The sequence below is a fragment of the Besnoitia besnoiti genome, chromosome XI (genome assembly GCF_002563875.1).
Source record: "Besnoitia besnoiti strain Bb-Ger1 chromosome XI, whole genome shotgun sequence".
Lineage (NCBI taxonomy): Eukaryota > Apicomplexa > Conoidasida > Eucoccidiorida > Sarcocystidae > Besnoitia > Besnoitia besnoiti.
Window position 1 is genome coordinate 1,208,250 of NC_042366.1, and position 116,526 is coordinate 1,324,775.

Consider the following 116,526-nt stretch of genomic DNA (forward strand, 5'->3'; position numbering starts at 1 on the left):
TCTTCACAGTGTTGATTTTATGCTTTGTCCTTTTTCGTTTTGCGTCTCTCGTGGCGACGAATCGGAGCTCCGGAACCTTTGGGTCGCTTCGAGCAACGGGAAAAGTCACCGGAGAGACGCGAGGCGAGCGACACAACACCGGACGAAGACTGCGCACGCACACACGTCGCTTCGCGCGGCAGGTCGATTCGTTGCCAGCATGCCGACTTTTGGAACCTCACCGTGTCAGAGCCATACTGCACCGAATGATTCACCTCTCGAAAAAAGGCGTTTTTGAACTGTCTGACTCGTGTGTGCGCCTCTACTTGCTCCTTCTCGTAACGAGGCGCGTCACCTTACAGCCTGCCGCCGACCAGAATCGGTCGTTCCTGTTTGCCGCTGTCTCGCTTGTGTTCAAACTGACATTCCTGTCATAATGAGGTCTGCCGTCCTCGCTTGCCTGTCCCACCCCTGTCTCTTGTTTCTGATCTCCTCTGCTCTCCTCTGTTCGGTTACCCGAAGGACGGCAGACTTCCTCGAGAGCGTTTTCCCCGTCACCTTCGCCGCCGCCGTCACGCCGCCGTTTGCCTCGCCTCAGGCTTCGCTATGGGTACGCTCTTCATCCGTAGCTCGATATTTCGCGCGCCGTTACATGCACACGACTAGACTTCCAGCAAAGAACAGGAGGAAGCAATATTCACTGTGAGCCACGTGTCGGATACAGGGGAATGCATCCTTTTAGTCAGCTGAGAACCATACGACTTTGCTTTGAGAAACCCACCTCGAACAAATGTGTCGCGCGCGCACGCGCCGACGCCAAGGAAGGCAGACAGCGCCGGCTGAGCTCTACAGCACGAAAAAGCCTGACGCACGGAGCCAAGGCGTGTCACGCGACGTGCATCTGCTGACTCCCAGCGCCGTGAGGCGTCAAACAGGGTCAGCCTCCGGCCACGGGAACCGCGGAGGAGTCGTCTGACCCAGAGGGAAACCCGTCGTGTGGATCTCTTCCCCCGCGAATCCGAGGTGAAAGACTTCCTGCAAGCTACCTCTTTCGTTCCCAAGCGTCAGGCACCTCTCGGCGCTCGCGTCGGCGCCGGGCTTTTATGCCCTGTGCCCGCTCATGTCGTTGTCTAGGCGCGGCTCCTTTAGAAGGCGCTGATGCAGCCTGAGGATCTGCGATGGTTCCTGCCGCTACCCAAATCAGATTCGCAGGACAGCGTGGCGACGTATTCACTCCTGCCAGACCGTCGCGCGAGCGCGAGCCGGCGTCAAATATCGCAGGAAGGGCAGAGGAGAAGCGGCAAGCGATCACGGTCGCCTCTCTTCTGGCCTTAGTCTGCACTTTGCGGTCCTTTGCCGGTTCGGGTCTGCAGTGGTTTCGAGCCCGGAGATTTTGGTTGACTGTGTGGAGGCGTTCTCCTGACTTCGTGGCTGCTGCGCTGTCGGCGGGGGCTTTACGTCCCTCGCGGCCTCGCATTCCTCTTTGCTCAACGCGGGACACAGAAAAGCCCAGATATTTGTCCCCAGATGCCTGGAGCCATTTATCTGTTTCACCGCTGGAGTGCTCCGCGCCCCCTGCGCGCGAGCGCGGCCTAGATGAAGGGGCCTTGTAGACCGAGTGCCGAGAGCTCGCCGAAAAAGTTCCGCGCCTGATCTCTCGACCTCTCGCGCGGATTCGTAGAGCGTCGTGCCCAGTCTAGGCGTGCCTCGCCTGCGGAGGCAGGGGTAGAAATAAAATATGGCTCTCTGCGGACGTGCGCGGGGCGCCTGCGGGCGTGTGGCGTGCAAACACTCGGAGAGGGAAGCGCGGCCGAAGGAGGCGGCCTCGTCGTCAACGACCGCGTTCCGCATCGTCCGAGTGTCCAGTCTGCACCAAGCTAGACGCATGTGTGCTGCCTGGCTGTGCCATGAATACCGTTTTTGGGCGTGTTGGAAACTGTAGTCCCCAGCCGTCTATCCGCGCGCTCTGCGTTGCCCCGAAGGGGCTCGCCACGTCCCACGCGCCGTCTCCGTGGGGTCTGCAGGGGGCGTCGATGCCTGTTCAGCTGCCGGGGTCTCGCCTGTCGCTGCCGGCGCGCCTGCTTGGGCTTCGAGAGAGAGCCAAACGGCGTCTGCTTCAGCACCCGCGCCCACGTCGAGCGCGCTGCCTTCCTCTGTGTGCATCTTGCCCACGCAGGTCTCCGTCGGGCCGACTGCCGCCTCTGACAAGGCTTCTCGAGGGACGATGGGCTTGGAGGACCTCAGAGTTGGCGCGAATGTAGGCGACCTGACGCACGCCGAGCAGACGCTACTGTTCCCGCGTTCGCTCTCTCTCGCTTGCCTGCCAAGACTGCAGCTCCGTCGCGCGCCTGTGAACGAAAGGCGAAGCCGGGCGCCGAAGCCTTTCCTCTGCAACGTCGTCTTTTTCTTCCACGTCTTGCCGCGGCAACTCATGCCCCCCAAACGGGCTCGTCGGTCCGCACTTTCCTCCGTGTCCTGCCGGCTGCTTTTACTCTGTCGCGGAACACTGCGACTCGACCTGCGAGGGCCTCTCGCCTCCTCTCGCAGGCTCGCGGTGTCCACACAGCCCTCACTCTCTCTCCCTTTCTCCCTCAGCGTCTCTTTCGACTCTTTTTCACTGTCCTTGCCTGCGCGCCGGAGCTACGCCTCTGCACTTTCTCGCTTCGCGCTGTGACTCGCTTTCTGCGTGTGCCGGCTCCCTGTGCGTCGCTGGCTCCCTGTGCGTCGCAGGCTCCCTGTGCGTCGCTGGCTCACTCGCGGTGTGGTTTTCTGCGATCTGTGCGCCTGAATGCCTCTCGCGCTCTCTTGAGTCACGCAGCGCCTTCGGCCGTGAGCTGTCACGGCTTCTGTGGCTTGCATGCGGCCGTCTCCGCGGCTCTTGCGTGTGCGTTGTGTGCCTGGCGAGCGCAGGTCCTCCACAAGTGGACTAAAGGCTTCGACACGCGTCTCCATCTCTCTGCGGACACCGCCGCGCTGACCGACGGCGCTTCCAAGTCCCTCGAGCTGTGCGGCGGCAAGCGGGCGGGCTCGCTGCTCGCGCGCCTCTGCGAGGCCTTGGAAGTCACTGGCGAGGCGGCGGCCGACGGCGGCAGCAAGCGCCTGCGGACAGTCGTCCGGTTCGATCTGCCGACGGGGCGCAGCCACATCCTCTGCGCAGGTACGTCGAGCGAGGAGGACAGCAGACAGGGCCGAGCGCCGAAAGAAAGAAAAGATTGGGGGGCTCGGGAGCAGAGCAAGGGCGCCCGACGACGCCACGCCCCTTGGGTTGCACCGCCGATTGCTGCTTTCCTCGCGGCCGTCTCTCCGCTTTGGACTTTTCTCTCGAGCCTGCCACGTCTGGCCCCCGGTGATGTGCTGCTTCGCAGCGACTCAGGGTAACCACGAGCTGCAGGCGCAGTTCTGCCCGCCGCACGAAGGCGCGCCTGCGGAGACCTCTGTTTCGTCGTCGCATTTCTTCCAGAAGGGCGCCAAGTTCGTGCGAATTCAACCTGCGCACGACTTCTCGACCCGTACGCGCGCCCACGGGGTGAAAAACACGTCGACTGCAGGCCGGCCGAAACGCGCGGACGCTGGGCTGCAGACTCTGCGCACTCGCACGTTTTTGGCTCAGATCCCCACGCCCGTCGACGACAATGGCATGGGCGAAATGTGAAGCAGTTACGATGAAAAGTTCATGACAAGACGTGTGATCACCAACGTAAAGCGGTAGTCCTAGGTATTCTGTGCAGACGAACAACAAAACGGCGACTACCAAAGTGATGGGGTAAAGGGGGGGGGGGCGGGGGGGGGGGGAAGGAGGAAAGGGGTGAGCAATGGTCGGATAGACGCACCGCAGCAGCTCGCGGCGTTAGAGGCCTATCTGCGTCGAGATACGCGGCTCAACGCGTGTCTCTGCATGCGTTTTGCTGAGAACCCGACAGTGGGCGTAGGGGCAGGAGCTCGCCGAGGCAGATGCCGCGCAGAGAGCCGGATGGCCGCGCGAGGCGCTTTACCTCCTCGTGAGCGATGCGCAGCGTCTCCAGTTTGGATACCCACGTGCTGTGCGATGCAGAGACTTCGCAGCTCCGCGTGCAAAGCGGCCGGCTGCCGCAAGCGAAGGACGATCAGTGGATGGAAGTGAACCTCCACGTCGCGCGCCAGCACCTGACAAACGCCTGGGATACGGTCGTAGGCATCCGCCAACACTTCGACGGCGGCCGCGTTGTCTTCGCACCTTACCTGAGACTGAAGGACAGGTGAGCGACGCCGCACAGCCGCGCAGATTTGAGATCAGTCGGCGAATCGCGGTCGTCGCCGAACTGCAGGCCTCGTTGCAGCCTGGCCCCACTCGAGTTCCTCCCTCACTCCGCACCGATGAGCGTAGCTACGCCCGCCTCTGGGCTTCCGCAAAGGCCTCGATCGCCCTCGAGTGACCCGTAGCCTTGTGCGTCGAGGAGGCCGACGCGCGTGCGTGCGCTCTGCTTCTCTGCCGACATCTACCGGAGACCGCCGCCCTGCGGCGATCGCCTCTATCCGTCCATCTGTAGTTTTGTCTCTCACGAACGGATGGGCTGTCGCCTCTTGCTTGGGAGTCCGGTCTCCTCGTGCGTCTGCGTTGTGCCGCCACTGGAGCTTGTGTCGCGGCAGCTGCGTGCCTGCTGGCCTTCCTATTGCGTCGGCGTCGCATCTCTGCCGCCTACAGGTCGCTGCGGTACGAATACTCGCAGAGTCTGAGCAACGGCGGCGTCTTGAGGGCGGACATCGCGCCGGCGCAGGCGCTGCGGATTCAGTGGAGCGACCCGAGCGCCTCAGGCGGCACCTGGGTTGCGCAGGCCGAGTTGCCTCTGCGGAAGGGCGCCAGCGTCCGCGACGGAACGATCGCCTTTCGAAGGGAGTGGGCTCTCTGAGTTCCGCGTAGACAACGCGAATCTAGAGTATTCGTTTGCGCTGCATTCGCCGGCATGGACCGAGGGCGGTGGATGCATCGCGTGAGGGAGAGCCCAGAGCCCCGACTTCCAGAGGCTTCACGGGCTACAAAGAAACCGCGAACTCGCTCAGAACCGAGCCAGGAGAGGGGCGCCTGGCGCACACACCAACGCCTCGAGCGACACGCGACGTGCACAGGGACTGCACAGATACATACACATATGTAGAAGTTATATACATACATACATGTACATACACGCATTTACGTTGTGCGGACAGGAGTTCAGCGCCACTCGTTTTTTCTATATGCTTTCAATACCGCGCGCATGTGTGGCGCTTCACCGCCACTCAACTTCGGGGGGTGTGTATCGCGTACGTATCCCCGCTCGCGTCTGCCATGCGGCCTCTGTCCGCGCGTCTGTGTATTCTTTCAACTGCGTACCGCGGCCGCCGCCTCCGTGCGTGAGGGAGGCGCCGCGTCCCTTCGTATCTATGGAGTTCGAGACTTCATGCCGTTTTGCGAAGGAACTTGCGTCGAGTCTCGCTTTCTCGCCTCAATCAGAGGCGGAAGAGGCTACACGCGTTTCGGTTTCTGCGATTTTTTCCGGCGCTTCAAATGTCTGAGTCTTCATTTGGATGTCTTCTGAAGCGTGAATGTGCGGCAGTGCCGTAGAGGCTGAGTGTCTTTGGCAGCCTCCTCTTGAACCATATTTAAGTTCCTGGTATACAACTAGTGGCATTCATTGTTCTTTGCGCGCACACACCCTCCTAACCTATCCGCGGACGCAATGCAGACGCATGCGGAGTGTGTTTCGCGTGCGAGCTTGCCTCGCTACCCGGTGTGCGTGCCTCGCCAGTCAGCACACATGCGTAGTCGTGTCTGTCGCGCGTTTGAGATCACTTGAGGGAGCGCGCTCCTGGGAGTTTTGGCGCGTGCGAGGGAAAGGCTCGGCGGAGCCTCTGTGCCACGTGCCTCGACGCAGGGCGACTTGCAGCTCTGCTTGCTGAGGTCGTGCCTCGCACACACGTGGAACAACAGGCCTGTCCAGGCTGCTTGCAGAGTAGGGAAAGGAGGACTGGGGAGAGAAGGGAAGGGCTTTGGGAAGGCGAAGTCTTCTTGACTTGCCAGACAAATTGCGCGCGTGTTTTCGTTCAGAAGCGTTTTCGCTAGAGGAAACAGGGCATGCGCGAGGCGGTGCGTGTCTACGCCGGTCGACAGCTTTTCTGCCGATGCTTCAACTTTTCTTTCCGTGCCTTTGATTTCGGTTCACTGTTCAAAGAACGCACAAAGGCCCCTGGTGTCCTCTTGCCAGTGCCTTGCCCTGGCTCCATGGTTCTTGATTCGCAGGTTGCCCTTTCTCCGCTCGACGGCGGTGGTGCGGAGACTGGAAAACGACTCTTCTGGAGCGGCTCTGCCGCCGGCATGGGCCTCTCACTCTCGCTGAATTTAGGACTTAAGTTCATCCCTCTGCAGATATCGCTTTACTTACGTAGATGGATAGAGATTAGAGTACCTGAATACCCAGCTATACACGTCGCTCTATGTCTGCCTAGCGGAATTCCAGATGTAACGTCATACCTCTGCTCATCAGAATACCCAGGTGAGTACGTCGTTTTATCTGTGACTGTCTAGCTACATCCAGCCCTGCGTGCCTAGCCGTACAAGGCCTCTGACTTTACCGCTGGGTGAACTAGAGAACGTAAATCGAGGTCCAGACGCATCGGGCGATAGCAGCCTGCCACATTCAACTGAGGCACTGAAGCGCTGAGTCCGTGGCGACGGCGCCGCCGTGTGAAAAGCGGGAAGAAGAAAACACAAAAAGACACGACAGAGCTAGGCGACTGTCGCACAAGTCCGGCGTCTGAATTCGTCTCAAAAAACGATGCGAGTCCCACGTATCATCTGGGTCTGCACACAACTGGGCACGCGCGGAGAACTGTAGAGGGAAGCGTGGCAGAGGACGCTGCGTTTTCGTGGCTCTTCGGTATGAAATCGCTGTGGCCTCACTGCGATCTCAGCATTTCTGGCGATTCTCTCTTCTTGATTGCACTCTGCTCCTCCTCCGCCTTCGGTCAATTCCGCCGATTCAGCACAATCAGCGCCAGAAGACCGAGCGCGCGATACCTGTCAGAAGAAGAGACATCGGCGCAGAGACGCAGGCAATCCAGCCTCAAACCGAAAAGAAAAGAGAGATGAACCCAGCGGAGTCAGCGAACGCCAAGGCACGGCGCCGCGAGCCGCAGTCTTTTGCTGGAGCACTAACCTTCGTCGAAAGTCTGAAAAGCCCAGAAAATGCTTCAAAACAGAGACTTGGAGGAGCGGCGCCCTCAGGAGACAATCGTAAACGAAACACGCAAGAGGGAGTTCGCACGCTTGCTTTTGGCGCGCAGGCAACGAAGAAGCAGAGCGAAACTGACCCCAACACACGGGATAGTCTCTCACTCTTCGTCTAAAGACCAAGGGCGCCGGGAGGCAACACAACACGCGCGCTAGTTAGGCCAGCCAGACGACGCGCAGGCAGGCAGCACGCGCCAGGGCGGCCTCGCAGCCAGACGGCACGGACTGCAGAAGACTGGGTCGCTTCGGCTCCTCTACGAAGCTGAAAGGATTGTTTAAGTCGGCGAACGCACCCGAAAACTAAAGCAATAAGGATCAGGGCATTCTCCCACATGTGGTCGCCGTCGAGGCAGTAGTACTGTAGCACCTGAGGCAGATTCCGCAAATGCAAAAAACGCCTCGCAAAAGTGCAGGCCTAGACGCGTCGGAGCTCCTTCTCGAGCAGAAAGGAGAGCGACACGCGGGCGGGAAAATGGCCGCGCGGCGCAGCTCTCGAAACAGACGCAGAGACAACTCGACTCGATACAACAACAACGGTTTCGCGAAAGTAGAACCCTCTCAACCTCATGCCCTTCAGGTTCGCCGCACCGTTCCGCAGGAACAGCCTCGCAGAAGCCGCCTTCGCTGCATGATGGAAACTCTTCAAAACCGATAAAACCGACGCTGCTAAGCGAAAGGCACCAAACCGTGACGAGTGCGGCGCGACGAGAGAAGCAGCGAACCCAAAAAAGACTCCACATCCACACCTCCCCACGCCTCGCACAGGCGATTTTTGCCAGAGCCGACGGGGCTTAAAGCGAGCGGCGGAAAAAAGGGAGACTCGCGTGAAGAGACACGCAAAACATGCAGCGGAAAGAGCTGATAATGGAGCACGAAGAACCACGCAAACATGCACGAAAGGAAAATGGAAAAATACGTGCAGACGGCGAGAATTAACTGGACTCAGGCCCGCGCTAAGGCCCGAGACTCCTGACACGCCTTCCATGAAAATAGATAAAAAAAATACCTCAGCTCCGGACTCGTAGCAAGACGGAGGCCGCAAACCGTCGGGACAAGGTGGGAGCTCCACGTCCTCTGAAAAGTTGAAAAACACCAGAAAAAATGGAAAAAAAACCAGCACATACATATGCAGCAGCACTTTCATCAATGTGAACGGGACCGCAAAGCGGGAATATGAAACGAAGCAGAAAAACACATGCAGAGACAACAGAAGGAACACAGACCAGAAACGGCACCGACACTCGAGAGAGTCTGCTCCACCGTCACATCACGCTGCGTACACATACAATTTGCATGTACATATATGTGCATATATATATCTGTGAGAATATATATATCTATGAGAATAGGCATATATATATATATATATATGAGCATATATACATATATATCTGTGAGAATATATATTCATATGAGCGAAAAGGGAATTTGCTAAGCTGGACACACATTCACGTAGCTTCTAATCGCACAGCAATAAGTGTATATTTACAACTACAGGTATTTGTACATTGCTGGCTAGTCTACGCGACCAGATACAAAAACATATGAACGCAGCGGCTGGGCTTGAGCAAGCTGCCCACGTGTCCCCGTGGCGACATTTGTGCGGGCTCACTCCACATCTAACCACCATCAGAAGAAGCGTCGTTCTACGCGGCCGGTGTGATACGACGCGCCTTTCGACTTTTCTCTCTCTTCCTTTGCCATCGGAAAGTCGAAGCTCAGCACTTACTCCATATCGCGTGCATCACGCCGGAGAACGCCCATCGGAACGGCGAGATGTACTGGAGAAGCACAGCCGCCAAAAAAGCCGTGCACAACTACGCATGGCAAAGACGCGGGAGAGACGACAGCCACTGCCGCCGCAGAGAGCCGCAGCCTCACATGCGATTTGATTAAACGGCGAAAAGCGCCTTAAGTCCTCAGCACATCCCGCGTGCAGCTACGCACAGACCCGGGGCGCAGCGACCCACACCGGACTACACACGTGAACACTGAATCTGGGCTCTGCCGTCCATTTTTCTAGTTTTTTCTAGTTTTGTACATGCGCGCTGGCGGTCCCAGGCGCAACACTTAGACCGCCTGCCCTCAAATGGATTGCTGCGGAAAACAGAGACAAGCCGGAAGCCGGGCGGAGGCCTCGCGGTGGAGACGCCCTCGCCGCGGCAGCCGCGGGGCAAGGACGATTCAGGGCGCCGCCGACGCACGGAAAAAAACAGAGACACGACGGAGGAGCTACGCGCAGCACGCCGCTTCGCGACTCGGCGACTATCGAGCGAGTGTCGCCTCTACCCCAAGTTTCCCGGGCAGCGAACCGAAACTCGAAGTCAGCTTCGAGACTTACCGGCACCCACACCCAGAATCTGGGAAGCGTGTCCAGAATGATCATGAAGCCCGCGACGAGGATGAGCGGCATCATCACAAGCGGCATGACGGCGAGGGCGAGCTCGGTCTGCAGAGGAAAAGCAAGGCCGCCACGCAGCACATGCCATCCGCTCTGCGTCCTCCTGACTTGGTCGCGCGCGAACCGCGAGCGCTCAACGCAGCTAGGTCCCGTGTCGCTCCATGAGGCAACGGACAGCCTCGAAGCCTTCCCCACACATTGCCGCGACCGCCACTGACCGCGCCCACAGAGAAAGGGCGAGGCGCAAGAAGGCGAGGGGCCCTCCCCGGCTACAGCAGCGCGTTGCCCGCCTGCGAGAGCGTAGGCTTTTTTCAAAACTTAAATCGTCTCCTGCGAAGTCCGCCTGAGCGCGGCGCTAGAGGGCACGCCTCGATACCGCGCGGGGGACCACAAGAGCTGCGCGGGCGCCGCAGATTCGCTTCGAAAAGCCAATGCAGGGCGGACGAAAGGGGCGGAGAGCGCCCCGCGCTTAGAACTTACGTTAGGGCACAGACAGGAAATCAAGTAGCCGAGCGAGATCGAGGCGTTCGTTTGCAGGAAAATGAACGCGACTCCCAGCAGCCAGCGCGACGCCGAGTCGTTCAGCCCCATCATGAACCAGACGATGCTGGAGAGACACGCCACCGAAAACGCTCAAGTGACGAGACGCACGCAGTGACGCGTACACTTACGCGAATGCGAAGGTATGCACACAGGCCTGTCTCGCGCAGGCACACGTGTGGAACAGGGACGCCCATGCGGCGATGAGCCACAGTGAGACAAAAAGAAAGGCAGATAAACAGATAGACAGACACACAGACAGTGATGCGTAGACAAGAGGCGCCTGCGAGTCCAAGTCTCGACGCGAGAACGAAGTGAAGAAAGGAGACACGCCGAACAAGCTTCCTCTCCGTGGACCTCGCAGAAGTCCTTCGGCGTGCGGCGACAGGCCAACACACATTTCATGTACATGCATGACTATGCACGCATGCCGCGCCTCCCTAATACGTATACATATTCATATATATAAACACATCTACGCATGCATTCGATCTCAAAGAGTGCAGAGGACCTACGTGAGGAAGACGACGGGGTTGAAAACCTGAAATAAGATGTCTGAAGTTGTTTTCGCAAGGAAGTACGGAACGAGCCCGTAAGTCCCTGCGCGGTACTCTCGCACGGCGACCATTTTGTCATTGGTGAAGGTCTGGAGAACTGCCACGAGCCCCGTCATGCCCTGAAAAAATAGAAAAAAACGCAAGAAACAGCACCCCTCGCACGTGAAAAAGCGTGGTGGCTGGCTGATCCCTCAGAAAACGGAGCTGACACCGCCGGAGGAGACGGGAAGAGTCGCAGCGCGCAGGATACAACCCCCCTGAGAAGCTTGACCGAAGAAACTTACCCGGCCCCCGAGAGAGGGAAAGAAGTCAGCGAAACCGCTCTATGCCCTAGCCCGCTACAACGCCCCCGCCCTGTGCGGTTCGCCGACTCTACCTGATTCAAATTGATGAAGTTCGCTGCGCCGTTTTTCGAAACCGCGACGTCTTTCTCGAGGCGGAAGAAAATGAAGCCTAGAAGCAGAGCCGAAACGAGCGTCTGACCGATGCGGGCTTGCAAGATCTGCGGATTCCGCTTGTTCGCCAGCGCGCACCGGTGAAGCAGGACTGTGAACTGCGTCCACCTGCCCAAAAAGAGGAAAAAGGGAGAGAAAATAACTCCAGAAAATCACAAACTGACAAAAAGCCTTCCCTCGTTCGCCCCGAGGCCGTCGGCCTTGCCCTTCCACGCGATCTGCGTTTCACTTTCGACTTTCTCTCGCGCCTTACCAGCTGATGCGCACTGGAGCCGGTACTTCCTCCTGCTTCAGAGGCGTCTGGTCTTCCACAAACTGCGCCTCCTGGCCTTCTGTGCGACACCGACAGCGAAAGATTCCCACCCAAAAAATGAAATGCTTCCCCCGGGTAGAAGCCTGAAGAAGCGATCGGGATGCTTCTCTCGGTCACGCGCGCCGCCGGAGCTGGTGACATCGCCAAGGCCTCGCGGGTTCGTCTCATATTCGAAAGCACATACACACTTACAGATATAAGTATATACCTACATGTTGCAATTACCTTTGTACTCCAAATAATTACAGGTATCACTTCAGCGTTCCCGCATACTTCTGAAGCAACTTGTGCATACATACATCTATATGGTTCTTTATGTACTGCAATCATAAAGAACCATACAGATGCATACTTGTGTATGCAAGACGTGGGTAGAAAAGCTGGGAACGTGCCAATGACATGTGCGATAAAAGCTTTCGTTGGGATTTTTTCGTAGTTTTAGTCGGCGGAAATCACTACTCAATCCTAGTCCTGCAAGACTTTCAGTGATCCAAACAGTTGCCTCTGGTTCGGAGACACCCCGCCCTGTTTCTATTTTGCTTCGAAAGCGTTGTCGCAGCGGCCTGTCTGTCCATCGGTGCACTCCTCTTTCGCTGCGGCGCAGGTAACGCTTCCTGTCGGCTCGCGGAAGCTGCCCTGAGATTTCCTTTCGCATTCGACGTGCAAAGAGCTGTCTTTCCGTCGCACGCGACCTTCTGAAATCACGGGCTCTCCTCTCTTTCCTTCGAAAGCCGCGCACCTTTCCGCGTTGCCGCCCGCACGACTTCGCTCTTGATAGATCCGAGCTGAAGAGAGCGCAAAAATCCCCAAACAGCGGGACTGCATGCCAGCGCAGAGAGGCGAGGAAAAGAAGAAGCGGAGACAAGAAAAGCGAACGACCGGCGAGGCGAAAGACAAGCCAAAACTGAAGAAAGATGAAGTCTCTGCTTCAAAGGTCCGTCAGCGTTATTCTCTCTTCCCACGGAAAACTAAAAACACAGCAACACATAGAGCATGCACACTAGCGTATGGAGACGGTGTCGCACTAAAATCTGACTTCTGTTTTCGTCGGCGAGAATCCTACATATCAGAGATATGCAAGTCGATAGAAATATCCACGCATCTATACATGAATACGCATGCGCAGAGATCACTGAAGCAGCGCAGACTTGTCTCTTTGTATATCCATATGTCCGCGGGGGCGCGTCTCTAGCTGCTTGAGGCTATTTCGATGCGGCTCCGCTTCTCAGCTATGCATTCGCTTACTTTGTCCGCCAAACCTTCGGAATGAAGCTTCAGCAGGTACTTCTCGCGCAGCGACTCGTTCTAGAAAATGCAACGAGCAGAACATTTCACGTCTTCCTCAGGATAAAGCAGACCCCAGATCCCTCGGTTGATCGTAGTCCCCGTAGACCTTTCTACATCGCTCCCCGGGCTCGCACCCTCCCGCAGCAAACCCAGGCGCAGCGGCGCATCCTTCCCATCTGTGCCATGTTCACGAAACAGGATACATTTATATATGTATATATTCGTATTTGCATGTCCAGATACGTATATTTTTACGCTTGTGTGAATGCACACAGGTTGAATTCACTACTCTCGACGTTCTCTGTCGCTTCCCTACACAGCGATGTGCCGCCGCACCCAGAGTCATGTGTAATTACGCGCATGTGAACAAAATAACATGTGCGTATTGCCAGATTTGATCAAAGGTGAGATACAAGTTGCGACATGTGTATGAAGAGGTACATGCGCGCGCCCGCCGAAAGAAAGACAAAGACGTAGCAGAGGGGACTTCTTTCTCTCTGGTGTCTCACCCAGTCGCGCATGAAAGGTTCACCCGTCTGCTTCCAGGCCGCCTCCATCCTGAAAACACACGAAAAAACAAAACGAAAAGGGACTACCCCTTCGACCTGAAGCACGCCCGCAGCGACAAACGCAAAAAGACATCGCACTCTCCACTGAGGCGCGAGGCAGTCCCCTGTACACGCACTGAGAGGCCCCCGAGAGCTCTGCACTCTCTTCGAGCCTTTGAGGGCTAAGAGGCAATCTGATGGCGCGGCGAAGGTTGCACGCGCGTAAGTGTGTCTTTTCTTCCTCTCTGTCTTTCACCTCGCGGGTCAGCCCGCGGCCTCTCTGTGGCTGGTGTCTCTTACTGTTTGGCGAGTTCGAGGGTCGCTTGCTCGCCGTCGCTGGAGGACAGCACATCGATGATGAAATCCGAGACGCTCGTGTAGGGCGGAATGTGCTTTCCCAGGCGCGCGAGGTAGACCGGCAGCGCGAGCCGGTCGCCGAAGAAGACAACGCGACCCTCCGCCAGCAGCATGACTTTGTTGAACTTGTCAAAGACGTGCGTACTCGGTTGGTGAATGGTGCAGATAATCGAGCGACCTGCAGACGCGCCCGCGGACACACAGAGCGCTCAGAGACTGACGCATGCGCGGCGCACGCGACGTATGCGCGGTGAAAACTCTCGCGAACGCTCAGCGACGCAGCGACCCGCAAGGGGCTTGTCTCTTTGTCTGCTCAGAGGGGAGGCAGATCCTCGCAGACGCCGGCATGACCAGGCACGCGCACAGGCGCTTCTGCAGGGAGAGAGAAGGCGGCGGCCTGCGGCGCACGCGGGCAGAGAGCAGCGTCTGGAGTTCGAGAGGCGCGTTCAAAGAATAACTACCAAATACTTCCTTGATCGTGGCGCACGAGTGGGGAGAAGAAGCGTCGCGCGTCCAGTTTTAGATGTGCCTACCGTTCTGCGCGAGGTACTCAAAAACGCTCATGACCGATTCTGCGATGAACGAGTCGAGCCCGGTCGTCGGCTCGTCCGCGAAGATGATGGACGGATTCGTTAAAATCTCTGTCGCGATGCTCAAGCGCTTCTTCTCGCCCCCGCTAATCCCTCTGGAGAACAAAGAAACAAGAAAAGTCGCGCGAGATACCTAAGATTCCGCGCATAAGCCCCGATCTTCCGACAAGAAATCGCGTCGTGCCTTCGTTGTCTACAGAGCCATGCACTGCCAAGGACCGACGCAGAACCATATCTGCGCCTATATACATATATATATTATTATATATGAATATAGACATAGATACATACTTGCATGTATACATTTATAAAGTATAGAGATACATACGTATGGACATGCATGTCCTCATGGGATATGTTCAAATACATATATATATATATATATATATATGCGTATGTAGGACTGCTTGCGCAAATCCTCCGCACCGTTTGGCTCCCATCTGAAGGTTTCCGATGCACGAGTCCGCGATCTTAGAGAGGCCGAAGGTGACGAGAATATGCGTGATGAACGCGTCGAGTTCGTCCTTCTTCACGTTGGTGCGCAGGCGCGCCTGAGTAAGGCAACCGCGAGAGACGAGCCCTAGTCCTCACGCTCCACGGGTATCTCTAGCTCTACGACCAAGTTCACTCCGCCCCGCGAGCTCTCTCAGCACTTTGTGCAGACGAGCAAACCTGTCTGTATCTGTGGAGAAACAACTTCTCAAAGCTCCCTCAAGGACTCAACTTCGGCGCGGGGTGGGCTCACCATGCAGTAGAGGTGCTCGCGGACAGTGATGAATCCGTTGAAGAGATCTTCCTGCTGAATCAGGCAGGACAGCTTCTTGGCTGCCTTCAAGTCGATCGGCGAGCCCCCATACTTCACCTGCCCCGAGGTCTCCCGCAGATATCGACTCAAAACTGAAAACACACAAACGCGTCCGCCATGCGCGCGTCTCTCAACACAGATTCTCAGCACACGCCACTCACATACTTGCCCCGACACGCGCCGAATCATACAAGGATATACGCGTATATATATACATGCATATATTTATACATACCTATATGTATGTATATATACGTATCTGCGCACATATATCGCCTTCGAGTGTTTTATGAAGAGGCGAGCAGCGTTAGACATGCAACTTGACGCACACACAGGCAGAAAGACAGCCACGGATGAGACGGTTGGTGCCTCGGCTCGCGCGCCACATCATATGCGCGACGGAATGCCGCAGCGTCTCTCGACTAACAAATATCAAAACAAAACACATACATATATACTGGATAAAGCAAACCCTGAAATTTAGTGCGTGCCTGTCAATTCAAAGTCTCCTCAGCACGCGTCGTAGACATCAGCTACTCAGAGAACTACGTAGAGAGAGGCGTCAGGAGACAATGCATTCAGTTGTTTCATGCCTCCAAACAGAAGAAAAAAACACAAAATCGTCTTCGCAGTCCCGTCTTCCGCATCACCTCTCCGTGCGACTTACTGTTCAGCAACGTCGATTTGCCTGCGCCGCTGGTGCCCATCAAAGCAACTGCCCGAATGTACAGCGAACAGAGCACGCGGCACACAACCGGAGGTGAGACAAGAGGCAGGAAATCGCCTAGAAGCACCTCGCTTCAAGTAGGGCAGCGCTTGCCTATATTCCGCCTTCGCGCTGCTGCCAGCAACGTTGTCGCCACACGCCCGTTTCTCTAATCCCGTCTCAGCGATATTCCGTCCTACTCAGGTTGGTGAGACTGCATGAACGGCAGGTTGAATGCAGCGGAAGAGAGGCTTGGATCCTTGCCTCTCAAAACGTACGCACACGTGCATGCTTCCGCGCGGGCAACCTCTCAAGTCTGCAACCAAAACAACTCGAATCCGTGAACGAAGCAACTCGAGACGGTGCGTAACACACCGCGCGCGACTGAGAGCGGCTGTCTGGCGGCGCGACGGTCGCATGTGCCAGGCACGAGGGACTACGAGAGGTTCGTGGAAGGCAGGCGCTGTCGCGTTTGCTTCTGCACCTCACGGCAGACTCTGCAAGCACGTCAGGAGGCGCGTGTGGGCATACCCATATCGCCGGGGTGAACTTCGCCGCTGACGCCGCTGAGGATCGTCTTCAGAGAACCGCGTCTGCTGAGGGCGTCAAAGGCGTTCAGGCAGTCTGAGAAGGGGGGGACGCCGAAGAGCCCCGGCCGCCGCCTTGCCATCCGTGTCTCGACTGCGAGGAGACAGGCGACACAAACACACGCGAGCCCGCCAGATACAGCCGCAGAGAGAGAGACAGCCGATGGCAAGGCATGACAAGACACGGAGGGAGGCGAGCGCCGAGGCCGCAGAGAGGCTAAGGGAGGAGAGTCGCCCGCAGGCGCACACGCCGCAGAACCGGGCGGAGCAGACACGCGGACTCGCGCACGCGGTGAGAAGCGCGCGAAGACCAGGCAGGGAGAGAGGCCAAGAAGCGACAGCATCACACCAGACAGGCAAAGAGGAAAGAGAGACGCAATGCACAAGTGGAAACAGAGACTGCCGGCGCTCAGCAACCCGCAGAACGACAGACGCGCTTCACCGGCGGCAGCGCTCGGCAAGAGAAGACGACGCGGCTGGGGCCTTACAGACAAAGGCGAACAAGAGCAACTTTAGCTTACACATATACGTATATATGCGTATATATTGGTATGCATGTATGTATATGTTTGTATATGTATATATATATATATGAATAGCAGTTGGGTGCCATCAGGCTGTACGGATGGACGCGCCTCGCACGCACGAAGGAGAGAAGAAGAGAATACGCAGAACGGCCACGGGCGCCTCTCCTTAGCCGCCTCGGAACGCCCAGAAGCTCTCTGCTTTCTCGCTAGAAGTTCGATGCAGCCACACACCTAGTCTCGCTACGTGTGCGTGTAAACAGGCAGGCATGGCTTCGTGGGCTGCTCACGACGAACGACTCTAGACCATCTCGATAAAAGCCTGCGCCCTCTGGCTGGCAGAAAGAAGCAGAAAGGTGTGTGGGGCGCGTACATGTGACGTCGGTCCAGGAGACGCCAAGTGTTCGACAGGGCGGCAGTTGCCGCCGGCGAGGCGCCAGCGCGTCTCCATCGTCTGAGGGCGAAGGCTGTTCATCTGTGTCCGCGTCTGGGGAGCTCTGCGCTTGCTCAAGGTCTTCTGCTGGCGCCTGCCGGGCCGCCGGCGAAACCCCGGCTTGGCGCGCAAAGCCCGTGTCGCTCATTTCTACTCCGCATTTGGCTCCCGGCACCGCGGCCTCAGAGATTTCGCGATCCGCTCCAGCGACCACGCCACCGGGCGCAGGCGTGTCCCCCCTGCGGCTCGTCTCTCCGCCCCCCAGGGGGCCTCGCGCCGCGTCCCCGCCTCGCATGTTTCGAAAATCTTGTGAAATCCCGCGATTTCCTGCGGCCCTCGGCGCGAGAAGAGGAGGCGCAGGCACTCACACAATGGAAGGGAGAGAGGAGAGAAAGAAGAGAGAGAGCCAGGCCGAAGAAAGGGACTCGGACTGCGACAAAGAGGGACGAGGCCTCGACTTTGAAAGAAAATGGACACGAGGATCAGGACGGAGGTGACAGAGAGACCGATCAGAGAGGCAGGACGGGGCGGGGGGCGGGGTGTTGAAGAGGGGTGGAAGGGATGAGATGGAGAGGAGGCTTTCGCCTCAGAGATGGACTTTCCTATGTTAACGTCTCGCTCCAGTCACAGACAGCAGACCGCGAAGCATACGCCGCGGAAGCGATGAGGATCGCGCTCTGAGGGCGGTACGAGAAAGAAGACGGATCTTTTGGTCACCGAAACAGAAAAGGAAAACGACAGCCTTCCGTTGAGTGTTCAGGGTGCACAGAGAAGACGCTCGCTTTTATCGCCTAAACCGCGCAGGTGACCTCTTCTATACAGGACAGTGCCCATTGATGCCGACGACTTGAGCTGCTAAAAGTGTAGACAAAAGACGACACACAACGGAGTAGCGAGCCGTTACCAGGAGAATACGCAGAAACGCTCAGCGAAACCAGCGAAAGCTTGTCTTGAGTGCGTAAAAAACGTTGTCCTCGAGGTAGGCCTCGCGGGGAAAAAAGGGAGCTCTGCTGCTCGGGCGCGCGGGCGGGCCTTACGACAGCGAAGAACCCAAAAAAGCGCAGACGAAGGAGGCTGCGAGCTCAGCCACTAGGCGTCGGCGGTGTCGAAAGAGGTGCCGTGGAAAGTCAGGCGAGTTTTGCCCGAAAAAGCGACAAGAGACAAAGCTCCGCTTCCTCGAGGAGAAAAAGGCAACGCGCCTACACGTGCAGCAGACCGTTGGCGCAAGTCGAGGCTACACAGAGAGAAGAAGTCCCACCAGCCGGGAGGCCTGTGCGGCGAGAGGAAAAAACATTGTTTCGCCGCAAGATGTGTTTTTTTTTCGAAAAAGGAATGAGGCACCGAGTGTCTAATCGACGGCGAGCCAGTCTTCACGGACGCGTGAGAAGATGGAACCACATGCGCATGCGCCCAGACAACCTCGCGCCAAGGCGGGCGCCGAAGGCGCCAGTTGAAAGAAGAACGAGGAGGAACTGCCCCTGAGAGTCTGTCCTTTCTTCTTGCCGTTTACCAACAGTCTGATGGACTTCCTCGTTCTCCGCCCTCTGCTGCGCCCGGGGATCCTTTTCACAAAACCGCATCACGCAGAGAAGTGCGCGAACGATGGAAAAACCAGCTCTCAGCTACGCCCTTACTTACACCCGGCCTATGCAGCCCGCTTCGCTGATCTCGTCCCTGTCTGAGGTCTTCCGATCGCAACTTCTCTCCCACGATGGAAAACGCGTAATCGCTGACCTCGTGGTCCGCCTCATCGCGCTCTGTATCTCAAGCCACATTTCAGGCGTGCCCTCACTGTTGTTTTATTCCCTTCTTTCTCCGCGACGCACGCCGGTCGGAGGCCTCAATCCACGAGAAACCATATAAATATATATGCGCACGTTTGCATGTCTGTGTAGATATGTATATATATGTAATTGTAGCCAGATACACGCTCACTATTGAACACTCAAAGTATCATCTTCGTTAATATTTCAAAGGTGAGCCGATACCGTATATAGAAACAACTTACGCTTGCCGCCCTCTCTCTCTCCCCGTTTTTGCATCTTCAGTCTCCTACGCACACAAAAAAGCGAGCTTGATAGAGAGCCCGGGCTCGTAGTTAGGCAGACGATGACGCATTTACGGTCGTAGCGACAGAGGCTGAGATCGAGAGGCAGGCACACTGAAAGCCCGCACGCAGATCGCTGCAGATGATGATCGAGAATTCCCTCTCTCACACATGCACTGCATCTCCATTCCAGGGTGTTCGAGCTGTCACTTCTGGACGCAAGTGCCTGACAACTGAGCAAGCCCTCCAGGTTACGTCATAGATCGCGTATCAATACGAAAGTATCCAGTGAGCGAAAAGTGATCATGAGAGGGAAGTCTGCGAAGAGAAACGCCACGCCGCTGCACACGGTCAAGCGCATTTCCTCTGCTGCACCCAGAAAGTCAAGCATGAGAGAGAAGCCGCAGGCGAGACTCGCGTGGAGGCTGCGGGCCTGCAGACCAGAGATTCTGATTCGCCGTCGACTCGCGCTAGGCCTTTCCTGTCGCGGGTGCCTAGAGCTCCGAGAGCCTCCGGAGACGGACATGGTAGTATATTTTTCCATAAAGAACCTCACTTACATCTATGCAGATGGCTGCTGTATGACCGCGAATGTAGTGCCTGCACATGTATAACTGCGCGCATACTCGATATAGACGTATGTTGAATGCTGCATACAGCCATATGAAAAGGGTGCGTGTACGACAAGAGAAGTGGCATGTGCGAGAAGCTCCACACGTTTGGCTGCGAGTACGTATATGTACTTCTTTATTAGATTATATTTAGACATATCCATATATATATATATATATATATATATTTGCATATACACATGCATAGGAACACAGTCTTCAGGCTACTGTGCTGCCGGTCAGAGTGCAGATACCCCTCTCGTCAGAGGCGTAGTCTCTCAGACTCGGGCGCAGAGAAGACACAGCAGTTAGGAACGAATTTTGCCTTTGCAACGAAGGATGTGGGTAGCCTCGCTCCTCTGTATTCCGTCTGCTGAGTGCTTTGTGGGCTCAACTCCGCAGACAAGCGAACGGAATTCAGCCTCTTCTCCTGAGGCTCCCCCGACCCTTCTCGCCAAGTCCCCACGGGGCAATTTGTTTGACAGAACCTTGACACATTTTTCTGCGGAGCACCTCCTACGAGGTGTGTTGGGGTCTTCACACTTTCTGCTTCGCTGTCAATCCGTATGATAGGCACTTTTCGCAGCATCTTGTTGTGCTTAGAGAGGCCCGTAGCCGCGGGGGAGCCAAGAAGCAAGCGTTTCTTTGACGGCGCGAATCGCTTAAAAAACGCGGTCGGGGTTCTGTCATGCTTTGTATGCCTGCAGCGTGCGCTAAGCCAGAAGCTTTTTGGTTCGCACGCGGAGGACTCTTGTCTGTTCCCCTATTAACGAACTAACTTTGCGTTGAGAGGCATCGACGGCAGCGAACAGGGGGTAGCGACCTGCCGTCTCTCCCCCGTTAGACTGAGAGGCCGCGGCAGCGAAGATATGAGCAACCTCCCTTCGCACACAGCCCCCTCGAACGATGAGGCGAGGCAGACAGCTCTCGTTATTGGGCTGCTCATCGCTCGTCTGAAGAAAACGCCCTCCTCTTTCTCATCTCTCCCGCGCGGTCGCGGCACATCGGCGTCGTCACGACTGGCGCCTTCTGCCTCTTCCGCCCGCTGGAGACCGAGCCTTCCCCCGTCGCTGGGAACCCCTCTCAGCCAACGAAAAAGCTGCGCCGAGAAAGGAGAAAGTGGAACGGCGGTCGACGTTTTCTGCATGCAGGGCCTAGTCAGCAGCTAGCTGTGAGTAGCAACGGACAGAAGGGGAAGAAGAAGGTTCCTCGATGCGGGAAATCGGAGAAAATGAGCAAAGCCCCGAGCCGAAAACGTTCTCGAGGGGCAGGATTCATCTTCCATGAGGCGCGAGGCTTGTGTTTCTCGCGGCAAGAGAGCGAGGATATGAAAAAACGGCGTGGCTTGCGACGCTGTCTCAAACGTGCACGGCAGCCAACAGCCGCAGCGGATCTCGCGCGGGGGGCGGTGTCTTCTGTAGCTACCCGGGAAAGAAACGAGGAGTGCCACCTCCGCCTGAAAGCGAACTCTTCTGAGCTCCCCGAAAAAAATAAGCTATTCTCCTGTTTTTAAAGCTCAAGCTGCATCAGAAGCCACGCGTTCGTCGTCCTTCTTCACCGTCTGCCTCCTGGCGGGCTGGTGAGAAAGTCTCTGCGGCGTCTCGACGCGCTACACACTTCACGCGTATCGCCTGTTTTCGAGCCACACTGCGCCGATGAAAACAACACAAGTTTACAGGCGAGAAACTTCCCTTTCCTTGGCTACTACTCTAGCATTAGTTGCATTTTTGCTTTTCAGCTTTCGCAGACGGGTTCTGGTCACCCACGAGGATACGTCGATAAATCCCGCTGCCTCTGCCTCTGCTACATGCATATACATGCATATATATATGTACATCTATATCTATATCTATATATGAAGATATATATAGATCAAACACATGCATTTGTGAAGGGCTGCTTATGCTCGTCCTCTGTATGGGCGGGACGCGAGGAACCTCTGTGCCCATGCTTTTTGCGCGGCGGCGCGCTAATCCATTTGCCCGGAGTGAGGGCGCCCTTCCCCCTCCTGCGGAGTTTATATTTGCTGCCTCTGCGCACGAGTGTATTTAGGCGGTGGAATTCGCGCGTTCCTCCAAGTATTCGCATGCACGTGCACGCAAAATGAGGTGACTCGAGCCCTGCCTTCCTGATGCGCGGCCTCCGGAGTTCGAGGGAACTCATTCACTCGCGAAAGGGCAACGTTCGTGTCGCGGCGACCGCCTCAATGGCGACGGCTCACGCTCCCGAGCAGCACGCGAGCTCAGCTCACTGGGTGAAGGAGCCTGTTGCGCGCGAGCGAGGCTTCCGAGAGACCTACTTGTGTCATTTCTGGTAAGCTCGCAAAGAAGGAGTCTGCGCGTGATGAAGAGCTTTTCTCGCGAGTTCAGCGCAAACGAGCGCTGCGAGGCGTGTCTCGAGATCGTCTGAGTATGGCTTCCTCCCCATCTCCCACTGCACCTGCGCTTTGGTGCCGCCTCAGATCGCATTCAAGGATATCTCACCGTGAGACCTGCGCATCTGCCTCTCTCTGCTCGCGTGGCAGACTCGAACCCGTGTCGAATCGAGGCAGCACACCTCTCCTCTCCTCTCTCGGGCTCTGCCTCTGATGTCGCGGTCGCGTTGTCTGCGTGTCGGTGCCTCCTCTGCTTCAGCGCGAACCCCTTCAGCGCGGTATCGCTTCCCCTTCACGTTCGTGGCTGCAAGGAGAGGAAAGAACTCCTCCGCGGTAGCCTGCCGCTCGCGGGGCCCCCGGACGTGCCACCGACGCCTGAGTGGCGACGCGAGTACAACGAATGGGTAAGTTGATAGGTTGGTGTCGCGCTGTTCGACAGCGGATATGACCGCGCAAGTCTGACTCCCCGCGCGCTAGAAGAGGGGCGGAAACAGGCGCCATGCACTGGCGTGGTTGGTGCAGCTGAGAGGGCAAGCGGTGCACAGAGAGAGAAGACGCAAACGCCCTGCGAGAGCCGCGGGCAGCCGAGAAACGCGAAGCTTGCGCAGAGAGTCGTTTCCACTTCTAACCAAAGGAGCTCTAGCCCGCGTGCGCGAGCCATTTTCCTGATCAGGTAATATGTGTATGGGAGGCATACACGCGCGTATGGAGGGCGAGGACTGAGGCCCTGTCTCTTCCAGCGACACTGCCGAAAACGAAAGCATCCACCACAGCTGTGCCCGATCTGCAGGCGCGCGATCTCTCGCCCCTGCTGATCCTGGGCTCCTTAGAAGCCGCACGCCGTGGTGCAGGGGGTGAGCAAGCGCGAGTTTTCAACTCTGTTCAGGTTTTTGAAAGTCAGTTGATCGGGCGCGCTTGTCTTCTCAGGCGCGGGACATAGCTTTGAACCAAGACCTCCTCACGCCCTGTCAGCTCTGTGGTGAGACACGTCGACAAAAAATAAAAAATAAAAAACCCGTTAGCTGACACCACATAATTCATCTATCCACTAAGTCGAGGGTTTGGGGTTTCGTGAGTTTGTCAGGGTGGACTTGCTCGGAGGAGCTTCATGAGGTGATGCCTGCGTTTGAGGGGCGATTCTCGAAAACCTTCTCGTCTGATCCTGACTGGAGGCGCCTAGCGCAGGCGACGCGGAGAATGCTTCGTGATTCATTTATCTGCTTCTACCTCAGAGATGCGCTTCTATCTTGACAAATCGCTCGCTGGGAAGACAGCATTATGCCGCTCGTCCCCTCATCTCGCGCTTCGTCTGTTTTGTAGTGCCTGAGTCTTGCTTGCTGTCGTATTCTTTTTGAGCCACGATTTCTGTATGCACGCGCGGATCTTCTACATGCGCTCAGCGTTTCTCTTGTCCCTTTTCGTTTTTCGTTGCGTGTGTTTTGCAGGCCATGGCGTTCTTCCACAGAGGTGAGAAACGACCCTCCGTGTCTTTCTTGAAAGCAAATCTCTGAGCTCGCCGCCCGTGCGTGTCTCTCGTTCGTTCTGCCACCGGAGGCGGGCGCCCTCAACAAACTGACAAAGCCACGGCCCCTCGATACATGCCTTTCACTGCGTCTCGCTCACTGGATATTTTTTCTCTCGCGTTGTCTCCTCGGCACCCCGTTCTCGTCACGCCCGCCTCCTGAAGCCTCACTCACGGATCTCCGCAGATCGGAGATCCGAGCTGCGCTGTCCCTGCGCAACGCCGGTCTCTCTCGCATCCCCGATGCTAACCCGAAGCCTGCGACTAGTGTGGATATTAGAAACCGAGTTCTCTTTCGAGTTCGGGCATGAGGAGCTCTTCGGGATCTCGGGAGAGCTCAAAGCGGCAGCCGCTCGCCACCAGGCGCGTTCCGGGGCGCCGCGACGAGCCGCCGCCCAGTTCGTCCCTCTCTGGGGCTCCACATGGGCGCCGGCGCGTGCGTCGTCCTCTCGTGTCTCACTCAGACTCTCGACGCACCTCTGGAGATGCGTACTAAATTCGGGGTGCTCGCCAGCTGACGCAGGCACTCCGCTCTGCATCGCCGCTCCCTTCAGCCCATATGAGCAGGCGAGCGTCTGCGCGCCCCTCAGGGCGTTGGACGAGGGGGAAGGCCCCCGCGCGTCCGCGGCTCGGGCGAGTCACAGGCCTCCGTTCAAGCTGCCCTCCGTCCTTGAGGCTTGGGCCCGGTCGGACCCCGGCGCCCAGCCACGGCGAGAGACCAGGGGCGCGGAGACAGCCAACCCCACGCGGCGAGGCCGCGCCGCGAAGGGACGCCGCTCCGAGAGAGAGACAGTTCCTGCACGACCAAAAGTGAGTTTCACGGAACACACGGGAGACACGCACCTTACACCTTGCTCCAACCAGCAGACAATACCCGCATATACAAATGTATAAGTGTCAGCTTACACATGTAATCAGGCACATATTTATGTGGCGACGTTACGCGGGGCAGGTGTGGATGTGTATTTCTTTTCGCTCCGCAAATTCTCTGCGCGTTTTTTGCTTCGTTTGTGTGCGTCTTCGCGTGTCTGCTATCCCCCCTCCCCCCCCCCCCCCCCCCCCCCCCCTCCCCTGCGGCGTGCTGGTACGCCAAGCAGGCGCGCAGAGGGTCCGCTTCTGTGTGAAGATCCATCGCGCCATGCATGCAGAAAGGCTGGGTTTCTTTTGTTTCCGCAAAGATACTGTTTTCCGCTGTCGCGGCGCTGACCCCTAAACATGGAACGCGCTGCGCGCTGCTCTGTTGCTTTACCCCTCCAGGCTTGCGGCGTGCCTCCGTGTTTGCGCTTTCGCTTCGCCGCGCCTCCCGCAGAGAAGCCGCGGAAAGGCGCCAGAGACGCGGACTCGCTGCTTTTCTGGCAAAGAAAAGAAGCTTCAGCGTACCTGAAGTGGTTTGCGAACGCCACGGACAAGAATTTCCACGTCCGAGACCGCGCACAACACGGCGCGCAACCCGATCGGGAAGAAAACTAAAGGCCCGCGACACACCGGCGAGGCAATCGCTCCTACGCGTCAATAGTCGCTCATCCGGGGCTACCGACAGCCGTTCTTCAGCACCCGCGTCTATTGCGAGAGTGCACATCAGCTACACAGATGTGTATGTATATAGTACTACACCTAAATATATATATATATATATATGTTTATGTTAGTCTCTCTACGAAATAGTCTATACTGTACTGTCCGTGGAAGTTTCCCTCTGAAGGCGCGGGGAGGTGTCTTTGGTCGCGAGCTATTCCCTTACATTTTGTTTCCACGCAAAGTCTGCGGGTTGGTAAGAGAAGCGTCTCGCATTGTCTTCGAGCTCGAAACCTACATGAAATTGACATTTTAAAGAATTCAGCGACAGCTGACGCAACTCGAACAACGCGACACGAGCGAAGTCACTCTGTGGCATACGCAAACATAAATATATGTATATACAACATATTTTCATGTATATAAATATACAGTGCGACTGTGGGTAGATTATTCTGTGGGCACATCTAGAATTCAGGCAGAAGCACGGGTCATTATCTCCTCTTCTCCCCTCTCGTTTGCGTTCGCTGTGCTTTTCTGTGCTAACTTCTCCGCCGAACTGCGCTGCGAATGTTTCCGCATTAGCAACCCTGAGCATCCCTTGCGCTGGAGCTAGCCCTCTCGCGTTTCCCGCTGGACTCGCAGCACACACTCTCCCCTAAACGCCTAGACCTGTGTGAAACGAGGTGTGACACAGGCGGGCGCGCTGCGAAACCCCGGAGGAGGGGGGCGGGGGGGCCTAAAGAACTTGGTTGTCTGTATCTCACATTCGGACTCATCTTCGATATTGTAGGAGCCCCGAGAGAGAGTCGACGAGGCGAAGCAGCCGCGCAGACGTCATGGAGCACCAGCTCGCGGGCTGGGTTAGAGAGAAAAAAACACGGAGTTTTAGGAAGCGTTCCAGTCGCACCAGAGTCTAAAGCATATACGCATCCAGATCCACAAATTTGCACGCAAATAGAAGCTGTGGAATCGAGTGCAAACAGATCTACGTGCACGCGTCGACGCGACAAAAAGTCCTCGTTCTTGAGGTCACAGACAACTGGCGCGGCGCATGCGCGAGCCGAGAGAGCGCCAGAGTTGAAGCGAAGCGAGTGAAGGACGCATAGAAGCGAAAAACCTCATCGGCATCATCAGTCTCCTCCGCAGCGCCGTAGCGCTTTGCCCCTTATTGTGTAGAAACAGATCTCTCTCAGGAGCCTCGCGCTCGAGTTCTCAGAGTCCACACAAACCAGAAGCGGAAACGCGTCTTTCCCTTTCTTTCGGCTCCGCGAAGGAGACACGACGCCGAGCGACCCTTCTTCCTCGACTGCGCCGCCACGCACGCAGCCGCAGGAGAGCAAAAAATAAAGGAAAGGATGACCTCCCCTGGAGCCCAGCGCCGACGACGCGGAGAAGTTTCGAGGAAAACGAAGAAAGACGAACACCGCGTCTTTCTTAAGCGATTCGCATGGCCGTCTGGGAGCGCATCTTGGAGTAGGGCGCAGGGTGCTCCGCTGAAAAAAAGGAAAAGACACACAGGCGTGGTGTAAGGCATCAAAAGAAAGAAAACCCTCTGGAGCCGCAAAAGACGTCTCTGACACCAGCCGCAGAACCTTTTTCCATGCAAACGCCGCACGCTGATTTGCGCAGCACGAATAGAAAAAGACGAGCGAATAGACTGCACAGACGCACACTCGGCCCCAGACAGAGCGTCTTTTCTGTACAGAAAACTTGCCGTTTCCCGCAGCGATAGAAGTCTCTCCGCTACACTCATGAGAGCCGCGGAAGCGTATCAGCGCTCGGACCCTGGGCGTGGAATCGAGAGTTTCGTCTGTAAATTTGCTTTTTGGAGCAAATTTCGCTACCCGCCTTGGAGCTCCGCGGCCGCTCCTTAAAGGCGAAAAACGACGCTAAAATAAGACGGAAAAGACTCACCAATGAGCGTGACGGATTCGTATTTCTGCCAGTCGAGGCGATCGTTGGGCCCCTTCCAGGATCTGAGGAGGGAAAAAAAGCAGCAGACACACTCACATGCATCCCGCAAGCCACCCAAAACACGGCGCCCTCAGCGACGACGCTCGAGGACAGAGCCGCGAAAGAAGCCGCGGAACGAATCACGAAAGCGTCCTACAGGGAAAAGGAGACTATCCTTTCCGGGCCTTGACATGAGCTCTGCAGCCTCCTTCTTTGATCAGCATTTCGCAGATAGTCGGAGTCACGCCCCGCCGAAGAAAACACTGGACACTCGGCCCCTATGCTCACTCAGGCAGTTAGGATTTTGTGCATGGATATATATTTACATATACATAGCGGAACACACCTACCTACATCTGTCTCGTACACGCGTATACATATAAAGAGGGAGATATGCAGACACGTACAAAGGATCTCACGAGAGAAAATGGACCCTACCTGTTGCAGTCCGCGTACTGAAAGAACGTCCAGTTGCTCCACAAGGCTTTCGGCAGCACGAGTTTCTCCTTGACCTTGCGTTTGATTTCACTCAGAGTGTCGTTTGGCTGTAAAAACGACGACATCAGACACATTAGACACGGATGCATGCAGACGCGCTCAACCTCTATCTGTGCTGTACAGCGAACAAAAAACGTAGCCACGCTAACTCTACGCATGAGTGTGTATATACATACTTATATATATGCATATAAAGTTGTACATATACATATATGGATATGTGGCGTGGTCAGCATTTAGTTCCGTTGGTTTCCACGACGTTCAAGCCGAAGTGTGGCTCTCTTCGCTTCAGTGAGGACTTGCAGCGGCTCACTCTGACGAGGATCTCGAAGGGATAGCCGAAATACTCTCTCTCCGTCGGCGTCTGATGAACAACTTGAAGCACCTGAGAACACACACGTCCCACGCAGGCTAGCCGCCATGCTTCAAGCGCGCTCTCTCTCTCGGCACGAACAAAAAAGATAGCTGCAGACGCTCGGCACCACCGGCTCCGTTCGCCCTTTTCTTCTCTCAAGTCTCTTCTGGCTTCTATTCCGTCGCCCCGTTCTGCTCTCCTAAGAGGCTTGCGCACCTCTCGGCTCTCCACTGACCAATTCGCTTTTGCGCCTGGCTGCCCGCGGGTCTCTCGCGCGTCCTCACCTTCAGCTCTCCGCTTTCGATCGCGTCCTTCTCTTCCGGAGTCCAGTCGAGTTCGAGGCGCAGCGGCACTGCGAAGAGGTTCTGAGTCGTCAGCGCGCCCTCGCCGGCCGCGAGGCGCTGCTGCCTTCCGCCGAGCGAGAGCGAAGAGGCGAAGGTTGAGTAGAGCGGCAGCGACTGCACGGTGTGCGTCTTTTCCAGCTCCTGAAGCGAGGCGGCGCTCGAGCTGACGAGGCGCAGACTGCTGGCGAGCGCCGCGTCGGAAATCCGGCTCGAGTCGGGCGCCGCCGCGCCCGCAGGGACAGGCTCCCCCGTCGCGGTGGCGCGTCTGCGCTCGTCGGCGAGTTGCGCGCGGAGCGCGGGTGGCATGCGCGCCAGAAGCGTGTGAATCAAGTCTTTGACGGTCAGCGGCCGCGAGGAGAAAGGGCAGCGCGAGGGCAAGACGCCCTCGACGCACCCGAGGCTCTCGGCGCGCCGATTGAAGACCAGCACCACGTAGTGGAACAGCGGGTCATGCAGCGCGGCCTCGGGGGGCGCCGACGCTTGCGCGCCTCGCGGCGCCGGTGCGGCGACGAGGCGCTTCACGCGGTCAAGTTGCACCAGCGTGAGGGCGTGGGGATCGATGACGCGCGTGCAGAGCGAGTAGTGCCGCGGCAGCACCGCCAGATGAAACACCCGGCTGCGGCTGCCCGCCGTCCCCGGGCTCGCCGAGTAGGGGCCGCCGAAGCCGCTGCCGACCCCCCGGGGGCGCCGGCGACCCAGCCGCGACCCGCTGCACACCAGCGCCTTCTTCTCCAGGCGCGAAAAGACCTCGTTCACGCTCAGCCGCCGCGTCGCCGCCGCAGCACTCAGCGCGTCGGCGCGCCGCGCTCCTGCGCTCTCGCCTGCCGCGTGGTTCGCCGGCGCCGCCGCGCAGACCAAACTGTCGAGGCTGACGGGTTCGAACGAGGCGTCCGCCAGCAGCGGCGGCTCGGGGAAGAGGAACAGACGCGACGGATCCACCCCCATGTGCCACGCCACGTACCGGATAACCTAAAGAAGGAGAAAAATGAAAAAACGGGTAACGCCCCTGGTTCGCGGCGCCGCACACCACGGGATGTAAGGCGACGCGGAGACGATTCACCTCGGGGTGCGCGGCGAAGACAGCCGCGGGCCTTTCTTTCTCTTTGCAGCCGCACACGCGAGGAGGCCGCAGCTCTGCGTGTCTCTCGCTTGAAGCCCCCACCGCATACCTGATTGCATGCGACGCGGACGTCGACCTCCACGCATTTGGCGGCGACGGGCTGTCCCTTGGGGACGTGGATCCAGGGGTCTTCGTCTTCGTCGCCTTCGCCGCCCTCGCCGTCGCCCTCGTCTCTGCCGCCGCCGCTCACACCGCTGCCCGACCGCTGGAGCCCAGCGGCCACTGCACCGCTGCCGAGGGGCGAGGGCGCGCCGGCGGGGAGCACCAGCGCGTTGCCGCTTTTTCCCGCGAGAGGGAGGAATGGCTCCGTGGCTGCAGAGGCCGAGGAAGAGGGACTCGTGGAGACGAGAGTGAAGGAAGTCATCGTGTCCATCGAAGAGCCCTGGGATCGCGGAACCGACGGCAGCGAGCTCCCCGACGCGAAGGACGGCAGCGCACTCGGCCGCGGGTAGTCCTCGAGCAGGAGACCGCAGCAGTTCATCGGCCGATTCAACATCTGAAACCCGAAACAAAAACGATCCCACAGAGAGGGAGCAAGAAAGAGATGAAGACGCATCCGCGAGTCTGTGTGGAAGCGACCTGTGATGTCTCAGCGCGAACGTCTTGAAAAGCAGTCCACGATTTGCGCGCGATCAGCCATCATTGCCAGCGCTTCCACGGCGACTTCTGCGTGGTCGCGCCCTTCTGCCTTCGAACTTTTCGAATCCAGAGGCGCGAGTCTGTTCTCCCCACCTACACAAATGCGCCTACATCGCTGCAATCATTCACATATATATATATATATATTTATATGTATATATATATATATATATATATGGATACATATACGTGTATGTATAGGTAGAGAAGATATGGGAGCGAAGGGACGCTGGGTGCGTACCTCTAGCGGGTCGTAAAGGCGGAACTGGAAAGTGAATCTGTTGGCTTTGTTGAGACTGTAGTGGTGAAAGTCTGGACTGGGGAGCACAGGCATTTCCGGCGGGCCAGAGGGAATGAATCCGCCGCGAGAGGCCGGGAGGAAGGGGAGCAGACCGAACTCAGCTCCCGTCCCTCCCCCTCCCGCCTGCAGCGACGGATGCGAGGACGCCAGGAGACTCGCGCGCCCTTCGCGCCCCTCCTCGCCCTCCGCCAGCGACGCCGACGACGGCGACGCCTGCAGCCGTGACTCCCCTCCCGCGCCAGCCGCGCCGTGCAGAGACCCCTGGCGCCCAGACTCGGCGTCTGGGGTCTCCCCGTGCCGACTCGCTCCGGGGTCGGCAGCAGCAGCAGACGCATCGCCCTCAGCAGCGGCCTCCGCCCCTTTCGCGGCGGCAGCCTGGCGCGCGCGCGCCTGCGGCAGCTTGCCGCCGCGCGGCTCGCCCTCGGCGCCGGTCTCCTCGTCGCCGCGGCTGTCGGGCGAGGCCGCCTCGCCCCCCGCGCCCGCCCCTTTCTTCTCGCCAGCATCTCCAAGCGCCGCGCGCGCAGCCGTGGAAATCGCCTCCGCCGCGGCGCCAGTCGGCGCGGAGCCCGCTGGAGAGGACGAGAGAGACGCGGCGGAGGGCAGCGAAGAAGGCGAGGACGGCGACAGCGAGACGCCCGACATGTGACCCGGAGACGCCGTGCTCGAGCGCTTCGAGTCCTCAGCCAGCAGATGCTCAGTCTGGGGAGACGACACGACGAGAGACGCTGCATGCCACGGACAAGAAAGGGACAAAATGAGCTCGTGGGCGACGGTGAAAGCTCCCTCTCTCCTCCATCCCCTCCCTCGACACGCCGCCGAAAGCAGCGGAGGCGAACGCACGAAAAAGAAGCTGCGTCGCGCAGAAACGCGCGAAGCTGAGTATCCGAGGACGAGTTACGAAACGCCAGCCATCAACGGGCATGAACATGCACACATACAATATATGTATATATATATATATATATATATATAGTTGTGTATCTATGTGCGAGGCAATCGCCTTCGTACGCATCTACGCCTGCGCTAGACGCACAGAAAGACACGGTTGCACCCATACATATATGTATATAGTATGTATATCCGCGAATAGGAAGCTGTGTCAGTCGCTTGCGTGTGCGTTCTCCGGCGCGAAAGCCGCAGCTCAGTCGAGGTGGAGACCGCTTACTCTGACCGGATACAGACACCGATGAGAGAAGCGACTGAGGGAGGAGGGCAGGGACGTTGGAAAGTCCCTTGCCTTCGAGGTAAACTTGCGCGAGAAGGTCGTGGCCGTCGACAGAGGAGGGCGAGAGACCGAACTCCTCAGTTGTCGTCGGCTCCTTCTCAGATCCCGTCACTTCTGCCAGGCGCCTGATCTCTTGGAACCGCCGGCGCATGCTCTCCGGCGCGTCGATGTTGAACACAAAGATGTCGCCCGGAAAAATCTGGACACACGGAACCGAGGGACAGTCAAAAAGAAGCAGATGCTGAGAGACAGTCGGCCGCTGCGGCTTTCCACAGTGGCGCATCTGTCGAGCCCCGGCACAACTCGCAGCGCAGCGTTGCGCCCCCCCCCCTCCCCCCCCCGCTCCTCCCCTAGCAGTCCGCGCGGTCTTCGTCGGCCGCTTCCCGTGGCGGCGCTTTTCCTTCGTCTCACTTTTTCCTGCGAGAAGGTTTTCTTGTACGAGAGCGTCAGACTCGTGGGGTTTTTCAAGTCTTGGAACTCGATTTCGAGGGCGAGTGTCAGCGCGAGCGCCGAGTCGCGGGGCAAGTCGGGCGCCTGTTCGCGGGAGGCACCCGCCGCCGAGGCGACGCCACCGTGCGCGCTGAGGAAGACTGGGCCGCAGAGACTCGCGCTGACGCCTGCGCCGCGCGCCGCCGCGCAGACGGCCAGCGAGCAGCTCTGCGAACTCGACAGATCCACGTCGGTTGCCCCTTTCGCCGAGGGAAAGAAGAGTGACGCAGAGGCCGATGCGGAGACTGCGAAAAGCGGCGGAAGCGAGCCGAGCGACGCCACGTAGCGCCGCAGCGCGTCCTTCATGTACGGGCGCACCAAGCCGTCCTCCATGCAACGCAGCAGCCGACGGTACATGTGCGGTTGCAGACAAACCTGAGAATACGCGACAGAAAAAATCGCGCACGCAGATCCCCCGCGGGCTCGGCACCCATGGACACGCCGTCCGAGCAGATAAAACAATGCAACGCCGCATAGACAGAAAAAAAGCGCATAACATCACAGAAAATCCCCCTCAAGACATTTGCAGGCTGTCCCTGTCTCTCTATCTCTATAGCTATCTAGATATATACGTATATATATATATATATATATCTACGTATGTATATATATATGTATACATAGATCTGTCTTTATCCGCCTGCCCCTGAGTGCGACCGAGAGCTTCTACGAAGCCTCTGCGCCTCAGCGGCAGATGCCGTCGATCTCTGGCTCGCGAAACAGTGACTCTGTTTTACCAGCTTCCATCCGGAGGGGACGAGGAGGACGTCGAGGCAGATGACGTTTGCGTCGCGCAGGGCTTCGGGCACGACTTCCGCCGCTTCACGTTCTTCTGGGCGTTCACCCGGCGTGGCGTCTTCGAGCTCGCGCGCGTCGCCGAGTCCTTTGTTGGCGGTGAAGATGTCAAAGTATTTGAGGAAGATCAGTTGGTGGCGCCGGCAGAATTCGTCGTGATCGGGTGCGCTGCGGACGACTGCATTCGTTTCAGGGACGGCGAGCAAGTAGAGACAGGCATCGAACCGGCTGCAGGGGTAGTTCGCGTTCGCGCTGCCGCCGGGGAACTGCCGGCTGCCGCGCGCGTTGAGCATCTTGGCGCGGAAGAGCTCACCCAACGTCGGGTTTTCGCTGATCTCCAGCGTGCTGAAGCGCGCATCGTCCGTCGTAAAGTCCATCCCAAACAGCAAAAAGGCGACAGGCGGCGCCGCCCGCCCCCCCTCGCTCTCACCCGCACCGTACAACTTCGCAAACAGCCGCGTCGTGATCTGCTCATGAATCGGCAGAATCCCCACCGACCGACTCGACTTGAGCTCCAGCAGCGGAGGCAGCGTCGCCAACGGCAAATCCACGAAGCGCCGATTCAAAAACTGCAACGGATGATACACCTTCACCCTGGAAAAAAGAAAAACGAAGGAAACACAGATGCGAATTGACGCGCTGCCGCGACCGCGCCAACTCACGCGAGCACGCGTATCCACCTCTCCACACATGCGCACACGCCTACACGTAAATCTACATATATATACATTTGGCTTTATATGTATATAAATATGCATAGATATATGTATAGATATGTATATATGTATAGATATATGTATATACATGTGTGTACTAGTGTATGGAAATGAGCATAGATACAGAGGTCTTTTCGTTGACAACCAGGAGTATGGAACGAGAAAAAGTTACCGTGGGTTCACTGAGAGTGCGCGGTTCCTACTTGATTCTCTGCTCGAGGACGCGGCGGATGCGATTGCGCAGCTTCATCAGGAGCTCCTCCGTGCGGCAGCGCGTCACGACTTGCGGATTGACCTGAAAACCAGATTTTTTCCAGATTCCCGTCAGAAAATCCAGGCGGTGCAACTGGAGGCCAAACACGAGCTAAAAGTGGCGAACCAGGCGCGCTTGCGCACACATATTCCGCGTCGACACACGCAAAACAGCAAAGGACAGTTCTTGATGCAAATGCCTAAATACACACACATATATATATATCCAGACATCTACTCTGTATTTGACTGAGGTCCTCGCTACTCCTAAGGCCCGCGACCTCGAAGCGCGTGATTCCGGGAGCGCCTGCGCCGCATGGAGCAGCGCCCTGCTCTCGGTTTTCGAGTATGGTGCCTCTCAGCCGCCCGCTCCGCCGAATTTAAAAAAAAAACGCGCACCTTCATCGGGTTGCAATCGGCGAGCAGCTGGTTGGCGAGACTCTTCTTCACGTACACCAGAATATACGCGTTGTAGACTTTCTGCCTGACCCGCGGAACGCGTCCTGCAAAATCGAGTGAACAAAGCAACCCAAGACGAAGCTTCTTGAGCGGCCTCCTTCGCGAAGTGACGCTGAATCCGAAGCGAGAAGGCCTTCCAGCCTCCGCAACTTTCGCAGAATTGCTTATCTGGCGAGCGAGCAGCTCTCAAAAAAGAAAACTGTAAATTTCTCGCACACGACACGCGAACGGAACCGCCGCTATCTGGGCACGCCTCGGCTTTTGTTGGTGCGCTCTCAATTTGAATTCTCATAACTTCCCGAGAAGCCGAACGGCCGAGAAAAACGTACCTGCGAGGTAGTTGCACGGGTCCTCCTCGATTCCGCCAAAGTTGTCGCCGATCGCCGCGTACTCAGACACCGGATAGACCTTATCGTCGTCGAAGCGAACCCTGAGAAAAAGGGAAAAACTGAAAATACATGAATCGCGCGCCAGAAAAGCGGAAGACCGCTGCTCAGATCCCGCACGAAAACATGCGAGAGCCGGGCGACGCAGAGAGAAGGAAGGCGAATTGCTTCCGCGCATGCAGAAGTCTTATTTTCACACAACACGCTGGCCTTCTGCTCCCTCGCCCGAGGAGATACTTCTGCGGCTGACTCAGCCACGGACTGCGGCAGCGCTCGGCTCCACCCAGAGAGAGAGAGGTAGACAGGGAGTTCACTCAGTCAGATCGCATAATAAAGACATACAGATTCGAGAATACTGAACATGACTCCGGTTAATCAGAGACAGACAACCAAGTTCTCTACGATCGCAGCACACCGCCACCGCACTGGACTGCTTGCGACGGACACAGAGAGAGAGCAGGGCATTCCCGAGGCTGAAATTCGCTAGAGAGTCTCTGTTTACCATTGCGTGCGCGGTGGTGGGCGCAGAAAGCAGTAGTAGTGCCCAGAATTGACGTCGCCTGCGAACGTAAAGAACTCGAAAGCCAGATGAGAGCGAGCCGCGGCGAAGGGCACACGAAGGCAGCGCGCGAGGGAGCGAAGCGAGAGGCTTTCGTCTGAAGTGCAAACGCGGTCGGGGGCAGTGGTGCCCAGGCGAGGCGCTCAGGAGGCATGGAGAGAAAAAGAACAACAGAAAAGGCGTACCTTGGTGAACCGAGACCGCATGCAACTCGTAGACGCCTGCGCCGGGGCAGAACTCGTTGAGATCAAGTTCTCGCTGAAACTCGAAGCTGAAAAAACAAAACAACACACACATGTTGATCCTACTACGGTGTTTCAGCGCGTCCTGCGCACCAGCGCGCGCCTCAATTCAAAAGACCTGGGCACCAGCATCTTGCCGCGAAGCGCTTCAACACACTTCCCTTGTTGCTCTCTTTTGTCGTCCCTGCGGTCTCCCCGCGAGTCGATTCTGCTTGACCTTTTTCCTTACCTGGAGAATACTTTGACGGTATCCATGCGCTCGTAGTCGAAGTCGAAGCGCTTGAGAAGGAAGATGCAGACAGGGGGGAAGCGGAGGAACCGAACGCCTTTGCGGGCGCGTTGTTTCCCGAAGGCCTCGGCGTCGTACATATTCTCACCTTCGAGGATTTCGGGTTGCACCAGGCGGCGGAGGCTTTCCTCGATCCCGGCGCACCCTTTGACGTCGAGGTTGAGGTCTTCGTAGGTCTCTTTGCGGACGCTTTTGTAATCGACTTCGATGCACTCGATGTAGGTCTCCATCTCGCCCTCGAACATCTTCTTCACGCTGCCTTCCGCGGGCGTCCCTTGCATCTGCTCCTCGACTTTGTCGAGGAGGAGCTTGAGCAACTCGTGGGTGTCTTGCTGCGTGAACGCGTCCGCCGCATCCCACCCAAAGGAGCGGATCAACTCTCTGCATGCGACGGGCTCTGTGGAGGTGTAGAGCCGAAAAAAGAGATTCTGAAGCGCCAGCGAGATCGACGGCGGCCGCCGCTGCTCTTGCTCCTCCTCCAGCAGCAAGTCGCGCATGTCGCGCTCATCCCAGTCCGCGAAGTCGTCCTCCTCGTCGTCGCTGTTGAGCAGAAATGACGTCAGTGGATGCTCAGAGGGAGAAAACGAGGCGTCAAACGACGCGCCGCCGCGGGTCCCCGCGGAAGGATCGCGGCACGTCGTTTTCGCCCCCCGACTTCCCGACTGACCTTCCACCTGCAGGTCACACGAGCTCTCCATGTCTTCCTCCTTCTCCTAAACACATCGAGGTCCACGCAACACACAACCACAAACCCCTTTCTCTCATTTATTCCTCTCTCCTCGCCTTGGCTCTCGAGGCGGCGACTCGCAGCCGGCCCCCGGCGCAGGCCGCGTCTGGTGCCTCGCTCGCCTCTCGGCCTGGCGCCCATGACGGTCCCCGATGCGGCCCAAACGACCGCGTCTTCCTCTCTCAGTCTTCGTTGTTCCGCGCGCCCTCTCGCCGTTTCCAAGTAGGTATATACAGATATAGATAGACGTAGATAGATAGAAATATGGATAAGCACATATAGATAGATGGATAGATAGGTCGATAGAGAGAGAGAGATAGATAGACCAGTGAGAGTTTGACGAGCCTGGATACATGGATATAGATACATAGATAGATATAGACAGACATATAGATAGCCCGCCCCACATCCACAGATAAGTGTTCCCTTCTTTCTCGGCGTCTGCGTGGCTGGGCGGCGATCAGCCCCTTGAAGCGCTCTCTGAGTGGTGCACCCCTCCCCGCAGGACTCACCTGGTTCTCCTCTTGCTCGATCTGCATGCCTTGCCTGTCGGCGTCGCCGTCCGCGCGGCTGCTGCTGCCGGCGCGTCGCTTGCGGCGCTTGCACCTGCCCTCGAGGACTTCGATGCTGCGGCTACCGCTGATCGCGCGCGTGTCGAAAGTGAGCGCGTAGACAGCCTGGCGGAACTTGCCGATGTAGTAGAGACTCTGCAGCAGCGCGTTCATGTAGCAAGTCGCGCCGTGGTTCCGCAGGCCCATGTACCCGCGGCCGGCACGCCCCAGACAGGAGGAGGCGGGCAGCGTGGCGAGGAGCGAGGCGAGCGGTGACGCCGGAGGCGCGGGCGCGGCCGCCGGCGCCGCCTGCGAGGTGATCACAGGGCCCAACTCGGGGGGCTGGTCTTCGTCCTTCACCATCCGCTCGTCGATCAGGCCTGTTTGGGGCGGAGCGGGACTGGCGTCCTGCGGAGTTTCCGCGCCGTCTTTGCCGGAGGGCGGCGGCGCACTCGCCTCGTCGCCGCCTGCTGCCTTTGCAGGAAGCACGCCGCGCGCGAGGGGCGGCGAGGGGGGGCAGGGCGTGCGGAGGGAGCGACTCATGACGGCAGTGCCGGCGGGGAAGACGGCGGCGCGCAGCAGGAGGTCTCCCGAGCGGCTGTCGAAGAAGCGCTCCTCGAACAGCGTCAAGTAGGAGACGATCGCGTGCCAGCCGCGATCAGTCTCCTCGCAGCTGAACTGGAAAGTTTCCTCCTTCCAGATCGAGCGTTCCGGCTCGGTCAGGTTCACGACGTAGATGTGGAAGCGGACGCCAGTCTGGAAGATCCAGTCCGACGGCCAGTCCGGCTTCCGCCCGATCTCCACGAAAGCCGCGGTCGTGCGACTCTGCAGGTACTCTTGCTGGGCGCCAGAGAGCGCGCGCCCCGGAGCAGGCACCACCGGGACCGGGGCTGCCAGCTGCACTCCCGGCCGCGAGTGCGACCGCGTCAGCGGATGAATCATCAGGCGAAAGCGAAGCGCCGGCAGCTCCTTCCACTCGCTGTACAGCGTGAGGGTGTCGAGGTTGCTCCCCTCCCCTTCCTCTCCCTCCGCCGCCTGAGGCTGCTCGCTGCCCTCCACGAAGCGCGAGCGGAAGCGCGGAATCACCATCTCCAACTCGTTTGGCAACGGGCCGTCAAGCTCCTCGCCGTTGTTCAGCCGGCGCGGCGCCTCGGCGGCCGCGGCAGGCGAGCCGTCTGTCGAGGACGCGCCGCCCGACGCAGGCGGCGGGGGAGGGGAGGGCGTCAGCCGCCCGCTGCCCCCCCCATCGGCGCCCTCGCCTGGCCCCCCCGCGCCGCCCTGCGACGTCGGGGTCGTCTCGAGAGACAGCTGCGGCGAGGCGTCTTCCGCGGCGGCAGCGCCCTTCGAGGGGAGAACGAGGCGCGTGCGCCCGCCGGCGTGTTGGTGGTCGTTCTTGAAGAGCGGACTTCCCTCGTCTTCGCTCTCCATCTTGGCAAGCCGTGGCGCGTCTCGAGAGGAAGGCGGAGGCGCGGCTGCGAAACGCGGGGAGTCTGCGGCGCGCGACACCCGCGACAAGCCCCAGGAGGCGTCGGGTGCGGCGAGCGAAGGCGCGAGGGGGGCGTGGGTGGCCTTGGTGGAGCACAGAGGCGGCGGAGACAGCGAGGCGAGGGTCGCAAGAGACAGCGTGGCGCCGCGGGAGAGAGGCGAGACCGGCCGCGCAGCAGCGCTCTCCTGCCGCGACAGCGAAAGCGGCGAAGACGCTCCCCGCAAAGGCGGCAGACGCCCTTCGGGCGGCGAGTCTCCGAGGCCCAGGGGGCGGAGCGACGCCGAGGCGCGCGAGGAGAAGGACGAAGAGGGTGACGACGGCGTGGAGGCGTCAGAATTCCGCAGGCACTCTTCCCGCTGCCCTGGCGAGAGAGAATACGACAAGACGCTGCACGGAGACGAAGATCGCGAGCACGCGTTGGAGCGCGGAGAAGAAGAGCGAGAGGGTGAGAGAGAGGGGGAGGGCGAGGAAGGAGGAGGCGCCGCGCGAGGGGGGAAGTCTGACGAAGGGGGGCGAAACGGCGAAGTTTCAGGACGTCCGTCGCGAGAAGAGAAATTGGAGCCGCTGGAAGCACTGCTAGCATTCAAGTCGTGCTCCTTCTTCTCCCGAGACATCTTGCTGCAGCAGCCCGACAACGCGTCCTCGACGTACGCAGAAAGACGTACTTGAGCTCTTCTTCTCTCAACTGAAAACAGAGAGACAAACCCGAAGACAGCTGCTCACCCAGCGCGCGGCGACGGCGGCCTTCGCCTCCTCGCCTCCCTCCAGGCCCTGTGTCTGGACCCCGCCTCTGCGTGCGTCACTCCTTTCCACCTGTCCTCTCTCCTCTCTCCACTCGGCAGCGACCTCGCGCCTCCTGCCGCGTGGCTCGACCCCTGGAAGCCTCGCTGACGGTCGGTCGCGGGCGCGGGGCAGCCGTCGCCTCTCGCCGGAGTCGGGCCTCCTTCGCGAACCAAAAGGCCTCGAAGCGGGCGCTGAGTGAAGAGAGCCGCAGCGAACTCGAAGGCGGGCTGGGCGGGGGACGGCGGCGGACGAGTTGCGAAGGAAGAAGAGAGCGAGAGAAAGAGAAACGGAGAGCGAGAGAGCGAAGACGGGATGCAGGAAAGCAAACTCAGAGCGAGGGCGCAAGCGCAGGCACGAAAAGACACGCACACGCGGAAGGAGCTGACTGCTGCGCCGAAGCAGTTTCCGGCGAACCCAGCAAGCGAACAAACAACGAGATTAGCAGCACGGACGAGACAGGAGAATCGAAGAAGCGCGTAGACAACGAAAACACGGGCACAGAAGGCAAACGGGGCGCTGTCGCGCGACGACAGCGAAGACCAGACACAGCGAAACCAAGTTGCTTCAGGGAGGGAGGGGGTCGCACGCGAGCGAGCTGCAAATACTTAGAAGGCGCGAGTCGCGAGAACAGCCAAGACGAGAGAGTGAGGTTCAGAGGAAGAAAGCGAGTTTGAGTGGCTCGCGATCGCGCGGCCCAAAGGATGACAGCGAAAGGCGAGTCGCAGCAAGCAAAGGCGCACGCAGCATACACGTATGAACGGACAGAGAGTCTGTCTTCTCGACTTGCGTGGTAAGAGTGCATCCCTCTGTCGAGTGTCGTCCTTGCAAGCGCACACAGGCAAAGCTCAGTCGAGACGAGTGGCGCAGCGGTGCAGAGACGTGGAAAGCGCGAGCGAAAAGTTCGGAATGAGGAAGTGGCTCCGGTCAAAAGACGTGTGTCCCGCCGCGTCGTGCGCGTAGGCGTCCTACACGCGAGTTTTTGCAACGCAGGCGAGGAAAGCCGCTTTCGACAGGTGAGAAAACCCGAAAAAGGAGTCTCGCGCTCTGGGCGACGAAAGCATCTGACAGAGAGGAGAACGCGGAGTTTGTGAGTACTGCGATAGTCCCTTGCGGTCTCTTGTCGGTTCGATTTTCACCGTGCTTTTGAATCTGAAATTTCAACGGAAAAGTGCGCAGGAAGAGAGCGACACGGAGGAAGCAGCAATGCGGCAGCCGCCGCGGAAATAAGGACCGAAAACATCACCTCTTTGGAAGTCAAAAATTTGTCTGGAGATAGAGATGGCGCGCTTGGTCTTCCTCGCCCGGTCCTCCTTGAGCGAGGGCGGCAAACTGAGAAGAGAGAAGTCCTTCTAAACGCAGCGCCTCTCGAGTTTCTTATCTCTGGCCATAATGGAAAAATATGGAGACATGTGACGCCTCGCGAAAAATACGACGTGTGGATCTATGTGTGAGGCGCACAGATACACATCCATCCAACATGTGTATGTAGCGGGATTTCACGCACGCACGCGTGCGGAGAATCAGCCTTTCATTCGCAGGAAAGTGGAGTGGAAACGCAGAGTAGTTGCGTTGGAAAGACGGCCGCTGACTCCGGCACTGTCGCGGACGAAAACGAAACGCCGACTTTTTGGCTGGCATATCCGCCTCCGCCGTATTTGCGCACACGCACGCGAAACACGCGACGGCGAGAGCGAGTGTATGTACACCGCAATCGCAAAAAAGCGAAGACGAGTAAAGTGCTAGAAAGACCTCTGGCGACCCAGCAAAGAAGCTGCCACCGCCCCCCTCCCCGCCCTCCCCCCCTTTTCTCTCCCCGCGCTTTCTCATCGCCGCACGGCTTTTTCTCAGGATGAGAGACAGCGCGCGGAGCGAGACTGCAGGACCGACAGAACGCCAGACGCAGAGCGAAAGATGCGCAACGAGTGACTCCAGGCCCAGAAGCCGAGTAAAGTGCTCTCCGCCGCGGGCGAAAAGGCAATAAACAAAGCACTGCCTTTCCAAAAGTGCAAGCGAACCACGCCGTCTCAGCTAGGGCGCTTCTATCTCATCTCTGGCGTTCTTTTGCCCTAGCCGACGTGGCGGCCGCGGACGAGTTTCCGCCGGTGGTTCCTCGTCGAGCCGCAGAGCTTTGGCCCTCACATGTCTTTGTAGTCAACTGCTGTTGGTTATCTTGCTTCTTCCCGAGTTTGCGTGTGCATGAAGACATATTTTTCTCGCTGGAGGCAACTATGGCGGCCGACGGCGGCGAGCGCGGCGCCCGGGCGCCTCCGCCGTAAGTGACGGGTATACACATGTTCCTAGGCGCCGCTGAGAAGCTGAAAACAACTGTGGTGCGTCACCTAGCGCCGCTGGACAGCCTTTCGACGCGACTCTGAACCCGATGCAGCGGCGAATCCGTGTTTTTGTCTCACAGCAACTCCTCACAGGGTATTTCGGCTCAGTCTGCCGCGGGAGGCTAGGTGGGGTTCTACTCGAGGGAAGGGAAGGGCGACCCGTGAAACACTGCACGTGACTCCAGCCAGAGACGGCCCCGTCTCCACTCTCTCCTCTTGAGCCAGAATGGCGAGACACGCGGAGACACGCTCAAGAGTCCGCGAAAGCGTGTAGAGGAGCCGAGCAGGTCGCAGCAGCAGAGATGTACGGGTTTCTCGAGCTCCAGATAAGAGAACTGCGTTAATTGGAGAGGACATAAATGCTAACAAACCACCGGCTATGAATCGGATGCGCTCCCGTTTGGGCTCCTTCACAGTTGCGCAGCGAAGCAGTTCCTCCAGAGGAACCCAGCACGTGCCGGCCTGCAGTCCCCATCGCTGACGCAGAGATGCAGCAGAAGGCTCTCTCTCTCTCTAGTTGGAAGAAAGGGCGGGTTTGAGTCTCTGCGATTCCGTAGTTGCGTGTCAGTGACGACCTCAGGATACCTCGAACTAGCTGAGTAGCGGTCAAGGCGCCGACCGAAAGAGATTGAAGACGGCAGGTCCGAATAGCCGCACCTTTGCTTGCTCAGAGATCGCTGTGGTGAGCTGCGAGAGACTTCCGGCTGGCGTTGCGGCGCGCCACCTTGGGGGTGGGGACAGGGCGAGCGGAACTCGCGAAGGAGCCGAGCGCCAGCTCCAGCCGGATGCCTCGCCTACTACCCCCTTCGCCCCCCTTCACCTGCACGTCTTCTGCCGTAGCCGCTGCAGAGGTGTGCGCGCACCAACGGACGCACCAGAATCCCCGGTCTCTGCCGCCGCAATATATACATACGTAGACATACGGAGTATCTGTAAATACGCGTACGAGTGTCCTTCGTGTGTGTGGAACAGACACGCAGCTGCGCCTTCATCTGACGACGCACCGCCTGCGCGTCTTGACGGTAGAGAACGGCTTCCAATGATGAGGCTAGCCACCCAGGTATACAAACATGCAGGCACACGCGCATCTGCATCTAACACAACTCTGCATCCGCATCGCTTAGGAGGCATCCGGCGGCCCACCTGCATGCCCGGGCTTCTTTCACTGCCGTGTCGCGAGACTTTTCAGCTGATCAACGTCTCCTCTGTAGGAAGTAGGCGTGTAAACGAAATGAAGTCGACTCTTTTAGCGACATCCCCGATGCTCTCGCGCTTCGCGTCGTAGGGAACCGCGCACACTGACACTGCAGAAAAGCTGATGGACGAATGTGCCACTGTCCACTTGTCTGTATGTGCCTGCATGTATAAGAAACCCTGTGCTACACATATGTATTGCTCTCAGCGCGCTACGTGCTGCACCCATATGTCCGTTTGTATATATATATATGAACATACGCGAATATATATATATATATATATATATATGTATTCTTATAGTGACTGTGTGGCGAGAGGCCGGCGACAAGCATGTTTAAGAGGCGTGGTGTGTGTGGGTTGGAGAGACCTTTAGGGTACAAGCTGACTGCCCTGAGTCCGGAGACGAAGTGAGCTCGTCGCGGAAGGAGCCAGTTCGCGCCTTCTCGCAAACGCAGCTACTTGCAGACTCGCACATGCACGCACTCAGATCGGCCGCTGGAAAATGTGCAGAGCCAGACACATACACATCCCGAGACAACGCGTGCGGGGCGCGTGCCCCCGCTCAACGCCCCTCTCAAGAGAGGCTCACACGCCTAAATACATACACGTTTTCTTTCGTATGCATCGGCATGCGGCGCCGCGTCTACGCTGCAGGCCGGCGCCGAGGTACATAAACGCGTGCAAAGCCCGCGTTCGCCTCCACGTCGCAGCGAGCGCGCCACGGTGCTAAAAAAAACCCAAAGACGCAACCTCGCACGCGTAGCTAAACGAATGCTTAAATCTATATATATGCGCGCAGATATATACTGAAAAAAATGGCCATAGACGCATATCTACCTCTATACAACCCAAACACTCGCACGCCCGACCCCCCCGGGCGCGCCTGGCGTGCACACGGGTCTCCACGCGCAAAGAGTATATACAGGGCGAGACTCCTCGCCTTTTCCGGCTTGGAAGATCTCAGCAGACGACGCGCATCATACATGTGGGATCGCGCGCGCTCCTGCGAAATCGCTCGCCGCGATTTCTGCATCGCAAATTAGTCGAGAATTCTCCAGCGGGCCGCCGCCCGAGATCGACAAAGCGCAACGCGAAGCGATCCCCCAACACCGTCCGAATCACGAACGAAGGAGACAGACACCAAAAACAATTAAGACCTCCCTCCGCGCGCGCCGACGGTTTGCCCAGAAGAGAAAAAGCTCGCGGCTCCACCCTCTCGCCGAGAGAGAGAGCGTAGGCGATGCGCAAGAAGAGAGAAGCACGGAACGAGAAGCCTCCCAGCCAAAGAAACAACGAGGAGGACGTCTCTGGTCGGAGCAAACGGCCATCGCGAGGATTTAGAGAATGAAGACGTGAGAGAAAACGACGAAGTCCAGAAGAAACGAGTCAAGGTGAAGCAGTAGAACACGACACTCTGCAGGGAGACTCCTCAGCCCTTTGTTGGAGAGCGCCGACAGAGCTGCACACAACACACAAAAAGAAAGTAGCGAAGAATGAAATAACAGAAAAACCCAGACTGGCGCACGCAACTCGCAAACGACAACGGAAAAGAAAATGCTACCTGAACCGCCCGCGCGCCCCATGCCTATGCGCCTCTCAATCTCACTTCGTGACACAGCGACCTCGAAAAAAAAATCGCAAGCGAAGCACTTACGAAGGGGAGACACGAGAAACCTCCTCCTTGCCAGCGGCCTTCCTTTCTGAACAGAGGATGCCACAGGACGAAATCCGAAGAGGAATAAAAACAGATGGAAGCGCGAGTAGGCTCAACGGGGTTTCTGTCATGCACCAAACACATTCATATGTATTTAAATTCATGTCAAAAAGTATATATACCTATAGGTGTACAGATACATCGCGCATATATATATATATATATATATATACACCCGTTGTATACATACAGGCACGGAGAACTTTGGCTTTACGCTGAGAGATTACGTGCACCACCGCATATACACGCATACAAAGAAATATACAAACTATATATATATATGAATAGACGAGGTTGGCAATGCGTCTTCAACACAAGAAGACAGACACACGTATGCGCCTGTGAGGAACTGTATGACTCGCCGCGGAGAGGAACTGCTGTGAAAATCGACCCTCACGGGGACTTCTTTCCTCAGCTTACGCGTCTTCTTTTCGAGTTGAATTTTCACGGGAGACGCGATCTACATTGTCTATCATACTCGTTCTTTCAGGGACAACCATCCTGCACAGACAAAGACGCAAACATCGGGAAAACCACGGCCTCCCTCAGGACCTCTCTACGGGGTATCCGCCAACTTCGGAACTGAACACGAACACAGATACCTGCACATCTGTCCTATGCTTATACTCTAAAAAATAGACATGTATGTGTATATGTATGTATGTCTGTGACCAGTGCGAGCCTGGAATCGATCGAAGACGAGCGGTACGCGGACTTGGCAAGTTGTCTGTCGCGGCCTTCCCTAGCTCGCACCCAGATCTTCGCGTCTAACCAAGGCCCTCTGAACAATTCTACATGAGCCGTCGCTGGCGGCTCGATGTATGCATCTATTCACAGGTATACAAATATAGATAGATAGATATCCGAACACGCACGCGAACGGATGTTAGGGACGCCCTGTACTCTCTCAAACTTCCAGCATCGGAGATTTTCGATTCAGAAACGGAAGTCGATCTCTCGCTGCAGGTCTTACGAGTGCCCTCCAGGATTCGTCGCCATCGACGGATTGCCGACATTGCCGTTGCTCAGGTGCGGCGCTCCGCGGTCACGATCTGCGAAAATGAGCACACGCATGCACATCTGCTGAGCGAGACACGCAAGTCCCCGCGAACGATCTTCAAAAAGCGCACTCCGCGATGGCGTGGAAAACGTCAGCGATCGCATATGGCACATACACTGTAGAAACACGCTCATACACACACCAATACACATATATGTGCCTCTATAAAATATATATATATATATTTCTGTACATCTGTAACGGCGAGATCGCCAGTAGGAAGCGCGTAGAAACGCGCGCACAGTTCGCTCAGACTTACCCGTGGGCTTGTCGGTGTCCCGCTTGAACCGCGTGCGAGTTTCTTGGCTGCACATCGCGTGCTGAACGCGGCTGCTCTGCAGATGGCGACACCATAAGCACTCGCGGCAGGTTTTTAGGAGAAAAACATCATTTGCAAACTCACAATCGCGGCAGCGATGCACGCACGGCTTTCTCAACGTTCTCTTTCTGCGCTCCTACCGGCAGGCCCAGATTTCGAGACGACAGCTTCAAGCTCCAGTCGAACTCCTGGTCGCCCTCCTGAGAACAAACCGCAAAGACTCGCCAAAAGTCTCTCAGCGAAGTAAAACAGGCGCAATCGGAGGACCAAGGCGAACAACTGGAAAATACACCCGCCATCCTGCTTACATATAGATATCACGATACATATATATACACGTATACAAACATAGCTGTGCATGCATACACATACATATATATATTTATTTATTTATACACACATACGAACGTATACATGCGTGTGCTAGATGGATACAGCCCCCCCTCTGCAGAATTCTCATGAGTAAAGCTACAGATAGATTGATGAAAATCGCCGCGAGACACGCATGATCGCTCGACAGCACACGCTTTGTGTATCACCAGATCTCCCAGCTTTCGCTTACGTCGTATCCCTCCTTAATGTAGAGGTCTCGGAAGAGTCGCCTAAGGTAGGCGTAGTCCGGTCGGTCTTCGAAGCGCAGAGAGCGACAGTAATGCAGATACGTTGCGAACTCGCCTAAAAAAATGCAATCTCACCATCAGACAGCGACATACAAATGTGCATCGAAAGTCATATACATATATATAAATATGTATATCTATAGTGCAATTTAGATATACGAACACAAGAATAGGCATGTGATTATTCCTGATTTCCCTCTCTCCAGATCGGATAACTGAGAGAAAGGGGGAGGCCTTGACAAGACACGCACCCACATACGACGTTATATCTCGAATACACATCACGATCTGCATGTACCTATATATATACAAATATATGTATTTGTATATATTCTTGTATATCTATCTATATGTATATATATATATATAGTGAACCTACTTGGGTAGCTTTTGCAGAGGACTTCGACAGGCGTGGACATTTTCTTTTCCATGATTTTGTGGTACTTCTCTTGCTTTGTGTTGGCTTTGATTCCTTGCCAGGGCAGCGTTCCTCCTGCGAACAACAGCCCCGCGAAACGGATATTGCTCTCGCGTCGCCAGAGTCCATCGCGTGGGCGTATCTCGTCACCATACACATCTATGGAGCCGTGTGCATATGCACCAGAGGCCGCTACGTGAGGCGACACAACGGTGCCTTCTTGAAAGACCCAAGACACCGTTCGCTGCCGGCGCAGCGTCGCTGTATCAGACTAAAAGTCGAAAGAAGCTGGACCTTAGTCACGCCCTTTTCCACGCACGGGGTTGTTCTGTTTGGCGTCTCACCTCGGCAGAAATACATGAGCACGTAGCCCACAGCCTCGAGGTCATCGCGGCGACTCTGCTCAGATCCGAGGTGGGCGCTGATGGAGGCGTAGCGCGCGGTGCCTGTGAGGTTCTTGTTCTCGCGATACGGGATGTGCTGGTGTGTCTTGGGGTCGCGGAACTTCTTCGCAAGCCCAAAGTCGATCATGAAAATCTAAAAAGAAACACGATACATACACGTACGTACAGGGCCAGCATACATATACACATACATATAGATACACACATGTGTATGCTTTTATATAAACACACATATCTGCATATATCTCAAACCTGTCTCCTGGAGCGAATACGCGAAGTCCGTTTACTCTAAACCCGTATGACTCGAGAGCGGGCGGCGGAGTGAACGCCGATGCTCCACGGCGCGGGCATGCTGAGCACTGAGCGTGAAGCGAGAGGAAGGGCGCGCCAAGCGAGAGAAACAGATCGCGAACGCACGGCGGCAACTCGAGGCGATTCAGGAGGTAAAGACGTGTGGGAGCTGAGAGAAAAACGCGTGATACGCCGCGACGCCACCAGGCAACACACACGTACACGCAAATATATATATATATATTTGCGCAAACACGAAACGAGGCGAGAAAGCGCGAGGAACGAGATGACGAACCGTGTTCTGGTGACCGGGGCCGCCTAGAAGGAAGTTGTCGGGCTTGATGTCTCTGTGGATGAAGTTTTTGGAGTGTATGTACTCTACACGTTGCAGCTGAGGGCGCAGCAGAAGACACACGCGGCACACTCCGAGGCCTCTTCAGCTTGTGTTGAAGCGCTCTGCTTGTCGGCAGGAAGAACGCAAGCCCGCGGCTCACGGCCGAAAATCGAAAAAAAGGCGATCCTGGCGTGGAGGGAGAACGGTGATGAAACACATGGCGCGCCGAGAGGCACGCTAGAGACGAGGGGGACGGAGAGACGCGCCAACGAAACAGAGGCGTCAAAAACAGAAGGACAGACAAAAGTTGGAAGTGGAACAGGCAAGTGTCCCATAGAAAGAGCCAAAAAACGCGGCGACTTCACCAGAAGGAGCGAGGAAGCCAGACGCGGGGCGCGCAGAGAACAAAAGAAAAGACGCCGCACCGACGAGATGACAAGAATCTTGTCGGTGTCAAAAACTTCGAAAGGAGAAAGCAGAGATTCGTCGCGCATGCGGACTTACGAACTGGTCCGCGAGGAGAAGAACAGTTTTCAGAGAGAAGGTTCGGTTGCAGAGGTTGAAGACGTCTTCGAGCGAAGGCCCCAACAGCTCCATCACCATGATGTTGTAGTCGCCCTCCGTTTCGCAGCAGTAGGCCTGCGCGATCCCAGGTCCACCTTGCAGATGCTTGAGCAGTTTGTACTCGTACAGCAGCTGTGGATGCTTCGCCTTGGTACTCTCGACCTTCAGCGCAACCTCCTGACCCGTCTGCGTGTTAAATCCTGCAAAAAGAAGACACGCGACGATGCAGCTACACGCGCCAGGTGACCGCCGGAGAGGGCGCAGACCTCCACGAGGAGAGTGAAGAGAGACACGAACGAAGCATGAGGAAGGCAGAGGACAGACAATACGAAGAAGCCACACCGAAGGACTCAAAAGAACTGCGAGCTAGAAGACGCGAAAGACGAGTCAGAACGAAGCAAACAGAGTGAAGAGAGGACACCAAGTGCAGCAACACACACACGCCCATCCACCGACACACACAGATACGCACACAGACGTACAAAAGTAGATAGGTAGGTGTACGTGGATAGATAGATAGACAAATAGACAGACGAATAAAAACACACATAGACAGGTATATATAGAGATATATACGTGGGAAGAGACGAACATAGAGATATATGTAGATAGCTAGGTAGATATACGGATACATGAGTACATTGGGCGCATTCGAGGAGGCAGGCAGGGGGAGCGCGGCGCCTGAAGCTGTCTAGCGTCGCGATTTGCAGCGACGTACCTTTGAAAATGTCGCCGAACGATCCAGACCCGAGTTTTCTTCCGACTTTCCAAACCCCAGCGACTTTGAGGTCCTTGAGCGCCGTGACCGTCGAGGGCCCTCCCCCCGAGTGCGGGCGACTCTCTTGGTGCTGAACCATTCTCCGCGATTTCTTTTCTTCCACGCATTCTTCCTTCCTCATTTCGGCGACCCGCTTTACTCGGAGAGAAAAAGATAGACCTGTCTCCGCGCCGCAGAAGACTCGCGTGTCTTGCCACACGCGCAGCTCGCGTCGGCAAGGCCCAGCCAGGGGGGAAAGGAAACGCCCAAGGCGAAGGGAAAGAAAGAGAGAAGGCGACTCGGAGTGGCACTGGCGGAAGCAGAACAAAGGATATAAACCGCAAGCGTCTAAGCTGCGTCGCGAAAAACACAAGATGAGAAAATGCTCGCGGATGTACCCTCGGAAACAAACGAAGGAGACAAGGAGAAAACGAAGACCAGAAAGCGAGAGATGCGATGATACTGACTTGTGAAAAGCAGGGAAGGCGTCTTCACGACGAAGAGTTGATAAGGATTCCGCGGACTACCGTACAAATAGCAGCTCTTGGAGACACGCAGAGACAATCAGACTGAAGAATGACTGGAGAGACTACTGTAGGAAACAGCAAATGAAACGCCCTTGTTTGGCAAGTCTACGCACACACATGAGGGCTCCACTGAAAAAAATGTCTGAAGGTATGCGCGAGCGGGAGCAAAACGCCTGTGGCCAAAGAGAAAAGGCACGAGCCCATGACTCTCCTCTTCGGGTGTACGTACACCCAACAAACGCAAAAAATAAGAACGCCGCGAGCAGTACAGAGGAGCGAGTGTAGGTACACCTGTGAGAGATCAAGCAAATGAAGAATGCCGGATATGAGGAGTCCGTGTACGTAAGGCTGAGCCCAGACGGACAAACGCGACCACTCAAAGGAGGTCGAAGACTGTCCCTCAAACCGGCAACCGAGTGAACCAGGTGTACGTACAGTCGACGGTGATGCAACAATGCGCGAGAACGACCCAGAGGCACACCGAAGAAAAGGAGTCGAAGGCGGGTATGCACGGAGCCGCCGGACGGTTTCCCACGAGCGCGGAGCAGGAAGTCAGAGTCGATGGCTTGAGGCAAAAACTGGAGGGGCGCTTTGATAAGAGATTCTTAATAGACGGACACGACTCACACAGAAGAACGCGTTTACCCACTCAGCAGCACGCGCCTGCCAGATGTGTTGCGTCTCGTACGAGGCCCACAGTGGCGCATGCGTAGAAGGCAGAAATCACTTGGAAGCGCAGCTATACTTCTCCAGCATGCGGGCGAGGGCAGAGAGGTCTCTCGGAATGATGACGGTAGCGACGCCGGTCTGGCGTCGCGCCAGACGTGCACATTGATCAGGGCGAAGCATACGCGTGCGGATTCGCCAGTCGGTCACCGCGGAGCACATGGAGAAAGCAAAGGCGAGGACACAGCGCTGACGACGAAGCAGAGGCGGAAGGCGCACAGAGAAACATCTTCCGCACAGACCGCGACCCGTGTATGCCCCCCCTGTCGATCGGGAAGCGCGGCACGAGCCCCTGCCCCCCAGGGCTCCAGACGAACCACGGAGGACCGCAGGCGAAGAAGCACGAAAACACGCCCACACCCAGGAAAAAGACGCACGAAGAGACACCATAGGCAGGGTGTGTTGCCAGCACGCTGCTGGGGGCTTGCGCCGGCGAGGCGAAAAAGCGAAGAGAAGATAGGAGGCGCGGGAAAATCAACGCAAACAGAAACGAAGCGGCCGCTGAAGAATGGAAGAAAGCGGCCGAAGGACAGCTCTCGCGTGCAGAAAGGCGCGCGCGGCGAGAGGAGGGTACGATTTCCAGCCAACCTAGCTCACAGAGGAGGGGCAGGAGAAGAAGGGCACGACGGGCCGAACGAATCGAAGACAAAGCAGAGAATCTGCGAGGAAAGATGACAAAGGGGACAGCCGGCGACGAAGGACGAAACAGGAGAGGAGGAGGAGCGGGAGGAGTTCACAGATGCAGTGAGGACATCCCCTCGCAGCGCGGCTGGCGTGTAGGTATCTGCAGCGTCTCCTGTCGAAATGGGTGCTTCAAAGAGCTCTGGTCGATCTGCTGAGTTCTTTCTGAGGAGTATATGAGAAGTTGAGGAGTTGCAGTGTGCATACACTGGTAGCGAAGTTCTGGGTGAGTCGGCTGGACGACCCGTGCGGTTGCGAGCGACTCGTCCTCGTCTCTCGGTTTTTCCAAAGCTCCGCGTCAACAAACGGGGAGGCACAGAGGCGTCCACAGCGGCCTTCGTTAACTCGCGAAAATGGAGCGAAAATTGCCGGAGAAAAGCCTGGGAAACAAGGGGGACAGTCTTGCGCAGGAAAGGGCGCGCCGGGTACGAGTGGTGATCCGTGCAGCCGCCAAAGCTGGCGTGGCGGATTCCACAGGAGAGAGGCCGAAAGAACGAGACAAAATACGAATCGTGTCGCGGGCCTGCTGCCGACTTCTGCAACGCGGCAAGTTCCTCGAGACTCCACTCGTGCGCTTGCGTTCATTCGCGTGGAAAGCAGAGCTAAAGAGGGATCGCCATGTCGGCGACTAGTAGTATCCGCCTTGGGTCGAGAAAATAGCGACATGGGCGCGCAGCTGCCCTTCGAGCTGGCAAAGTCCGACGAAAGGCAAAGCGTTTGCACGAAAAAAACACGAAAATCGCGCTGCCTCAGGGAGAAACAACGCGAATAACCCAAGGGAAAAAGCTAACCCGCCGTCGCGCGCGCCCGTAAAGACGAAAGTGGCGACCGCATTTGCGACTCTCGAAAGCAGCGCAGAAAAACGCGAGAGGGTGGCGCTGCCCGAACAAGAACTGCGAAGGGTCGCGGCAACCTGGCAAACAAAAGCGTATCCTGGCAAACTCGCGAGCCAGAGAACAAGAAAACACCCACATACCGCGCGAAAAACCGACCTGAGAAACGCGAACTCACTCCCTCGCGTCTATCCAGCTATAAACAAGAGGAACCGGCTCCACGCGGAGTCTTCGCGTGCACGCCGCCGACGACCCGCTCAAGGGCCTGAGGCCGCAGAGGCGAGTTCTTCCAGTTTTCTCCACGAAACCCCTTGTTTTCTTTGCAGTTCCGCTTCGCGGCTTGGCTTCGACTCGGTTTGCCTAAAGGAGTTGGGATCCTTCACAAAAGTAGATTATGCGCTTTCCATCGGGACGCCGCGGAATGTGCAAGCCCGCTGCTTCTGCGTAGACTCACCAAGACAGTGGAAAACACGCAAACACCTCATGGCAGTGCACAACAGATGAGATCCGTAGAGGTCAGAAAATAATATCCACATCCCCAGGGTGGCCTGACGGAGTGCAGCCGCGAAGCTTCTTGTCGAACAGACGCGGATTCCCCTTGAGGCTCGCCTGTGGGCTTGAGTCGTACTGGCGACCACAGAACGACGGCAGTCGTGCAGCGCCGGCTCTTCTCTACTCACACAGCGAGTCAGTTAGGCAAAAACCAATAGCTACAATCGCATAACCACCAGAGACCTCGTGCATGTACTGCAGAAGGATGCAGCCTCGGAATCGCAGAAAGCTGAGTGGAACGTGGCGTAATCCCCCTGCATGGCAGAAATGTACGATGGCAAGAGGCCGATACTGGCCTTCCTTCGCATGTGGTCTAAGCTCTCTGCGAGTTCTGTAAGCACACGACAGAGTGCATGTCTTTGACTCATAGACGCATCGCGCCAAAGCAAAGCATACAGAGAAACGACTCCATGCCCGTGTGACCGGGCGGCTCGTGGCGATACGAGCCCTTCATCCGTGTCTAGCTTCCACAGAAGGACCTCCCGCGGAACGATGGTGCTCCACACCACTCGGAGTGTCTAGCAAAACCTTCCATTCCCCTACTGTCGAGTGTGATACCGGAACAGGTAGGCATCCGCATGAGCGAGGCGACAACAGTCATGGCTTCTCCCGTACGCATTGTTTTGTGATGGAGCGTTCTACGGCTGTCTGTCCTGCGGTGGCATACATCTTTGAGCCTCCCTGTGACGGTTCACGCGGAGTAAGTAGTGCACGAGGGTTGCTGACAGATTGACTTATCTCACTGCCCAGGGGCTGCTACGAACTCGATTGTGAAAACTCGAAGCGGACCGATGTTTGCGGTTCAAGGTGATCGTTCAGGTGTACAGAATATCATCGATTCAGTGTGTCCTAGACTAACTGGCGCGTTGAACAAGATATTAGATAAAATGTGGAGAGTCACAGCAACTTTCACGCGCGACCATGAAATTCAGAGCGACGAAAGAGAGAGGATGCTCGAGTCGAATTAAGTGCGACTGACACGGCAGCGAGTCGTGGGACTCGAGGGAGAGGTTCACACGTCTTTGGCATGTTGAATGGCAGCGAGCTAACCAAACCGCGGAGAGTCTTAGACTCGGAGTTCTGGAGGTGTACAGCTCAAAGGCAAAACTATCCGCGTCAAGGCAGCGGGAACACAGCAGGGATCGCTAGTTCCCACGACAAAAGTTCAATTTTTCGGTTGCTATCCGCCTTGCGCCGTAGGATTCTCTTCAGCCGATTCTCGCGCCAAGTCTTCCGAGATTTCTTGAAAGAGTGCTTCGTAGTCCCAGGCTTCGTCTTGTTCGATTACCTGAAATCCACCAGCATGGCAGATGGGATGCTTAATGTTCAGTATAGTCTGGAGGAGCGAGGTGTTCAGAGCAGCGGCGCCATGTGTAAAGCCCGTCCAAAGGCCGTGTATCGCAGACAGAACGAAGGCTCTTCAAACACCGCCTCCCCATATTTGAGGAGCCTGTGTAATGAGGGCGCAGCTGCACGGACAAACACTTCGAGCGACATCTTTTCACTTTTCACGTGATGGCACAAGCAAGCAGCCTGAAGCTGGAAACCCTCCTTGCTCTGGTCGTACCGTGCGATCTGAGCACAGGCCAACAAGGAGCGGAGCAAGATTGATCCCGAACTCAGGATTGCAGTTGAAGCACTCGCGAAGGTCTTTTTCTGTTTCCTCTATTGGGTTGGACATCTCGAAATCTGCATCCTCCAGACTCGGAGTCTCCGCTTGGCCTTCGCTGAAAAAAAGTGTCTACACACGTGCTACAGTGCAGCACTCGTGGCATTTATGTACCTGCACGGGTAGCCTGCAACGAGATGGGTCGAATGTGTGCGTACGAATGTGTGCTGTTTCTGCGGTTAGCCACCAGCAGACCGATTCTGACAGCCGGGAGTGCGTGGCGTTATACATGCTCCCCCTGGGACTGCATTCCCTCGCAAGAGCGTGGGTTCGACTACATTGGTCCGACTGGCACAACAGAGATTCTCTGCAGCTTCATCAGTATTTTGTAGCCTTGTAGCCTGCTCGCTCGGAGAATCCCCGAGGAATGTTTACCTGTTCTCTTCAGCCGCGCCGATGCCCGCAGCATCAGCGGTGTCAGCGTGAGCATCGAAGTGGCATTCTCCAGCCCGTTGCTCATTCTTGACCCGCTCGCCCGCAAGCTGGCTACCTGCGCCAGTGTAGAAACGACAGATACCTCGAATCGCGGGTTTCTACTCGATTTCAGCTAAGTGTAAACCCGACGCATTCTTCCGGGACTGCTCCCCGAACGTACACCTCGTTCACCAGCAGCAATTACCGAATGGAACACTTTTTCTATTATTCTTCGACAACAGTTGCTTGAATGTGCAAGCACGGAGCTTGGCGACTAGAGCGTGTCCGTTCTACCTTCCGCGTCCACCTGAGGAACTCAACTACTTCCGCGGTGCCGTCTCCACTGCCAGCAACTCAGACGTTTTTTAGAGGCGAGCCCGTTCCCGGGAGAAGCACACACAAGTAAGCACGATCCAGCGCTTGCAGACTTCCGGAAAGCACAGCAACTCTATTCGCGTGCCGGAGTCGCAATATCGCGCTGACAGGCAAATTGCAGAAAGAAAAGGCAACCACCGCCGTGCCCCGCCGCGGTGCTGCGCAGACCTACGGCAGCGTCCAAGGTCCTTCACCACATCTTCATCACTTTTCTGAGAATCTCGGGTCCGCCACATTGGGTTTTCCTGGGCCGAAGAATGCGTTTCATGCGTCAGTGCGTAAGGGTGTTCCTGTGCGTATCGCCGCGACTACCCGTTTGCCTCGAAGCGCCACCGAATCCTTTAAAAGGAATGACATAAAACTACCTCTCTCTCGTAGAAGCCAGCAGCAAGCCAGTGTCCTGGCGCCTTTCGACACGAGCTTCTCTAGGGAGGTGACTGTGTGTGCTTTAAACGGAGTAGGCGAAGGAGTTCAGACAACAGGCTCCTCCGTCCGCGATTAACGCAACTACACGGATCGTCTCCCGACGCCTTCTGATACAGACGAAACCGGATGCGGAGTTAATGGCTTATCCTCCTGTACTTGCCAATGGTGTGCGCTCTTATGATGACAGCTTTTCACGACTCTCGCGTAATGGCGAATCGGCGCTTCAGCTCGAACTTTTCGCAGCTCCCCCCAGGGGCAGAAGGGGGCGCGGCCGCTTGGATGGAGCTAACGTAGCGGGACCGGCTCTCCTCGCGGGGCATCCGACATGTTAGACGTCCAGGTGAATCGATTTTCTGACTAGAGCGAAAGCCTCACACGAAGCAGAGGTCTGAAGATATCAGGGTCGCCGCTGGAGTACGCACGGCGTTGATAAACTACGCGGCTCTTGCTCGGTCGTAAAACACCGAATTCTGCACAGACAGATCCATCCAGGACTATGAATGGGGTCAACTGAATGGGGTCAACTTTGCCGTTTTCGTTAGTGTAAGGTTCCGATACGTTCTTGTATACAAAAGACGGCGCATCTGTTCGCGTCCACGACAGCTGCCGTAAGTCGAGCGTGCCGGAACGGCAGGGAGCGGCACTCTAGACGCCTCTACAAGATAGAATGCCAAGACCAGAAGGACATATAATTCGAAACATTTAGGGCCAATGCATCTGATGCGAAAAAGACAGAGCAGGAAACGCCACTCCCCTCTCGTTAGTATGTTCCTAGCAAAACCCGATGTGCTTACACCGTACAACAGCCGAACCTGCATTAAGAAGTGCTGAAAATGCCACATTATCTCTAGCATTCTAGAGCAGTGCAGGCTTCGTTAGTGGAAAACCCTAGTTGACTTGCGTCAGAGAAAGCGGACTCCGTGAAGAGAACGAACCGCACACTCTGACTAGAGTCTTTTTGTGGATCAATGGAGAGCTCATCTCCATTACGCAAAACGACAATATTTCGTCGTGCGGTGAAGAGTTTGAGGGCACGTGGTGCATGCGCGGGCATACAGGGAATCGGCTGGAGCCGATAAGTCAGCATCGCAGCACGTTCGCACACGGATCGCCGCGTGCGAAGACCTCTGTCGTACACCATCTCGGGACGCTAACGATCCACATAGTGCGAACCCCATTGGCGTTGTTCATTTCTACGAGTACAGACGCAGCTGACTTCACGACTTTATAGTTCCCAGAATAATGAAGCTGACTCCGGTTTACGAGATACAGAAAACCAAGTTCTGTATGACTGCAGAAGTCCAGAGTATGATTTAGCCTCCGTCGAAAGGCTATGGATCCCCCGACGTGTAAATCTTTCCCTGCTGCACCCTGCACTGTGCGCGCCTTTCAGTTCCTCCGTCAAACAACTAGGGTAGTACATGTGCAGATCGACACAGATACATGTGGTCTGTGCATGCCGGGCAGGTGTGAAACTATTATCGTGACTGGCATTCCACGCTTGTAGCTCTGTGAGCGTACTTGGCGAAGTGCAGTTCTGCTGATGTACATTGACATTCGTGCACACCTGTTAAGGCGACGGAAGCTACCCTTTTCGCGTGAGATTTGGATTCATGCACAGCTGCATCTAACGAGGTCGTGTCGTGGTGCAACCCTGATAGTGGACTGTGCACCCGTGTGCACATTCATTGCCTGAAATCGAGCGCCGCGTGTACTGCCAGGGGTCGCCGCCACGGCAGACTCACACTTCCTCCCCCAAGTAAGCCTCCCGGAAAGATGTTCAAGTCCTTTCTCGATGCTTCCTCGAGGCGGTTTGTTTTAAATGCAAACATTTTTTGCTAGATGCATATGCGCGGGAGTTTTTCTTCAGTGACGTAAACCGCTTCTGAGGCCAACCCTGCCTCCGCCTCTCTTTGTCGGGCCGCTGTCTCTTCCGGTTTCTCGGCGGAGAATGAGCTCGATGACGTGTTTTGCTGGCTTGCAAAACTCCATGCGCGGGATTCCCTGTGGCAAAAAGACCTAGTTTTCTTATTCTCCAAAAAGGGAGGACGTTGTTTGGCGGGTCCCGTTTTTTTTGGAAAACGCGAGAGGTTGTTGGCATGCATGCTCTTGAGAAGACAAGGCCTGCTGGGTTCGGCCGTTGACACGAGCTTCTTTTCGCATCTCGTTTCTTCGTTTCAAACGTTGCCACTTTAAATCCTCACTTTTCGCTTTCTCGCGCGTCTGGCGCTTGCCGTTGACGCCCTCGGCGGCGAATTCCCCCGCAGTTTTCTCCTGCGGCTTCTCTCCCAAGCTCTTCCGCCTGCTGGCGGCCCGCTGTTTCGCGTCGAGTACTGCTTCCCTAGTTCTTTTTTCGTGACGACAGGGCCCCTTCTTCGCGGTCTGAGAAACTGGTTGGTCTGTTCCAACCAGTTTCTCAGCTTTGTCACACTCTCTCTTTTTTTGTGCATCTTCCCTTCTTGTCTTCGCGCTCCATTTCGTCGGTGCCCCTCGCAAGCCTCGGCCTGCTCCTGGCGCAGTGAGCAGTCTGGGCAAGCGGCTCGCGCTGCCCTTGATCGTGTGATCTTCCTCTTTTTCTTCTGTCTTCTTCTTTTTTCTGGCTTGCTGCGATATTCCCTCTCGCGCTTCCCCCCCGCTTCCCTTTCCCGCGCCATTCGCCGTACTGCCTTTTGCCTTCCCCTGTTATCGCGGTTTCTGTGTCGGCGCTCCTTTGGGGCCGTCTCCCTCGTAGGATCATTCACAGCTTGAATAGGGCCAAGTCGCGCTCGTCTTCTGGGTTATCAGACTGTTTCGCCTGTCTTCGTCTCGCGCCTCTAGCTGCTTTTTCGCCTCTTTGGCCTGGCCTTTGAACAGAAGCCGAATTCGACGGTGCACACTCGTGCTTCTCCTCTCCCCCTTCTGTCGCTGCCTTCCCACCTCTCTTTTCCCCCCTTGTCTTTTCTCGAAGATTCGTTCCTTCCGCCACCCGTGGTTTTCTGTCTCAGGGGAGTACGCAGCTTTCTTCTCTCGCGATATCTGCTCTCTGTCTCGCCGCCGGTCTGCCGCCCGGATCGCGGAGGTATCATCCTTGTTGTACGCGCGCGCATTCTGTCTTCTTTTTGTCTCTGCTTTGCTTCGTTTCCCTCTTTTTTTTTTGCTGGGTGTTGCCTCTCCGACCCGCGTCTCCTCGTCCTCTCTCATTAGTCAGATTTGTCCGTCCGTCTCTTCTCTGCGCCCCCGAGGCTGCCCACGCGTTCTCAGACTGCGCGCGACGCCTCAGTGGCGATTCTTTCTTCTCTCGCAGGTTCCTTTGAGTCGGTTTCGCTGTTTTATAGTTACCGGAGAGTTGCCCAGCGCGGAAAATCAAGGTGCGCAAGGCCCCCCTCGCCATGCTCTGACGCGCGCCGCAGCGTTCGACGTGCTTCAACGCTTCGGGTCGTCACCACCTCTAGGACGACCGCGGGCCTCGAGCCGCTCCTTCCCGGTAGGCATCTCCTCTGTCGCCATTCGTCTCCGTCCCTACGCAGTTTCGCATGCCTGCGTAATGCGCGGCGCGAGCTACATGTTAAACCGAACATGTGAAGTAGGGCATGCAGATCCCTGGGTATCCACTCAAGCGCGCTACGTTGCGCGTCGAAACTAACCCGCCGCTCAATCCTGTTTTATAAATTCCAGTCACGTTCGCCTGCATGCCTTCAGGGCGGGCGGTGCAACACGACGCAAGCTGGCGCGCTAGAATGCAACCTACAAAAAAAATATAAAGTGCCAACACAAAATCGATTTAGAGTTACATCAGATACATAGGTTCCACACAGAGTAACCCAGGTTTCGACGCTCTCGCGCGTGCGCTGGGCGCCAGTGGATTCACGCAGAGGGAGGTGGGCGTCAGACACTACCTGTGATTAGTCCGTCCTGCGGTGTTGGCCTGATACATATTCTTTCCCCTGCACCGATTCTCAGTTTTTTTGCGCTTCCTAATTCTGTGCTTCTCGTCGTGTCTCGTCTCCTCTGCCACGGCCGCCTCGGACTCGCGTTCGCGGCGTTTCACGCTCGCGTTTCTTTCGTCTTCCTCTCTCTTTCTCCCTCAGCCCGCAACCGAAAACTCTGCACACTCCCCGCTCGCCAAGATGACGACGCGCGTCTCTTCGTTTTCTTCTTCTTCCTCCTCGTCTTCGTCCTCCCCCGCCGCAGAGGAAAGCCTGGCGCCTTCGATGGGCATCGCGCGGGCGATGGGAGGCCCTCAGGGGATCGTGGAGCTGGAGGCCGGCTGGACGATGCTGCGCGACTGCGCGATTCGGCGCCTCGAGCATTTCCTGCAAACTGGAGAGGCCCTCGGCCGGAGAAAAGATGGAAAACTCTGCATATTCACGCGCAAGGAGTACTCCGACATGTACACGTAAGTCGCGAGCGGAAGAAGGCCCGAAACCGGCCCAAACAGACTCCGAGAGGGCAGAGAGTTGGCAGAAAACGAGAGTGTGAGACAGGGGAAGAAAACCGCCTTGAGAGGGCTCGCGCAGTTTGTCTGGGTGATTCTGAAGGGGGGCAAGGAGGGGGATGTCGGCGCGTGGACAGGCTTGAGGAGTGGGGAGACGACACATCCGTCCGCCTGGATGACATCTCCGCCCGCATCGCCCGAAAATGCCGAGGCTGGGGAAAGAAGGAAGCACTGAACCGGCGGGAGGCGTGGAGTCGTCTCGCGGGCATGTAGAGCTCGAAAATCTTTTTTCAAGGAGAAATGTGGCAGACGCTGCTCAGAGAGGGGCCCAGAAACCCATTTGTTGAAGACGTGTTTCGCTGACGGAGCCTCCATGCGGACTGGGTCTCCAGCCGCCTCCCATCCCCCTCCTTCATGTTAGCGTGGACACATATGCGTCTATGCGTGTGTTTCGGTTTTCTTTGTCTCTCTAAAGATGGCGCGGACACCCGTTTGCCTCTGATTTTTCGCTCTTTTTTTTCCAGGACGGTGTACAACATGTGCACGCAGCGCTACCCAAACAACTGGTCCGCACAGCTCTATGAGCGCTATGGCGAGGCGCTGGCGTCCTACGTGAACCGAGAGGTGAGACGCGAGACTGGAAGTGGAGGCTCGAGAGGATAAGGAAAGCACTCCACGCAGCAGCTCACAGAGGTATAGGGCATCTACGCAGAAACCTGCGCAAGACGCGACTTTGTAGCGAAGAGGGAGGGGGGGGGGAGGACAGATGGCCGCGGAGATGATGCCTCGTAGACGAGGAGAGAAACTGAACAGAGACGGGGTAGGGAGAAAGATGGCGAGAAAAGGGAGTGCACTGGAAGCTCTGGCGAGGCGAACGACCTGAAACATCGCCTCTTGTTGCTCCTAGTCGCCTTTTTCCGCTGCCGTCGCCTTCCGTGGATAAAGCCCCGCACGCCCTCGTAGCTCGCCTTTCGGACCCAGGTGGCGCAACAGTTAGACTCTGAGCGTCTTTACATCCCTTAAATCGCCCTTCAGATTCCTATATTCTATTGCCAAAAAGAGATTTAGATAAACCTATTTTATTAGCTGGGGTGAGTTTGGAATGGTACAATGATAAATGACGAGGAAGGGACCTCTGCAGCACGACGAGATATATATATTTATATAAATAAATATTTGAATATTTTCTCTCATCTCTTTCCAAGAAGCTCCACGTGTTGCGTCTGTAGGGGGTTTGTAGAGGGACGTGGTTCGTTTCCTCACACCGGTTGTCTCTCAGGAGTCCCCCCATTGCGCGGCGAGCGCTACGTTTTTTATCCTTTTCACTCGGCATTCGGCGTTGTCTCGCAGGTCGTTCCGCGTCTGGAGGGCTTAACAGAGGAGGAGCTTTTGCGCGAGCTGCTGCTGCGATGGAAAAACCACAAGATTTACGTCAGCTGGCTCGAGCGCTTTTTCGTCTACTTGGACCGGTACTATGTGAAGCTCCAGTCAGAGGAGCCTCTGCATCACAAAGGCATCCTCATCTTCAAAGAGCTGGTACGCAGCAAAGCGCGCAGAAACTCCGCGATCCGAGGCATTTGGCCTCATGCATTTGACAAAGGCCGCCGTGTCCGCCGCGGCAAAGAGTCCTCTCCGGTTCATCGGCTTTTTCGCGTTTCTGCGCTTTCTCCCAGGTCTTCAATCGTGTCCGCGTGCCCCTGCGAGAAGCGATTCTCCGCGCGATCCAGAGACAGCGAGAAGGTGAGATTTTCCCGAAAGAGCCTCGTGCGTTGCGTATGTGCGCTGTTTGATCTACACACGTATGCTTGTATATCCGTTTACGCATATGTGCATGCACATGTGGGCGGCGAGCTTCTGGCATGCGGTTGCAGCCGTATGCATCTATCTCGGACCCCGCCAGCCCGGCCGCACAGCCGCGATGCTGCAACTCCGCATTGACTCCTCCCTAAACTTTGCACCTTTCGCAAGAGCGGAAGGCACTGCATACGCGAGGCCTCGCACAGAGTTAGAAAGCAAAACATCCATACGAATGCATGCCCAGGAGGGCGAGATGTGTGCCGACTGTGTCTGTTTAGGGATGCGGACGGATGAGGAGCTGCTTGGGGAGATAGTGTATATTTACATTGGGCTCGAGGCGAACGGCCTCTCGCTCTATCAGCGCGAGCTGGAGGACTACCTGCTGCCCGAGTCCGCGGACTACTACACCCGCCTCTCCGCGACGTGGATACAAAACATGTCTTTCACGGAGTACATGTACCGCGCACAGGTGAACCGCGGCCGCGAGCCCGAGCGCCACGCGCATCCGTGACCCCCTGCAAACACGTCTGCGTAGATTCATTCTGCTTCTTTGTGAGGCTGGACTCCGACGGAGAAGCGGCCACTGCTTGTGGATCTCTGTTTGCGCGTTGGAGCCGCTCAGCCGGGGGCTGCAACGCACATACAGAGGCCTTTGGCAGACAGTCCCTGCCTCCCACCCCGCCTCCCCCCTCGTCGCTCTGCCTGGGCTGCAGTCCCACCCCGCCGCACCCTTCTCGGCCGCTACACGGATCTGTTTCTAGTTTTTTCCGCAGTTTGCAGCTCGTCCTCCCCCCTTCGACTTGAGCTGCCTGCGAACGCGCATGCGTGCCTGCATGCCTTGCATGCCGGGCCTCGTACACGTTTGCGCCATTCACGAATCTGTTTCGGTTTTTTTCGTTAGGAGGCGCTCCTCGCGGAGCAGCGGCGATGCGGCACGGTGCTGCATCGGTCGACGAAGCTGAAGCTCCAAGCGGTTGTCTTCGACGCGCTGTTGTCCGCGCGGCAGAGTCTTCTTCTTGAGAAGGAGACGGCGATTGCGTACCTCCTCGCTCACGACAAGCGCGACGAGCTGCGACAGGCGCACCGACTCTTCAGCTACGTCGAAGGCGGCGTGGAGGCCATCGCCCTCACGTTCAAGAAATTCGTCTCGGACCAGGGAAACAAGGTTCGTTCCGCCTCTTTTCTGCCTTTAGAAATCAGCGGTGGCAACGCTAAACCTTAGAGACGACACACACGCAGATGACTCAGGCACGAAGCACGCATGCGTCGGCAGGTTGCCGCCGGGAAAGATCTCGGGGGAAACGGCGCAAGTTGATAAACGGCTGCTGCCGAATAGAGCGCGGCGGACCGCGGGCATCCATACTCTTAAGCCTGCCTCCCTTTCTAGATTCGGTGGACAGGAAAACTAAATGAGCTAAATGCGTGGCTGGTTTGTTAGCTGAATTTCCTCTTTGTTCTGAAGCAGATCGTCTGTGCTTCGCACGCAAGACGCAGACACCTGAGCTGCGGATGCGTTGCAGGGTTTGCGTGGCGCAGCAGGCTTCAGTGGCAGCTGTCGCTTCCATTTTGAGCCACGCAGGACGGAATCACGGCGCTGTCACGCGCGCCTCAACGGCGGTCGCTAAATCTCTCCGTGTCTGTCTGTGTGCCTATCTGTATCTTTGCCGCGCAGATCGTGGATCAGCGCCTGCTGCAGTTGGAGGCGACGGCGTCAGCGTCGACGTCGGTCGCGGAGGCGCAGCAGGCGGATGCGGCGTTTGTGCAGATCCTGTTGGATCTCCACGAAAAGTTCAAGCGGATTCTCGAGGAGTGCTTTCTGCTTTCCTCGCCAGCGTCCTCCTCGCGGTCGCTCCTCTGCGGCTCGAACACGCAGCAGAGACTCTTCCGGCCGTACGAAGATCCCTCCTGGATGGCGGCGGGACCAGGGCGCACCGAGACCGACGTGGTCAGCCTCGGCACTCCCGATCCTCTATTTCAGAAATCGCTCAAGGAAGGTGAGGCTCGACGCAGACACCTGAGATATCGCGCGACCGCTGGCTGCTCAAAGCTACATTCCCGTGTCTGGCATATGTTGTTATTGTGCGGCTCGACGACGCAGCGGACGCAGCCTGTCTCGTTGCGTGAATCCTCAGAAAACTCACAATACGGAAGTCGCGGGATGCAGGCTTGAAGCAAGCGAATGCAAACGCCTTGACCTTTATTTTCTGCCGGCTCAGCTGCTGGCAGCGCAGCTGCCGAAGGGAGAGGGCTGCCGCTCTCACAGCGTGCGCGAAGGCATCTGTCGATCTCGAGTGATGGCGGCGGCGCCCGCCTGAGATCAGGGGTGGACTCGAGCCTTTTGGATGTCCGCGGGTTCGGATTGTTTTTCAGCTTTTGAACACTTTGTGAATCGCGACATGGGCCGCCAGAACTTCGCGCAGCTTCTTTCCTTCTTCTGCGATCGCCTCCTTAAGAAGACAGGTGAGAAAAGGCGAGGTGTTTTGGCCTCGCCTTTTTCCGGGCGGATGGACCGATGACATCACTGAAGTCTCTTTTCTTTTCACGCGCTGTGGCAGCCTTCGGCGTGCGCATCTTTCCTCTCTCTGCGTGCCATTTTTCCTTCAAAGCTTCGGTTCGTCCGCCCCTCTCCTCGCGGTTTCCTCAACAGGCGAGAAGAGGACGGAAGACCAGATCGAGCGGATGCTTGTTCGTGTCGTCGAGATGTTCAACTACGTCACAGAAAAAGACGTCTTCGCGGAGTGCTACAGGTGAGGCTGAAGCGATTCTAAAGCCGGTTGTGAGGCGACCGGAGTGCTGTCTATGAAGCGACTGGCGTTCTATGAAGCGAGTAAAATGCCCTTCCTGAAGCCTTTGAACTGCGGCCTCTGAGCGCGCGCCGCAGATGTGGCGCTGCGTCTTTCCTCGCGGCTGTGGGTGTCCAGCTCTGTCCTCTCGTTGGTTTGCTGAGTCGCTGCCTGCCTCGGACCTCTCAGCAGGTCATGCCCCTTTTGTCTGTGTCTCTCTTCTTTTATTTTTTTCTCTCTTTTCAGGTCGCAGCTGGCGCGGCGACTGCTGCATGAGACGTCGGCGAGCGAGGACCTCGAGAAGAGCGTCATCAGCAAGTTGAAGCTCAAGTGCGGCGCGCACTTCACGTCCAAGCTCGAGGGCATGCTCCACGACCTAGGCGCGGCTGCGGACACATACCGCAAATTCATCGCCTGGGTGCTGGAGCAGTCGGCTGCGGCGGCCGCCTCGGCCGCCTCGTCCCCCTCCACGGCCGGCGCGCAGGGCGCGGAGAAGACAGAGGCCCGTGCGCGCGCCGTCCTTCAGAACGTGTCGGTCCTGGGCGCAGCAGCCCCCCCGCGGCAGGCTGGCACCCCCGGCGCCGCCTTCGCGCTGGTCGACGGCGTCGAGTTCTCCGCCCAGGTGCTCACGACCGGCTACTGGCCGACTTACCCGAGTAAGGCAGACGTCGGCAGACACCGAGGCCGCGCAGCCGCGGAGGAAAGAAGAGAGGGAGAGGAGGCGAGGGCGCGACACGCTCCCGCCTCGTTTGAACGCCAACGTGTGTTGCGTGTGCTGACTCCGCCCAGCGACGACAGTCAAGCTTCCGCCGGTCATGAAGCACTGCCAGGCTCTCTTCGAAGAGTTCTACGCGAGTCAAACGCAGCACCGGCGCGTCACGTGGATCCCTTCTCTAGGTGAGAGCCTGAACTCCTAGCCCTTAGCCAGAAGCCTCCTCGCCGCCCTCGAGGCCGCGCGAGCAGGATCTCGTCTTTGATCTGCGCGTTCTCAGACGGGAGGGGGACGGGGGGAGGGCGAGGAACGGGTCAGCGGTTGAGCGCCGTGGGGGGGCGTCTTGTGGGACCTGCGCATGCTCGGCGATCTCTTTCAGACCGGCCTTCCGCTTTCCTTTCGCGAAAAGAGGTTTGCAAGAAGCCTGACGAATTCGCTGTTGAGCGATCGCGTAGGACCGGCGAACCCATGTCCACCTGCTGTTCACGTGGCACCCATCTCCCCTTCAGGCCTAAAAACTTTCCACTGGAGACTATTTGATTCCACGACCGAGATCTGCGCCTCGCGTCTCGCTTGCGATGCCCTGCGTCTTGGGGATTTCTTCCGGCCGCGACGGGCCTTCCTCGCTTTTTGGTTCTTGGGTGTCTCGTCAGGAACGGTCGTGGTCAGTGCGCAGTTTCAGAAGCGGCACGACCTCATCTGCAACACCTACCAAGCCTGCGTGCTTCTTCTCTTCAACGCGGACTCGCCCTACAGACCTGGTGCGGTGGCGGCCTCCTCTTCGCCGTCTGTGGAGGCGAGCGGCGTGGAGGGTCACGCGGAGGCGCGGGAGGATCCTAAGCTGACGGTGGCGATGATGACGGAGGCCCTTGCGCTCGACGAAACGATGCTTAAGAAGATGCTGGCAAGCTTCTTCCTAGGCCGATTCAAAATCATCCGAAAGGTAAACAGGGAGAGAAAAGAGAGAAAAAAGGCAGATAAGCGGCACGCAACATGAAACAAAAAGAGGGAGAGAGAGGGCGTGGACAGGCGGTCGCGACGCGAGTTGGTGCACGCAGACACCTACCAGACGCGTACCAGGAAGAAGATGCACAGAGAAGAAGACGGGGCGCGGGGCTTTCATACGCGATGTAAGACAGTGAAGCGCTGAGCGCCTGACCGGTCAACAAAAACTGAAGGAACCTGGGAAGAAGAACCAACCGGATTCGGCTCTTCTGTTGTTGCATGCTGCGTCGCGTGGTCGTCCGGCTTCAACTCTGGTTTTTCGCGCCAGAAATCTCGGGTTCTTTCTTGTTTTTTCTCGCAGCTGAGCCAAGACGAGTACCAGGTCAACGCCGGCTTTACCTGCTTGAACCGAAAGATCAAGATCCCGACTCCAATTCAGGAAGAAGTTCAATCTCGAGGTGCGTGCGCAGCGTCTGCATCGCCGAGTTCCGGCCTTTTCTTCTTCTCTCCGCCGCGCATCTGAGAGGCGCAGAGTGCGACGTCGCCCTGCCTCGAAGCCTGCTTCTCCTTTTCGAAACGCCCTTCTGCGCTGCTTTTTTCCCAGCACCGACTTAGGGAGGGCTCTCTTGTCTGAGGGTTCCGCGCTTGCGTTTTCTCTCGTTTTTTTCTAACCGCAGAGCGCGTCGAGGAAGATCGGTCGATTGCCATCGAGGCCGCCATCGTGCGCATCATGAAGGCGAGGAAGGTGAGTCCCAGCGGCGGGGTGGAAGTCCGCAGAATTGCTCTGTTGTGGTCTCTACGGGGACCGGGTCGCCGGGGGGGGAGGGGAACTAGAACGCTCGTGCCTGCATTCTGCGTCAGCTTTTTGGCTATCGCTGCGTCGTCCTCAGGTTCTTCAGCACCAGCAGCTGCTCGCTGAGGTTCTGAGTCAGCTGAGCTTTTTCAAGCCGAATCCAAAGTTGATTAAGAAGCGCCTTGAGCACTTGATCGAGCGCGAGTTCCTGGAGCGCGACAGAGAAAACTCAAACCTCTATCGCTACGTCGCCTAAGATGTCGAAAATAGCGAAGAGATCGTTCCGCGAGAACGGCGACAGACGCAGAGACACGCGCGGCTAGCGTTGCGGTCCTCAGCCACAGAGCGACAGAAGTTGAAGTTTCGCCTCTTCGCAAAAAAGAAAACTTGACAACAAAGACCGTTTGGCCTCCTCGCGGGGGGGGACGGGGGCAGGGTGGGAGGGGGGGGGGGGGGGGCTGGTGAGAGTGTGGTGCTGAGACTGGACAGAAGACCGAGCGTTGCATAGTTGGACGTCCTGCAGCAGAAAGCATCATCAGCGTATCTGACAGGCTGTCGCTTGAGTCGATGCCGCCTTTTGTTGCGAGACAGGCTCGCGTACTCACGACCTGGCGAAGGGGCGGGAGTCCGCGCCTCAGGCGTGCGCGACCGAGATCGCATGCCGCGCGAAGTGCGAGATGGAAGGCAACGGGCGCGTGCGAGGCTTGCCGCTCAACAGATGAAGGGCTTTCTGGGGACAGCCTCGTTTAGACATGCGTGAAAAACATGGCTGCTTCTTGGACGCTTGATCTTCATTTACAGCTGTAAATATAGGTATAGATATGTAGACACGTGCAGGAATAGTTACAAATGGAGTGGAGCATGTGAGGAGGAAGAATGACGTGTCTAGGTAGGTGAGGGAACCACGATTACATGTGCTGCGTGGTCATGTCCGCGCTGCGACGGAGGGAAGAGATGCCTTTCCACTTCGTTGTGCGCATTGTCCTCTCTAATCTGGGGTACCTCGAGAGCTCGCCAGACGCACCGCGAGCGAGCTTACAGCGAAAACTTGGGAATACCTCGTTACTAGCAGACGAGACGAAGATCCCGAGAAGGAAAAGCTTACGGCAGGTGTCCACTCACACATATAGTATATAAATCGCGCATTCGCTTAAGTCGAGATACGGCTTGCCTAATATCTGTGTATGGGACATGGCGAAATAACAACGCGTCTGTCTTCCTCTATCTCTCAAGCTACGTGCGCATAAATACGGCGTGCGCACATATTACGAGTGAAATGCAGGAAGACAACGGCGGAATGACCGTCGCCCTATATATATATATATATATATATATATATATATATGCGTGTATGGGATAGCTCGATGGAGCTACCGCTGGAGGACAAGACTGCGCAAGGGGATACGGCGTCCTCGTTCAGACGCTTTTTTTTTTGCTTGGCTGCGGTGTTCGCTTTCACGCGCGCTGCGAGAGCTCAGCGCGTAGTCTGCGCGACAGTTCGCCTCTGCTGAAAAAAGTGCCGCGCCTCACGGGCTTCACACGTGAAGCAAGCGTGCTGGCGGGCGTCTCATCTACGCTCCCTAGCCAGAGTTCGAACGCACTGTGCTTCTCGACCTAAGATTGTACATGCCTTGCGAGAGATTCTCATTGATTCGAGGTGACGGTGGCCAGGGTTTCGCGAGGAGAGAGGCGCGTGAGGACAGTGCCGACATACGGGGAGCGACACCCCCCCCCCCTTCCCCCCCCCCCCCGCCCCGCCCCCCTTGCCTCACTCTCCTCTCGACAAAACCCGCGCGGCGGACGAACAGAGCCGCGCAGCATTCGTACAAACATCGCATGCAAACAGAAGTGACATTTTGTGCTGCGCAAGCCTTCTCTAGTAGAACGATTGTTCTACTCTCTACTCTCGTTGGCTGCCTCGCGGCAGGACCCCCCCCTCCCTCCGCCCCCCAAAGAGGCGCAGTGGCATTGCGTAAAACCGCGGGCGCCTAGAGCGCGAGTGCGAGCTTCGCACCGGGGCTGAAGGGGCGGTGCACCACGACGCTGAGGCCGGGTTTGGGGGCGCTCGGCGCGGCGCCGCTGACGATCTGCAGCGCGCCGACGCCCTCGAGGGCGACGAGGCCTGCCTTGCCGGCGTCGATGGTGAGCGCCGCGGCCTTCATTTCTGTATGTTTCAGGTTTTCGCGGCCGCGCAGCACCGGCGGAAAGCCTGGCGCTTGCACCAGCGAGCCGACCAGCTCCGGGCCGCGCTGTTCGCCCGCGAGAGTCAGCAGACTCGCGGCGTTGGTGCCGTCGAGCTTCGCGGCGAGAACGAGGACTTGACTGAGGACGCCCTTCACCGTGAAGGGCTTCACGTTCACGAGGCTGACCACCAGCCGCCCGACGAGGCCAGCCGGCGCGTCTTTTTCCTTCTCTGAGAGAAGCACGACGCCGGTGCGAGTGACGGCGCCTGACGCGTCGAAGGCGATCGAGAGCACGAGGAAGGGCGGCATCTTGGGGTCCTTGACGCAGTGCGGGTGCGGCTCCGCCTTGACTATTTGCCCGACGCGGAGTTCGCACTTCTGCAGGAAGATCTCTGCAGTTTTCTCCACCTTTTTCTTCACAAAGAGAATGGCGCCGACGTCGACAGGCGTTCCGGGCTGGAGGTTGTCATACCAAGGGCTGAGGGAGGCGAGCGTGCGTCTCTCTGTGTTGAGTTTCTTGAAGATTTGCGCGGCCGCGACGGGGATGAACGGCTCCAGCAGGTGTGCCAAGACGTAGACCGCCTCCAGCGCGCCGCGCACGACGCGCTGCTTCTCCACGGGGTCAGACAGACTCCACGGAGCCCAGTCGGTCAGGAACTTGTTGGCGTCGCGGCAGGCGTTCATAGCGACTTCGAGCGCCTCGCGCAGCCAAAACTGACTCATCAGGCGCTCCATCTCGGCGACCGTTTCCGCGACTTGGAAGGGCGGGTGGCCTTCACCCGGGAGCGCCTCCGCAGGCACCCGCCCGCCGCAGAACTTGCCGCAGAGCGAGGTCGCGCGGTGAACGAGGTTCCCCAGGGTGTCCGCGAGCTCTGCGTTAGTCGTCGCTGTCAGCGCGTCGGGGTCGAACCGCAAGTCGCTCCCGTACCGCGCCTCGCGCACCAAGTAGAAGCGGAAGCTGTCCGCATCGTGCTCCTTCAGGATGTCCAGCGGGTCGACTACGTTGCCTAGACTCTTTGACATCTTCTCGCCATCCGCCGCCGTCACGAACCCGTGCCCAAACACGCACTTGGGAAGCGGCAACTCCGCAGCCATTAGCATGCAGGGCCAAATCACCGTGTGAAACCAGAGAATGTCCTTCCCGATGATGTGCACGTTCGCAGGCCAGAAATCCAGACGCGTCCCCTCGTTCATCTTGCACGCTAAAACAACAAAAAAAACATATTCGCGCCACAGAGCGCGAGTGATGCTCGGCGATCCTCGCATGCAGAGAAACCCTGGAGTGCGGAAACGGCGAACTAAAACCCAAACAGGGGTTAGCACACACCTGCGCACACTCGCGGGAAGCGTCCTCTTAGAGTTCCCACACACGTCACCACCGCCACACCTTTGGCGAAATGGACAGCGGATGCGACACATCCGGCACAAAGACGAGGCAGCGACTGCCTGGCAGCCCCTCCTGATATCTTTGAGGTGGCATACTTTCTTCCACAGAACGCGTTTCTTCGTCTTCCTCGCTAGCCGCTCTCAGTGTCCTCTGCTGGCGAGCCCTCCGGTCTCAGCTTGGGCAAGGGCTGTGTGGCGGGCTGCCCGTCTTCTGTTTGCCTCCACAGGCCGCTTCCGCACTCGCGTCGTGCGCTGCGTTTTCTGCACTTTGCTGTTGCGTCTCACCTGAGTAGTAGTTGGTCAGCGCGTCGAACCAGACATACATGACGTGTTTTTCGTCGCCGGGGACTGGCACGCCCCAGGAGAAGGTTGTGCGGCTGCAGGAAAGGTCGAGAAGGGGTTCCTCGAGGCGCTTGAGGATGTTCTTTCGCCTTTCCTCCGGCCGAATGAAGTCGGGGTGTTCCTCGATGTGCTTCAGCAGACGGTTGCGGTACTTGCTCATGCGGAAGAAGTACGAGGGCTCCTCCATCTTCTGCAGGGGTTTCCCGGAGGCGACGTCTTTGTAGTCCGCGAGCCGCGCTTCGCTCTCGCTGACGAAGGTCTCCTCGCGCTCATTGTACCAGCCGACGTAAGTGTCCAGGTAGATGTCGCCGCGCTCCTGCACACGCCGCCACAGCCACTGACACGTCGTCTTGTGCTGCGCCTGCGTCGTGCGGATGAAGAAGTCGTTCGAGATGTGCAGCTGCTTGTTCAAGTCCTGGAAGCCCTGCGCGTAGAAGTCGCAGATCTCCTGCGGCGTCTTGCCCAGGCGCTCCGCCGTGTTCGCGATCTTCTGGCCGTGCTCGTCGGTGCCGGTGAGAAAGTACACGTCTCTGCCGAAGATGCGGTGGAAGCGCGCAATCACGTCCGCCGTCACGGCCTCGTAGACATGACCCATGTGCGGCGGCCCGTTGGTGTAGTTGATCGCCGTCGTCACGTAGAACTTCTCCGCCGCCTGCGGCTTGCCAGTCGCCGGCGACGCCGTCTGAAGCAGCGCCTGACGCGTCAGCTCCGCGCCCGCCCGCGCAGGCAGCGGCAGCTGCGAAAGCGTCGCAGCCGCCGCAGCCGAAGAGCCCGCCGCGGCGAGGAACTTGCTCAGGGCAGGCCAGTCCCCAAACGCGCTCGTCGGGTGCGAGTAGCGAAGCAGCGAAAAAATACACATCTCGGGGACCGCAGACAGCGACCCGCGCGAAGACGACGCCTCGGAGTCCAGCGCTGAAACGCACACCAAACACAACGCCGCAAACGCCACGCGCCATACGGTCGAGGCAGCGAAACATGCGGACTGCAGCGGGCGACGCCGCCCACGCACGCAGCAGAACGTGGAAAACGGGGGAAATGCACGCGGAGACAGACATGCATGCATTCATACGGATGTTCCGTACTCGCACTCAAATGCATGTCTAAGCGCACTCAGGGGTGTATCGCTTTCCGCAGGAGCGCATGAGGGCATGTTGAGATATTCGTCAGTGACGCTGAACCGGAGAGAGCCGAGAGAGCGAAACACAAGACAACGGAGGTTTCACCTGGGACGTTGCTACGAGAAGAGTCGAAGCGCACGACACAAAGAGGCTATCCGAATGCTGTCTACACTCGCCCCCCTAGGCGGGCGAACTCGACTCCAGGTGCGACGCGTCGCTCCCTCTGTCGTCCTTCGCGCCCCTCCTGCTGACACTCGGTGTTTCCCTGTCGCACACCTAGGCGTTCGTCAAGGAAATCCAGTTCCTGCAGAAGAATGTCTTTTCTGACGCCTCTAAGAGCGCCGCGGAGCCTGAAGGCAGCCCACGCGAGCGCATCCTCAGCCTTCCAGTAGCTTCCCTCGTTCTTGGGAGTTTCGCTGACGGCGGCTTCCCTTTTTTCCTCTGCGGCGGCTTTCCTCTTGCCCGCTTCGTCCTCGCAGCCCCTCTTGACGAGGGAGAGGAAGTACAGACAGATCGCGTACGCAGAGACGATAGGGCCTTCCGGCGTGAGCAAGACGCAAACGTCCTTCTTCTCCTCGTCAGAAAGTCCGCCGGAGGCGGCCGCACCAGGCGCGGGAGCTGATCGCGCCGGGTCCTGTGAATCTTTCGAGGATGAGACGAGGGAAATCGGGAGATTCAGCGCAAACGCAACTGACAAGCACGCTGCGACGTCGCTCCGAGAAACGGAAGAACCTGCCAGCAGCCTCAGAGGTGACGCGCGGCCTGCGCGGGTCTCAGTCATCCTGGCAAACCGCGAGAAAGGAGGACGCGGAAAAGCGAGGAACGACGAAGGAAAGGAGGCACCCGAGAGAGACCGACGACTTCGCAAAAAGAAAAACGTAACGGGAGGCGCGCAAAATCAGACGGCGAAGCTACACACGAAGCGAGGCGTGTACGTACGGCGCACGGACGGAGAAACGGCGGACAGACAAGCACAGCTCCCTTTCCTTTCGCGTCTTGACGCGGTGACACAACAGAGCCTTGATCTGCAGGAAGGACACGACGGTATGACAAAGAGAAAGTGACACCTCGCAGAGTAAGCACCAGGAGATGAATACCAACGAGCCTCCCACGCTCACAAGGAGACCTTCGAAAGCGGGAAGCAGAGCCAACAAAACAAACGCGCAGATGAGCGAGGAGAGGCAGGATCCTGGAGAGACACTGGGAAGGACACGGATGGTTTGGCGAAGACGAGAAAACATCGATATGGAACGGCGTACAGAGGACTGCCCATGCAGTACGAACCTCTGAGAGTTTTGTCAAGAGGCAGGGAAGTCAGACACACGCGCCAAGTCCTCGCGCTTCCGGCTCAACGAAGAGACGCGCGGGCCGAGTGTCGGCAGTGACTCGGAGAGAGGGCGACGCACAGAAGAAACTGCGCTGCATGCGGATGGCCCAACAGCGCGCGAGTCCACGTGCCGCATGCATGCACAGAACAAAATTTACAAATGGATATCAAGATGACATGAGAGAATTACACGAACGTGTATTTATTTGACTCATTCACACGCGAACTCACTCGCTTTCTGCACAGACGTCCGTCACCTATGCGAACGTTCTGCAGGCACCAATTGCCCGGCGCGGGTGCACATGCATGGGCACTGGGCAAATCGACTCGGTGCTGGCGGCAACCGAGTCAGCATGTGAATGTCCACCCATCTCTGTAGCATGTATAAAAACTTGCGTGCCTACAGGTCCCCACAAAGTTCGGAATACAGCCGAGACACAAAAGCGTGCGTGCAGTACGTAAGGAGCGTCCTGATGGACGCTCCTTACGTACTCTTGCGCCGCGGGATTCCAACGCCAGGTCAACAAACAGACATATGGCGCAACTAGCGTCTCACCTCCAGTGAAAAACACTTACGGACTGCACATTGCCCTTGTACAATTCGACGCACAGAACGACGCGGAACTCTGTGTCAGTGTACTGCCTCGTAGGCAGGAGCCACTGGAGATCTCTGAGCCGGCATTCGGCCAGTGCGTGTGGGTTGTGTCTTCTGTGGCAGTTTTCCTGCTCGAGGAATGCATGGCTTTCTAAGTGCGTCGCCGTTTAGACTCCCGTCCGCGTGCCTGCTATAGGGCCTTCATGCGAGACGTGTATCCGTGGAGCGGCGCAGCCAGCGCGTCCATGGTCGACAAGAAAGCCAACACAAACGACGAGAGAACAATCCCATTCAAGCCTAGCACGATACGAGGGGAGACACGATACAGCGGCGTGCCTGACGGATATGCACCAACTTTAGGAAGAGTCACCGTGAGGAACTGAGGAAGAGGTAGCGAGAGGCCACGCTGGAGGGATGCAGCCTGGACCGCGACTCACCACGCGCTGCTTTTAGTCGTAGGCTCGCAAGTAATTCCCAGCTTTTCGACAGCACGCGCTCCTCTTGTTTGTCTGGTTCTATACCGTTGAGGAAAGGGCACCGAATTACCCTCCAAACTCTACTTGCAGCAGCGGCCAACTGAGAACTCCTCGAAACCTATTGCCCCTTGGAGGTCGGACTGGGAACGCGAAGATCATGTCATTTTCAAGGACTCGAAATGACAGACACAGTATTATCCTCCTCAGGGATCTGCTGCTACCGGAGAAGGCCCTGCATATGAAGTGAACCTTTCCCTCTTTCAAACAACGTGGATTTTTGTGAGGATTGCCAAGCAGCCCCAATGCCTCCACAGGGTGCCACGATGCCGTAACTGATCGCGCTGAGTCGACAATATCTCCGATGTTGAAGCATGTCTTTGACGTTCTACGCGCAGGTCATGCTTGCGTCCGAGTTGTGTGCGTTTACAACGGTGTAGCGTGCCTTAGTGTTCGTCTGCTGGCGTGCTTCAATACACAGTCCGGATTCTGCCCCACCCTTGTGTGGTCAGACGCGCGTGTAAACGAATCGATAATCCCTTCCAGCATCGAGACCGCACCCCCCCATGCACCCCCTCTCTTTGCGAAGTCTCGCGACATAGAGACTGCTCTCTGATTCCGTGGCCCACCCGCTGGTGTATTATGGAACCCAGCTGCGCGTGCGGCCCTCTCCGAGGATGCGTTCTCGGCCCGTTAGCACACGAACATTTCAGATCATGCAGCATTCGTTTCCCAAATGCACCTTCACTCGCTGAGCGCTTGCGGGATGAGGAGTTTCAAGCCGATCGCAGCAGCGTACGAGGGCGTTACTTCTAACGGATGCCCTCAGAGTAGTCGGGGCACGACGGCCACCTGTCCGGCGTCGCTCAGTCCTTGCATTCCGCCATTCATGCCGCACGGTTTTTCCTCCTCAAACTGGATCAACTAGCATCTCTCTATCTCAGCGGGGTCTCACGTCGTTGCTGGAAATTTAGGTTAGGCGTACGGCCAGCCTCTCTACAGAAAATCCGCGCAGCGTTCGCGCCCACGGGTTCCTCCAGAGGTGCTGCCCGCGGTGTGTGGCTTTTGGTGTCTTTCGTGTTCTGAGATGACAGATGCCGCGTTCTTCGCGCCTGCAGCGCAGCCGCGTAGACGAGACACGGAAGTTTCTTTGGAGGGCCGCCGAAGAAATGGAGGGGAGGGTGAGGCCGCCACGTCTCTCAAGACGACGCCAGAACGCTTCCGGTCTAGTTTTAAGAGGCACGGCGAGCTAACTTAGACAGGACGCCTTACTTTTCCAGACACTGGCACGAGGCATTTACCTGGAAGGCAGACATCGACTGCGGTTTGCAGACCAGTGTGGTGGGATCTATACGCCGCTCCGCTCTGCTAGGGCTGCCTCCCATCTACGTCCGTGTTCGCCGACTTGATTTCCTTGAGCTCGTGACCACGCTACAGTGGGAGGGCAGCGCGATACCCACGCGATCAGTTGGGCGCCCGGATCGCAAGAGCTCACCAAGGACATCGTGCAACGGGTGACGTTGCGGCGCTCGGGCCACTCCGAGCGCGTCGTGTGAACGCGTACCACTCTTGGCGACACCATAATTTACCAGAAGCCGCGTCGAGTCCCCTGAAAACAGCGAGTCTTCCCACGGCCGAAGGCGTTAAAAGCGCCCATGGACGCGTCGATGAGTAAGTAGCTTTTCGAACGGTAGACGAGCTCCGTCCGAAACGAGGCGCCTCACTCCGAAGCGCGCGGCTTTTATTGGAAGCGCCGTTTCAGGTTCCTCAGAGCAGGACGAAGTGTGCTAATGGCCTGGCGCGCTGGCGGGGCGTTCCCCCGTTCCCCCCTTCTGCTTCGACCTCTTTTCCACGCGCATGTGCGTTCAGGGTTGCTTACGCTGTAGCCCTGGAGCGCGGACGCCGCGCCAAGGTGCGCGCGAAGCTCTCGAGACTTGTTTCGCAGCGTGTGCGTAAAGGCCTACGAGCTTTTTGTTATATTTCAAGGAATACGGACATTCTATTGAACACCTGCGGCCCGCGTGTGGGTAGCGAGAAGCTTCATACTTGCCAGAAATCGGCTATCAGTATAACGCACTGTCGCAGTCTAGCCGCGCGTGTTCACAGCCGGAGTTGTCGCGCCTCAAAATCGCCACGCACAGATTTCACTCCCTCCATTGCGCGTTTTGCCCTCTTCGTATTTAAGCCCCCCCCCCCCCCGCGTGATTTTTGCATGGCGAAAGGACGCGAATTTTGTCCTCGACTTCTCACTGCCACGCCGCTGCTTCTCTCGTGAATTCGTCGTGTCAGTTGTAAACAAATACAGTATCGAGGAACTCCTGGACACAGTTGCAAATCCAATTCTGCTCTCTCTCGAGAACGCTCTGACTTCCCGACCGTGTGCCTTCCCCTTTCGGGCGGTTTCTTCAGCTTTGAAAGTTTCGCTCGTCCCGTCCCTCTTCTCGCTGCAGTGATACGCGATTTTCCCTCAACTGCCCAGGATTCCGCAGTTGCCTTTTCTCACACCCGTTTTCGGGAGTGGTTTTTTCATTTTTTCTGACGCACGCGCTTAAGGTCTGGGTTTTCTCCCTCCCTTGCTGGCAGGGCCAGGTAGGTACACGTGTGGCGGTGACGTCTGTTGGGCCGCCCACTGAACATCTTTTCTCGTGTTTACCTGGCAAGTTCGCTGAAGCAGCTCTGCCTGCGTGCGTCGTTTTCTCCGCCACCTTCCCATTTGTTGCCAAAGGAAGTTATCTTCCGGCGTGCCATCTCAGACGCCGCCTCTGTGCGAGCCTCTCCGCCGTCTCGCCGCTCATTCGGTCGCAGTCACCCACGACTCACCCAGGCGTCTCTCCTCTGCACGGCAGTTTGCTGCGGTTTCTGCGAATGCGCTCGACCCTGGCGACTGAAAGCCTTCCCGAGAGCTTGCTCACTCGCCTACCTTCGTTCCGCCGGTTTTTTCAGGGTGCCGCGACGAAGGAAACGCGCATATCGAGAGGGGTTTTAGCAGAGTTCGCGCCCGGCCTGAACGGAGGGAGTTTCCCACGCTGTTGCGAAGTCCCTGTAGATCTGCACCAGCTCTACGCATCTGCGTCGCGACAGATAAATTTCCCAGTTCTTATAAATAGAGGTGCCTCCACCCCAGGAAGGTTTCGGGTTGTCGGCGATTCTCCGATCTGGAGGAGGCCGTCTCTTTTTGAATGAAGCAGCCTTCGAGGCTACTACCAAGGACCCGCCGGTGTGATTTGGGCGGGGCGGCCTCAACTCATGGTCTTCCAGTGAATTTACAGGATCACTCTCGTGAGAAGGTGCTGAACAACATATCGTCATGACCCTGTGCATCTAGTGAACACCACTTGGAATACCCTCATTTACCTGTGCGCGAACGAATTTTCGTCCTTCTGTTGCGTGTCCACTTTTGCTCCTGGTTTAACCGCATCACCATATCTATATATCATCGCCCCCCGCCTTTTTCTGCAACCCTGAAGAGAGCTCGTTCCTTTTGCCTCGTCTCGGGTGTTCTGCAGCCAGACGATTCTTTTGACTTATTCGTGCCTTCTTCCCCCTCTACCTCCATTTTATCCGCAGGAGTAACCATATCCGGTACTAGATCACCCCCGTGAGAAGCGTTTTTTCTCTTGTTTCCAGATCTTAAAAAAGTATCAGGAAGGGCTAATACCCGTAGGGATCTGCTCCACGTTCATCTCTGGTGTCTCGACTCTTCGTCGGTATACCCCTCTGGTGTTTCCCTGTTTTCTTGTCTTGCAAAAACCGTGTTTTCGCCTGTTCTCTGGCGTTTCCGTCTCACTTCTGATTTTCTCGGCGTCTACGCAGGAGGCGAGGCGCTGAGGACGTGCGTTAGTCTTTGCACGTGTTTTTTTTTCCGTTGCTCGCGAGTGGCGTTGCAGCCGACCTCGGGTTCGTTTCGTCTGGTTGTCGAGAGGCGCGCGCGTTTTGTGTCGCAACAATGGCGGGCGCCGTGGCGAAGAAGAACCTTTTCTCTGTGCTCACAGAGGAAGAGGAGGTGATGAAGAAGTTGGACCGCCAGGAGCGGAGACGCCAGCGAAAGCAGGAACGCGAGAATGCGCGTGCGGCGGCGGAGGCGGAGAGGGCGCAGCAGCTCTCGACGCCGACGTCTGCGTCGCGCCTCGGCGGCAGCAGATGGGCGGACTTCAGTGAAGACGACGAAGACGACTACGACTTCATGCAGCCCTCCGGCGGCGGACCCCCAGCTGCGCACGCCGCAGGCGGCGAGCGCGGCCGCGCAACCCCTGGCAGAAGCCGAGACAACGACGACGCGTTCTACACGAGCGACAGTGAAAGCGAGACAGAGAGCGAAGAGGAGGAAGAAGCGCCTCACCCGGAATCCAGCAGCGACAGTGAAAACGAAGAGGCGCCGCCGCAGCGTGTGTTCGAGCCCCCGACTCCCGCCCGAACCAAAGGTACGCCTCCCAGCCTGGGAGAAGAAAACGCCGTCTGCCCACGAGCAGCTCTCCCGCCCGCCTGTCCGCTGGGAGGCCGTGCACCGAAGGCCACAAAGGCGCTATATCTCGTTTCCTCCCTGCGTACGCGGAGGCGACAGCGGCAAAACGAGGCTATGTCGCGAGCTTGTGCGCATCGCGCCGTGCTCTCTGCGGGACAGCGCTTTAGAGTTCGAGTGTTCTCCGAGCCGGGGCGGCGGATGTCACATACGAGCAGTTCAGTACAGAGGAAGGCCATGTAAGGCTGCATGGTCGGCGGTTTGTTGCGGTTTGCGGTCTCAGGACGCGAAGCCCCTGAGTCAGCTTCGCAGGCGACGAAGGGCCTCTCGAGGAAGGAACGGAAGCAGCGAGAACTCGCAGAGCTGGATGCGCTTTTCAGTGAGATGCAGAGTAAGTGATTTTTTCTTTATACACGTCTTCTTTCCTGGTTGCAGACTTTTTCCCCGCTATCAATTAGGCCGTCTTCATTTGCACCTTGCCCGTCAAGAGTTACTCGGTCAAGCTCTTCTCTGTCGCTTCCTCGCTGGCGGGCCGCCGCTCTCATGCGGGCAGGGGCCTTCCTGCTTTCTGTCTCACCCTTTTTCGGCAGTGTGTGGCATCGCATCCTGTGGTATGCCCTCTCCTTTCGCCCCCGCCTCGTTGGTGGCCGCGGCAGGCGTCTGACTGCTTCTTACGGGATGGACTTTCCTGCTGATGTGCGTTCTCGTTTGCTGTCCTCGCACGTCCGTTCGTTCTTGCGGCTCTGTCCCGCCACTCCGTTTCTCTCAATTCTTCAACTTTTTTCTGTTTTTCTTTCCTCAGTTGCGCCCTCTCCTGGGAGCCCGTCGGGTCCTCAGGAGACTGCGCAAGGCGCTGCGAGCGCTGCTGCGAAGCAGGCGAACGGGGTCGAGGCGGAAGGCGAAGACGGCGGAAGCCCCGCGACGGAGGCTGCGAAGAAGAAGAAAAAGAAGAAGAAGGCCTCGGCCGGCGCCAGTTCACCGCAGATGGAGGGAGGCGACAGCGCGACGCAAGCGAACAACACAGACGAAGAGAAAGAGGGAGGCGCTCAGGTGAGGCAAGCAGCGGTGGCGATCTCCGAGAAGTTAGAGCTTTCTTCAGGGGCTCTTTTGGCAAATTTGGTGGCAAAAAAGTCTGAGAGGTTTCATGATGTGTCTGCATCCTTGTTTCTCTTCACCGCCTCCGGATCGTGCGAGGCGAACAGAACAGATTTGAAGGAGGCCCTCGCTCGTTTCTCGTCGGATGGGCTAGCCATTCTCGCTGTGTGGCGCACACTCGACGCGCTGTCGTCCCCTCCGCAGGGAAGACGGCTCTGCGTCTCAAACGTGTGTGAATCGCCCCGAATTCATCGTCGCCAGCCGCGTGGCGCAAGCCCCAGAAGCCGTAGGCGTGGGAATGCGTGTGGAGATCGCTTTTTCGTCCTTTCTTTTCGGTTGCATTGGGCTCGCGCGGCGTTTTGCATATTCGCTCTCCTGCTCCTGCTCATCTTCTTTCTTGCAGAGGGACGGCATTAAACGCCCATGCGGTGTTGCGGGAGTGAAGCTGACTGGCGGCGCCGCAGCTGCGAGGAGAAAGGGAGCGACCGCGGGTCGCGGCTCAACTGCAGACGAAGCGCGCCGGCTCGCGGCACTCGAGGAAGAGAAGAAGAAGGCAGCGGCGAAGAAAGAGAAGAAGGCCAAGCTGTACTTCCCCAAGAACCAATAACCGGCGGTCCCAAGACAGCGCGGATCTACGCATGCACGCATGCGTACGCATCCTTGCATACATGCACCATCTGCAGAGACGCCTATACATATATATATATATATATATATATATAAGTTTGCATATGCAGCGCGACAGTCGCTTGGGAGAGAATCATGCAAAAGGCGCATACAGAGAAGGACGGACGTGCGCTCGAACGAAAGTGTGCCAGGGCTTCGCATCCACCGGCAGAAATGTGACAACGGTCAGGCCGCGTGCCTGCAGGCAGTGAATCCCCTGCGCGCGTGCCGCGCGCGTCTCCGGTCTCACACGCGGCGTCTGTCTCATGGGCATGCTTATTTATACGTGTATATATATATATGCATGCATGCACGGCTTCTTCGTCTAGTTGTCTGGTGTGTGCTTTTTGGCTTTCTGCTCGGTTCTCTGGATCGACAGAGACCTCGCATTCGCCGTCCTCCCCCCTCGCCGGCTGCGGGGCGCTTCGTTGTTTACCATCTCTAGAACACGCGCGTTTGCAGGAAAAGGGGGCGCCTCGCCCCGCGCGTTTCAACGTGCGCTTGTGCGCACACACGTATAGATATACATATATATATATATATATATATATATATATATATATATATATATATATATATATATATATGTATTTGTATGTATGTGTGTATATGCGTGCGTGTGTGTGAATTCTCTTTGTGAACAGCCACGGGCGTCGTGGCGGACGCTTTTTTCCGGTTGTGCGCAGTCCGCGCGAGGGCAGCGGCGAGCTGAGCGGAGGGACTCCTCTTTTGGCTCGGGAAGAAGGGAAACTGTCGAATTCCGAGTTTCGTCTCTCCTGTTTCTTGGCGAAGACGCGCGGCTTGTGCGCCGCCACACGATGCATGTCTCTCCTGCGTGGCTGCCTTCGGCGGCCGCGCGGATTTTGCGTGCGAGGAACGACGCCAGCATCATCCTCTGTCAATAGGAGGGCATATGGAAGTATCTTTCGCTGCCGGCAAAAGAGTCGCCGCAGGCTCGCGATCTGTGCAGCGCCACTGCGCGCGTCCCTTGGAGGACAGACAGATCACTGTCTTCCTTCTTGAGCGGGAATGGGAAGGTTTTATGTAGTCTGATGTATAGAGTCTTCCGGGCAGTGCCTGTGCACACGTGCATGCGTGCTGCATGCAGACCGCTGTGTGTGGTGTGGAGGCTGCCCGCTATCTTCTTTGTCTGTAGCTTTTGCGTCTTTTGCCGTTTCCTCTCCTCCTCCGCAGTCAGTCTCCCTCCTCTCTTTGCGTGCAACTGTCTCTCGTCTCTCTTTCTTCAGAGGTGTCACTTCGGCTTGCATGGCTTCTCTGCTGCTTGTTCTAGCGTCTCTTCGTCGCTTCTTTCTTCCGCAGGACGCGAGGGAGCGCCCTCGACTGCAGCGGCGCGGGAGGCGTCGCGGTCTGCCGTTTCCGTGTCTGTCCTCTCGGACTCCCCCCGCTCGTTGTTTTCGCTTCCTTCTCTCTCTTTCGTTTTCGTCGCCTCCGCCGTCGTTTGCGTGCTCTGCGACCGCGGGGCAAGTTGTTTGTGCAGAAGTGTTGTCCTCTGTTTAGCCGGGAGGCGCGCTTGCTCTTTTGAGGGGGAGGGCTCGGGTGACCTTCGCAAACTGTTGGGCCAGCAGGGCGTTCTTCTGCCTCGTCCGCCCCAGCCAGACGGAGGGGGCGGACAGACTTTTCTGCGTGGGACTTGGGGGAGAAGGAGGAGTCACTGACTCGGTAGGTAGCCCACAAAAACAGACGCGCGAGACTTACGCTGGTTTGCTCCTTGAGTCCGCTTAAACAGCTTAGATTGAACTCACCACACACTCCGTCGCCGCGGAGGATGCTCCCAGCTTCCTGCGCGCAGGCAGTTTCGACTCCTGCCTCGCAAGCCCGCGACGGCGTCGCCTATCGCGTTCACGACAGCCTCTCGGCTCTACGCTTGGCCTCCCATCCCCTCCAGAGGCTGCACCCCACAACGCATTCTGCTCTGTGAAATAGGTCTGTCCCTTCGTGAACAGCGCGCCCATCGCGCTTGGTTTCACGTTAGCCCCTTTCAGGTATTCCCCGAAACACCCGCAGCTCTGCACGCTGGCGCAAAAGCAGAGTCCCTCCTGCTTTTACTGGAGTGAATCACGTTGTATAGGCACCCAACCAACTGAAAACCGTTGTGCCGATACTCAGATGTCTGCATCTTTCCCTGTTTCCCATCAAACACGAGACGGGCGGAACGCTGCGCAGGGTATGCTGGGTGTTCAGAAGTGCACACTAAGTAATGCTGCTTTTTCGAGCCTGAAAAAGCTGTGAATTTGGGAGGTTGATGTGAGATTGAGGTGATGTATAGCTAGTTTACGCCCGTGTGCATCGACTCGTGAGCGAGTTTTGTGGCCGACACCCTAGGGCTTGCTCAGAAGATATGTTGCGTTCTAGGCAGAGAGAAAAGTTTGGAAAGATCTAGGGAGTTGCATAGGGGAAAACGAACGTGTTGAAATAAACAAGTATGGAGACGCCATTCCGCATCTTCCGCCAGTCTACGCAGTTCGTGCATAGAGGTAAGGGGGGGGAAACGAAAGGTTACTTAGATACTCGACGGCCCCCCGTCTTCCGCCTTCTTTTTTCGGGCTTTGCTCATTCCATCGCACAGGCTTTAAGGCGTCACCCCCACCTTCGCGAATTCCAAGATTATCGGGCCTACATCTTTTCAGACTAGGAGAAACTGCAAGCAAAACTATTTGCAACGCTGCATTCGATGGGCTGGTTAGACAGTGTCGTCTTCCGGCTCCTCGCAGCCGCGCAGAAAGACATCGAGAACACTTGTGTCCCGTAAATACTCATTACCTTGGAATACTGCCAAGGGAGGCACGCCCGTCGGTCTGAGTCTTGTCTTCAGTAACCACTGGGTCTCTGGAGTACTCTAGGCTGAGATGCAACCCACAGTAAACGAGCGAGCGCCCGCGTCCGGGCCCCGCAAAATGCAATTTTCGCATCCGAGGGTTTTGACTGAAACTTTGCGCCAGTGTATATACACCTGGCTCTCTCGCGAGTTTCTTGAGTTGCAGATCGCAACTTTCTTCCTCCTTATTGCGGAAGAAAGTGGCTCCTTGGGGCGCTCACAGAAGGAGCGATATGAGGCGAGTGCAAGGCATGAGAGACAGAGAGGCCCGGGAAAGGGCAAAACTTTCTTCAGGGTCCTCGACTGCCTTGCCAACCAACGCAGGCCGGCCATCCTTTTCTGGGTCACCCTCCTCTCCGGTCTATCTGAGCTGCCACGTCCTGCCCCATGTTTTACTGGAGCACGCGAAACAGCGGTCTTACTGGAAGCGAACCCTCATGAACGGATGATTTCAGGAGCGGATCTTAACGCCTGTTAAGATCCGCCCGTCGCGTGCGGGGCTGAGTTTAACCGCTACTGCTGGGACTGTTTATTATGTACTTACGATAGTACTATCAAGCCTCTTCTTCCAAATAAATTGCATGGAAAACCTCTTATATGCACAAACGTCATACAGACTACCACTGCGCTCTATGCCTGGAACGCCGAATTCCGTCGGGCGTGCCTGCTGCCTGACAGCGCGTTACTTCCTGTTTCTGCCTGTTTGAAGTCGTGTGAGATGACACGGGAAGACGCCTGAGGCTTTCACTGCCATCTGCTGGAGGTCACACGCATCGGATCCAGAAGGGCTCTCTCGGTTTCGAGTGGAAATCGCGGTTTATACGCCGCGTGAAAATCAGAGAAACAACGACAGCGTTACGAGCGCGTCGTTGTGCTGGCGTAAAGCCTTTGTTGCACACGCATTAGGCGGTTTATGCCGAGGTCGAATCCGAGAAAAGGCAAGACAAATGCTGTATGGATCTGCAGCGGGTGTGCCCAGGATCGCGTCACCGGCTGAATGCCGTGTTCCCGCTTCAAGAGTGCGCATCTCGTTCGGGAAAGATTGCGGCCTCGCAGAGCTTCCGTCGCTCGTTCGCCACCATCGCGTGGCCTGCGAGTGTGATTCACCCGCAGCAAATCCACTCCTGACGCCCCTCTGGTTCGACCGTATACGCCGCGTCTCCGCGTTCTCATCCTTCGCGGTCTTGTGCGCCGCGGCAAAAGCCCTCGGAGTCCTTCACCTTGAACAAAGTGCGTTCTTGCCGAGTGTGCCCCTGTACCTTGACATCGCAGGCCAAACTCTCCTTGCCGCATCCCTTCGAGACGCTCTGTGACTTCGGGGCTCCGTCTGGGCAGGCGATGCCATCTCCCGTCTTCCTGCCCACTCTCTCTGCAGGTGTCCGCCGACGCTGTGCCTCCCTTTCGTCTACAACTTTCTTGTCTTAATGAACTGTTGTCCGCATCATATGAATCAGAGTCGCCCTATGAGCTCTCTCGCATCTCTGCACTCCTCTGCATCGAACCTGCGAACCCGCGCCTCGATACTGGCTGCTCTGGCGATCGCCGCTCGTTCCTCGCTCGGAGCGCGCCCATTTGCATCTCGGCAGAAGCGCGAATTCCGGCCCTTCGACTTGGGGGCTGACCAGTTGTCTGCGCCCTCGTCGTCATGGCGACAAAGCCTGCAGGGGGCGGTAGGGGAGTGCTGAAGAGCGCCCTGAGTGGCGGCAGAAATGACGCGAAAGGCGTGGCGCCAAGCGCCGTAGGGAAAGCGAGCGGCAGAGGCGGAAAGCCCAGCCGTGACGCGACCCGCAACCCGCTTCTTAGCGTCGCACTCGAACCGGAGGTAACGTGCCCTTGCCGAGTGCATCCACCGCGACTCCACAGCGCCACCCTCGTCGTTGTCCGCGACGAAGAGCCCAAAAGCGCAGACGCGGCTGTGCCCAGTATAGCGGAAGAAGACGGGCGAGAACAGAATGCGTGCGACATCAGCGCGCAGCTGGCCGCCGCTCTCGAGAAGCTGCACACCCCAGGAAGGGAGGCGAGCACTCAAAACGCAGCACCAAACGCAACTCAGAACGCATCTGCTGAAGAGGTACCGCAGAGAAAAAAAGTAGTTCGTTCTGCTGACTCGACAGCACCGAAGAAGCGCTGCCGCCATGGCTGCCGCTTCTTCATTTTCCGCCAGATACGTCTCAGAAGCATGCGGAGAATGCCTCGGCTCTGACCCCGCGGCCATCGCCCGTGCCTCGTGTTTGCGCTTCCTGTATTCGCTCTGTCGCTTGGAGATGCGAAGCTTCCGCCGGCTTAACGAGTAGCGGCTGACCGCAGACGCCAGCCATCAAGTTTGTCATATCTGTTTGTGGGGGAGGCCTGAAGTTCCTCCGCGCATGCGCTCTCTGAACACGTCTTCGTTCCGCAAAAATTCAGTAGCATGGATTGGTTGTCACGTGCTCGCTCTCGACTGCTCCACACGCCTGATCTCACGTCTTCAGAATCGAGCGAAGGATGTGTGTATGTGGAGACACCATGTGCACGGGCGTAAAAAACTTGAGTTCACAAGGCAAGAAGATAAGAGTCAGGACATCCCAAGGCATAGGCAGAATCCTGACGCAAAGACAGCTCGAGAGCGCATCCACGCCCATGCGCCAGTTCGACAAACATCTCTTTTCACTTTTTTTTTCAGGGTTCAGAGAACGCTCCAGGGTGTGCTGGAAGCGGCAGCGACGCTGCGGCAGCCTCGGTAGGACGCATGCGCCCATTTCTGCTTCAAAAAGCGACTCTACACCGTGACAGACACAACTCACTCCTCCCTCGCCCATGCGCACATGCGTTGCGTACCAGGGAGCGGCCTCAGAGCCAAGAAGAGGAAAGGCAGAGAACACAGTATTCTTGTATGCGCCATTCTTGAGCCGTGCTGCAATCAGCGGTTAAACCCGTGCGCTTGCTTCCCACGGCATGTTGTCAATGTTGCTGCATGCACTCGCCTTACTTGGCACAAGCGACTACAGCTCTTCATACCGATTCCTCCAGTCTTAGCAAGCATGAGAGACGCCCATGCGCACAACCATACGGTACACCAAAACTGAATAGAGTAACCCACTGATCTACACAAATACATCTACAAAAAATCTCTCTATAAGAAGATAGCTACATGCGGATGAGAAATTGTAACTTGCTTATATATCACTCTATTCACACAAACATATGTATATACATACATATGTATGTATTCTTCGCAGCATGGCCTTCCTGTTAGTGACAACTGCCTCTGCGTACAGCACACGCTTCCGGAAATTGTGTTCATCACCGCTGAAGACATTTTTGACTTCGGCCGTGCCAGAAGCCTCCTCCTCCAAGACCCGCGAGCCCGCTCCAGCCTCGAGATGAAGGTATCGCAGAGTTCGGAGACGTCTCAGTCCTGGTCATCTGTGCGTGCACGTTGTCGGCTTTATATTTTAGACGCTGTGCTTGTTTCCCGGCTAAACCGCCCTTTTCTTTGAAGCGGACGACCCTTCTCGCCGGTAGCATGATTTCGAAGCACCAGAAACTATGTGATCTATACAGTATAAGGCGGCAGTACACCGAACGTGCGGTAGATAGATGTTTCTTGGATGACTGTATGATCGCGGCTAAGTGCTACTTAAACGTATCCTGGTCACTTGCGCGACAGCGTCGCTTTCTCTCGGCGGTGCGGCTGATTAGACGTGATGCACGCATACTTGTCTGGATGCATGTCGGGCTTTCACATTGGCGATTCCGAGCGAGGGTTGGTAACTTTCTGACCGTCAAATTGCGCAAGCAGCGTCCTCAACGCGCATGCTAGGATACCACATCGAACTTGCATGCAACGTATCGACTGCATGTGCCCCTCTTGCGCGGGCTCATCAGGAGGAAGACTTCGTGCGTTCGCTTGCGCAAGCGCGCGGGGACTACCTCGCGGCTGTGGAGCGTCGGGCGTTCAACGCGTTGAAGCGCGCGGCGATGGAGCGCGAGGACTCTCCGAGGCCGCCTCAGGTATCTCCGCGCCCACAGTCGTTCCGCGCCGCCTCGGGGGAAGACGGCGGGTCGCGGCTCAGGAGCCCTACGGCTGACTCGGCGAAAAAGCCACCCCTTGCCTCCTCTGTTTCCCTCCACGACCGCGATACGGGCGATGACGCTGCGGCTTCCCCAGCAGGAGGCGCCGACGAGGCGGCGCGGGCTGCTGGTCGCGGAGGTGCCGCCGTAGAGCAGCTCGACGTCCTGTTTGTACTCTCAGGAATTCCATGGTCAGCCGAGCTCCTCGCCGCGTGCGACAAACAGATCGAGCTCGACTGTGTAGTCTTTTTGACACGGGGGTCTGCCGAGAGGCTCCATGAGCGAACACGGGGGGGCCACGACCTGCCCGCGGAGCTCCGCCTCTTTTACAAGGCCATCAATCAAGCCCGACCCGAGGCCATGCTCGCCAACACAATCATGGAGACCATGACAAACGTAACCAAGTAAAACCCGCCGCACACACTCCGCATTCACGCAGAGGGACACAACAGAGGCTGAGCAAAGGGCGCGGAAGAAACTCGCTGGCCGCAGGTGCCTACCCACTGCGACTTGAGGCGTGAAATGTCCCTGCACCAAATCACGGTCAGACGCCAGAGCATTTATATATATATATATATACTGATGTGTATATGAATGTATGCATCATGCACTTCTATCCAAATGCATGCCCCATATATGTGTAATATGGTTCTCTCTATATATATGTATACGTTTGTATGTGACTGTGCATGCTCATATATTGGCACAGCACTTAGTCGCGCTGCCCTGCCTCATCCGGCGACGCTTCATTGCTCGCTACTTTGCATGCTTTCACGTATCTCTAACTTCTGCTCTGCGTAGCTGTTGCGTATGCTGGCTTCAACGGCGTCCAGAGTAGCCTGCCGATCTTTAAGTTTCCACGACAGTCCCGTAGGATTATGCACGCGTGTGTGGCAATCATAGCGCGCACTCTGTCTCAGGTTCAACCAGGAATTCATTCGGTCCTTGTAGAAATTACCCTCCAACTTTTTTCCCCCCCTCCGCGAGCCACGTTCGCACAAAGTTGCGTCGCGGCTCGCCGCGCCTAGCACATTCACAGATGCCGTGCTTCCAGGACCTTGATCCGAGTCTTTCTTTTCCTATTTTTGTCAGCGAGTTTCTGCAGACTCAGGGGTGGCCGCAGCTTGCGCAGCGCGCGCTGCAGGTCATCCAGCATAAGGAGGCGTTTTCGCGGTTTCTCGTGACGACAAAGACGCTCGCCTTTTCCACGTTCGCCGTTGCCCCCGCTGCGCTGAAGAACTCCGGGACGCCTCAGGAGGCCGCCTCAGATAAAGTTCTGAACTCGAGCAACTTGGGGTCGGATCTCGACAGAGGCGGTCGCCGTGTGGGCGCCAAGCGCGAGGACGATGGCGCGGTCGCTGGGCACGAAGACGAGAAGAAAAAGGGAAAGAAAAAAAAGCCCGCAGGAAAAAAAGAAGCAGAAGACGACCGCGACAAGAGCGCACCCGATCCCGGGGGCGCGCACTCCGCATTTGCCGACTGGGCCAAGGCGCCGACGGGCGCGCGCGAGGGAGCCCACAGCTGCAGGTACGGTACCCGAGTTTTTTGTCCAGAATACCTCAAAAATGCAGACCCCTGCAGGTTGTCAGGCAGACAAGTAAGATAAGAACTGCCGAAAAAGGCGAGCGTGCAGTAAGGGAGGCAGGCGATGAGCACCTGCGCACGCCATGGTGATGCGAAGGACCGACGCTAACAAGCCCCGGCCGCTCACAGAGAGCTTGCCTTTTCTAGTGCGCGAGAAAATGAAAAACACGTGCCTTTCCTTTGCGCCTCGTGCCTGACAAGCGCCGTATATTCGGATGCGTGAAGAGCGGCGAGTTCGAGGGACGCCGCACTGGCTCAACTCGGGGTCAAGTCTTCATTCCTCAACTCCGGCACACGACCTCGAGACAAACAGACAATTGCAGAAGACACTCCATGGTTTCGACAGCATTCACTTTGGATAGAACAGCACGTAATGGGTCTCGCTGCGCTACAGCGTGGATTTCGGACATAAGTAGACCTCGAAGTCCAGTGCGTGGCTCGGATTTACCGTTTCTGGCGCGGCGGCTGGCTCTCCGCTGGGATTTGAACCTGCGGACACGGCTCAAGCTTTTGTCTACGTCGGGCGAGTCTGCGCGCGTCCCCAGGCTGTACGACGTCCTCTTCTCGCGCATCGCTCCGGAGCACCACGACGCGGCCCTTTTCCTTCGCTGCCTGATGGAGCAGGTCGCTGAGAACGCCGACGCGTGAGCAGCCAGACACAACAGCCTCTGCAGAGTCGCCCGTTCCACCCTCCCGACGGCCTTGGGGCCTGCGACACCCTCTCTCTGAACTTCTGCCAGGCCTTCGGGGTATCTCTGCACCGTGTAGAGATGCGCGTGAGTGCATCTCTACACGCGAGTCTGTAGCCGGATGCTCACAGAGAGGGTTTTCAGTGCCACGTTAGCGTGTATATATGGATTTCCCGCTCTGTGCATCCACGCATCAATCCTGTAGGTGCCTCTGTATCGAAATGTGTGCGCGTTTACTCAGTGTTAGCTGGCGCATCTGCCATTTTGTGAAGATACGAAGATGCCTGCGCGTTGACGCGCGCCTTCTGCTGAAGTGCATGGCGAACCGCGTACCACTCGATCTTCGTTTCTCTTTTTTCCATTCCAAACGAATTTTGCAGAGACCTGGCTCAGTCGCGCTCCTCCAGCGCCGTCGTGGCAGGCGAGAAGCCGCGGCAGCAGGTTTCCTTAGATCCGTTATTCCCGTAAGTCCGTTATGGATTCAGAGTGTCTTCGCCGACGAGCTGGGTGGTGCACTGCACTCGTGCCGCGTGCGCCTCGCTCCTCTCTCTTCGTCCGCGTCTCGGGAGAGAGAGCTGCCGGGCTCTGCGAGCATGAACATGATCTCACGGCTCAGGAGCTTCGCTTGAGGCTTGTTTGAAACGCGACTCGCGGATACAGATCCCAGCGGCATCGCCTGTGTGCTCTCTGTGTCTATGCTCGGCGTCGCCGCTGTCCAGACCGACCGGCGCGGGAGAGGATGCGACCGCCAGTGGAGCCCCAGCGCATTCGGTAGTCCCCTACCGCGACAGGCTCCGGAGGCGGCTCCACGGCCAGCGCGCGCAGTTTGCAGCGGATGAAAGCGAGACGCCTTTGACCGAGCTCGCGAGAGGCCTCTACGGGTCGGCGCGCGTCCTCGAGAACCGCCTGCCTCCTGAAGCTTCCGCGCTCGCGGCGCCCGATCCCAGACGGTAAGAAAGAACAACGAGAGATGAGGGAAAGGGAAAACGCACACACACAGAAAACCGGGGTGGGGTGCTGAGACGTAGAGGAGGCGCCGCTCGAGCGCGCGCCGCGATCGCTCTCGCCCGTCGCTGGGTCGAGGAAGCCGCGACCGGCGGGCCCGCGGAAACAAACTGAAAGCCTCGTCAGCCTGAAAGTGATTGCGAGATGCCTGCGTCGTCGCCGCCCGCCAAGGCCGCGACGTTGTTGTCTGCCGAGAACTAGCGAGTCGCGGAAAGGACCTTTGAGGATCGAGGATGAGGAAGAACAAGGGCGACGGCGCATGCCTCGGCCGCCTCGCCTTGCGGGAGAAGCGTGAAGGGGTGGCAGTCCACCCATTCGCAGAAATACAGCAGTCTGTCGCGACACTCGCGCTGCGGCACTGGGAGAAAGACTGTCCACGATATTGACAGACGACAACCTGACCGCATCGGCATGGTGATATTCACCAGTTTAGGAATGCAGCGCCGAGTCTGCAGACTTGAATCCCAACCCCAACGGAGAGGCTCAGAGATCTCTGCCTGACTTCAGTCCTTGCCAGACTCGCTTTCTGCATAGCTGTATCAAAACCCAAGTAACTCTATAAACAGATATATATATATATATATATATATATATATATATATATATATATATATATAAGTATATGCATCTATGCAAGCAAGCGTGTGTGTGGAGCTAGATCTGTTGGGCGCAGAGAGCCAAATGTGGCCGGCAAGCTGCACCTTCTGAGCACACAGCGAGATGCGCGGCGCCGGGGGGACGGAGACTGCAGTTGAGTGCACTGTTTGCGAGTTTCGCGAGCTCCGTTGTGTTTCTCAGAACTGCCTTGCGGTGCCGAATGTATCCTTTTTTTCCGGATCTCCCCCCGAAGCAAATCGACCACCTGTTCCTTCTCTCTGAGTTCGAGACGCTCCTCAAGTCGGTCTCGCCGACGGCGCGTTTGAGCGATTTCGCTGAATCGCGAGTCTTCTACGAGCGCCTGACAGCTGCGGACTTGGTGGACACGCTCTCACAGGCGACGCAGAACGGCGCGACCTGCATCGCCAAACGCTACGTGCCGAGATCGGACTTGCTTCTTCTGGCTGTCTATCATCGGTGAGAGGGGCACGCCGATCTGGATGGCTCAGAATGAAGAGACAGCACGACGCAGCCTGGACTGCGTATTTCTCGGTTCACTCAAGCCGAGTAGACAAAGACAGCCACCTAGCCGCGATACGTAGAATCGTCGAATTCAGTGTTCCTAGACGCGGCAGACTCTAACGGCGCAACGCCCTGGAAGGCGTAGGGTGGAACGCACCACGCATCGAGACCTGCAGGCGACGCTTTGCCGTGGTCCTCACGTGATGCAGGTCCCAGTACCGAGTTTCGGCAGCCTCTCTCTGTCTGCGTCGCGTTCTCTTGGGGCCTTCTGTCTGTCACAGTGCCGCAAGCCTTTGCTCGCTCTGCCTTCTTCTAGCGCAGCCGCCGCTTGGCGCGAGTGCCTGCGGCTTGGAAGCAAGCTTCGCCTCTGCGCCCTGCCGCATCTTATTCGGTTCAGACGCGCAGTTTTGGATGCTGCGCAACTTTTGACTTGAGCGCGCCTTTGCCTTTCCTGTGTCTCGCCTGCGCACGCCGACGCGCTTAGGGTTGCCGCCTCGCCCACAGCCCTCCGGAGCCGTTCGCTCTCGTTCTGCGCGTCGTCACACGAGGCGTTTCGTTTGACCCTGCGCCGCGTGTGATGCAGAGAGGCGCCGGGCCTCGTCAGGTGGCGCGCGTGGGCTTCGCGCACCGCGGCGCCGAGGCTGGATTTGAACAGCTTTTTGAGGCTCCTGCGAGCTGCCGAGTTTGAGCGAGACTCTTCAAGCGGCGGCGGGGAGGCAGAAAGCCTGCTGCCGGCGGTGCTTCTGGAGCTTGACAGCGAGCGCCATGGCAACATATGCGGACTCGAACAAACTGTAACGCCGCACGCAGACACGGTGATTTCCGGCGTGACCTTCTCCTCCGGGACCGCCACGCGCTTCCCCTTCCCAGACCTGAAGCGGCTGCAGCACGACGAAGAGAAGGCGAAGAAGGAAGCTGAACAGAAACTCCGAAGAACCCGAGGAAGACCGCGTAAGCGAAACGTCTGCGAGGGCATTCACACGCGCCACTGGCGAGCCGGCGGATGCATCACGCTGCTAGCATTTTCGTCCGGATTTCTCAGCGTCGTCCGCCCTTTTCTTAGATACGCTATCGCCGCAGAGCCTCCAGAAATACCCCACTTCGCGAAAGTCCCCTTCTGCCTTCTGCTCGCTCTTCAGACGCGCACGCGGCTGCCGCGCCTACAGACGCGGCGCCAGATCTGCGGTTCTTTCCCCAGCCACTGCACACGTGGAAGTCAACGAGTGTCGCCTGCACGCGTACGGGTGCCTCGTTCGCGCTGAGAGACGACGACGTGTTCGCCAGCGGCTGCGCGCGCCTGCGGGCGGTTCTTGACTCCAGGGTCATGCACCGCCTCGCGCAGCTGGCTGCAACCCCGGCGGGCGCCGGCGGTGTCATGAAGGAGACAGAGAAGGAGACAGAGAAGGAGACAGCAGGGACGGCGGGGGCCCCAGGGGTGCGCAGCGCGGCCGAGAGAGAGAAGGAGAAGAGCGCTGCGGGCGCGAGCGGCGCGAAGACGCAGGAGCCTGAGGAGGCGAGGAGGCTGCCGGTCACGCGGCCTGTCGTCGAGGACGTTGAGTTAGCCAAGCGCAACCTTTCCTGGTTGGAGACAGCGTCGCTGGCGTGCTTCGTGGCTCAATTTGGCAATTACGAGAGAGTGCAAGTGGCGGCAGAGACGGCGGAGATCCTCGCGCGCGCCGCGCGTGGAGAGCTGGGCCTCGAGGAGGCGATGACAAACCTCCAGACAGCCGTCACGCTCACGTCCGCCACGGGTGAGAGAGACGAAAAAAAGAAAAAAAATCTCGAAACTGGAGGGCAGCCAGCCGCCCAACAGCGAACCGCAGAGTCCCACCCCCCATGTGTGGGGCTGTGCATCCGCGGGTTCGAGTGCAAAACTGCGCGTAGCCGCGGTCACCGCTGCCGAGCCAGATATCGTTCTACAGTGGACCAATAATAACTATATATATTTATGAATACAGTACTCACTGCTTGGCAGCTCTTTGTCTATCCAGGGCCGAACTGGTCTCCTTTATATATATGCCGGCACGTATACGCCTACACAAGTTTTCGCGTGTATCTATGTATATAAACGTATATATATAAATATATATGTGTATCAGAACATACGAGTATGTATGTAGGAGGAGTTTCGTGCGACTCTGGAATGGTTGAAAGGGCGCCTGCAAGGCTGTATCTCCAAACGAGGACTCATAAACGGAATAAAGACAGAGAGATATTTAGATGCGCGCGTAGTCGAGGGCATTTTTTGCGATCGAGGGTCTGCTGCGGCGTAGGTCATATTCTGCAAGTCATGCCCGACGGCTCAATCTGGCAGAGCAACGACGCGGCCCTCTGGAATGCTCTCAAGCGCGACTACGGGTACTCTGGAAACGTTTTTTTTCGAAGTTCAGCGGGACAGTCAGGCGGAGTTTTAGGTAGTGCACTCACACTCTCACCTCGGTAGACAGACCGATGCAGGTTTCCTACACCATTCACGCGCCGCATTCTGCCCGCGCATATCGTTTTACATGGTCTGGAATCAAGAGAAACATTTGCGACCTTTCCTCCGCCGGTTTCTGGATTTTTGCGCCTGCTGCCTCCAGCGACTTGTTTGATTCCTGTGCCGCGTCTGAGGCGCTCGATGTGCCGGTCTTCTGCGAGCCCGGCGTCGCGTCTGCCTCGCTGAAAAGTGCTTGGAGTTCGCCCGCGTCGCTGGTATTCTTCGGCTGCCAAGAGGACTTTGAACTTCAGCGGCGCATCTTTCCAGACGGCCGCGTGCTTCGCCTCCTCATCTCCGGCCGAACAGAACTCTTGTTCCCTGTACGTCCCACGGCGCGCTCCACGCCACACTTTAGAGTTGAAAATTCGCGTTCACGAGGGCAGCTCTGCGCTTGGAGCTCACGAGCCAATCGACGTTCGTGCACTCGTCTGTGCTCGACGGGCGGACCTCTGAGCAAGGGGAGTCGAGCGTCCTTTGCGCCTGCTGTCGGGCGCGCAGACAACGCCCCGAGAGACAAGAACTCGAATGCGCAGATGCCCAGTGGAGCTCGTGAGACACCCGGATCGCCACCGGTGCTTCCCCATACATACATATAAATATATATATGTATATGCATATACATGCACATATACATACGTATATGTGTATACGTGGGGACATCTGTGCGAACAAGGAGGCCTTCTTACGCGAGAGTCTTTGTGCGGGCGACGCCTGATCCACGGGTGAGGAGCTTTGCGCGCATCTGAATTCCCCACCGGGAGTTGTCGCTCTCGTCTGGCGTCTTCTTGCGTTGCGTGTCGTCGGATGTTTGCTGGTCTCTCCCCCTGGCACGGCTGCGCGCATGGGGTCTGTGCATGCGCTGCAGGACGGCACCGTGGCGTCGCGCAATCCCACGCACACGGAGTTCCGACAGCGACTCGCCAGCACCGAGCGGCCCCCTGCGCGGCATTTGGCCTCGCTGCTTGGCGTCTTTTTGGCAGCGGACCTGCGCAGCCTGGATGCCGAAAGCAGTCCCAGCCCCCAGCGAGTCGCAGAGGTCTTCGCAAACGGTAGTTGCTGCGAAGCAAGGCGCAGACGCACTCCAGAGAAAACACGGATACACTTGCACTCCCCCCGCGTCTTTCTACACACTCACACAAAGATACATCTATTCACATATATACATCCATATGTTTGTGGATAGGTATATGTATTCGAACTCGCTTGCGTGTGTGGATGCCCGTGGGTGAGAGTTTACATGGCTTACGCGCGGTCTGGCTGCGAATGGGAGCAGATGCCTAGTTCAAAGAAGCAGAGAGGAAATATCGACATATATATTAAACCGAAAAAAAACATGCAGAAACCCTAGGCTCGTTCAAGGTGTAGACATACATAGATCCACACACTCGTACATACAAATATATATACATATATATATCTTTCTTCTGGGTGGAGCCACGCGTCCCCCCGTTCACGGCACGGCTCGTATCGAAGCTCGTGAAGCAGAGATGCAGGCTGCTAGGCGTGCAAGAAGCACTCCCGAGAGCGAATGCCCAGTGCTGCCTGTGAATGGGTTTCAGTTTATCTTCGTGCTCCTTGTTTTTTCGTTTAGGGCGAACCGATCAGGGCCTCCCAGGGCACTGGCTTTTCACGCATCCGGACGGGTCGCGCTGCGGATGCTTCAAACCGCCCAGGGAGGACGAAACGCCGCAGGAGGGCTCTCGGGGCCCTGGCGGCAGCTTCACCCCTTCACAGCTTCCTTGCGAAAGAGGTACGGACTGACTTGTGCCCTCCAGTAGAGCCGCTACAACACAACAGGAAATGCATGCGTCTGCAAGAGGTACAACCGTGTCGGTTCGCGTGGTGTCGCGCATTCCGTGAGACAGCAGGCGTATTACGCACTAGGCGGCGCGGGACGGCCTGCGTAAGATGTACCGATGCAGCGGGACGTTATTCTTGACTCGCCGGACCCGTCGATGGCGAGCTGCTCGACATGCCCTGCGGGCGCTAAAATAGAACGAAACTGCACCCTAAAGATGGAAAAGAGCATCCCATTCGCTCGCAAGCCACTCGACCCGGGCGTTATGCGGCTCTCTGCATTGTGGTCGAGAGCGTAGGACGCACCTAGCTCTATATGCGCACATTTCCTCGGGTCGCGTACACATATATACATGAGTACATACATACAATTCAAATGCAGATAAAGATAGACATATATGCATAAACTTTTTTATGTATTTACGCGCGCATATAGATGGCGGGGGCCCGGTGCTTGCGTGACTCCGCGGCGGCAACAGTTCCCACGTGTGCGGTGCTTCGCTGCGAGTCAGGACTGCGGAGCTTCGAGGGCGGAGCTTCGGCCGCGTGCCTCTCGGAGTTGAAGCTCGATGCGGCTCTCGCGCGCTCCGCGGAGACGCAGGCGCTCGGCGGCGACTGGCGCGCGTACGCCTTGCCCCCAGTCGCGCAAGCCTCGTATCCCGGTTTCCACTCCAGCGCACAGGTTGTGTTAAACGGCGACTCCGCGATGCGCGTCGAGTGCCTCCCACCCAAGAAAGGCTGCAGCGGCTGGAACGAAAAGCGACAGGTGCGGGTGCCGAGAGAGTCTGGCGCGACTCAGGCGCCCACGCAAAAGCCCGAAAACGCCGAGAGGCGATTCGCAGAGGCTGCGCCGGCGGCTCCTGGGAGGATACCGGAGAGAGCGCGAACCAGACTGCGCATTCTGCCTCGCAGCAGAAGCCGCCAGACTGCCGCGGCAGCAGGCCCGTCTGCACGAGCTTGGGATGTGAAACAGCGCCAGCTCACGCACATGCTCCCATATCTGCATGCCTCGCGATTTATGAAGCAGAGTCGCCCGCTTGTCCATGAGAGCACATAAGCCTCGGGCGAGGCTGCTCAAGCGTGAGCGTAGGGCGCGAAGGCGTCGCCCTCGCGCGAAAGCGGTCCGTGACGCCATCGCGCTTCCGTGAAGAGTCGCACAGGCGGCAAGCGCATCGAGGCCGAAGCAAAGGGTCCTCGACTTTCGCTTTGCGTTTCAGCGATTCGTGGCGCATCCCGACGGCACACGCGTGCGCGTGGAAGAAGGAACCGACAGGCACGCGCTGGAGATTGAGAAAGATGCGTTTTGTCGCTTCCGCATCTCCCGATGTCCCGTGGAGGCAGATGGCGAGCCGCGCGTCCAGATGGGCAACTCAGCAACGGCATGCGAGCCCCCTGCGTGGCGAACAAAAGTCTTCCTGCAGACTGCTCAAGGCTCCGCGATTGCCATCTCGTGCTTCGTGCCAGGGTCAGTGCCGTCCAGAGGCTGAGGCAGCCTAACCGCACGCTTGCATACACTCGCGTGTGCCTTGAAAAATCCGCACACCCTGCCGGCGAGCGCAGGCTCTCAAGCTCAGCGGGCGTACAGGCTGGCTCAGGCATCGATGACGCGTATTCGCCCTCCACGACACGAGAGCGAACCCCCCTCGCGCCTCTAGCCGTCGCAGGCACAGCCAGACGTTGCCCCGTTATGCGTATGTGGACACGAGACTTCGAAACGCGCATGTAACCATATCTATATATTTATCTATCAACACATATATATACCGACATGTATAGGTATATAAGTTTACGTGCACGTACAGAGAGAGATACACCATCAGGCATAAGCATGCCTGCAAAATGTACACGTATCTACGCACATGACTCCGACGCTGCCGGCCTCTGTGTAGAGAGGCTGCTTGATTTCTTCGCTCTGGCCCTCTTGCATGCTCGGCTTGCGCGCGCCACATACATCGTTTGTTCTTTTGCTTTCTGTTTTTCGGCAGGAGCGTGTCCGAGCTCGACGCGAGTCTGCGGCGAGCGACACGGGTCGCTGTCCACAGCAAAGAAGGCTGGCGAATCTTCAGCGGCGCCGGCGATGAGGTCAGGGTTTCGGGTTAGCCGTCTGAACAGTCTCTTCGCCTGTCTCCCTCAGCGGCTTCCACGCCTCCTAAGCCGGTGGCGAGCCGTTTAGCTCAGCCACAGTCGCTGCGACTCACCTTCTGCTTTCGCCGGCAGCTGGGGGCCTGCGAGTATCGGCTCGTGAAGTCGCAGTCGCTCTGTGCGCCTCTCCCGTCCCTCCCAGACCCTGTGTCTCGAGTTCAAAGCGCACACTCTCAGTTCCGATTGCAGACTTCCAGTTCACATTGCCAACTCTCAGCTCCCGCGTTCGCCGATCCCCGCTGCTCCATACATTCGCTCTCCTTTCACACGCATTTTGAGTTCTCGTTTTTTGCGACTCCAGATCGAAATCGAATGGTCAGACACTGCCTGCCTCAGCGGGCTTCTGCCCGGCGACGGTAAGATGCAAGGCATGCAGCTTTTGTGAAGTGAGAATCGCCTCGACAGCGAATGTGCCGGCGACAGAGGCGAGAGAGGACGCAAGCATCGGCCGCAGAGGAGGCAACACGAACCCGAGGGTCGCACACGCGACTTGGATGTGTCCGCCACTCCTCGCGCTGGAGCCCAGAGTTTCTCGCCGTCGCGGCAGGTCCCTGAGTTGTGCCAAATGCGTTGCCTCAGAGAGGGACAGCGGCCGAACAGCGACGGCGACAGCGAAAAGGAAGTTCTCGTGCTCTCTTCGCCGGAAGGAACTCGTCACCGCGACCAACGCAGGAATAGTTTACATCGTCCGGTGCGCGCTTGCCGCTCTGAGTAGTTTTTTTCGGTTGTGGTCGGAGTCGTTTTCGTCCTCGCTGTGGTGTCGCACAGCCTCGAGTTCGGCGCTACGCCGCTTGACAGGCGCGGCGCCACGTCGCGAACGGGCGATGCGCGTCGAACCACGCATCCCCTTCAGCTGAAACAATGTGCAGTACGACTTGTGCGTCCACTCGTCTCCAGCTGTCTCTGTCTCTCGCTTCCGCTTCCCGCGCACCCGATTGTCGCCAGCGACTTGAGACAGCGTAGCGCACAGGGGAGACACGACGCCACGCTATTGCCGGCAGGCGCAGCATACGAGTTTCCGTCCAGAGAGGGAGGTGTCTGGCTGCCCGTGGCGCATCGGCTGCTTCGACTTCGGGCTCTGCGAGGAGGTAGCGTGTGGGGCGCAGCCTTGCCCGGTTCGCGGCGTGCAGATGTAGGCACCCCTCTGGTTTACTCTTCAGGTCGAATGGAGATCTAGCGGTGAAAGGCGGCGCGACGGAGGGCGACGAGGCCTGTACACTTGCGCCGCCAGCCCCCGGCTTCGCCTCCCCTCTGTACGTCTCCGCCTTGGCTCACGCGAACTATAGCGCTGAAGAAACCGGCGAAGCAGAACCCAACGCGGAGGCGTCGCTTCTCGGCGGCCTGCGTCTCTTCGCCGTCTGTTGCCACACTGGCGAGGCAGACGAGATCCTCAGCAAATTGTGAGTCGCCCTCCATCTGCGAAAACAGAACAAAGCGGCGCAGGCTGTCAAATAAAGTAGATCGCACAAAGCAGTGGTCACAGCCTTGAGCGCGAAGCCGCCCCCCCCGTTATATGTATACATATATGTATATATATATATATATATATATGTCTGTGCATGTGCATCATGGCTGCGATCTGCTGCACGTGCGTGCTGACTGTTCGTTTCGTTCGCAGAGAGGTTCAGCGCCACCTCGACGCATGCGGACTGGACCAGAAGAGCGTCACCGCGCCTGTGCGAGTTCTGCAGCATCCGTTTGAAGGCTGCCGCAGCTTTGCCACCTTCACGGCCGCTTCGTCAGCTGCGCCTTCGCTTCCGCTTTCGCCGCTGCCCGTGGAGACCGTGAGTCAGCCCGCGGCCGCGCAGCCTTGAAAGGCCTCAGAGTCCAGCAACGTCGAGTTCCGCGGCAGAAAGGGGGTCGCTTCCTTCACACACACGCACGTGCAAGCGCCTTTACGGGCCCCCGCACATTGCTCGCGCCACGCACAACAGATCGGTTTACACAGGGCTGCAGATCCTTCTCTACATGTATTTCAAGGCAGGTACTTCTCTGGATAGACGAGGGCTCCTAGGCAAGTACGCGCCATATACAGGCATGGGCGTGCGTGCATTTATGAGAAATGAACGCACCTTCCTCCACCCGCGTGTGTGTTTTTAGACCCTCGGACATTCGCCCTCCATAGGCACATATGCATGTATACATGTACAAATAAATACGTATAAATATTCATATATATATTTCTATCTGTACGAATGCAAGAGGGGCGCCGTTTTGTCTCACTCGGAGTGAGTTTGCGATCGTGCGCTCGCGGCTGATTCTTCATCCTTGGCTGTCTCGCAAGCCCAGCCGCTCTCTGGGCGTCCTCCTCGTTTCTCAGGCGGCGGGCTCGAGCCCCTTTCGAGAACCGCCGGCGACGGCGGAAGCCACTTTCACAGTCTTCCGGTGAGGAAAAACCCGGGGGATGCAGAAACGAAAACGGAGGAAGTGAGCGCTTGCAATGCCTTCGCGTCGAGCTGTCTTGATTGGAGACGTTTCCCGCATTTGGCGAGGCAAACTGGAGACCGATAGGCACGTGCGGCTCCAACAGGCCAGTCAAAACTCGAACGCAAGGCCGGAGTTCGAGACTCCGGACTGGCAGTTAAGCTCATCTGGGTCTAGTCGCTGGGAACCTCTGCTTCTTCGTACGCTAGAGAATACACGGACGACTACGCCTCGACATGTAGAAGGCCCTAAAGCTATAGACATATATATATATATATAGGTATATATAGACATATGTATCTTTGTTGGAAAGACCAGACGTCAGAGTGCAACTCTCAAAGGCCCGAGCGACGTCTGTGCTGGGGCGCATTCATTTTCGCGCAGGAAGTCGCCCTACACGTGTAGGTACGGACCTTGACTTACTCGATGCACACACCCTCGTGGCCAAGTATATATATATATATATATATACATATGTAGAGAGAGAAGATATGTGCTTGTACATACACCTATATATGTGTATATGTTTGTATAGCTTTGGAGACGCGGTGTTGCATTTTACAGGAGCTTTCTGGAGTATCCGGCTACGACCGCTGAGAACTGGCGGGTTTTCAAAGCGCGCTGTCTCGAATATCTTCAATGGGAAGCGATCAAGGCGCCGCACAACCTGCCCTTTCTCGTTTCGCCCGACGTCGCGGAGCTCGTCCGCTCCACCGCAGGTGCTTGAAAACGCACAGAAAGAAAATCGAAGGAGGCGATGCAGAGCGCGCCACGTGGGGGGCTGATACATCCGACATTGTGAGTGTTTACATACGTCCATATATGCGCATATACGCGCATATACGCATGTCAAGGCGTGCATGCATGTACATGCAGAAACATATATCTGTTTAGGGTTCAGGGTTTAGGTATATATGTAGGTATATAGATAGACAGACATACAGATAGACATATATCCGTATCGAGGTGCACCATGTCTTCGTGCTTGGCGTAGACCTGTCCTCCTGAGAGGCGTACTCACTATCGGACAACATATATATATATATATATTCTTGTGTGAAAATATGTATATTAGGCGGGCGAGAAGGCGGGAATAGGGAGATATGGCTAGTGGGTGCTGGCGCTGCTCTGCGTACAGAGAGCAGCGGAAGCATTCGTGTCGGGAGATGGCAAAGCCTGCGAGCGGCGAAAGGGTCGCGGAGCCTTGACAGCGCGCCGTCTCGAGTGCCTCGTCTCTCTCCCTCCCTCTTGAGCGTACAGGCCCTCGAGCTCCAGTCGTTGCGTTGCCGCGCGCAAACGCACTCCCTCAGGTAAAAAAAACGACATTTCAGCGGTTTCAGACAGACGCCCGACATTCCTGGCGGATAGGGGAGCACGTATGTGGAAATATATGTACGTGAATAGCGGCGAAGTATACATATTTATGTATATGTATGTGTGCAAGCAACCGTGATGGCTTGACCGGCTGTATGTTTAGCCACGCACCTTGGTATACAGCGCTGTAGGCCGGACCGACCACATCGGGGCAAGAGGGGAGAGCACGCGATCATCTTTTTATACATCCAGACAGAGACAAATAGAGAAGAAACATTTGCAGACAGCCTCAGTGACTGCACAACCGCAGCGGGTGATATATATATATATACATATATGTACGCATGTGTGCGTGAATGTATGTATGTATGTATATCTCTTTCTATCTATTTATGGTTGCGTCTCCTGCGTTGCTCTTCGGAGCATCAGGCGCTGCAAATCTGTTTTGGGTGAAGATCCTTTTCTCTTTTTAGACGCACGGCGGACGCGGTGGCGGAAGCTCTGGACGACCTGAGGAGGGACTTTGTGGACACGCAGTTGGACTGCCGGCGCCCGACGGCGGAGGCGGGCTCGGATTCCTTGCCCATTGAAGATCGTAAGACAGCACGGGCGCGCAACAGATTCGAGGTATTCTGCTTCACAAGTGTTTTATTCCGGCGGAGTTCCCACAACGAGTAGAGGCTTAGGTTCTACATGCAAACAAAATACTACATCCACCAATCTATGGCGGCGACGATTCCGTCCACACTGACAGGTATTTGCACCGTGGCCTCTGTGTACATGCAATCACCGGACAATTCTGGAGCGAGCGCTTCCTGGCGCGAGTGAATAAATAAAATCACTGATATAGGAGAGAGTCATAGTGTCGTACTTGGAGAGACCATCGCCGAGACGGGATTAGTTATCAGCTTTTTCTGGGGAGTATATAATACGCGTTAACCTACTGGTTTAGCTCTTGAAGGATTTTGTGTACCGGATCCAAGTTCGCCGCATAACGAGCCAGGAGAGGGCTAGGCTCTCCGCGCTCGTTTTCCTTCTCGCCAGCTGACGCAGGCGCTGCGGCGGGCGGGCCTGGAGAAAGCAGCGAGGCGGCTCTCGCGTGCACGGCTCAGGTCGCCTCGCAGAGCCAATCGGGAACGTCAGATGCCCTTCCAGGGCGACCTGCAGATCTGCTCAAGCAGCCACCTCTCCACGCGGCAGACACCTTCCCCGTGGAGCCGCATGAGGCCGCGGGAGAGAGAGCGATCGAAGCTGGCGAGTCCCGGATTCCGCCGCCTTGGGAGCTGCCCCCGCGGCTTCGCCTGCATGCGCGCTTGATCCGAGGAGAGGCGAAAGACGACTTTGACGCGAATGCGAGCCGCAGAGACGAGACTGGTAAGCTATGCGGCGTCCCCATTGCATGACGCACGTTCCATCAAGCATATCTCAAAAAAGAGCCAGGACCATTCACGCCCCACCCACCTTGGAGGAGACATCCCTGCCTGCCTCTTTATGTACACTCTTTCTGCCCTCACATATGTATTCGTATGTATATGTATCTATGGATATTCATAAGTATGTGGCGTAATGGAGAAGAGTAGTCCCAGATAACTCTTTCTTCCTGTATTCAGTTGTTGCGGTTGCCTTTCCTTCGACTCTCCTGCGGTGCTCATTTTTTTTTCGAAGGCGTTCTCCTTTTGCCGCGCAGCTTCAGGAAATGCCCCTGACGAGCTGGGGACGGAGGCGCAGGCCGTCTCGCGTGCCCGAAGCCGCGGAAAGCCGCGGCGAGAAGCTGCGATCGACGTTCAGCGGGCTCTCCGCTCCGCGACGCCTCAGCGTGACGCGGACCTCCCCAGCGCCTCGAGCCGTTCCTCTTCAGGGCCCGTCTCTCCTTCACGGCAGGCAGCCTCGCGCGGCGGAGATACAGCCTTCGAGGCGACGCCAGCCGCGCGCAGCGGCCTGCGAACGCGAGCGGCTGGCGCCCGCGGACTGCGATGCACGGCGAGGCACGAAGGGACAGACAGCGAGGCCGCCGCCGCGGAGGGACGGGTGCGCGCCGCAGCAGAGGGGGAGGGGATCAGCGAGGCAAGCGAAAGAACCCGGCGGAGTGACCGATGCGAGCGGGAGTCTCAAATTTACGCGGCGCCCCCCGGCGCGCATGCGAAGGCCGCCCAGAAGGGAAACACCCAGCGGGTGCCGCTCAATACCAAGGGGAAAGGGGACGGGGACAGGAGGTCTTCGCTGTACGACGTGTATGGAAAGCCGCGACGGAGCGACGCATTTTGCTTTCGAAACCGGTTCACCACGCAGGTGACTGTGGCGCGGAAAGACAGGGTAGCCTCAAGCGACTTTGTGTGCAACGAAAAATACCAATTAATCGAGGCGCCGGTGGACAGGAGACTGAGAACCGCTTCTCTGGCGCGCAAATGCCGACGCGAGGGGACAGCCGTAGGTGCCCGCCTGCCGAAAAGAATCTATCCTCTCTAGTTTGAGGTGCAAACCCTGGCTGTGGTTTTGGAGGCTGCGGGTCGCGCGTCACTGGCACAGAGGCGACAGCTACCTCCCATGTTGCAAAAAAGACGCATAGCCAAGCCTGCGTTCGCACTACCTGCTTTGAGGAAGGGTAGAGAGACTTCTTTGTACGAATACATGCTCGCATCGGGTAGCCAAAAACCGTGAAGATACAGAACAATGATTCACTAAGTCGTCGACGGTGCTTAGCGGTGAGGGCGCAGACCGTTTATACACTACGCAGATTTGAGTCTCGATAAAGCACGCATACGCATGCTTGGATATTGGCAGAACCGATATTTCTTCACGGACATGCAGAAGGGCTTACAGTGCAGGCCGCCAAGCAAACAGCCGCAGGCGAAAGCACACTCCAGGGAAACATGCACTTACGCCTAGGACTCTCTCGATCCGCGCCGCCTCTTGACCTCTTGTTTGGCGCTGTGTCTGTTGTGTCTCGCGGCTCAGAATGCTACAACGGAACTTCTTTTGGACGTGTTCCCGCGGAGTCTGGACTTCGGGAGATGCGTCCGCGCGGGCGAGGTCTCCAGCCGTGTCGTTCACGTGAGAAATCTCGACTCAGACGTTTGCCGGTTCTCCGTTTTTCTCGAGCGAGACGCCGACGACTCTGGCTACGAGATCCGCCTGCTCTACACGGCAGGCCCGGTAAGCCAAGACGCGTTTGCCTGACTTTTCTTTGAATCGCCGCACCTGCCGGCCGCAAAAAGTGACAGGCCGCACCTAGCGATCGACCCTGAACGTGGCCCTGTGCCGCTTAGATGCAGCTCTTTTCTCACCCGCATATTCCGCACAGAGACGGATATATACTTAAGTGCATGCAGTATAGGTATCCTTTTTGTCTCTCGGTAATACAGTTGCTTGTCTGGATATAAATCTCCATGTAGATATATGTAACGTTTTCATTTAATGAAACACAGATAAGCCCATATATATAGCGCTGTCGGGGGCGAGCTGTTTGTTACGTTCGCGTCGCTGCGGACAAGGCGGCTCTTTTTTTTCGAAGCTCGCTTGCAGGTTGCCCCCGGCCTCAGTCTGGAGATCATCGCGGAGTTGGTCGCGTTCCGCCCGGCAAGTATTTCCGCGGCTATCCTCGTCACTCACAAAGCGCACATTCTTCGAATCCCTGTAGTCGCGCAGGCTGTCTAATCTGAGGCAGAAACATGCCGGCGGGTCGCATCAGCACCTACACAGATTCCTGCCTGGCTGACTTGGCTCTTCGCCTGCGCTCGAGCGTTCTGAGTTCTACACGAGTCGATGGCCTGACGTTCTCTCTCTTTACACGTGCCTCCCGCTCAGCGAAAACGCTCCGCTGCCTGCGATCTTTCCTGGCTACAGTGCGATCTGCCGTTCCCTTGGCTGCTTGGGAGGCTCGCAGCCCAGCCTTCCTCGAACTCGAAATCTTGACACACGCATCTGAAAATGACTCGCGAGCCTCCGTGGCGGCCGTAGGCGCCATTGGAGTTACGCGAACCCACTCTCGACTCAAAACCGAGTCTGCAGATGCGGAGTGGCCTCGGGGGGCCTCGGCTCGTCTCCCCCTCGGGCACACGCGCGCCCGGGCCAGTTTTCCGTCGCAGAAGAGAAAGCGTCAAGCGCTGTGCAGACCCCAAATGTCTGAACTAACAAATTGGCGTCGACGTTTCCGCTCATGCAAACCCTGCTATGAATGCATACATATATAGAGCAGATACGTACTGCACATATGTACTACATATGCATGATACCTATACTGTATATATGTATAACACAAGTGTAGCAAGAGACAACAACTCGGGCGCACATAGACGCATGAGCAGACGGAAAAGAAGATGAAAAAGTGATACGAACGAAGGGCGAAACAAAGAAGATGATTAGGAGCAACGCCAGAGCGTCTTTTGCCCGAAGCACAAAGTTTGACAGTCAGCGGCGGTCACGCGAGAGAAGAGATGCTCCAGCGGAATTAGCCGACAAGAGGATACCTAGACATCACACTAGAATGCAAGCTAGAGGATGTCGATCTTAGAGAAATCGAATAATCTGAGCATACTAGAAGAGCACGGATAGAACGAGACGGGACACCAGACATCCGTGCGGGAGACCTCCGGCGGTGAAGACGCACAAACACTTGGAGATTCACATCCACCTCACGAAGTGTGTTCCCGACGAAAGATGCTGCCCATCCCGGGCGTACAAGCGAGAAGAACGATAGGAAGAAGAGAAGAAAAGAAGAGAAAAGAGAGGGGCCGCGAGAGGCCCGTTTCCCACTCCCGGCTCCAGCATTTTTTCGAGGGCTGCGCGTCAAGCCACGTGCACTGCACACGCATGCCGCGCCTGAGTGCGTTGCAGCTGGAGTTTTCGCGTCCGCCGCGAGCGCTCAGAAGACAACGAGAAAACACGCAGAATCCCCGAAATAAAGACAGGAAAGGAGATAACACACGCCTCACAGCTGCTCCGATTCAGCGATTGGGTTGGCGTGAATAATGACTTGCTCCACAACGATATCATTTTCGGGACGATTCTTCCGGCCGACGGGCTCTTTTTCCATTTTTTCGAGAGTGTCGAGACCGTCGATGAGCCGGCCAAAAACAGTGTAGACGCCATTCAAGTGAGGCTGACGCGAGTAAGTGATGAAGAACTGGGATCCGTTCGTGTTCGGCTTGCCTTGATTCGCCATCGAGAGAATGCCGCGCCGATCGTGCTGCACACGACGCAGCACACACACCACAGGGATGCGCCCAGGTTGTGACGACTCAAGCAGCCACTGACGCACATACCTGTGACGCACACAAGCCTCTGCACGCACGGGCATCATCCTAGGCCCCACGCATTTTTTTAAAGAAAATGTGTTTGTGCTATCCCGGGGCAACCGCATGGGGTCACTGCCAATCGGCGTCCCCACGCACACCGGATTCCCCCAAGTGAGAATACTTCCATGTTCAAACGATGCATCTGAACTCCCTTACATGCAAACGTATATATATATATATATATATATATATATATATATATATATATATATATATATATATATATATGAGGAGCACGGCGTAATGCCACAAGCGCGAGCTTACCTGACAGCGTAAGTATGTCACGTTCACACCCGAAAGCCCTCCAACACATGCACTCAATACGCCTATGAATTCCTCGGAGCGTAGCCCGAGTTTCAGGCGAACGTACCTTCAAAGTCGACACAAACTCGTCCTCGAACAAGCCTCCATAAATGCTCTCCCCTCCCTTGCCGGTCCCCGTCGGATCGCCGCCTTGGATGGCGAAGCCTTTGATGTTTCTGCAGACATCCCACTCGAAGAGAACATTGAAGTCGGTTCAAAATGACCTCCTTGCTATATATAGTCATCTGCATGTATATATATACATGAGTGCGTCTTTATATTTACATAGGTGTATGTATATAACGTCGCTGAAAAATTGAAAGAGTCGTAAAAGCGTGAAACCACGAGGCAGGCAAGCGTGCACAAGGGGAGAGGCACCATCACGTCTCCTCCAAATCCAGCGCCGTGACTGCTGACGCCTAACGCGAATGGGCGGTACCCGACGGACCGGAGAAAGACTCCGCGCCTGTCAAGTTCGTAGTTTGGCCTAAGCCTCTCACTACACGGTACCGCACACGATCCGCGTATCGCTTTGACTCCGAATACGCATTTGTAGATGAGCTCATTCGCTTTGAAGGCCCCACCTATGGAATCGCGTGCCATTGTAATACTCAGAGGCGCAGAGCGCGAGAAAATTCTGCGAAACGCAACAGAGAACAACCACGCCACAGGAGTTGCTAGCGGTGCCCGATCGCAGGTGGACGACCCCCAACAATACAGTGCCTGCGGCCTGCCTCGCCGCGTGTCTGCCGGAAACATAGCCTCCGTGACACCTCTCCATCCTGAGGTTTGCTTGCAATGAAGGCTTTCCGCGTCAACGAACAGCTAAAGCTGAACTACGAAACTTCTTCTGAAAGTCCCTCAGGAACGTGCGCTCCTCCCTCGGAGCGCGTGTGGTAATAGAGGCGAACAAAAACGAAGGTCGGGCGCAGGGCGCGGTCTCTCGGTTAAGGCAAGCGGACCGCTTTAACAATTCTGCGGCGTACCTTGCACGTCTTGGGAGCCTGCTGGCAGTACAGCTCCGCCTTCAGGTCACCCAGGTTCGTTTTGATGGTGATGGACATCTTGAAGCTCGTGGACAGCGAACACGCCCCGCTACCGAAAAGAGACGGAAAAAAAAACACCCCCAGGCTCGAGTACCGCATGAGAAAGTGCCGTTGCTCCGTCACATAACCGCGGTACGGAGGCAAGCGGGGTGCCTAAAGGAAGCAGTGGGCGTTTGAAGAAGGGGGGAAGAAGCGTAAGAACTTGTCCCTCGTCTGGCAAAGAAGTCCGCTCTCTCGAATACAATACAAATAAGCTACCCAGCAGGGTCGACGGGTTGAGACTTCTGGCCCCCAGTTGTTTGAGGCACTAATCTTCGCTGCCTCGTAGTGTGGCGTGCCTCTTGAAATGAGTTTAATCACCGCAAGCACGCTGAACGTGCGTACAACTCGTGTGCGAACGAGGAACTGGCTCGAGGATGTGGATGATGATTATATGATTATGCACGAATAACGACGAGGTCAGGATCACAGCGAATAATAATGGGCGAAAATACTGCGCCGCACTACACGCATTGAGGGAGACGAGCTTCGAAGATATTGGAAGTAACGCATGTGAGGAATGATCAAAGAACTAGAAACCATCAGCGTATCTGAGTAACGAAAGAAAAAGAGGAAAAAGCGTCTGAGCAAAAGAATGATCAGCGTAGGAGTGACAAGGGGGACGAGGATACTCGTGGCTGCACGTGTGACGAAACAAGGAGATGCGACCTTAAAGAGAGGCAAGCCTGCCAAAAACAATTTGATGCCGAAAAGAGCGGGATGTTGGAAAGCATAACAACCAGAAAATAAATTGCTCACGCGGCTGTCAACCAGCACAGGTCGCGTAGCATCGGACCACAGAAACGCTGGTTATGTGAATACCGGGAAAATTGGTTTCGCGATAACAACGTATACGGGGCAAGACTCAATTTAATATTCTGTCCACTGATTCGTTTTCTGCGTCCGTAGGAAGGCAGTGAATGGTGGAGATTCGGCAATTGGCTGCGCTGCAAGAAGTCATGCATGCTGTTGTGAAATTCCACAGCGGTCAGGCTGCAATACACGCCGACCGCTGTCGTTCGAGAGACTCGCGTAGGCATGCTGTCTTGGTTTTGCCGTGCAAGTGTCATTTCCCACGTACATCTCCCGCCAAACATACGCTCAAGGAATGGCATGCTTGAATCAAGGACTACTGCGCTCAGCAGGGCGCAGACTTGCAGAAAACTCGACGTTTTAGGACGCCTTTTTCCCGGCGACTGGCTGAGGCGCCTTGCGCAGTGTTGTCACTGGCTCACAAGACACACCGGCCCCCGCGAGCAACGTTGTGGGCATTCAACCAGAAAACGTGGACATACAACAAGCTGCATGCAAGGTGAAGCGGCTGAATCAGGAAAACTGCCACCGTGGTAGTGCCTTCGTTCCTCTCGTTCGCCTCTTTCAGCCAAATCCGTTGCCCTTGCTCTGGTGTGACGGCGAGAACGACCGGGCGCGCACTGCGGTGAGGCGCGTCTCTCCCGCCACCTCACGCAGGAGGAAGACTACATTCTCCCTGCTGGTTTGAGAAGGAACACTTGTCCCCCCCCTCCAGCGGGAGGAAGTCCCTTTCCTTCTGTTATTTTCACCGTACGACTTCTTTCCTGTGTGCTGGAGTCAAAGGATTCTTGCACAAGTAAATTAGGTCTCTCTGGCCAGAGAACTAGCGACGCCGGACCACTTCTTGTATGCGCAGGGAGCCCCTGTCTCTTAGCCGTCTCCTCAGCGCTCGAAACATCGGGCGCTCGCATCGCGGAACTTTGACATTCTAGGAGGCACGACCAGCACCGTGCGGTACTTTCCAGTGTATATGTGGCTGTCTTTTTGTGGTCTGGCGTCTGTGCCGGAGTCTTTTGCTCCCGCAAGGCGCCGCGCAGCGCGGCAAGCGTGTGCAGACAACGCCTGGCTCAGCCACCCAGCACGGCCTCGTGGCTGGCAAAGATCGGAAGCATTAGGTGCCGCTCTTCCAGCCGCTTCAGAACGAGTTACACTGAATACTTACGTCAGGGCACCCGTCTCCTCGCCAGACCTATTTCCACCATCCAGCACGAGTCGCGATTCCGCCGTAGGTCGAGGGCGCCAGGCTTCGACGTGGCAGATCTGCGCCAGTGGCGGAGGGGCTGTCCTGCGGCGCGGCAGGAAGAGTTTGTAATTTCCTCTTTCAAGCGCCCGTTTTGACGTTCGTGGACGACTGCGGGTTCCAAGACTTCCTGTCCTGCTGCGTGCGCTGAGCGGCTCTGTCGGCCGGCGTGCTGCACTGGGCGGCGAACTCGTTTCGATCGGGCGCGAAAAATGGAAATCCTGGCACACTCGAGGTACCTTCGCTGTACTTGGACCCCGTGCCGATGGAGAAAGCGGGAAATTGAGGCAGCCGTTGTGAGGGGCCGGCAGACTTCGGTTTTGTCTCTTTACGGCGCCCCCTTCGCCGTGTCGGCGCACTCCGTGAAATCTGCTCGGGGGCCTTGCAAATCCACATTTTCCAGCGCCTTCAATCGCCCCCACGTGGCTGTCCTCCCTACGACATCGCCTCCGAGCGCCTTCTGGGAGACAACCAAAAGATGCGATGCAGACGAGGACGGCGAGAAGGACGCCAGGGATCCGCACATTCAGCGTACGTCATTCGCTGCGTACCCCCAATCCCGTGAACCTTCGTGTGCATGCAGTTGGACACGGATCTGGGCCCATTTCAGTTTAGTCTCGTTCATGTCTGTGGCCTCCTGTACACTCCTCGGATGCCTCATTGCGTCCCTGCGACAGCCGCCGTGGCGTCTCTCGCCCAATTCCCGACAGAGGGGCGAGGACACCCTGTATTTGATTTTTGCAGGGTAGCGCCTTCGTTTTTCCAAGCTCTGGCTCTTGCCGGCCTTAAGAGATTGCCGCTGCAGGGCCCCTAGCATGCAGCGATCAATAAAATCCATTTGTGGCCACTAGCGGAGCTTGCCGCACATAGGCGTAATGGAACGGAAGGCCGTGAGCTCCCCTGGCGGAGACGTTTAGCCATGAGAGTAGGGTTTTTCAAACGTAGCACTGACGACAGGTGGCACGGCCTTAGGCAGGAAAGTGACGCAGCCGAGGGGGACGCCGACGGGCGTGAAGAGTCTAAGGGGCGCGGATACACTGTACGTGGAAGGGAGAACGATACCAACGTAAGTTCAAGAGTCGGTCTGTCTGTAGTCATGAGGTGGCACGCGTTCCTCCGAGCGCCAGAGGTATTTTCGCTTCCCTGTGTCGCCATTCCTCTGATCTCTGTTGCTCTCAGGCGAGCGTCCGGCGTCGCTGGCATTGGCCATGTCCTTATCCGCATGCGTCAGTAGGCGAGCAGCCGCGAAGCTTGTTCGAGGAGGTTCCCAGTCAGAGTTTAGGGTGGAGCTAACCGAGGCGTTCTGCCGATTGTCGCTGGCTCTCCGAAGATCGGCTGCCGTCTTCTGAAGACTTGGCCAAGGGTGCCGCAGGAAGCGCGGGCCAATAAAGAAGATCTGGTGGTGATGTCACGGCGTTACACCGTGCAACCAGCTATTCGTATCTCCAGTTGCTGTCGTCCAGTACTCTAAAAGTCGTCGCGAGGTCATGGAAGGTAAGCAGGGGGACCTGTTCCTGTCGTGGAATAGCGGGGTTGGGCGGATCGTAGCCACCCTATCATCACATGGTCTAGAACTGGTAGCATGGCGGCACGCTGATGCCTAACAGTTTAGGGTTCTCGAAACGGAGACAACATAGCGGGCCTCTACCCTTAGCAGCTTCCACTGTGATATATAACGCGTGGTCGCAGGTGGTCGCAGCTCACGCTGCCCGCTGTCGCTCGCTGTAGTGACACGTTGAACACAGCGGGACATTTTCGATCCGCGGAGGCGGCAACATGGTTTCTCGTGAAGCTTACAGGCAGAAATCGCGAAACATTTTGACAGTTGGTAGCTTCAGCGTCATCTGAACCCCTCTTGATTGAGCGTACCGGAATTTCTCGGGCGCTTTTGGTAAGACAAAGGGAACGGGCACGGCGTTTTCGGCACGTCGATGGAACTCACTCTCAGAACGTACTGACGCTGCTCTCAGATTGAAGATTCACAACCTCTTCCTAAACGTAGACTCCCACGTACCAATGCCGCTGGCTGAATCAAACGGCCAAGGACCGAGGCGAAAAGTGAGAACACGAGCGACCTACTGTATGCAGGCTGTTGTATCAGGGCGGGGGATGTGCTGTTCTGGAACCTCTGTCAGCTCGAGCGATCACGTTGAGAGAGTTAGCTGCCCGGATCAGTCCCATTGTCACACAACTCCGTCAGCTTCGCCACCCTTGGAATCAAGTTTTTCCGGTGGTTTCTGGGGATGCCGGTGGATCTGACTGTGAGCTCGGCGATGCCGTGAAGCGGGCGATGAGAAACCCCCCCGTCCGTCCCTCCAAACCCTCTGGCGAGCCGGTGCCGCTGCACGGAGGCAGAAGCAGTGCGCCTTCGAAGAAAAGTGTCTCTGGTGTAGTTCACGCCCCTACGAAAGAAGGGCGCCCATCACAGCCGCATCTACTGCAAATGGCTTCTTCATTGCCGAAGGTGGAATCCAAAGCCGCGCATGCCTCGCGATCATCCGCGGCCAGCTACTTGGTGACGGTCGACAGAGGTAACCAGGACGGGAGTCATAGAGATGAGGAGCGCGGCCGAAACTCTACGTCGCCACAGGCAAACAGGCTTGTAGACGATCGACAGCCTGGCAATGAACATCGGATTGTAGGAGGGCATGGGACAAAGCGTGCCGCGAAGCATGGGCAGTCCACTAGCGGTTCACGGACGGAGGAAGCCCGAACGAGGGAAAGAGGGATCGGTGCCGTGCGGCGGCGGAAAAAGCGCCAGCAACAGGACCTTTCTGTTGGAGTGCCGAAAGAAGTCAGCGAGATTCCTGGACTCGACCCGCATGGCAACAGCTACAGAAAAGCTGCTGCAAGCATAATTGCACCTGCACAGTTCTCTCTCGAAGGTGAGGATATGGCCCCTGCGCTGTTAGTAGGCTCCCATACACATATCATGCAGAGCGTGCGCTGTATCCTTTCTGCAGTCGGCTGTTCGTCGCTTGCTTCTGTGTGTGTCCTTCCGCCCAGGCACGTGTCTCATCTACACTACAGCTCCAAGTCGATGCACAGCAGCGTGTGGCCCGGGAGAGCGACTTCACGTAAAACGCTACTACGCAGATCAATCCTGTCAGACGACGTGGGTCCGGTCGCAGTGCATTTCAGTGCGCGGATCCTCTTGTAAGGCTCCATTTCTACAGTCCGTGGACAAGTTGGATCACCCACAGCCTGTGCACGAACCCAGGGAAGTGCAGTGGTTTTACGTGCCATAGCATCGCGCGCGCACATGCGAAATACGCTTACTCGTGAGGACAGTGACGCCCAGAAAGACACTGGAGTGTCTGTTGCTGTGCTTGTTCAGCGTCGCTCCGAACTGCGCGTGATGCGCTCAAGATGCCTGAGTCTAAGGAAGTATCTCTCGCTGCGCTTCATGAAAGTGGCGAGACGGTCAATGAAGATGACTGGATACTAAGTAAGGCGGCATCTCCTCCCGACCCACTTGCCGCAGCAGCAGCGCACTACTTTCAGGCACGGTCAGGGGGGTGTGCGCGAAACTAACGCGGGACGCTTGCGGGTCGCATCGTCGTGTATGCCAGGCTCATTCCCAAATGTGTCCAGCGCCGGATATAGGTCACACATAGTCAAAACTTTATTGCGAATGCCACCTTCCATTTGGAGTCAATGTTCGTGCACACGTGGTGGTTGCTTCAACAGGGACGCCGTGCGTCCTATGTGCGATGTCGAATGCCGATTACAAATGCGAGTGCTTAGCATACCATTACAGCAGCGCTGTTTACAGATCCCACCTGCCGCTACCTGAGGTGGCAATTTTATCACGCATGCTTCATCAGCCGCTGTGTTCTTTCTGTCTCACCTCAGGACCCATTGGAGACACCATGTGCGAAACGTTTGAGACCAAACGGACAAAGCACGCATTCAACACGCACGGGAAGCGTGTAATGAAACCTTGTGGGTTTGGGCATTATTTCGCGGTCACCCGCCAAGTGATGGCCAAAGGCGTATGCCTTCTGAAAGTCAATCGGAAAGTCTTTATCCAAATGTGTGACAGTAAGTGTCTCCCGGAGTTCTCGAGGGGGCTATATTCTTCCTGTATAGATAGAGCTTTGCTTTGTATTTGTCGGCATTTAGTGCCATTGTAGGGAAGGGGCAATGTCCTGGGGAACCGGCAGTTTCCTGCGAGGCACCACGTGGTTACTGTGTACGTGTTATCGGCTGCAAGCAGCAATCAGCAGTGAGGCGGGAATCCCCACCCGTGTCGGATACTGGAGCAAGATAGCTGACATGGGGGCTCTGGATTATTACAGTACACCTCGTACCCGAAGACGACTAGCTAATAGCTAGGAGAGTATCTCTGTGTTTCTCCGCGACCGGCTGTCCTGCAGTATCAGAATCAAAGTTTAAGAAAGGTGAGCCGGCACAGGGACGGGCCTCCAAATTCGACGCGCACAGCTACACCCATACACGTTCGTTTCGAACTTCATATGAGCTCTCCCGATGGTACTAAAACATTGTCATTGGTCCATAACAACGCGTGCATACGTTTTGGGAGCGCTCTACCAAACGGGCAGAATATTGAGTCGGGCGTCCACGCGGTTGGGCGGCATGCGGAAGTCCCACTCCGCCTCTCAGCGGTCCTGCGAATTCACACTTTTAATCCCCTGTGGAGTAGTCTCGCCCCGATGTACGCACTGTGAAGGTTGTTTCGTACCCTCTTTACGCCCTGGGATGGGCGCTGGAAGTGTCTTTTGTGTGTGTCTTGCGTCACCAGCTATGCTAGAATCTCACGCGGAGAAACGTGCACTCGTGGGCGTCCCTCCACTGGCATGGAAGAGGAGATCGCCCGACACATGCTACAGCACCTGACAATTCTGGAGACGGAGCACGACTGCGAAATGCATCTCCCCAAAGACACGTTCAGGCGAAACGTACGTTTGCGTTCTCGCTTTGTGATATAAGGACGAACCAGCGTCTGTCCCTGAGAAGCGCAGACGAAAGAGGACAGAAATGACTTCGCATTTCTTGCGCTTCATTTACCGTGGAACTGAAACCAGTGCAACTCATTTCAATTTTGAGGTAGTTCAGCAGTGGAGTCACCGCAAGCCTTCGCAGCACAATGGTGCCGAGTCGCACACTGTAGACTCTACTTCTGGATGGACTCCTCCTGATCGCTTAACTTGCATCCTCCCAGAACGGATCCAGTTACGATGCAATGGGTTGGCGTACAAGCCTGTGGCGAACGAACGCACCGTAAAGTTTCTAGAGCGCCTGAGCTGGCGGCCATGGGCGCGACTGCGCTCGCCTAACCACAATTCATATGTGTGAGTGTTGGGTCACGCAATCCGCAGATTATGTATTCATTGTTGACTTAATGGGGAGATGCACAGTCGCTGGGTTTACGAGCCGGGGGGAAATCTTCTCATTAGTTGTGCGGAGGTGCCATCCCGGCGGACAGCGTTATTTCCTGGTTTTCGGACGTTGCATGCT

The 116,526-nt window shown here is 56.9% G+C and overlaps 13 protein-coding genes across 13 annotated transcripts; 6 read left to right on the plus strand and 7 right to left on the minus strand.

The window, feature by feature from the left end:
• Window positions 1-415: 415 nt before the first annotated feature.
• On the plus strand, window positions 416-4,865 carry BESB_020560 (uncharacterized protein; the record flags this gene model as incomplete). The annotated part of the gene is made up of 6 exons (XM_029360765.1): window positions 416-589; window positions 2,156-2,236; window positions 2,890-3,136; window positions 3,345-3,488; window positions 4,031-4,214; window positions 4,661-4,865. 6 exons carry the CDS (start codon window positions 416-418, stop codon window positions 4,863-4,865), a joined length of 1,035 nt encoding a protein of 344 aa, XP_029216124.1.
• Window positions 4,866-6,957: 2,092 nt separating this feature from the next.
• Window positions 6,958-17,620, minus strand: BESB_020570 (ATP-binding cassette G family transporter ABCG84; the record flags this gene model as incomplete). The annotated part of the gene is made up of 19 exons (XM_029360766.1): window positions 6,958-7,009; window positions 7,516-7,589; window positions 8,229-8,296; window positions 8,952-9,003; window positions 9,564-9,671; window positions 10,104-10,230; window positions 10,679-10,839; window positions 11,097-11,283; window positions 11,429-11,507; window positions 12,228-12,273; window positions 12,734-12,793; window positions 13,285-13,333; window positions 13,624-13,858; window positions 14,214-14,365; window positions 14,697-14,821; window positions 15,016-15,167; window positions 15,743-15,790; window positions 16,313-16,462; window positions 17,266-17,620. 19 exons carry the CDS (start codon window positions 17,618-17,620, stop codon window positions 6,958-6,960), a joined length of 2,280 nt encoding a protein of 759 aa, XP_029216125.1.
• A 4,494-nt stretch (window positions 17,621-22,114) lies between these two features.
• BESB_020580 (uncharacterized protein) lies at window positions 22,115-25,349 on the plus strand (the record flags this gene model as incomplete). Its single annotated transcript, XM_029360767.1, has 6 exons — window positions 22,115-22,296; window positions 22,617-22,761; window positions 23,285-23,336; window positions 23,803-23,824; window positions 24,344-24,689; window positions 25,137-25,349. 6 exons carry the CDS (start codon window positions 22,115-22,117, stop codon window positions 25,347-25,349), a joined length of 960 nt encoding a protein of 319 aa, XP_029216126.1.
• A 1,482-nt stretch (window positions 25,350-26,831) lies between these two features.
• Window positions 26,832-39,397, minus strand: BESB_020590 (uncharacterized protein; the record flags this gene model as incomplete). The annotated part of the gene is made up of 17 exons (XM_029360768.1): window positions 26,832-26,890; window positions 27,312-27,373; window positions 27,789-27,895; window positions 28,162-28,233; window positions 28,488-29,516; window positions 29,717-30,163; window positions 30,548-31,332; window positions 31,779-32,031; window positions 32,244-32,696; window positions 33,059-33,710; window positions 34,036-34,127; window positions 34,484-34,587; window positions 34,873-34,973; window positions 35,432-35,489; window positions 35,674-35,759; window positions 35,960-36,732; window positions 37,259-39,397. The coding sequence occupies 17 exons, from the start codon at window positions 39,395-39,397 to the stop codon at window positions 26,832-26,834; spliced, it is 7,272 nt and encodes a 2,423-aa protein (XP_029216127.1).
• Window positions 39,398-45,355: 5,958 nt separating this feature from the next.
• On the minus strand, window positions 45,356-49,677 carry BESB_020600 (putative casein kinase I; the record flags this gene model as incomplete). Its single annotated transcript, XM_029360769.1, has 10 exons — window positions 45,356-45,392; window positions 45,784-45,862; window positions 46,130-46,205; window positions 46,330-46,389; window positions 46,752-46,864; window positions 47,189-47,302; window positions 47,572-47,764; window positions 48,218-48,313; window positions 48,761-49,020; window positions 49,539-49,677. 10 exons carry the CDS (start codon window positions 49,675-49,677, stop codon window positions 45,356-45,358), a joined length of 1,167 nt encoding a protein of 388 aa, XP_029216128.1.
• Window positions 49,678-54,076: 4,399 nt separating this feature from the next.
• BESB_020610 (uncharacterized protein) lies at window positions 54,077-55,590 on the minus strand (the record flags this gene model as incomplete). The annotated part of the gene is made up of 4 exons (XM_029360770.1): window positions 54,077-54,184; window positions 54,464-54,623; window positions 54,941-55,055; window positions 55,527-55,590. 4 exons carry the CDS (start codon window positions 55,588-55,590, stop codon window positions 54,077-54,079), a joined length of 447 nt encoding a protein of 148 aa, XP_029216129.1.
• Window positions 55,591-59,886: 4,296 nt separating this feature from the next.
• Window positions 59,887-67,480, plus strand: BESB_020620 (cullin family protein; the record flags this gene model as incomplete). The annotated part of the gene is made up of 15 exons (XM_029360771.1): window positions 59,887-60,155; window positions 60,719-60,818; window positions 61,545-61,730; window positions 61,868-61,934; window positions 62,270-62,460; window positions 62,893-63,156; window positions 63,664-63,985; window positions 64,362-64,451; window positions 64,639-64,738; window positions 65,021-65,430; window positions 65,564-65,671; window positions 66,140-66,429; window positions 66,793-66,889; window positions 67,109-67,176; window positions 67,322-67,480. 15 exons carry the CDS (start codon window positions 59,887-59,889, stop codon window positions 67,478-67,480), a joined length of 2,721 nt encoding a protein of 906 aa, XP_029216130.1.
• Window positions 67,481-69,212: 1,732 nt separating this feature from the next.
• Window positions 69,213-73,034, minus strand: BESB_020630 (methionyl-tRNA synthetase; the record flags this gene model as incomplete). The annotated part of the gene is made up of 3 exons (XM_029360772.1): window positions 69,213-70,609; window positions 71,079-72,117; window positions 72,528-73,034. 3 exons carry the CDS (start codon window positions 73,032-73,034, stop codon window positions 69,213-69,215), a joined length of 2,943 nt encoding a protein of 980 aa, XP_029216131.1.
• Window positions 73,035-78,594: 5,560 nt separating this feature from the next.
• On the plus strand, window positions 78,595-80,809 carry BESB_020640 (uncharacterized protein; the record flags this gene model as incomplete). Its single annotated transcript, XM_029360773.1, has 4 exons — window positions 78,595-79,069; window positions 79,391-79,498; window positions 79,910-80,157; window positions 80,606-80,809. 4 exons carry the CDS (start codon window positions 78,595-78,597, stop codon window positions 80,807-80,809), a joined length of 1,035 nt encoding a protein of 344 aa, XP_029216132.1.
• A 4,540-nt stretch (window positions 80,810-85,349) lies between these two features.
• On the plus strand, window positions 85,350-105,964 carry BESB_020650 (uncharacterized protein; the record flags this gene model as incomplete). The annotated part of the gene is made up of 30 exons (XM_029360774.1): window positions 85,350-85,775; window positions 86,367-86,423; window positions 87,572-88,161; window positions 88,850-89,284; window positions 89,758-89,985; window positions 90,411-90,494; window positions 90,750-90,980; window positions 91,834-92,109; window positions 92,738-93,105; window positions 93,294-93,524; window positions 93,588-93,905; window positions 94,428-94,512; window positions 94,737-94,953; window positions 95,499-95,682; window positions 96,225-96,383; window positions 96,943-97,196; window positions 97,648-97,895; window positions 98,416-98,512; window positions 98,874-98,928; window positions 99,152-99,263; window positions 99,733-99,972; window positions 100,191-100,356; window positions 100,893-100,957; window positions 101,561-101,715; window positions 102,135-102,306; window positions 102,784-102,905; window positions 103,355-103,684; window positions 103,998-104,737; window positions 105,266-105,463; window positions 105,833-105,964. The coding sequence occupies 30 exons, from the start codon at window positions 85,350-85,352 to the stop codon at window positions 105,962-105,964; spliced, it is 6,975 nt and encodes a 2,324-aa protein (XP_029216133.1).
• Window positions 105,965-106,001: 37 nt separating this feature from the next.
• On the minus strand, window positions 106,002-106,274 carry BESB_020660 (uncharacterized protein; the record flags this gene model as incomplete). Its single annotated transcript, XM_029360775.1, has 1 exon — window positions 106,002-106,274. One exon carries the CDS (start codon window positions 106,272-106,274, stop codon window positions 106,002-106,004), a length of 273 nt encoding a protein of 90 aa, XP_029216134.1.
• Window positions 106,275-107,237: 963 nt separating this feature from the next.
• BESB_020670 (putative cyclophilin) lies at window positions 107,238-108,971 on the minus strand (the record flags this gene model as incomplete). Its single annotated transcript, XM_029360776.1, has 4 exons — window positions 107,238-107,495; window positions 107,975-108,083; window positions 108,492-108,544; window positions 108,894-108,971. The coding sequence occupies 4 exons, from the start codon at window positions 108,969-108,971 to the stop codon at window positions 107,238-107,240; spliced, it is 498 nt and encodes a 165-aa protein (XP_029216135.1).
• A 2,993-nt stretch (window positions 108,972-111,964) lies between these two features.
• On the plus strand, window positions 111,965-115,905 carry BESB_020680 (uncharacterized protein; the record flags this gene model as incomplete). The annotated part of the gene is made up of 7 exons (XM_029360777.1): window positions 111,965-112,111; window positions 112,479-112,539; window positions 113,181-113,930; window positions 114,383-114,493; window positions 114,901-115,089; window positions 115,425-115,448; window positions 115,811-115,905. The coding sequence occupies 7 exons, from the start codon at window positions 111,965-111,967 to the stop codon at window positions 115,903-115,905; spliced, it is 1,377 nt and encodes a 458-aa protein (XP_029216136.1).
• Between the last annotated feature and the right edge of the window lie 621 nt (window positions 115,906-116,526).